The sequence below is a fragment of the Platichthys flesus genome, chromosome 18 (assembly GCF_949316205.1).
Source record: "Platichthys flesus chromosome 18, fPlaFle2.1, whole genome shotgun sequence".
Lineage (NCBI taxonomy): Eukaryota > Metazoa > Chordata > Actinopteri > Pleuronectiformes > Pleuronectidae > Platichthys > Platichthys flesus.
This window is the reverse complement of record NC_084962.1, coordinates 1,260,099-1,371,251: the sequence shown is the minus strand read 5'-3', so window position 1 is coordinate 1,371,251 and position 111,153 is coordinate 1,260,099. Positions and strand designations below refer to the sequence as shown.

At 40.6% G+C, this 111,153-nt stretch overlaps 6 protein-coding genes across 7 annotated transcripts; 2 read left to right on the top strand and 4 right to left on the bottom strand.

Moving 5' to 3' along the window:
• The first annotated feature begins 3,630 nt into the window (after positions 1–3,630).
• tab2 (TGF-beta activated kinase 1 (MAP3K7) binding protein 2) lies at positions 3,631–51,651 on the top strand. 2 transcript variants are annotated; one of them, XM_062411122.1, is made up of 7 exons: positions 3,631–3,992; positions 37,829–38,018; positions 40,435–42,115; positions 45,139–45,299; positions 46,077–46,170; positions 46,867–46,947; positions 49,408–51,651. In XM_062411122.1, exons 2-7 carry the CDS (start codon positions 37,917–37,919, stop codon positions 49,545–49,547), a joined length of 2,259 nt encoding a protein of 752 aa, XP_062267106.1. In that variant the 5' UTR covers positions 3,631–3,992; positions 37,829–37,916; the 3' UTR covers positions 49,548–51,651. The 2 variants fall into 2 exon arrangements, with proteins under 2 accessions (XP_062267106.1, XP_062267105.1); XM_062411121.1 differs by having other exon boundaries at positions 3,632–3,992; positions 46,867–46,962.
• A 1,177-nt stretch (positions 51,652–52,828) lies between these two features.
• On the bottom strand, positions 52,829–61,911 carry LOC133973604 (probable ribonuclease ZC3H12D). Its single transcript, XM_062411568.1, has 6 exons — positions 61,657–61,911; positions 60,260–60,719; positions 57,138–57,277; positions 55,243–55,477; positions 55,017–55,123; positions 52,829–54,199 (listed from the first exon to the last, which is right to left on the bottom strand). Exons 2-6 carry the CDS (start codon positions 60,556–60,558, stop codon positions 53,247–53,249), a joined length of 1,734 nt encoding a protein of 577 aa, XP_062267552.1. The 5' UTR covers positions 60,559–60,719; positions 61,657–61,911; the 3' UTR covers positions 52,829–53,246.
• A 3,916-nt stretch (positions 61,912–65,827) lies between these two features.
• Positions 65,828–79,041, bottom strand: ppil4 (peptidylprolyl isomerase (cyclophilin)-like 4). The gene is made up of 13 exons (XM_062411349.1): positions 78,924–79,041; positions 78,532–78,599; positions 78,092–78,156; positions 77,883–78,000; positions 77,406–77,548; positions 77,135–77,231; positions 76,185–76,301; positions 75,976–76,100; positions 75,739–75,805; positions 73,420–73,531; positions 72,760–72,856; positions 72,055–72,187; positions 65,828–66,292 (listed from the first exon to the last, which is right to left on the bottom strand). Exons 1-13 carry the CDS (start codon positions 78,991–78,993, stop codon positions 66,092–66,094), a joined length of 1,413 nt encoding a protein of 470 aa, XP_062267333.1. The 5' UTR covers positions 78,994–79,041; the 3' UTR covers positions 65,828–66,091.
• Positions 79,042–80,685: 1,644 nt separating this feature from the next.
• Positions 80,686–87,909, top strand: ginm1 (glycoprotein integral membrane 1). Its single transcript, XM_062412105.1, has 8 exons — positions 80,686–80,866; positions 81,035–81,106; positions 81,212–81,311; positions 81,965–82,119; positions 82,569–82,728; positions 82,806–83,035; positions 83,968–84,131; positions 84,273–87,909. Exons 1-8 carry the CDS (start codon positions 80,777–80,779, stop codon positions 84,376–84,378), a joined length of 1,077 nt encoding a protein of 358 aa, XP_062268089.1. The 5' UTR covers positions 80,686–80,776; the 3' UTR covers positions 84,379–87,909.
• Positions 87,910–88,492: 583 nt separating this feature from the next.
• On the bottom strand, positions 88,493–96,319 carry katna1 (katanin p60 (ATPase containing) subunit A 1). Its single transcript, XM_062412104.1, has 11 exons — positions 96,194–96,319; positions 95,055–95,220; positions 94,830–94,969; positions 93,584–93,773; positions 93,254–93,369; positions 91,724–91,829; positions 91,482–91,640; positions 91,068–91,194; positions 90,786–90,920; positions 89,810–89,936; positions 88,493–89,383 (listed from the first exon to the last, which is right to left on the bottom strand). Exons 2-11 carry the CDS (start codon positions 95,214–95,216, stop codon positions 89,185–89,187), a joined length of 1,461 nt encoding a protein of 486 aa, XP_062268088.1. The 5' UTR covers positions 95,217–95,220; positions 96,194–96,319; the 3' UTR covers positions 88,493–89,184.
• A 778-nt stretch (positions 96,320–97,097) lies between these two features.
• LOC133973146 (B2 bradykinin receptor-like) lies at positions 97,098–100,188 on the bottom strand. Its single transcript, XM_062410817.1, has 2 exons — positions 100,112–100,188; positions 97,098–99,010 (listed from the first exon to the last, which is right to left on the bottom strand). Exons 1-2 carry the CDS (start codon positions 100,136–100,138, stop codon positions 97,946–97,948), a joined length of 1,092 nt encoding a protein of 363 aa, XP_062266801.1. The 5' UTR covers positions 100,139–100,188; the 3' UTR covers positions 97,098–97,945.
• Positions 100,189–111,153: the final 10,965 nt, after the last annotated feature.

Genomic DNA, 111,153 nt, shown 5'->3' with positions numbered 1-111,153 from the left:
AATATATTTAGCAAACAGTCAAATAAATGCACATTTTCCTAGAGGCTCTTTACAGCCACTAGACGACGTATCATGAGTCCACCTAGAATTCACAAACCGACAAACAAAATCTGAATCTATACCACCTGATATATATGATTTCTCTGTGTTCCCAACCACTGGGAATGACTGAGTTGTTCCTTTAAACCGTTCTGAACTTACAAGGTGCAGCTGGGACTGAAAATAAATCTGTGGATCAAAAGTCAATCTGCAGGAGCTATTCTCTTAATCATTTTCAAGGTTCCAATAATAAAACATGATTTAGTAATCTGTATGAGTGCACTTTGTTTTTCATTTATATGACACCTTTGGAAGCTTGAGAACAACTTCCTACTCTCTCTATTGCCCCTTGTAAAAACAACAGTGTGATGTTGTTAGCACTGGAGTGGCTGCATAACCTGCTCAAGATGACCAGTGGACAAGCACAGAAGTGTGCTTAAGAGGGGAGTAAGGACTGGAGACCCTCTGCAGAGCTAAATCTAAACTGCTGACCCATGACAAGCTGTCCTAAGACTGTGAGAAACAGGCCTGTTTCCATTCCAAGACTGTGGATGGCTGGCCTTGTTCCTCCAAAAGGCCTTAGGAGTGTAGCTGATTACAGCCGCCGAGTGCAGCAGCAGGTTTTTATGTATGCTTTCTTAGACTGCTGCTGTTAACCTTTGGTGTAGTAGCATTAATGTGAAATGTTGAATCATTTGAATGCTGTGCTTTGAGCGCATATAATATATAGTATATAATACAGCATTATTCACAAGGTTGAGTTACTGGAAGTTCTTAAGAATTTGGATTCTGCTGCTGGCCTTTTTCATTCTAGGTTTGCTGACATGCTTTGTTTGAAACATTGTCTCCCACGCCACCCCAATATCAGGTATTGTCTGAAGTAATAAATACTCATATTGTGAAAGGGCTGGTCAGAGAGGATAAGAGGCTGCCCTGTGCAGTCAGTCTGTTGCTAGCACTGAAGGGGATTTCTGCTCCCGGTGTGTGTGTGTGTGTGTGTGTGTGTGTGTGTGTGTGTGTGTGTGTGTGTGTGTGTGTGTGTGTGTGTGTGTGTGTGTGTGTGTGTGTGTGTGTGTGTGTGTGTGTGTGTGTGTGTGTGTGTGTGTGTGTGTGTGTGTGTGTGTGTGTGTGTGTGTGTGTGTTCACAGAAGAAGAACAAACGCAGCATCCTTTTTCATGATGGTTCCCACACGCATCTGTTTTCTCCCTCACCCCATGCGTGGCTTAATGCATCCAGAGGCAGTGAGTAACAGAAGTGGTATACATCGATGTGTATGTCGTAGAAACACTAATAAATTGGACACCTGTTGATGGTGACCGCCTAGTAGGGAAAAAACTAACCTGATGTCTGATTGCAACCAAACAGAATTCTTTGAACACTCAAATCTCCTCTCTTTAGCAGAATTGTCCTGACATCCAGCCAAAACATGAATTAGTTTTTATTTAAAGGCTCAACCATAACTTCCAGCTACAGACCGGTAAGCCTGATTAATTGTGAATCACTAGCCAACAGATAGAAACTACCTCCTGATGTTTTTTTGCGGCACACAAAATTCTGCAGCATATCATCCTGGGGCGCACATCGGCATGCATATCATCTTGCGGCGCGGCGTATATAATCATCACAGCACATCATCATGCAAAGCACCTCATCCTGCTGCTTATATCTTCATCATGCGGCTCACATCATTGTGTGGTGCACATCAGATTAGAAAACTTTATTTATCCCAACATGGGCAATTTCGAAACTGTGAACGAAATTGCCCATGTTGGGATAAATAAAGTTTTCTAATCTAATCTAATCTAAAACATCATCCTGCTGCAGCACACATCATTCTGCGGCGCACTTCATCCTGGGGCGCACAGCGGAGCGCACATCATCCTGCGGCACACATCGTCCTGTGGCGCACATCATCCTGTGGCGCACATCATCATGCAGCGCACATCATCCTGCAGCACATTGTCCTGTGGCGCACTTCATCCTGCAGTGCACATCATTGTGCTGCTGCACACATCATTCTGCAGCATATCATCCTGGGGCGCACATCATCCTGTGGCGTATATCATCATCATGCGGCTCACATCATTGTGTGCCGCACATCATCCTACTGCAGCACACATCATTCTGCAGCGCACTTCATCCTTGGGCGCACAGCGGCGCGCACATCATCCTGCAGCGCATATCATCATCACCGCACATCATCTCGGCGCACCTCATCATGCGGCGAACATCATCCTGCTGCACACATCGTCCTGTGGCGCACATCATCGTGCAGCGCACATCATACTGCGGGGCACATCATCCTGCAGTGCACATCATCCTGCAGCACATCATACTGCAGCATATATCATCATCATGAGGCGCACATCATCCTGCTGTGGCGCACATCATTCTGCTGCGCAAATCGCCCTGCTGAGCACATTATCGTGCAGCGCACATAGTTCTGTGGCTCACATCATCTTGCAGCGCACATCAGCGCACATCATTGTGCAGCGCACATCATCCTGCGGTGCATATCATCATCACCGCACATCATCCTGCTGCTCACATCATCCTGCTGCACACATTATCCTGTGGCGTATATCCTCATCATGCGGCTCACATCATTGTGTGGCGCACATCATCCTACTGCAGCACACATCATTCTGCTGCGCACTTCATCCTTGGGCGCACAGCGGCGCGCACATCATCCTGCGGCGCATATCATCATCACACATCATCTCTGCGCACCTCATCGTGCGGTGCACATCATCCTGCAGCACACATCGTCCTGTGGCGCACATCATCGTGCAGCGCACATCATCCTGCGGGGCACATCATCCTGCAGCACACATCATCCTGGGGCACACATCGGCGCACATCCTCCTGCAGCACACATTATGGTGCAGCGCACATCGTCCTGTGGCGCACTTCATCCTGCAGTGCACATTATCCTGCGCAGCACATCATCCTGCAGCGCACATAGTTCTGCTGCGCATATCATCATCATGCGGCGCACATCATCCTGCTGCGGCCCACATTATTCTGCAGCATATCATCCTTGGGCGCACATCGGCGCGCACATCATCCTGCGGGGCATATCATCATCATGTGGCGCACATCATCCTGCAGTGCACATGTCGCACATCGTCTTGCAGCGCACATCATCCTGCGTCGCACATCGTCCTGTTAATATAATTTCAGAGATAATTATAGCCACAGCGCCGTTGAACATGAACTTACAGTCAGAGAAGTATGGAGGCATTTCATTTGTGTTTATTTCAGTTTGTTTATTTTCTTACATCAATTGTATTGGATGAAACGCTGTTCATCCCTGAGACTCCAGAAGAGTTTGGTTGACTCAAACACTTCACCACCCCTCCATAAGATATGATACAAACATATATTATTCAGATTGTTGTCCCTATCTATAAGTCTGACCAACCCGTCCTTCCTAAAATCTCCGGTTTCTCTCAGAAACTCATCACATCAGTGTCTTTCTCACTTTACCGTCCATCCACAGCAGAACTCGGCTCACTCACAAGTTTCGACTCCCTCCCACAGCACAACTTTGGGAAAGTGAAAAAAGAAAAAATCACTCTCGCGATAATAGCGTGCTTATGCAGCCGCCATATTCTGTGACAGTATTTTGATTCGTATCTGCTGGAAGTGAGGAAAAAGAGAAAAGTGAAGGGCCGTCGAGGGGAGGGGGGGCTGAAAAAGAGGAGCTGTCAAAAAGGTATTCCCGAGTCTCTGTCAAGCGGCGGAGGGCTGAGGCGCCGTGTCCCTCCCCTGGCGCTATTTCGAGGACACTCAAGGCCCGGGGCCTCGGTGCAGTTGGCTCTTCGTCTGCCTGGTAGTAGCTGGAGCCCTCCCGGCTACTCCTCTCCCAGCTCCGCGGCCCTCTGGAGGTCCGGCGGCGGTCTCGGGTGTTGAAGGCGGCCCGGGGAGCGGCGGCGGCGGAAGAAGCAAAGTAAGTGGCATTTAGTTAGGCTTCGCGAGTTAGCGACGGAGGAGATACCCGCTTTAATAACGTAACTAAGAAATGTTGGCGTGTTTAAGTGTTGTACGATCAGCGCCGCTGTGTACGGCCCCATGCTGTTTAAGGGGAAAAAGTTCTTAGATGTGGAAAAAGTTTTTGTCTACAGCAGACAGCTAGCTCAGTTAGCTAACTTAGTTAGTGTTGGAGGCTGCTCTCGACTACCGAGTTACAAATCAGTCTAAAGTTTAAAACACGTTCGTAAACTTCCACCACGAGTCTGATTTAACATTAGTATGTGTGAATAGATGTGTTGGGTCTTTTTATTTTAGTGTGACGCTGACTGACGCTACATGTTGTGTAGCCCATGTTGGGCTAATTTTTCCATTGAGCTCTTCGTTGAAACGTCGCAGGAGCAGCGGTGGATGGAAACGTTAAATCACAAAACTGTAGCTCCACTAAAGCTCCAGCACAGACCGTGTTAGTTCTACCAGGCGTCACAATAAAGCCACTTCAGGCAGCCATTTGTTCCTCTGCTAAAACGATGCAGCTATTTTGTGTAACATGGGAACTTTCTTATGAGTCGTATCCTAGCAGGCTAGGTGGTCTGGTGCTCTGCTCTCCTTTTCATAGGGAATGCAAATAGGGCTTCCACCGTGAACATTGGCTTAGATTGTAATATTAAACTAAATGGACACACTATTCACAACTGTGTGTGTGTGTGTGTGTGTGTGTGTGTGTGTGTGTGTGTGTGTGTGTGTGTGTGTGTGTGTGTGTGTGTGTGTGTGTGTGTGTGTGTGTGTGTGTGTGTGTGTGTGTGTGTGTGTGTGTGTGTGTGTGTGTGTGTGTGTGATGTTGAGGGCGTCCCTTCACCTGTTCTCTCTGTCCCCCATGGATCCGATGATCAGTGATTGAAACTGATGAAGGAGACATGTCTGCCACCTTAGTTGTTTTCTCTGTATAGTTTATATGAGAGCTCTTTTTCCTGATTTTAACTGACCTAATATGTTAATGTCTTCTCTGTCCTGTTTCTTTGTGTCTGTGAAGCAACCATACAAGTTCTGGGATGAGCCACAGGCTGCAACATATGTCTTATGATCTTGCACGAGACACGGAAGTTGTTTCAAAGCTTCGATGGAACATAATCTAGTCCTATTAAAAAACCTTTTCCCGGTTTGCAGAAGATCTGTGCATTCTTCCATTTCCCTTGTTTTTAACGTGTGGGTTATTTTCATGCTCTACCAATCGTATCTAATCATGGTGATTGCAACACAAACTGGTTGATTGTGACACCATGTCAGATTATTTACGTGCAGAGTGTGGAAATAAAGTCTATTGCAAATCATTGTGATTGGCCATTTGTGGTTTTCCACTTGGTATCAGGATGTGTTGATGGTGTGTTTCTCCATGTCGTATCATGGTCTTCATATTAACATCTTCAGTCAAATTATGAAGATTGTTGGTTGTTGCTCTGTCGGCTCAACCAGACATTTTGGCCGGTAATTGCCCTATGTTCATATGTTCATACACAGTATTTTATTCTTACAACAGCAATTAAGAAATGGAAGTGTCCTTGTGAAATCCCAAATCTGAAATCCCAAATAGAAATTACGCACTCGTAGCACTTCTTGACTGTGGTTTTTATAATGCTGGCTTCTTGTTTTACTCTCTACCCTCACAATAATTTCTCTGTCTGCCTCTAAACACCTCCAATCTAAACTGTGTGTCATTGCTAGACTGTAGGGGTGTATATCATTCATTAGCAGCTTGTGCCTTTCTTGACATGCAGTCAACATTGCACTTCCTGACCAATAAGCTGCCATGGTCAACTGTTTATAGGTGCAGACTCCTAACAGGAACCATGTGTGCCTGTAGCTGGGCAAATATGTTGCTAGGAAGCCTTGCTGATTTGCCACTCTTTGGAGACTCAGCAACGATTTCTTAGAGTGTGTATGACAAGGATCTTGTGCTTATACAGAATGGCAGGATGCTAATTGCTTTGTTTGGATGTCATTAGCCATATGCCACTAAATCAACATGACTAATGCACAGATTACAGATCTAAACTTTGAGTGTGTTACCTAAGTTGCCTCAGTGTTTGTTGATAGAGGTAAAGAAGCAGGCTCAGTAGTTGTGTCCTTTCTTACAATAAATAAGCACAAGCAACACTTGGGTCTGAGAGCTTTTACAAGAAGCAGAGTTTGTGGCATGTTGTCGTGATGTCTGTGCCAACATTTGAACAGTCTTTCCTGAAAAACCTGTTTCCTTATTTTTTTTATTTGCAATGTTGTGCACAACTTGTCATCACAGAACGTAGTGTGGGGGTGTGTAGTTTGTTCCTTACTCACAAAGGGAAGGATAATTGCTGCTTTCGAGTGTGTGTGGATGGAGCACAAATGCTTGTAGTTTGGATCAACAGTGCAGAGCCAATTTAACCCAGGATATGATTGGCGTAACTTTCTCAGTTTTTTTGGTTGTCATAACATATTCTCTTTAAGAGGCTAAAACCTCTGAATGTGTGCGAGTATAACTTGATCTATATTCTCTCAGGCAGCTCTGTGCTCAGCGAACTCTCCATATAGGTTCGTATTTTTATTTTTTTTTTCAAAGTAAGGGTGTCAAGTTTAACCCTATAATGCCAAATGAGAATCTTCAAGGTGGGAGGGAAGGATCTATCACATTATGCCCATAGCTGTTCATTTCAGAAGAGGGCATGGTGTTTTTAACCCTCCCCCACTACAGTTTGTGGCTGTCAGGAAGAGAGACTCTTACTGGAGCCCCCTCCCCCTGTTGAGTTCTCCTGACTTCTTCGCTTTGAATGGAGTCCTCCATTACACATACTGCTCATGGTCCTCTTCAGTTCTAGCTTTAAATTGTATGCATTGAAGTTCCCAACAGTCCACTACACCTCTAACAAGGGCTGGTCGATCAATCGAAATTCAATCCTGATTACGATTATTGGGTCAAACGATCTCCAAACTACTATAATCGAGTTGAAACGATTATTTGGAATAGAGGAAATAGAGGCGAATGCACAATTCAGTCCTTCTCCCAAAAGCATCCAGCGGCCCAGCTGACTGGTTCTCACTCTCAAGCAGCTTTGAAGTGGTGACCGGCGGTATTTAAAAAACAGCGCGAGTGGAAAATGACAGAGGGAGGGCAGCCCTGTTTGATCGACAAAAAGGGTAGAAAAGTTGTCCTGTATGGGAACACTTCGGATTCAAAGAATCCGACGAGCAGCAGCACCACACAATGTAGAGGCCGCACCGCGTCCATTCTCCAGCGTGCAGCCGCCTGGCTGTTCACCGGGTACCCGCGATTCTCCGCTTTTTGTTGTATGTAACGCGTTCAATGTCGGGGTTTGGGGGTAAATGATGATGGTCCACATAGTGTCAGGCGTGTTGGTTTATCCTAAATATGAGAAGAGCCGGACTGGTCCAATTTAAATATTTATTGAGATGCAATGAAAGTTGAACAACATAGCTATGGACAATTATCACAGCCTAGGCTAATTAAGTTAGCAATAGGTAGTTAATAATGGCCCCGAACAAAAGGGGTTTGATATAGTTATAACAGTAGATATAATATGATTGGTTATGAAAGATTGAAGGGGAGTCACCGCAAATCAATTTGGTTCTCCCTTGTTGGTGCACAGGCATGTCCACGCCTCTTGGCACAGAAATCCAGGAAGTGACAAGAAGCCGCTCTCTGTGACATGATGCCATGTAGGCCATTGGAGAAAGGAATATGATGTTCCTGCTATATTCAAACAATGTCCTGTTGATGTAAACATTAGGATCCTCGAAACCAAAACAACGAGACAAAACAATGTCAACAAAGTCACTCTGTCCGACCTCCAGAACTTAATCAGACAGCTGCTTGAAATATATTTGGATGAGTCTAAGGGAATAATGGTTTAATACCAAAAGTTAGAATTCAGAACAATTATAAGATTCATTATTAACAATATGCACAAGGGTTATTTATAAATCATTTGAATAAAGACCTTATATCCGGTTCAAACTGATCATGCTTCCCCCCCCTTTAGTTGCAAATAGTTTCAGTCAGACCCAAATACCAGCTAGAATTTGAAATCCTAACAATAGCCATCCCCCACCCCTCTCTTTCTTTCTTTGTCTGTGTGCTTGTAGTGGGGGGCAGATGGGGACATTTCGATTTACCGGAACCGGAAGTGACAGGTACCTCCGGTCCAGACATTTAAAAAATAAGCATAGACTTCAGAATAAGGGCAAATTAATAATCGTGATTTCGATATTGTCCAAAATAATCGTGATCGTGATTATGATTTTTTTAAATAATCGAGCAGCCCTACCTCTAACTGTTACCTTCCCAGTGCTTGGTCCCTTTGCAGTGTGTTTTTTGTGGGCTTTCAACGTTTGCAGGGGCTTCACAAATTATCCACCTTTATGACACTTGCAGAAGTTTATTTTAAGTTTGTGTATCTGCAGAACTTTATAGTTGTAAAGTCTTAGTTTGATTAAATAAAGTTGTATTAAGTAATATTTTGCTACACCGAGACAGAAGAACTTGATGAACTTTGAAGCTGGCGGCTTTGACAAATTATCGTTTTATCATTATCCATTAACACATTGAAGATACACAGCATTAACATTCTTTGAGAATTGTGTGTTTCTGGCCTCTTTATACATGCAAGCCAACCTCTGCAATATCTGGGTATTTGTGCATGCCTGACTTTCTCAATCACCTGGTCACTACTACCCTTTTTACACTCAAATTAGTAAATGTATGCATGTTTTTTAAACGCAGGTAGACCCGCTTAAAGAAGGTTGTCTTAAGACTAATCATCATGATCATTACCTGTCATTTGGCAGATGTTTTTATCCAAAGTGACTTACAACTAGTCCATTCAATGTATATGAGGGGCCATTAAAGGGGTGAGTATCTTGCTCGAGGACACTTCGGCATGCATATGGGGAAGGCAGAGGATATAACCGCCGACCTCATGGTTGGAGGATAACCGCTGTACCCCTCATTTTTCCAGTTTTATCACCTTGCTTTGTCATGTTTGGCAACAATCATATTACTACATTTTCATTTGAAAACGTATCAACTCTGCAACAGATACGCCTGGATGGGCAAACTGTGCTGTAGACAACCACTACGGCATTGTTTGCTGATTGGGTCTTTTCAGTCATGCCGCCGCTTTTGCTGATTTGTCAGGCTCCTATCACATGACCCTCTTCTGGAAGTAAACAACGGGCATTGGCCCTGGCTACCAGTGTAAAATGCAACTTTAGTAATCAATTACAAGCGTCGCTGACACTGTTGTGTATGTGAACATCTGTGTGCAGGTAAATTGTGACTTTTAAACTGATAAAATGCTTAGGAGATGAGCTTATTTGTGTAATATGTGTACACCTGCTGGCGCATGCCTTCTAGTGAAACACCGGCATGTGTATGGCCAGTGCATGTGAGTGTTCATATGCGTAAGTATGGGTAGAAATTGAAACTGATACAGAGCTAAAACACTTCTGGGCGAGGTAATTTTTTATATAAAACTGGCTGAGAAATTAATGGAATAAATGCATGCTTTAAAAAATACATGTCCCGTACAAACATGAGATTTAATGATCACTTAGAGCACAGACAGGACAGAAACTAATAGTCAGTTCACATATTCATCTGCACTGTTTGTGTTGACAAGACATCAGCCTGATATGTGCAGACAGCTGTTAGCTAGTATTAGCTACACAGCAGGGAGACACTGAATAAAGTTGAATACACACACAGTTGAGTTGACTTCCACGGTGTCATATCTCGTAGCCTTGGGATAATATGTCTTCAGCAAACACAGACCAATAGTCAAGGAGCTGTGTATATTATAGCAAACTTTCATCTGTTAAATTTCAACTTACAATAACCTATCTGTGCATATTTTATTAACTTGGTTTCCACAGAACAGAACTTTTTCACGTTATTCAGCCGTAACTGAACCACTTGCATCAAGTAAACGTTGCATGCACATATCATTTGTAGCAGATGTGCATGATTACTGAGCGAGCACAACTGTGATGAAAGATTTGGGGGTTTCAAGAATCGATACTGGATCATTTGAATCAGAATCTGGATGAATTGGAAAATGTATATGTACTTTACTCCAGACTGATTTACAGCATGCTTGCCAACGGTTTAAAATTACAAACATTAAGTCACCAAAAAAAATTCAAGCATCAATGTTTATATTTTTTTATACTGAAATTACTCAAGTTGAAAATGAGCAGTCATGACTAAGAGTGTAACTAAGGACTCCTTGCTCATTTTTTATTTACCAGACAATACAGATACCCTCTGCTATGGACACAATATTTTACACTCATCCACAAGAGAGACTTATGTTTAGCATATGTGAGGACAAGCCAAGTTTTAAATGTCAAAGTGACAAATTACATAAATGCGTCAGCAATGTACAGGTTACCTAATTCTGATAAGGAAATGAAGATACATGAAGATTAGGTAAAGACTGAGAAAACTGTCAAGGGTTTAGATTATAAAGATATGGATTGACGTAAAAGACAGAGGTGCTCCCATTGCACTAAGCCACTGTATGTAATACTCAACACAAGGGCTGCACGTTAATAGCGAAAATCTAGCGTCATTGCCATAGCAATGTGCGCCATAGATGTATCACAAACGATGGCAACAACTGCTATAAATGGTGTTTCATGCCCCACGCATTCACACTCTGCATGTCAATATAGTTGGCCAATTAGATCGAGCCCTGCTGCCCTGGATAATAAAATATTTTAAAAACATTCAGATCATTGACGGGTAATTCGTCAGTCAATCATTGTTGGAAGAAGAGAATAGAGAGAAAACACAGAATTTTAAAACAGAGATTTGACAGAGCGATGCACACAGACTGTGTCTCTCTGTCTCGCTCTGCTAACGTCTCTGACTTGCTACAGTTGAAATGTTGATTGGTTTTTCGCCACAATATCAACACTGATCATCACATAATGATCGATACTGTTAATGAGTTAAATCTTTCATCAGAGCAGCGCATTCATCAGCTGTCCCGCTTGCCTTTTTCTTTCTCTTGCTCTCACATCCCCACACACATACTGACATACACACACAGTGTGATCGGACAGATGTATAAACTCAGTCTTGCCCAAGGACAATTCAGCATGCAGATGGGGAAGGCAGAGGATATAACCGCCGACCTCATGGTTGGAGGATAACCGCTATACCCCTCATTTTTTGAGTTTTTTCACCCTGCTTTGTCATATTTGGCAACAATCATATTACTACACGCTGACACTGTTGTGTTTGTGAACATCTGTTGTGCAGGTAAATTCTGCCTTTTTAAACTGATAAAATGCTTAGGAGATGAGCTTATTTGTGCAATATGTGTGCACCGGCTTAGTCTGAGTAAAACCACAGACTTTATGAACTTATTAAATGTATGTAGAGCTGGAGGAGGCTGGCTGCGCGCACCTTTTGGTTTGACTCAGTTGGTGCAGCGCACAGCGCTACTCGACACATGTTTACTGTTTTCCTGTCTCCTACTTGATTCTGGAAAATAAAGAGTAGTGCCACAGACAGTTTTCTTTTTACTTTCTGGACAGATTAACGTAGGTCTTAGTACCTTTTGCCTGAACAGACTGTATCTGTTAGTGAGTTGCACTGCTAAATTATAGGGCTAATGGGACATCCGCTCGTCCGGAACACTTGACAGTTTACACCGCACATTCTAGGGAACCAAGAAATACACCTGCCAAGGTTGAAGTTGATTGGAGAGGTTTTGGAGAACATTTAAAGAAAAATTGACTAAAAAAAAAGATCTTTCTGCATGTATTACAATATTGTATTTTTTGGATGCGTTAACATTAAAACATGGCCCCTCCTCTGAGGAAATGGCCCTTCTAAACATTGGAAGTTTGAAGTCTTGGAAGCCATCAATAAGGTGTTTGCATATGTTGATGGACTGTGGTGAAGCATGGGCTGCTTTCAGACATGCACTGAACTCCAGAGATTCTCCGCACTTTCTCCGTAGGAGTAACATGTGTGAACGCAAATGTTCGAGTTAGAGCCTCTGGATTATCTGCAGACTTTCTCCGCCTGGCCCTCTAGTATAAAGCCTAAAGTTGGGAGAATTCCATGTCAGAAAACATCAGGAGTTCCTTTGCTGGATTAACTGCATGAGGGTTGATGTCTTCGAAACGGCAGACGCAAAAATAAAGCAATATATCTTGCAATGAAGAAGCAGTGCCACACACAGAGCAAACAGAGACAAACATGTCTAGAGAGTTCATAAGAGACGATGAAGTATCTGTGATCAATGCAACAGAATTAATACTTTGCTTTAGGGCTGCCACTAACGACTATTTTTCTATCGATAAATCTGTCGACTATTTGACAAATTAGTTGATTAATCGAAACATACATTTTCCTCCAAAAAATCAAATTTACCATTTCATGAAGAGGGGGGCTATGAAGACCATTATCATTACCCCCAAAGCAGTACATTGAACGGGTTACATACAACAACAAGCGGAGAAAGCAGAATTGCGGGCTGGGCGGTACTGAGAAATGCGCGTCCTGTGTGAACAGCCAGTCGCCTGCGCGCTTGAGAATGGAGTTGCGCTTCAGCATCCCCAGTAAACCAGGCGTTACAGAGGGATATTGAAAAAGAACATTAGTTATAATGAATTGAAATTAAATGTTTTTGAAATCGAAAAGGTTAATTCATACAATAAAATATGCTGGAAATCCGTCGATCAATATTTTAAACCGACGTATCTTATTTTTTTATGGATGACGTTGACTTATCACGGCAGCCCTACTTTGCTTCCTGCCTGTGCCTGCTGCCCCTGGCTCAACCAGCCCCCCTGAATAAGTGTGTCAGTGCAAAGAACCTCCCGATGCGTTGTTCATGTGTGAAAAGCAAACTTCTCCGAACTTTATCCGCTGGTCATGTCTGAAAACGGCTGTACTGTTTCAAAGATACAATTTTTGTGTTCTCTGCATCGCTGTAGCCAGATTTTTCAGACTATTGGCTTACAATTTGTAGATCTACAGTTGTAGGTGAAGATCAAATGTTCATAGTACTGAAAACATCAGATTAAATGAAGGAGAAGTTTTTTTCAACACAATGCCATTCAGGTAAATGTTGCTTCAGGAATCTCTGTTAATAGTTATTGTTAATCTGTGCACATCAGTTCCACTTTGATGGCCCTCTGTTGTCATACATTTGAATCCTATTACATACTCTGCAACCTCTCTCTTGATAACTGCATCAGTAAACAGGAGAGGAATGAAGAACCACATCCTATACAAGACTGGGTGTGCATAACCCTCCCCCATCTCTGTGCCCTTGACCTGGCCTCTGGGTGTCTTCTCTGATGCTTTTCTTTTCCTGTAAAGTAACTGCCCCAGCTTCTCTAAACTGAAACCTCCTCTGTCACAAGCAGAGCAGACCACAAGCTACTTGGGTTGATTAATACCTTAAAACTTTAAAGCTTTACTTTTTGCATTCATCCATTTTTTTTTCATCAGTCACCCAGCTATATTGCCAGTTTGCCATTTAATAGTCATTTCATTATGCTGGCTCTGCTTTTTAACACTGAACTAGGGATGGCAAAATGAGGAAATTTTCCTACGGGGTAATACACTCACACAATACCAATGTAAAAGATAAAATCATTGAAAGACGTATCGACCCAAAGTCTTTTGTGCACTTACTTTGATCTATCTTTGAAAGGTGCTTTAACTTTTCACTTGGACTCCAAATTGACTGCCTTACCCTTCAGCTTTCCTCATCATCTTATTTGACCCCGCTACTCTTTGATGTGTCGCTGCTTTGCTGCACTGAACAGACACGTTTAGGTTGTAATTGTATGTATTCAGCACAAATGTGCAAAAGGCTACACAGACCTGTCACAACCTGATTTTTCACAAACACCTGAAATCCAAATCATGCATCATGTCGATTTCATCTAATGCTTTTGCAACAGAATGACAGAGATAATTTACTCTATTCACTGGCAGATATTTTACAATGTTAGACTAAATGCCATTATAATACTATTCTTCATTTGTGAATTGGAGGTTACATATTTTTTTATTTAATATTAATCTTTAAAACTTGATGGAAGCCTTTTGTTTGCAGTAACTCTTATTTTCAATGATGAATGCAAGAAAACCGTAATGTTCCCATTTCAGTTATGTGTATGAATGAATAATTACAAACTTAAATTGCTAACATTATTATTCATTAGCCTAGGTTTGGAGATAAGGCTACAATATTACCAAAGTTTAATGACTGGTGAATAGGTCCACTAAATAAATCATCTCAAAATAGACATTTCGTTACAACGGTGCGGTATTGCGTTCGCTTTACCGCACCGTTGTAACGAAAAGAGAGCTGAGCCGCAAGGCAAAGCTCTCGATCTACCGGTCGATCTTCGTTCCTATCCTCACCTATGGTCATGAGGGCTGGGTGATGACCGAAAGGACGAGATCACGGGTACAAGCGGCCGAGATGAGTTTTCTCAGAAGGGTGGCTGGCGTCTCCCTTAGGGATAGGGTGAGAAGCTCAGCCATCCGTGAGGAACTCGGATTAGAGCTGCTGCTCCTTCACTTAGAAAGGAGTCAGCTGAGGTGGTTCGGGCATCTGGTAAGGATGCCCACTGGGCGCCTTCCTTGGGAGGTGTTTCAGGCACGTCCAGTGGGGAGGAGACCTCGGGGAAGACCCAGGACTAGGTGGAGAGATTATATCTCAACACTGGCCTGGGAACGCCTCGGGATCCCCCCGTCAGAGTTGGTCAATGTGGCCCGGGAAAGGGAAGTCTGGGGCCCCCTGCTTGAGCTGCTCCCCCCGCGACCCGACCCCGGATAAGCGGATGAAAATGAGATGAGATGAATAGACATCCTGTGTAACAGCACTTGTAAATCAGAGTGAAACGCAGTGGAATAATTAAAGAGGAGCATTTCATGCTAATGAAGTGTTTTTCAAGTTTCTTTTACTGAAACCCAACTATGAAATAGGATAGTAGGGAAACTATCAATTAAAGGAGTATAGCGGAGCTCTTCTGCCGACTCCCTTTGGATGTACCATTTATACTAATTGGAACCAGAGTTGCTGGTGTGTTAAACAGGCATGTTTGGAAAGACAGCAGTGCAGCTCTTGAGACACTTTGACTTTGTTCGCGGTATCAGTGTTATTCTCGATTTTTCGCCATTATGTGATTTATTGGACAATAAAAGCTGGAGAACTGTAGGATTAGGTTGATCTTACTTCTGAGTGACAAGAAAATGTGTTGTCACTCACAACAGCATCAGATTGGCATACAACTAGCTGAGTCCACACAAAACTTGTTTAGTTCCTGTTGTCCTGTTTGCAGTGTGGTTTATTTTCACATAAAGCAAGATTCTACATGAGCAATTTTACATTTATCATTTAAAAATGATTGTTAAAAGTTAATTTTATCACCATCTTGGTTTATTAATAAAAACTAGCCAGCTGTGTCACATTCTTCCGCACAAGTTAATAGCTGTCTTGAATTTTCAAGCAGAAAACATACCTCAGATTTCAAATTGGCTTGATGCGACTTTTCCTAAAACCCACCTGCAGAGCAGACCAGTGCTTTTCAGCTCTGACAAACAGGTATAAGTACCCATTCAGTTATCATTTACTTTCTCTTCCATCCACATTTCCACTGATCGGATGTGTAACTGCACTGCTGATATTTGAATGTACCCCCTGGTGGATGAAGATGGTTCAGTGGTCATCTTTGGCCTCTTTGCTCTTCACAGCAATGCTGACCATAGCGTGTGCATGCGTGCGTGTGTTTGTGTCTGTGTGTGTGACACTCAAGGCCAATGTATGCTTCTCCGTTTTGACGGACACGGACAGATAGGACCGCCTTCTCCAACGTGGAACGCCCTCTCCGGGCCTCTCCGCGGCTCCTCGGAGAGCTTTTCGTGCAGCTCTCATTTTTCTAACTACACGTCGAAATGGCGGAGAGCCCACGGATAGCCCTTGGCTGTGATTGGTCCGCTAACGCCAGCATTTCGGAATGGAAACTTCCTGTTCCATTCCCTACATCACAATAAACCAAGATCACAACTACGACTCTATGATTAATGTGACAAGTGTGTTAAGCCAGCGGCGTTGTCCGGCTGACGGTGGCTGGTTAGAGCACTTACGGCATGTGTGTACGGTCACATACGGTTATAACGAACTTTCATAACGGGGCTAGTGGGCTAGCCACCATGCTAACTGCGGTGGGAACAGCCCAAAAACCCGCTGACTTTAATCCCACGGCTGTCATGACACTGTTTCTCAAACACCGTCAGGTTAGAAGCAAACACTTGGTAGTAGTTAGTATCGGGTGTCCCTGCTGACTGTGTGTGGAAGCTGGGGGGAAGCTAGCTGCCTCCGTGTAGCTTCAAGCTGTTGCAGCTGTTGAATTAGCAACGCAGTTTGGAAACAAGACCGGGGAACCGCTGCGTTAAGACACGATAACACAAAAATGTTGACCCCCTGGGTGTCACTTTATTCAGCAAAAACTGTCGCGTCATCAACATCCTTTTTCTGTTAGTTGCCATCGTTCACTGTGTGTGAGGAGCCGGGAGGACGTAAATAAACCAGCGTGGACTTCTTCTATATACCTCATGAGGTAGGCTTCTCTAAGCTCGACTTCAGTTGCGCCATCTACTGTTTGGGCGGTGAATTGTTTTCACAACAAAAAGGCTCGTAGAACTATAAATCAAAAATAGTCCGTCCGATCCGTCCGTCCGTCAGTCCACAACGGACTCGGAGAAGCATACTGAGGCCTTTACACTTCCTCTCATCATGCATTGCTCTGAGAAACACCTCAGTTAGTTTTTTCACATTTGGGGGGGTGCAAAAACCAGCAGCATATTATAACAAACATAGTTTCTATGAAAGATGTAATTACACCTCTGAGTAGTGGTAATGTTTGAATTATAAGTAGATTTGTTTTTGTTCAGTTTACTGTAAACTGGCTCCTTTTGATGGTGAGACATAGACTGTGTTTTCACGCACACAAGTGTTGCGGATTTCAGGCTTATTCCAGTTTTGGTCGAAAAATACAAATACTCTGGTTACTTATAATGTGTGCTCTTTGCACATGCGTCAATGATGTTTACTGTTACTATGGTTACCACAATACAGCATACTGGCAATGTTGATTCCTGTATGGTGGCTATTGAAAATTAGTCTCATAGAAGGCTTATCTTACTTAAATGCCAACATCCAGTTGCATACATGGCTTATCCTACTTATCATTGTACAATACCAATTTTGCTTGAATATCAAAGACATTCTCAGGGAAATAAAGCTGTAAACTGTGAAAGGAAACTTCTCACTTTTTGCATAGTTAAAAATATTAAGATAGGCCTAACAGAATAACACAATAGTTGGACCACAAATTGTCCCAGAAATGATAGCAATTAACTAGAAAATTCCTCCTGCCGAGAAATTTCGAAATGGGTGCCTTCTGCGTCCGGGTCGAAAAGAGACTTTTTGTTTTTTGGGGAGGAGAGACAGACTGTCTCAATTTGAGAGAGAGAGAGGGAGACTGGCTGCTTTAAGAGAGCGATAGACAGACCCAGAGAAGGAGAGACCCAGAGAGGGAGAATGGCTAGTATAAAAAAAGAGAGAGAGAGAGACAGACTGGCTGCTTTAAGAGAGAGATAGTAAGACCCAGAGAGAGAGAGAGAGGGAGACTGGTTTAAGAGAGAGAGAGAGACTTGATCAGTAGGTGGCACCATCACTAACACTGCATACACACTCATTTACCTCTTCAGGACAGGGCTCTGATCATGTGACAGAATTTTGGGGGCGATGCTAAAACTTCATTTTCACAACGACCACCAGGTGGCGCTATCACTATCACTTCATACACACTAATACAGGAATCTGATCAAGAGCCAATCACATTGCACTACAACAGTTACCCCCTGAAAGACGATGAAAATAAAAAAAACAATTTAAGCCCCGCCCACACTGGGACTTCAACTGGACACCTCTGGGTCACTGTCCCTCTGCTCTACTGACTGCAGCACCTACAGTGTTGATCAACACCCGTGAAGTATTCTATAAATAGATCTGACTGTCCCCCCTCCCTCTGCGTGTGTGAGTCCCTGATTACGCCAGGTGTGGGGAATGAGAGGGAGACATCAGACCTCAGGAGAACGTCACGAACAAAATGCTCTAATACAAAATCTATAACTCCTACCCGTGAAATGAAAACACCGTAAGAATTACAAGGCTTGGACGAACAAGTACATATCTATATTATTGTTTAGAGTAAAAAAATTAGGCTGCATGAGCAGTTTAGAAACGTACTTCTCATTTCATAAATCTCCACCAAACAAATACTTGTAACTCAAAAACTATAAGTCCTATCTGGAAAATGAAGACATTGACTTAAGATATCATTGACAGTTGATTATTTAAAGAATTCAACAGTTCCCCCCTGAAAGACAAAGAAAAAAACTCAATGTTTGTATCTTACCAACATTGGTACTGGAACACGCCATTTTGAGTTACTGTCCCTCTGCTCCTCTGAATGCACTACCTGCTGTGTTGATTAACACCTGTGAAGTCTAAAAATAGATTTGACTGTCCCCTGTTCCCCCTTTGGCCCCCTTCCCTCTGCGTGTGTGGCTCGCTGATTACGCCAGGTGCGGCGTGAGAGAGGGAGACATCAGCCCTCTGGAGAACGTCCCGAACAAAATGCTCTAATTCAAAAACTATAACTCCTATCCGTGAAATGAAAACACCGTGAGAATAACGAGACTTGGACGAACAAGTACATATCTATATTATTGATGGAAGTAAAAAAATGAGGCCGTATGAGCAGTTTAGAAACGTACTTCTCATTTCATAAATTCTCCTCCTTCTCCATCATTACTTTTAATGGAAGAGACATCTTTCCACACTCTAGCGCTGTCATCAAACAAAAACTTGTTACTCAAAAACTATAAGTCCTATCTGGAAAATGAAAACATTTTGAGAATCACAAGAGTTTACACTACAACCAGATATATTTTTATTCGTGAGAGCTGAGAAATGGAGCCGTGGGGGCGATTTACGTTTTATTTTTCAGTTTTAATCTTTTCAGAAAAATCATTTAGAGAATTAAAATGGGGCTCCAATTGGAGAAGGATCCGGAAATAATTCCTCGATTTTTCGATGCGTATATAAGCAAAGGTCCGAGAGATTTGAGAGTGACATGTCTGCGAAGGAAACAATCTCACCACCTCAAATATCTAAAAATCATGTCTGAGGACCTTCGTTTAGGGATTTGAGAGCAGTTTTAGTGCACCCGGGGTACCTCAAAACAGGTCATTTTCGCACTCTCGCTCTTTAGGGCGAGAGACCTTGAGTCCAATTCGTCGTTTTTGGTCGCGTTATCGCGATCTTTGAGCGAACTGTTGGACGAATTTCTTATAAAAGTAATAGCACACTATTCAACGTAATTCCGCAGGTTTATTTCCAGGTCTCGTGAATGTGCGTCAAAATTTGTGGGAGGAGAAGCACGCCGAAATAAAGACGGAAGAAGATATAAGAATAATAAGCACCACGGAATAGTAATATGTATGACAATAATATAATTATGGGTGCCTAGTGGTGCAGGCACCACTAGGCACCCATAATAATAAGCACCACGGAATAGTAATATGTAGTGAACATGGCGGTGCGCCATGCAATGCACTGCCTAGTGGTGCCTGCACCACTAGGCAGTGCATTGCATACAAGTACAGAGCAAGGAGAAATTTACTTTTAATCCTAAAGAAATTCAGTCTAAAAAATGTCTTAATGAATAGTACATTTATACAAATTATCCACACACAACCATGAAAATAAGTAAAATAGATTGGCCCTGTATCAAAAACTGCTCTTTTTGTTACAGAGCCAGAAGATTTTAACATTTGGCACAGGATTAGGATTTGGTACTGAACTCTGAATTTAGAGGGTACCGGCCAGATTACATCGGTACTACCAGGTAAGATTCACATTAATACAATTTTTGCTAAATTTTGCCAGCTGTGAGTGCATCTGGATAGAGAGAATATGTGTACATTTGTAAGAGTGAAAGAGAGAGTACATATTAGATAAAGAGTGAGAGAGCAAGAACATGTGAATCCCCCCTGGAACATGATCAAGCCAAGTTCATTTCTGATCAGTGCAAACAGTACAATGGCGAGTCAATGGCGCAGGCACACAGGGAGCCATGCATGGTGCCAGGGCACAGACCCAGGGACTGTCACAGTGCACACTTGCCGCCCACAGCTCCACCAAGGCAGACACCCAGGAAGCCTTGCACAGCCCCACGCTGTTTGCTTACAGAGTTAATTTGGGTCTTATCATCATGTTTGGACCATACATTGTTTTACTGGATCTGTCAGTAGTGCGTGCTTGCTTGTGTGCCCAGCGTTACCATAACCTTAGTTAACCATCGTATCGTTTGGGTTCCAGAATCGTTAATGCCTTAACATAGACACATAAGGACAATGTTAAGTTGCATTTCACAGATTTTTGGTTGCATGTGAAGACCACCACCCACGAATGTTTCACTGCTTACTTCAAAAAGCCAATAATGACTGTCATACTTTTGTGTATGTTAACAAAGTCATAGAGAAAATATATGAATCCATTTACACCTGGGATTCTAATGTTTTTGTATACAGATGATTTTAATCTGATTTTGGTATTTAATTGAGATCTCATCATTCTGTTCAGCTCTCCACACATCCTGCTATCTGTAAAGCTATGTTATATTTGTTTTCTATTTGAGGGAAAGAATAAGAAGCCAGTTGTGCTATGAATCACCACATTTGCCTTGTATACTGTTGTTTGACCAAAGTGAAAGCAACAAGTTGGTCTCGTCTCAGCTCCATCAACAAGTGTCTTGACTGCTGTTCATAGCTGAGGACTAAGAGGAGTGCTTGGTATGTTTACTGACTAATTGCTGCTTCCTGTGTAGCAGCAACTTTCAAATAGTCATATTCAAACCCACATAGTTGTAGACATCTGCACTTAGTACTATCCTGGATCTGATCGCTCAGGACAGATTTGAATACCAGGACAACCTGTGGAGGTGGATGGCTGATAGGATCACAATCCCACTTGTGTTCTTTTAAAACTTTACTTCCATCTTTTCATATTTTGCCCATTTCAGTCCAGACTGGAAAAAACAAATACATTTTAATGCAGGTGTAAATGGTCATGAAACTGGCAATCCATTTTTGTTTTACTATACATAAAATGTATCTCTGAGTCTTTACTAGGTATGAGACTTAATTTGACACAGATACTTTAGATTGCATGTAAACTGTGTATATAGTCGTAGTTTAGAGTCTGCACGATAAATCGAAAATCTATCGTCATCGTGATATTAAAGTCCATGATAGACGCATTCCAAATAAACTGCGATAATTGGTGTTCCATGTGCCACGCTTTCACGCTCTGCATGTCAATACATTTGGCCATTAAGACAAAGCCCTACTGCCCTAGATAGTAAATTAAAGACATTCAGATTACTGACAGGTTTTTCCATCAATGAATCATTGTCGGAAGAAGAGAGTAAGAGGAGAATAGGGACAAACAGAGATTTGACGTCAAATCTCGCTTCGCCTCCTCCCCACTAAATTCTTATTAGTGGGGAGTCTTATTTGATGCTATTTGTAAATGCCATACAGAGGCTGATCTGTCCTTCATCATTTCTCCCACAGTCTGTTGATGGTCTTTCATCTCTCTCAGGTTTTCTGTACTCACTAAGGATTGGAAGAGGCTTTGATCGAGTGTACTATCAGAAACAGTGTGGGCCTTAGGCTCTCATACTTCCATGCAGCTTCACTCTGAAAACATATTGTCAGGGCGTGGTGGACAACGGAGTACACCAGAAGAAATGCTTTTGTTTGTTTTGGTTCATTGTAGCTTTGCCAAGGGCAGCTGCCTCCTGTGTGGGAAAGTCTTACTTTAGTAGTGGTCTGTTCAATTAGATTGTACATTTGTCCCTGTTTTGCAGCATTTCACGTCAACTATCAGTCACAACTATCTGAGCAGAGGAATTTAAACAAATCCGACTTGCCATAACATTTTTTAAGGAATCTTCTTTGTTTGATTCACTGCAAATTGCACAGCAGAACTGCAAAGACACACTAGTAAAGCTTGTGGAATCCTCCCTCAGATCAGAATGTCACTCTTCCCTACTTATCTGAGTCCATCCTACCTCCCAACCCCCAATCCTGTTTAGAGGTGTCACAACACATCCTTTCTGCTGTGGTACACTTTAGAGAAATTTGCTGCCTTGGGTTCCCGTGTTTATCTGTGTGTGTCGTTTGGCAGATTTCTTTGCAGCATATCAGGCAGACTGGCGCTGGCACCCTCCAAGGCACACCTGCTGGTGCCATTCGAGGCAAAATCCCGGCCACTGTGTTGTTCCTCTTAGCAGGCACCAGCCTGTGCATGTTTCACATGGGTCAACTGGGGGTGTATGGTAGATTAGAACCATGTTCGCATACAATTTCTTATCCTGTATTATTGTGTAATGAACAAATTGTATTGCCCTAATAGTATAATGTCTAATAATAATGTTTTATAATTAATAGGTTTCTTGACTAAATGTATTACTGGAAAGCTGCTCAGTCACTTTGCCTTGAAACTTTCTCTATCATTTGCATTTGCAAGTCAATAACAAAGAAAGATTGATGACAAAGCTGACCAGATATATAGTCTCTAGCATTTGTGACTCTACCCTGGAAAACTAGTTTGAAATCTGTTTACTGATTTTATTTTATTTGAACGAGAAAAGAGCATTTATTTTATTATTATAATATACTCTAGTTCAGTGGGAACATTTATCATAAACATTGTTTAAATACTATTGAATTGTACTTACTTTATTTTATTTGTTAGTTTGCCAGTTTTTGACTTCATACAGACATTGATACAAGTGCTAGGCTACAGACATTCTTAGATGGCGAGATGCTGATCTCTGTCATGGCAACAGCATTAAGAGAATCATGTCTTTAGTAGTTTGTTTTCAAAATAAAAGCACAATGTTGTTCTGTTGATGCAATGTCTTACATCAAGCTGAATTACAGAGCTTTCATTTCACAGCAAAATTAGGTACAGACTTTTCTCAGGAGAATCCTTTCACACAACGCCGCAAGAGATTCTCTAATCAGGTACTTTCAAAAAATCACAGAAAATTGCTGTGCTGTGGTCAATTAATCATAACAAGTATCTTTGAAATAGTTGGAGAAATATTTTCTATTTAAGGGTGCACTCTCTGCTCTCACAGAGACACTGACAGGTGACCTGTAGTCTCTTAAGTGAGCTCTGATGTCATAGTGAAAGATCCTTCCTTACATTTAGGAGCTGATCTACGAAATCTGGTGGGATTTTGAAAATGTCTCACAGCAGCACACTATATACAGACCTTTTAACATAACATTATCTCCATAATTGATCATATTTAAAATAAAAGCTTTAAAGAAAGTTTTTAAAAACAGAGGTATTTGACAAGTGGTTGCTCACTGAACACACTCACAGAACACTCTCAGAGAGGGCAGGTGCTACGCTGTGTTTTCCCTGCCCACTTGAGGACAGTAAACAGTTAATAGGTGTTTTGACTTCCTCTGAACCACTTACGCATTGGGATTTGTCCCAGTGCTGCAGATGGCTAGTCTGACTATGACAGACGTGTAAATGGGTTAGTGTATTTGAGAGAGAGAGAATGAGTTGGGCTGCACACAGCTATTATATTTATTTGCATTATGAGTATGTTTGTATTGTTGTAGTGTGTTTGTATTATAAGAAGTGTGGACGATTTTAAGATCAAAATAAAACTTAGGTGTGAAAAATTGGACTGTGGGGAGCTGCCACATTTAGGCCCAATCCTATTTCACAACTTCTGCATAGCCCTTAGCCCCCCCTCTGTTTTGCGCGTTCACGTGAAGAGGAAAACTGACCCAAACTTCTAACTGAGGGCTACGAGAATTTCCCAGAATACCTTGAGAAACACCAGCAAGATCCTTTAATAAGGATTTTAAATCAGTTATTGTAATATCGATGTTATATGTAACTTTAAAACAAATTTATATCATGTTAGAGGTTTTGTGTGTGATAATCCCGTATTGTCACGTCACATTAGGAATGTGCTCAAAAATTCGATATGGCAATATATCATGACGTCCTTGTTGCTCTTGCACGCATCGATGCAGATGCTACTGTATCGATACGTTTTCAAATGCTGGGACGGCAAATCTATAGACAAATAATTTCTGATCAATTTAATAAATGCCAAAAGATAAATTGATCACAAATTTTGTATTACAAGTCAGTTACCCTGATGAAGGTGAGCAGGGTTGGCTCACTGAGGGCAACAAGTATGACTTGAATGTTTTGACAGGGCAGGAATAAGACTGAAAGGTATCCCAGCAGCAGAGCCGTCACATGACTTGGCTGCTATTTGTCTTTTGGTTGGCCTTAAGGTGGGGAATGATACTCCTAACAGCTGCTGGAAGCATTTCCGGCTTAGGGTTTCCTTCTCAGCCAAGCACACAGAGGTCCAGCAATACACTGACGCAGGGATGCATTATTCACTGGTGTTCAACTAATACACACTATGTGCTCTAAACTTTAAAAGTAAGGAATGTGCTGATCATAGCCAGCCTTTACACTAACTAAACAGAATAATGTAATATTAAATCTTGCTACCTTTTATACTTTATTGTTTAGATTTGTAATTGCCTTCTTTTATTTTCAACCAAAACCTGGCACAGCTTACAGTGTGGTTAAAAAGCTTTCAGAGAAGCCTTGTTTTCTTGTGTAGACCAGATAATGCCACAAGCAGTGGAGCGAACTGATGGAATGAGCTGACCATAGACAGAAGTGTGGCTAATGCATGCTTCAAAGAGCATGATGACATACAGTAAGTGCATTTCCTAATGCAATAAAGGGTAAAGAGTTGGTTGGTGAATACTTGGCATGTCATCACTAAGCGGCAGAGTGTAAGCAGCCTCATTGTGTTCAATTGCTTTGCAATGAGTGTTGAGAGACAGTGCTACCACCCTGGCTATAGCTACAGTCAGCCTCAAGGTCACCAGTTAGAATCCTATGCCAGCTGAGTCTGTTGACAGAATAGCCTGAGATGTGCTTTCCTATTCCTCAGTTGCTGAAGAAGAGTTGTCTTTGTGCAAGAGAAACAACACAAAATTGTAAATGAAGAGGAAAACATAAGTGAAGATTGTACTTATTCAGTTTAGAGACTGATTGTTGTATCCTTAATGAATATTTCAGATTTCTTTGACTTGTATGTGATTTCAAAGTAGTATTTCACAGTAGAAATCTACCCTTAAATGACAACATTAAGCTATACTTGAAGGTATAGTTCAAGGAAAATGAAAAGTCTGTCATTATCTACTCACCACTTTGCAGATGGAGGGGTGGGTGGTTGTTTGAGTCCACAAAACACTTTTGGCGTCTCAGTGGTAAACAGTGTTGCAGCCAAATCCAATACAATTGAAGTCGTGGCGCTGCATTTTATAAACATAATAACACATAACTTGCTTCCATACTGCTCGTGTGGTGTCGTCTTAGTGCCTGCAAGGCCCGCCATTCATATTCAACTTAAAATGGCGTCATTTACAAAAGTCTGCAACCCAAAGGAGCAATGCTAAGGCATGTAGCGACGCTAACGTGCTCCCCTCACATGCCCTTTGGCGAGAGCTTGTGTGTAGTAGGTGTTTGTGCGAGGAGGATATCAGAGGATATTTATGCTTAAAACATGTGTAAATGTTGCCGTATCGAGTCGAACATGAATGTCTGTGCTTCCGTACACTTGGAAGACACCACACAAGCAGTAGTAACGTGACAAAACATATCAGTTTTATTAAGTTTGAAAAATGTATCACCTGTTCTTCAATTGTATTGGAATTGGCTGCAACACTGTTTACCCCTGAGACTCCAAGTGATTTGTGGACTCAAACACTTCATCCACCCCTACATTGGAAAAATGGTGTGTAGATAATGAGGGAATTTACATTTGTCTGTGAACTATCGCTTTAACAATTTCTCTTTTGATGTAATCTGCTTGGATATGATTACCAAGAAACAATCCAATGCTAGTTTAATAGAATGGTAAATGGTCTGTATTTATATAGCTTATTTCTAGTCTTGATGACCATTCAAGCACAGAAAAAGCCTGAAGAAGCTGTTGTATGGTTTGACTATAGGACAATGTCATTGTAGGGCACCAGGGTATTGGCGAGAAAGGAAATGGAATGCTGGTGAGTATTTTACAGATGCGTACAGGTAAAATACAAATTGTCAAGTTTTAGGCAACACTAAGTGTTTTCTTTGGCTCTCTTATTGTTTGTTTGCAATAATGCAGTACTGTAAAAGAGGGGTATGTGAGTGTGTGTGTGAGGGAGTATTCCCTTTTGAAGGTGGGGCTGTGGAATGGGATTGAAATGGTAGTTATGTATGGTATTTATGGCATTTTGTATGCTGCTTTGTTATCTCAGGGACTGGTGGAAGCCTGTTGAGGTACAAACCAGGATCTGCGGAGGACATTGCATGTCTGAAAGCAGGAATATAGAGAATCTATCAAAAATCACCACAGTCTGTGTCCTCCCAATCGCGATATGATGAAATGCGATTTTCTAATCGCAACATGCGCGATTACAACGTGCGAAAGAGAGCAGGGCTCTGGGCTGCTGTCCTCAATGCAGCCAGAATGCCGCGGGACAACAAAACTCCTGATCCAGAAGATAGCGAAGCAGGCCTGCAAAGATAGATAGATAGATAGATAGATAGATTACTTTATCATCCTCGAATAACACCTACAGGGGCCTCAAAGTCTTCAGCCGACGGGGCAGACACACAGAGCGAGCTCATCCCGCTGTTGAACGCGGTGCGGGCGGTGGACCTGAAAATAGCTCCTCGGAAAAGCAAGCCGAGCTCCGGGGCGACGGGGCTCCAGAGGCCCCCGGTCTCCTACATGCACATCTGTGAGACGGAAGTGTTTAGCATGGGGGTGTTCCTGCTGAGGCCCGGCGCCTCCACACCGCTGCACGACCAACCGGACGCGTCTTTACACTGCCTTATGTCTGCTGTGTTGTGGCTCCACACACACACTGTGTCTGTTAGGTGACTTGTGTTCGAAAGGGTTAAAAAACGAAGTCTGAGGAGTAGGACCATTTCATTAGCTTCAGGAAACTGTTCATACATGCAGTTGTGCTGTTTGACTTTGTGACCTGTGCATATCTATTTTTTATTTAAAACTTTATTTACTTTGATTTTACAGAATATTTTCATAGAAGTAGAGGCAAATTCTATGTTTCAGTTGTGTGAAATGTTACTGACTTGGGAGCATTAAGACACCTATAATTTTTTTCTTTTTTTTCTTAAGATGGTAAATTTAGTACACAGCGTTTAAAAAGCCTTGTGTTTATATGACTTGTTATAGTCTTATATGTACATCACGTAATATTGATAAACCTTACATTCCAATATATTAGGAAAATTAGGAAAAATATTTACACCAAACAGTTAACACACTGAACTGAAATGCAATAAACATCATATAAGTAAGTGCTTATTGTGCCACTTAAATTAATAGTTTACTGCTGTGAGGATGGCCTTAATTAAACTTTAGTATTTATGAAGTAGAAACGTACAAATACGTGACTGAAGAAAAGGATTGCGGTATTCCCTTCTGTCCAAAATAAATACTTCAACATCAAGAATTTACCAGACTCCCAGGCCTCACCTTTTAGATGCTTTAACTGAGCTTCCGGTATGTTTACGTATGCTGCTTGTAGGAGTAACAAGAAGATACTTAACATCTGCTTGTTAAGCCAATGTTTTTGGTTGCAGTTCCCTCCAGCAAGGAGATTAGAAAACTAAATTTACGGACCGTGCCAGCTTACTTTTACCTTACTACCACTACTAAGAGCTGGTGTGAGCAGTTTATGTGCTAAGCTAGACTTGAATCGGAATCTATGCAAAGTTTGTTACTCCTGCTGCAACAAAGCAACTTCTGTTTCATTGGTGCATCCTCAATGTTAATAAATAAACAATTTTAACACTATCTTGGATTTTTCTTTTCCGATATATATATCGATATTTTTCCACAGTCTTACTTTATACTCTAAGTTTAAGAGTTACAATACTTAATTGACCAAAACGGAATAACTGAGAGGTTTGTAGTAAGTTAAGGCCATGTTTGTATTCAAGAGCTTTTGTATTCACCTAAAAACTCTCTTTGCTTGTGAATCAGGAGCAAAATTACTACTTGACAGCTAGTAAATGGAAGCTTTGGACAAACAAGTGAGCGCAGGGCTAATCCTTCCAGTAATGGACAGATTCCCGCCAAAACAAAGTGGCAAAATATGGGGGGGGAGGAACAACCTCAACCCAGAGCATGTTGACCAGCTCTTGTTTTTTCACACGAATCTAAACATATCCAAGCACTAGCTTTACATGGCCTACATGCAAACAGTGAAGCATAGCCAACTTTTTGTTTATTTCAAAGTTTATATTTTAAGTAAACTTCTATTCATTCTATTTAATTTACTTTTATTTATTGTTTAAAAGTAGCCTCAGTGGCATACATTTCTTAATCTGTCAGTTTGTGTGCAGTTGACAGGGACTATACAATAATAGGGCAAATTTGTATTTATTTTCTCTATTGGCTGCCCGGCAGCCATTAAGTTAATGTTAATATTTGAAATAAAACTTGTAAAGCTCTAAGTGATGTTGTATTTTAAGGTATGATTCAACTGTTTTCCATGGTCCAGTATTTAAAAAAAATAACAAGAAATAACAAGAAATAGTAATATCGAATCGCAATACTTACAGAATCGCCATACCAACAGAATCGCCATTCATATCGTATCGCCACCTAGGTATCGGGATTGTATCGTATCGGGAGGTCCCTGCCGATTCCCGTCCCTACTATGTAGTAAGCTGGGATCCCATATATAGTGTATCGAAATATTGTGTGTGCCTTACCATGTGATCATTACTGTTTAACTGGCCAGGAATGAGTGATGTGATGCCACTTCAGATAAGAAATGATATCTCAACAACAACTCAAAAACTTCTGGAAGACAGCACTAATAAAGGTGATATGTCCATCCGGATGGGATGTAGTAAGCAGACCAATCACAAGCCTTGCGGGCTGCGTGAGGCTCGTGTCGCTTTGTTGTATAGTTAAAAAAATTGGCGGACGCACGCAAGCCACAAGAGGGGGCACGCAGGCACGCAGGCACGCAGGCACGCGAGGGGCATGTTGCTTGTCTTGCCTGCATGCGTGTGTGCGTAAAATCTGACTATAAATCGGCCTTAAGGCAGGACTGGAGGTGCAGCAAACACTGTCAATGTTCAGTATCAGTGCCATTGTGCATTTACTGTTCTTTGACAGGGAGAGCAACGACAAGACAAAGTACTGGCAGACTTTTTGTCACTGTCCATCTTTCACACTGCTGCTTGGATGCGTAAGCAGCGTTTGAATCTTAGTTTAGCTTATCTTCAGGATAAAATGTTGTTAATGTTTTTTTGGTTCTTATTTGGAATTTTTGTTCCCTCCCTCTTCTCCAGGTGGTGCTAACCGTAGCCACATCTAGCAAATGTTAGCTGTGTTCGCACTGAATTTTTATATGTCGTCTATGCATTAATTTACAATGCATGCATAGACGACATATAAACCCTGTGTGTTTACACATAGGTACATATGCAGACATGTACTGTTTGCATACTTATTTGTCAGTGTTTTTATTGTTTTTTTTTGCAGTTGCCAGTGAAATAACTGTGTTGGGTTAAAGCAATAGGAAGAGTAGGGGCTTTTTGTGACTCGTAGCTGAACTGTATCTCTCATCCGCCTCGGTAGACAAAGGAAAATCCCTTTGTCTGTCTTATTACCCCCTCATTAATCCCACAATCTAAATTTGTGTCATTTGCATCCAGCATTCAGACCTTTTCAGCATGTGATGTGACACACCTTGTTGTTGCAGCATGTTGTTTTAGGAAGAACATGTGAAGAGTTTCCTGGACAGAAATGAAAGATATTTTAGTGGCTGTCCAAATACAAGATGATCCACTAAGACTTGCAGTGATGGGAATAATATAAATAACAGTATCTGGAGCAGAAAGCCAAAAACGAATCAGTGTTCGGTCAGGCCAGAGCCCTGCTGCTATACTTTGCTGAATGTTTGCTGTCATGTGATATAAATTTCTCAATCATGCATCCAACTGTTTTATATAACAATTTTGGAGGTTTGCATTGTAGTTTTTTTCTCCCATTGTCTCGACTTGGATTGGTTGGGAAAACATCCACCCTCCTCTTGGCCTGTGGAAGTATTTGGAAGAGTACTCGACTGCTGGCATTGAATGCCAACACTTTGTAAAGCTTTTGGCTCCTTCCAAGCACACTATCCCAATAAGGTGTGAAAGTAATGTACATGGTCACATGACTTGGATGTTAAGGGCAAAGGATATCACACCTTGTTAAGCCCTATGAGACAAATTGTGATTTGTGAATATGGGAAATACAAATAAAATTTGATTGATTGAATGATGGATATATCGAATATATCAATCTAATTGTATTTGTCCAACAGAAAATTAATGCAGACCACAAATAAAATAATGTTTTTTTATAGTGTTTGTATATGCAAGTGTCAAATACATCTAAATCTGAAAATGTCTATTCACAAAATACTAATTACAAAATGTGAAATTCCACATTTTTCTACTACATAAAGAATTTTGTCAGCCATTCTTTTTTAGCAGAAAATTGTTAACTATTATTTTCTTAGTTCCTGTTTTGTTAATTATCTCATGCCTGTGTTTTGCTGTTTCTTATATCCCTCGTGGTTGTATTGACTGCAGGTGGAAGCAGCTGTCAGGTTTTATAATGGAAGACACACAATTGCTCTTTAAGAAGCTGCTGGATGAGCTCAGCAGTTTGTTGCCCTCAGAAATTTTGAGTTGAGGTGGTGGTGCGAGGAGGAGGAGGGACGGGAAGGACAGATAAAGTGGGAGGGATTTCATAGCCAGCTAGTGTCTGAACCCAAGCACACAGTCACACTCAGAGAAGCAAGCTGCAGCAAGCACAGCTTCACATACTTACCTCTTCCAAATAGCCTTCTTCTCCTCTTCCTTCCTTATATGGTCAAAACAGACACAACCAAATTGGTGGCTCTTTAGCTGTTATTCGTTTGTTAACAAAAGGAAAACAAATGTTGTCAAAAGTTGGACTTGCAGTTTTATTGACTTCACAGAGAGCCCAGTATAGAGGCAATCCTATATGTTTGTAAGACCTCCTATTCCCACAGTGCCCTCGGAGTGCTTGGTCGACCAGGGGAGTTGGTGCCTTTGCCTGCTTCCAATCAACCACCAGCTGCAGGCTGTGGTATTGAAGAATGTTTTATTTCCTACACACACTCGCATACACACACACACTCCCACCACCATGCACATACACATGCTTGCATACAAAGACTCATACCCCTGTTTTCAAAAGAGGGAACTAAAAGCAGAGCAGGCTTTCTTGCAGAGTTAGTCCCAGCTCAGTGTGTACTTTGAGGCCCAGGCACAGTTAAGTACAATTTTGGTTCTGCACACAAAGTGTGGTTTGTTTGTGTTCTGCAAACATTGGTAACAACAAAAGATGTGCCTCATACTGTATTTGGCTTATGTGCAGGCTTATCATACTATCAGTAATAGGCGTTGTCTATTAATGTTGTCATACCCATGATGAATTTAAATTGAGTAAAATATTGTCTGAAGTGTTGGGATATATTAAGATTGTCTAGTTGAAGATGGACAACTGTTTCAAGCTTCAATTAATGATACAATTGTAGTTTAAGTAAAAGTTTATGTGACATTAACATGGTGAGAAATCCCTTTGATTCTGTGAGTCACAGCTTTTGTGATGACTGAAGAAGCTCTTTTGTTATTATAACCCTTCTTAGTAAAGTTTCCATGCCTATGTTCCTGTGCTCTGTGGGAGGTAAGGTTAAGTCCTGTGATTCTTCCGAGTCATTGAATAAGAATGAAATGTAAACAAAAAATGTCAGAAGATTTGCATTCTTTTTGAACAATGAGTATAAGTAGCAGACAGAAAAATGAAGACAGAATAGCTTTAGAGAAAGTTTAGCAGTTGCTGTTACCTTGTTTCCATCAGGGTTAAAACCATGCTGCAATTTGCACAGCTAAATCTGCATTAAAGCTCAACACAATTGTCAGTATTCCAAGATTATATACAAAAGGTACTCTATTAATCTATTAGCATTAAATCAATGTCTTGTGTTCATTACATGTACCGTTTGATATTTTGAAGTGACAAATGTCACCTATATCAAACCCAAGGTCACTTCAGTATACGGAAAAAGTTAAACCATTGACCTTCCAATTAGTGGCTGACCAGCCCTATCTCATAACCCTAACAGTTAAGTGGTTGTATTAGCTTTGTTTTCTGTTGTGAAAAATAAGGATCGTGACTCCTGCTTTAATTGGATAGCGATCCTTTGAGCAGTAGCTGCTTGCGTTTCAAGCATCAGTGAGTACACTACACGTACACAACTATGTCTAGCTTCTTGGAAGAGTGGGCTGACTGCTAGCAGCCCTAAACAGCCTTCTCTGCTAATAAGTCCTTTTATTTCTTCAAATTCTGCTGGACCAAGACGCTGCAGTTAAGATATTCCACTGAGTTGCTCCTTAAAACTACAGTGAATGCTTCTGATCGAAGTTCAGATGGGATCCTTACTCTTTCCATTGTATTACAGTTACATTGTATTGTATTGCTAGTCGTAATGTAACTAGCATTTCTGCAGAAGACACATTGTTGTAAGATGCCTAACAATCACGATCAAACATTCCAGTCTGAAGTTTGCATGATGGCATGACATTTTATTGTGTGTTTTCTCTAACAGTAATGTGTAGCCTCTTTGTTTTAATTTACTGGTTTTGTGTGGGCTTTAACACCAACCACAGCATCAGGTGCTGTGCTGATATATCTGCCATAGGCTCCTGTTGATTATTTATCCACATTTTAGTTTGACTTAAATTGATTAAGTCATTTTTAGGGGCATTTGCCCTGGCAGAGTGAATGAGCCCATTGATGTAGCATGGCATGCCCGCTACCTCCAGAAATGAGTGTGGGGTTGTGGGTCAATGCTTTGGCATGGTGAATAACAGCCTCGTTAATAGAAGCTTTGTCTCTATCTTTGCTGGCAGCACAGCGCTGCCTCAGGCCCGGTTCCACAATCGCCTCCAGGGACAGCAACGACTAATCTGCCTCCTTCAAAACCTCCCCCACACATGGGCCTGCTGCAGGGCTGTAATTATGTAAAGTGAAGAGGTGCAGACTTTTTTGTTATTGAAGCTAAGATTCAATCTGACCACACTATCGACCTGTAAAAAACACTTTGTGCAAAAACCTGTTCTGATTTTAAGGTCTAGTTCTTAGTACGTAAAGTGCCCTGAGATGCTGTATTTTATATTTTGGCGCCATAAAAATGACATTTTATTGAATTGAACAAGGAGTGGTTTAAGTTTATTAGATGGTCATCAACATGATGGTCCAGAGTTGAAACAAGGAGTTAGAGTTGTAGGCCCAATCCCATTTCACCCCTTGACCTTACCCCTAGTTATGAGGGTTATCTGGCCCCTTGAAACATTTGTGAGTCTCTTTCCCAGCCTGCGCTGATTTGCAAGGCATTCTGGGTAACCATAGGTTTGAAGTAAGGGGTACCTACCCCTCCGTCCGAAGAGATATTGTGTCACCCTACCTCTATAAGTGAACGTGCAAAACGAAGGGTAAGGGGTATGGCCAAGGGGTGAAATAGTCGTTGTGTCTTTCGCCCAGGCCTGTGTGAGCGATGCCTGTGCGTCACGGAACGTCTTTTTTTTCATGTAGCAGCACGTCTCTATGTATGGCTCCCATCAAAAAGTGAAAATGATCTTCAGTTGCAATGTGTACTTGTCAAATATGTCACAAACATAAATATTTACAAAACTTCCTGTACCTGTTTCAAAGTAAGAGCACTTCAGTCTTTCTTTTGACTGAATTCATTTGTTTTGATTCTTACAATATCGATAATGATCATGGTATAACCTTTCAGCATTAGAAATTTAAGAATGAACAGCAAATGAGAATAGCACCGAACCTATCATTTGGCTTGAATAGAGTTACGCCTACATCAGCAGGTTGACTGCATGATGCAGTGACTTACCTAATCATGTTTTCAGCCACGTTCATTGTTTCAGCCGTTTTCGACGGTTAAATAATTATAGCCCTGCTGATTCCGGATCAGGACAGACGGTCATTAATGGTCCGGTTGACCTTTGTCAGAGTCTCTGACAGAGTGTGCTTCCTCCTCACTCCTCTGACCTACGCTCACTTTAAACTTTAACAATAAACACCACTGTGATCACAAGTTATTAGGACACGTACAGGACTAAAGTTTACTTTGTGTTTCTTTGAGTCGCTCCAGAATTTATGAGACACATGTTTAAACCTGCTAAAAACACGAGACGCGCAAAGTCAGGACATCAGATTTAATATCACGACCATAGTCATGATCCAACATCAGCGATTAATAACTCTTAGAATATATGACTAGATGGTGACTATCCCATGTGTTCAGTTTGTGTGTGTAGAGGGACAGAGACGAGTGGGGACACACACACTCACACACACTCCTGCATACAGAAGTTCCCTCCCACAAATTATGATGCAGCGCTTTAATTTGAACTTCTTTGTTGCAGAAGAAGCGCCGCGCCATTAATTCAGGAACATAAACCTGTTCTAGAAAAAAGTATCTCCCGGTGAAAAAGTTGTATCAACAAGTAGAATACACCGACAAAGATGTCCAGAGTCTGTGTTGATAAGAGCAGACACTGTCTGTGTGTTTTCAAGAAAATCACATGATCTCCACAACGGAATTAATACATGACTTCGGCCTCTGCCTGCTTTACTCAGCTGCACCACTTCTCAACTGAATAATGCAGAGGATTTATTGCTGTTGTGAACACATCAGTGAAGGGAATATCGTGCTGGTTTGTAGGATATGTCTGAAAAAGGCTACAGAGAAATGGGCTGCACATAGATGCACTGTATGAATTCGTTTTTGAATTGGTAAATGGCAAAAACTGTTCAGTAAAGCGTGGTCATCAAGCCTAGAAAAGCGCTATACAAACAGAGACCATTTAACATATTCACAACTACATGATGCCTTAACAAAGGCAAAATCCTTTTGCCAATCAATTTCACGTTCCATGCCATGAATACGATCCACACCTTTTAAAAAATTTGCTAAACTTAGCAATGATACACTTCTTCTAGCAACTTGAGAGTTTTTCTCAGTGTATGAGAATATAGCTTCAGGTGTCTCTGTGTTAAGGCTCCCTCTTACAGCTGGCACCCTACTATTGACAGTAGCCAAATGGCATCTCCTGTTATCAGCTACTCACAGATGTTTTGCAAAGCTGATTTATGACTTCTCAGTTGTGACATTACATGTCTTTAACGCACAGCGGCTTGGATTTGAAAAACTCTTGGCTGTTCTTCATCATTAAACAAGTGTATTCAAATGTCTCTAAGTTTAGTTCCGGATTGTTTCAATTTACTTTCTCTGAAGTTTGCTAACACTGCATGTCAGAAGAAAAGTGTGGGGTAACACAAGATATGGCAAGTTCTCATGTTCGTTCTGATCCATGTAAATCTTGTCTGTCTTTCTAGTCCCTGAAAACCATGCCCTGGACACACCGCTACAAATTTGGTTCCAGGAAGTGAATTACATGTGGTTTCTTGGGTAAAACTCCTGTTGCCTGAGTTGCAGTAAGGAGTAAAAGAGTGCGTTTGCCTTGTCCAGCACCCAGGAATGACTACTGTATGCACAGAAGGATAGGAAACAACCAAGCACAACTGTTGGTGAACACTCTACAAGCAAAACATTTTTCTCAATAGCCAATGTTAAAAATGTACACTCTAATGTTAGTTAGCTACAGCAGCAAAAAATAAGTGTAATGCTGCAGTGCATACATCCCTCTTTCGTGAAGGTTATAATAAGTTTTCTGAAACTGTTCTAGAGAGGCATGGATTCAAATGTTTGTCTTTTTGTGTTTCTGATGTGTATTCCATCCAGTCAGTTGCAGTGAAGGCAGACAAAATCAATAAACCTTCTTCCCCCTAAAGCAGAGAGTAGATTTTGCATCTTGAAGATGCCGGGCAATAGTACATCCTGAAAAGGAAGGTTTTAGAGCATTGCAGTTCGATAGACATGTTTAAATTGGGATAAATAATCGTATCCATAAACTCACTCTTAACCTGCTCTGAACAACATTGTATTAAAACATTTAGCAAACCCCGAGAAAAAACCAAGGGATTTTCTTATAATTCACCTTAATGATCATTTGACTTACCTTCAGCAATGCAATAATTGTTTGATTATTATTCTTATTTTGATATTGTTGTAATAGTTATTCTTCACTAAGCAGTTTGCAGTCATCACATCGATGATACAAATAACTTTCCTCTTGCATAATGGCATGACCTTATAACATTTGTAAAAAAAAATGGTGAGAGCAGCATTAAGTCTGTTGATTCTTGTTTGGTTTGATTGATATATTGGCACAATATAATTTAATAATAATTACCAGTGAAACACAGAACCAAGATTTTTTAAGAGCTTGAAAGACAAGAAAGATAAATTTGATTCAAGTATTGATGGGAGCATATATTGTAAGAGGTGTGGAAATTTCTTGTTTTTTACAATTCAGAGACGGAATATATGTTTTTTACCGCTATAATCACTCATTAGAGGTCCAGTCGTCACGTGTCAGAGTCTCTGACGCGCCTAAACACACCCTACATGCATTCCCCTGCTTCACACAACACAAGACGTAATGTGACGCACACAGTCAGGACAACAGGGTTAAAGTGACGATTCTGAGTCATAATCCGACACCATCGAATAATAACTAAATACATGTGATTATCAGTTCATGTGTGAGGAGGGACAGAGACAAGCAGGGACACACACACTCCCGGGGGATGCCCCGTTCATCCAGGAATGTAAAAATGAATTCAGCAGGTTATTATAATGATCAGTTCTTCGTGTGAGTGATTAGAAAACATCAGAAGAGCATAGTCTGTTGTTGACCAGCGGAGCAATATGCCTCAGTGCAGTGGTGTTGCGCTCGAACAGATAGCTGGTAAACAGTGTTTATGAATTATATTTTTGCGTATTTTCATCTATTGTAGGTGTAGAGACACTTTACCAGGTGAGCCAGTGGTTTGACTGTAAATGGTGTTTTGTTAAGGAGCAGAAAGATCTACATTGGCAACTTTGGAGCACAAGAGCATAAATGAAAATGCTGCACACAAGTAAACACTGCTTCATCATTGTTTAAACCTGAATTAATTAGTTGCACTCTATGTGCAGAAAGTATGCAATTGGGAAAGCCTTTTATTGTGTTCAACTAAGGGTTAATGGATGATTACAGATTCATGTATTGTAAGACAGTAAGTGGCTAAAACAGTGCATTGCCTTGCAGCTCTAGAGATCATTCTGTTGTTGTAAAAAGCATCTAAGCAAAGACGTCTGGACCCCACTGTGGACATTTCTGGAGCATGTCAAGTCGTTGTGCTCCTCCGTTTTACTTTTCCATTGACTGATATGCATATGTGAAGCTTCCCATCTAAGTATGGACTAAAGAATGGTTGGCGTCTGTGAACTTTTTCATATGTAGGTACATGTATGAGACTTTCCTGTCTTTGTTTGTTTCCATTCAGAAAATGTTCAAGATGAAGGCAACTTGCTGCCACGATTGACGCCCCAGTGCGCTGAACTGAACAAAAGTCCTGACGCGGTAACATACGAATGGCCCAGGGAAGCCACCAGATTGACATTCAGGTTTTGCATGACCTGCGCCAGAAATTCCCTGAAGTCCCAGAGGGTGTTGTCTCCCAGTGTGTTCTGCAGGTAAGCAGGTTGAATCCTCCGAACCCAGAAGAAATTTGGTTTTATCACAAAATGCGAATTAAAAAGCATTATCGAAGAATTAAGATTTTAGTAATCCTGTAAAGGCATGACATCAAGGCCAGTCTTTACATCTCCATTCTTTTGATAATTTTCTCTTACTCCCTGTTAGACCTGGTATCAACATCTGCCCCCGAAATATTTGGTCCCAAGTAGAAATTTCTAAGTTTGTCAGTTCACAGGGGGATCGGACAGATTCAGTCAGAATATGTGTCCCCAGCCGCTGTCTCTCAAACACACTGACCTGTCTGTCGTTAAGATGTAGACCCCTTAAAATATCCAACAGTTCAGTTATCTTTAAACACTAAAACTTCATCTTTCATGTTGGTCAACTCTCCTCATCATTTGATGAGCCTCTTTGATACGACTCTGCTGCTTTGTGGAGCAGAAACTTTCCCTTAACTGCAGTGTCAGACTTACGACTGTGTAGCACTGGATATGTGAGCGAGCAGTGTGTCTTAGTTAGAACCTCTTACTCATTGACTTGGGTGCTGCCACTAATGCACAAACATTACCAGGTTAAACACACTTACCTGGTAATGTGTTTAACCTGGTTAAACCAGCCACAGCAGCCATAGCCACAAAGCGGCTATGGCTGAGGGGTAGAGTGGTCGTCCTCCAACCTGAAGGTCGGCAGTTCGATCCCCAGTCTGACCCATCTGCATGCCGAAGTGCCCTTGGGCCAGATGCTGAACCCTGAATGGCCCCCCATAGAATAACAAAGTGCTGCGGATAGATTCACTGTATGTGTGAATGGGTGAATGCAAAACTGTACTGTAAAGCACTTTGAGTGGTCATCAAGACTAGCAAAGCGCTATATAAATACAAAACCATTTACTATTTATCTTTTACTTAACCTTGACCACTTGTGTAAAGACCTCAAGGTTGATGTAAATACCTTGGGCCTTTATAACTGTTGTTTTTTTGGAAAAAGCTGCAGAAGTTAAAATAAGACTACCTTAATTGCTCCACATTGTATAAAATCAATATCAATATGAGCACGCAAAAGTGTGCAGTTGCTCTTCAGATGAGTCCATGCCTCGACTGTGCACCCACCTTCCTTACAGGGCATTAACGCGTGTTCTGCGAATTGTGTATGATGTATTTACGTAATTTATGACGTTGATTACATTGACATGTCGCCCCAGCCATAATAAACATTAAAACCAACAGCTTTACCTGTGCTTGTGCGACATAAGCTTCAAAACTAAAAGATAACTTAAAGCAATTTATTGTAAAATAGCAAAAAATTTGTTACAGAACCGATGGAATAATAGTTTTTAAGAATATCTTCTTATAACACTGCGCCTAGCACCAAGAAGGGCTGCAGTTTTCATACAATGTGCATGGCGGTGCAGTGAACATTACTCTGATGTCAAGCACATAGCGCACACTGGAGACCGCTTACAAATAATAAATAAACTGTGTTGTGTGTTCACCTTTAAATGTCCCAGAATGGAGGTTAGGATACCAATCAGTCTGATTTCTGTTAACATTCAGTAAATACCGAAGTGATACTTGTGCGTAATGCTGCATGATGGATGCACTGGCACTGATAGAATAGAATGCAAATTAAATGATTAGCTTTGAAAAGATTGCTCAGCGGCCACAATGATCTCCTGTCCCAAAATGCTGATTGAATCGTCAGCTGATATAGAATCTGTAGAGCTGTGATCTTGGATCTTTGTGCTGAGTCCAGTATTACACAGACCATCCCAGTACCAACACAAGTTCTCACCCTTCTGGGTTAATTAGCTGAACATTTGATACGAATAACATTGTATCATTATGACATTTGAGAAAATATACAATTATTTTCCAGTTCGATATTTTTGGATATTACAGCTGAATTTATTAATCCTGCATCATAATCTGATGAGGAGAAAAATATTTATTTTTCTAAATTTGACCAATTTTTTTATTTCTTGCACTGTCCTCTGTTCACTCGCATTCGCGTTAAATACATTTACACAGTAGAAACACGTTACCACTTTCTTTCATTAATGATATCACTGCTGTTCCAACCAGACAATGTCTGTGCATGTGCACAGTTTTAAAAATCTAAATCATGTTTTGCGTATTGCATTTTCGGCCTTTGTTCGCATATACACTTAGTATGAATTCTACGCACAGTTTTATTTATAAAGCCATTGAGTGTACACAGGGCCTGAATTATAGGATCTCAAATGTTTCAACAAGGTGTAGTGGGTGTGTTCACACCTGAACTTAGCGCTGTCCACTTTTAGCACTGTCCCCTTGGGACTGATGTTAGTACTGTGTCTGAACAGGCTCTTAAGTTGCCCCATGTGAAACATAAACATTGCATAATATTTCCACTCTCTCTCTCTTCTTCCTTCAGAACAACAACAACCTAGACGCCTGCTGTGAATACTTGTCTCAAGTCAGTCCAGGCTACCTATACAGTGAAGAAGGAAATCTCAGCTTTTCTGACGATCCCAGCTTTACCAGGCTCCGTAATCACATGACCCAGCTGAACCTGGGACTGCAGTCTCAGAATGTGCATGTGGCCCCGGTTCGGGACGGCCTGAGAATGAACGGCAGTCGGACTCTGGCTCACAGCCCGAGTGACGGGCCCCTCCAGACAGGCCAGGCCCCAAATAGTGACTTCTTTCAGCAGGAGTCCCAGTCAGCCTCAGTGCAGGTGCCATCCAGCCTCCATGTATTTGGTGGGATGGAACCCACTCGCAAACAGCAGCCTCCACAGCACCTTGGACTGTACCCTCTGGGTGTCAAAGGAACAACTATGGGTGCCCAACAGACACCACGCTACAACCCATTTACAGTGACGCTAGCCCCCAATATCCAGACAGGCCGTAACACCCCCACTTCCTTGCACATACATGGCGGGCCACAGTCGGGCCTCAGCAGTCCACAGGGTAATTCTATCTATATCAGGCCCTATGTTAGCCAGACCGGTACAACTCGGCAGAACCAGCAGATAGGGGGCAGGGCCCAGTACAGCCCCACTTCCCAGCCCCAGCAGCAGATCTACCAGATCTCACACCCCTCCTCACTGTCTGGCTCCTGGTCCGGCCCTCAGCTCGCCTCCTCTTCACATACCTCACAGCACCAGGGCCACCAGACCTCTCATGTCTACATGCCCATCAGCTCCCCCACAAATCCCCAGGCCCCCTCCATTCTTCCCACTGGAAGCCAGGCCTCTTCCTCTGGTGTCTCCTCATGCTCATCTTCCTCCTCCTCCTCTGTCATGCCCACTTCTTCTACCATCAGCCAGTACAACATCCAGAACATCTCCACTGGCCCAAGGAAGAATCAGATAGAGATCAAACTTGAATCTCCTCAGAGGAGCAACTCCACAACCACAACAGCAGTGCTGAGGACAAGCAGTGGGCCCCGTTCATCCTCCACCTCCTCCTCCTGTCCCTCCTCTTCGTCCTCCTCGACGGGGGTGGCTACTGTCCCTACCACCCCTCTGTCAATCGGATGCCCAGGTCTGAGCCGCAGCCAGCCAACTGTTTACATCTCTGCCAGCCCACCTACTGCTGGTACTACTCCCTCTGAGGAGGCTGTCGTGGCCTCAGGCGGCTCCCGCTCCCAACCCAAGTTTTACATTTCTGCCAATGCCTCCAGCGACTACGGTGGGGGAAGGAATCCTCCCACAGTCTACATCTCAGCCAACCCTCCTTTGCAGGGGCCATCAGGGCCTAGGAACATGGGAGGCCAAGTAAGCATGGGCCCCGCTTACATCCACCACCATCCACCTAAGTCTCGTGCCTCTGTGGGAGGAGGAGGCACAGCTTCCCCTCGTGTGGTGGTGACTCAGCCCAACACCAAATACACTTTTAAAATCACAGTGTCCCCCAACAAGCCACCAGCTGTGTCCCCTGGGGTAGTGTCTCCTACTTTTGAGCCCAACAACCTCCTCAGCCTACCCTCAGACCACCTCTTTGTGGAGCCAGACCCCCTCAATCTTTCAGACCCACTGTCAGCACACGGGGACAGGCCGAGTGAGCCTCGCAGACTCAGCATGAGTTCAGAGGATGCGGCATACACACAAGGTGAGCAATGCTGTGTATCATCACTGTGATAGTAATCTTTCTAGTAGCCTGTCACTTCTTATTTCCCAGTGAAAACAAAAGCACACTAGTAAGCATTAAACGTTCAGTCTGTAAGATTTAGGTGAAAGAAATCTATTGGCAAAAATTCATAATAAAATAATATCAGTGATGTTTTCATTAGTGTATTTCATCTAAATTGTACCGTAACCCTTTTCATTTTTTTTAACCCTAGAATGTGCCCTTCATATTTAAATATTTTATATTAATATCATGATCAGGTCTTCTCTAGGGAGGACGCCATGCTTTTTACACAACTCCAAACTAGTCAATCTAAACACATTTTGAGTATTTATCACAACTGAAGTCTGTCATAGGTTCTCTTTCATGTTTGGAAGGGGAGGGTGAGGTGAGGGGTGTTCAGCTGCAACATGCAACTTCCCCACTAGATCTAACTAAATTCTCCTCTCGGAACCTTTAACGATTCCCTAAGGAACGTTTAAGTATAATGTTCATACTCAATAGAAGATTCTAAATACAATATTAAATTAAAAACTTCTTTTGATTACGTTTTAATGCTCGTTATTGCTAACATTTTTGGGAAGATCAGCTCAGCTCTTCTGCTAAAAGGCCACCGAATACATGTTGTAGATAAAGAGGTGTTGCAAGCATAAAACAAATTCCAGACCTGTTTTACCCGGTGAATCCTTTTATGAAGTTTCCTACACTGTTTATTGGTTGTTTAGCAAATGTCAAGTGGCCTAAAGTGTGCGCTTCCTCTGTGGCCATTCATGCCTTGTTGGGGCGAAAGGCCAGACTTTTATTATAATATAGTTCTTTGCTACCAGCTGTAGACCTTAATGCTTTTTCCACTGCATCCTGCCAAGAAAGCAATTTTACAATAAAAGTATTCTTTGTGGTTTTAGGAGACACTTTCCATAACATGACTGTGTACATTTCTTGAGCTAAGCTGTGTATACTTGCTGTCGCTAATGTTCAGTCAGTGCAGAAATACTCATTTGCATGTGTATCTCCATGAGGTAGATAAGAGTGACTTGCTGAGTAAGGGCTTGTGAGATGACTAAAGAGGATAATGTGAGTCCTCTACACTAAATGCTGCGTTTTCTCAATTAGCCCCTGAGACTGGCAGATTCTGTAGCATGAGTCAAATGTATCAGAGCTCACAGTTGTTGCCTTTTTTGGGCTTTTGACTGTATAAGTCACTGACTGTGGCTTCAGCACTGCAGAGAGAAAAACTAAGAGACTAGACATGTTGCCTCTGGTACCGAACCTCATCAGCCCAGTTTCCCTTTATTTTATCTTTTCTTGGCTTTGGAATAGAAAATGTAATAAAACTTTTGTGTAACAGTGCTATATTTCCCATACATTAATTTATTTGTCGAGGCCCAGCATAGTATCAACATTGATGGCCACATATTGATTTTATACAATGTGGAGCAATGCGGGTTTTGTTGAGCTGTTGTTCAGTTATTTATTTGTCACAAAGTACTTTGCTATTATAAAATTTGCAGCCGACTTCCTGCCACAAATCAAATCCAGAGATGCGCCTGTCACCACATAATTGTTAATCAAACATAAATGCATTAATTGTCCCAAATCACCTTTTTCTGTCTGACAGCAGAATTATAATAATTATGTGATTATATTATTATTATTATTTAAGCACTCATAATGTGTTATGGTCAATCAAACAGAACCTCACATCTGGTGCCAAAAGATATAAGCCTTGTTTATGTTCATTAGTGCTTTGCTCCTAGCACTTTCAAGCTACCATGTAAAAGAAGGGGAAAGGAGAGGAAAGACAAGTTCAGCGAAGCCAATTGTAAAAAAAAAATGTACAACATAGGTTTATAAATGAATAGCTGTTAAATGAAAAATAATGCCATGATAACAGCAGTGAAAGCTACAAGTAAGATGGATAGTGATGATAAATCAACATGAATGCAAGTTTTGTTCATGTTTCTGACAACAGGTAATGAAGAAAATAAGTGTGTGAACCACAGAGTCAGAGATGTAGGCGATCACATTGGCACAAAGTAAAACTAGGTCTTAACCTGAAGTAAACATGTAAGATGACACAGTTGCTTGAAGATGTCTGGCTGCTCCACTGATTTAACACTAAATACAGCCTGATAAACACACAGAGTAAAAAAGAGTTCACACTGCTGTGAGGCTACCACCAGTAACTGCATCCAGTTTCTTTTCGTAATCCTCTACGACAATGTCTGTACTCAACATGTAATAACTTGCTTTTGTTTAATTTCTTGCCCTTTCCAGGCTCTGTTACAGTTTTCCCCACGTACACACACAGTAACATACAAAATCACAGTGCCATTTCCAAAGATGTAAATTTGTTAAAGCCAACCAAAACGAACAACATTTGGCCTTCTGTGTTCAGTATAAACATTTACAGTCAGATTTTCGACATTTAGCTGTTGCACTCTCTAATTATAGTGTGTATTGAGGAAGCAAGCAGCAGTTCAACTTGAGCATATTGAATGAATGAATGAATGAGAAAGGGGCTATAGAGACAGGAGTAGAGCATGTTCATGGTCCAGGCTCTGTATTAACACTATGTTCTACAGCAGAACTAGCCTGCAGCAGTTTGCTCACTGGGGTAAGAATTATCTCCTCATTTTACCACAGTAGCTGATGAAACATATTGAAAGACAAAAGTAAGGAATCTATGTAGTTCCCCTTCTCTCCTTACAGTGAGTTGTTTTGCACAGGTAATTATACTAAGAACTGGTTTGGCTAGTGTTTGTAGGTTGTGTTCTGCACTCCTGAAAATGTGTCAGTCATTTAGCCACAGAAATGTACCTGAAAGTTGTTGTTGTCACCAACAATTTTCGTTTTGTTCTCAGCTTTGATTTTTCTATTTTATAGCTATCAATAAAACAATATTGCCAATAACAGTGAAAAAAAAAAAAAAAAAAAAAGATTTGTGTTCTCTATAAAACTGTAACAGTTATTGACAGGACTGTCTCTGTGTGCTCATCCTCCAGCGTTGTTGGTCCACCAGAAGGCGCGCATGGAGAGGCTGTGGCACGAGTTGGAGATGAAAAAGAAGAAGCTGGAGAAGCTAAAAGAGGAGGTGAACGAGATGGAGAACGACCTGACCAGGAGACGGCTGGAAAGATCCAACTCAGCCAACCAAATTCCTTCTGTAAGCTCAGTTCACATATTTTGACAGACAGAAATCAGATGCAGTGTGATGTTACGAAGTCGGTTGTATACAGGGATACTTTTTATGGCAAAATGTCGAGGGTTTGTCACCAACATCATTTAATGCAACATTAATCTATTTACAAAACAAGTTTGTAAGGATTTTTGCAGTAAATTTTTCAGACATGTTCTTCATAACTTCAAATACATGTTTTTCTGGTTATTACCAAGAGATAAATGGAATCTGGGTCACTCAACCACTCGTGTTCACATCCGTGCTGATTACAGGGTCTGTTTATGATTTGGCTGATATCTCTCCACATTTCAGACTGACAGAGCACACAGTCTAGATCAAATTCATTCCACAGCTCAAACAGCAGCAACCTCTGCAGCTACATTAGAAAACGTTTAATCCCAAATTGAACATGTTTTTAATATTTAATGTCTGCTCCGTTTCATCTTGGTCTTTGATCTACAGCTGTGAGTTTGAAACCTCTCTGGTTCAGATGAAGTGCTCCTGGCTTTTTGTCGAGTCAGCTGTTTTGCCAGCTAAAACAGTCAGAGCGAGCAGAGGAAAGGATGGGCTGTGGCAGGTTAATTCGCTGCTCTTGCTGAGCGCAGTAGCTCTTTGGTTTAGTGTTGTTTACTGAGGCGAGCCAGCGCTGGAGAGTGGAGCAGCTCTCCTCCTTGACTCTCTCATAGATCTCCTATGCTCTCAGAAGCTTAATGTCTTGTGTCTGAGGACAAACTTTGAGCTTCTGGTGTCCTTCTCTGTCAGATCGAGGAAATGAAGCAGTTGCGATGCAAAAACAGGTTACTGCAGATCGACATCGACTGCCTCACCAAAGAAATTGATCTCCTTCAAACAAGAGGTATGAATCTGTCTGTCTTTCCTTTCTTAGCAATAAAACATTTAATACTGGTATTTTGGAATTTTCTACTGGCATCCTGCCGATGTGCCAGTCTGTTTTGTTTAATAATAAAGTTAACAGTAAGTTATTAAGTGTGACTCAGGACCTGCAGCCGTAGCACATTGGTCAGGCCTGCTCACATCCTCTCGGTACACACAGTCATGGTGCTGCGATGTACTGTGAACCACCAGCCCTTCCTGAATTGCATCCTTTTCCTGGTTGCTATCAAGGGATTTATTGGTCCCCTGGCAACACTCTGCTGTTGCCACCAGCCAGCTGGTTTACACAGGTGTAGGAAGGTCTGTGGCGACACGAAAAATGTATTTTTTTACAAAGTAGAATTTAGATATAGGGTAAATATAGAGAAGCGTAGGATATTTAGGGAATTCATCCAGTTGAGGCATACTCTACTCTCAGCATCTGTGCGGTTTCCACCTTTTTATGAAATGAATGTGTTTACGACATGTATTTGTAGATGCATATTTTTAATATTGCTATTAAACTCTGCACATGTTAATAATTATCTTGCTAGCCTCTGTCAGTGTCCCCTCTGCAGCACAGTGATGCTTGTAACATACCTACTGATGATTTGAGTGGACACGTGTGCTCTTACTCCAGGTGATAACTTTTTGGCACTCTGCTTCCTTCCATCTGCAGGACCACACTTTAATCCCAGTGCAATCCATAACTTCTATGACAACATTGGATTCCTTGGTCCTGTCCAACCCAAACCCAAAGGTACTTTATCAATTGGTAAGTTTAATATAGTCATTATGTCGACATTTCTTTCAACCATTTTATCTGATGTATTATTGATCCTATTGATAGATTATAACTAACTACATCATGTAATATCTGTCAGAACTCCACCTTGCCTCGTTATTAAAGCCGAGCTTTACAAGCCTGGCACTTAAAGAAGGGTTTATCTGTAAAGCTGATATTACTTCAATTTTTTGGGCTACAATGCCAAATTTGAATAAACAAACGACTAGCTAGTCAGTGAGGTGATACAGTATGCCAACAGTCAATCTGCTGACTCAGTTGAACGTGTCCACTTCTATGTCCTCAGATAAATTACAGCATTGGTCAGAATCTGTCCTCCTGTGGCCAATAATATCTGTCCCCCCAGATCATTTTGATTAATTGGCTATTTTCATTTCACCATATTGGACTGACACAGACATTCACGAATAAACCGGGTGCTGATCTCTTTCATGGCAACAACATTTATTGAATCACTTCCCTTTAGTAACTAGTCTTCTATTTAAAAGCGCAAGGTTCATTTTGTCTCTTAAATGCTTTATATGGAGCTGAATTACAGAGCTTTTATTTTGAAAAGTTGTGAATTTGGGTCTGAAGATTATGTGGATTACTTAAACAGCACAAACAGCTGACATGTAATGTATGAAAAAATTAAGCAAGTTAAGTAAATTATTCACTCATTCATTTAGCCACACACGTGACCAGTAATAAATCAAATTCTTGACTACCAAAACTTCATTGCAGATACATCGGGTTCAGTATCTTGCCCCAGGACACTTTGGTATGGGGGGACAGGTATCAAACCGCTGACCTTCTGGTTACTGAAAAAACTGATTTGGGGAAAATTAATGAAGGAGTGAAGCAATGGACAAGAAGGCCTGGTCTGCTGAATCGCGTTTTTTTCTACATTATGTAGGCGGCTTCAACCCTTCACCTGTGTGGGTGATGCCAGGGATGGGCAGTATTTTATTTTAAATACAAAATAGTATTTTGTTATTTGTATTTGATAGGTTTGATGAAAGATCATTCATAACCAAATTCTTATTAAAATCTATGCATGCAGCCTCTGTTTGGTATCTACTCTGTAATTTGGTCATGCTTGTTGAGATCAGAACATTGAGGTTGAACAAAAATGTGATGATCCAACGCAAAGCTAGACCAAAAGAAGAAGAAGCACATGATGAGAAATGTGTTGGTTGCAGCTCGCCATCGATTTTTATCATGGCTTGTTACAATTCTCCACAGTTCCTGTTAGGTCTTGGTGTTTGTTTAGTATCCATGACAAAATCAAATGTAGGTGTTCCAAATAAATATTTAACCTGTGTAACGTTAGCAACCCTCACAGTTAATGTCAGCTTGCTACTTTCAGCGATGTGAAGTTGTCGTTGTTTCTGCAAAGGAAAACACTCTAAAGGGCGGCTGTGGCTGAGGGGTAGAGTGGTCGTCCTCCAAACTGAAGGTCGGCAGTTCGATCCCTAGTCTGACCCATCTGCATGCTGAAGTGTCCTTGGGCAAGATGCTGAACCCCGACTGGCCCCCCATAGAATAACAAAGTGCTGTGATTAGATGCACTGTATGAATGTGTGTGTGAATGTAAAACTGTACTGTAAAGCGCTTTGAGTGGTCATCAAGACTAGAAAAGCGCTATATAAATACAAAACCATTGTTTCAGAGTTGTTGTACAACATTACTTTATAATGCCACGAGAAGGTTTAATCAAGTAAAAGCACACATGTTAGTCACTAACAACTTTGTGCTGCAAAGTCATGAAACAACAGGTTGTTATGCCGATCACCACTTCAGTGTGTTGTAGCTCACAACTTATTGTTTTTTGTGTTTCATGAGAATTGTTCTGAAATAACTCTGTACTCTTGCGTTGGAAATTGAATGATTCGATGATTACTTAGAAACTAGTTGCTATGGATAAAGGTGCCATCAGTTGTCTACTTACAAATTACTTTTTTGAAGTTGTAGTCAGTGTTGCTGGTGCAAGGTAGACCCTTCATCGATCTGTTCAATGGCATGCCTCTTAATCAACTGGGTCAGGGTGATGCTGAAGAGATAGATCAAATCGCTCGATATATTGCAATGATGATGATTTCATGCTCCCTTGGAATTTTTATTTTGTATTTTTTAAATAAAGAAAAACACTAACGGATATTGATACATGGCGTGCACTTACAGTTAGGGTATTTGGTATTTTATTTGTAAATACATGTGAATGCATCTTTGCCCATCCCTGGATGATGGCAGCAAATTGCCCTATGGTTAGATAGCAGAGCAGTGGAGGCAGTGGGATGCTCTGAGCATTGTTTTCTGACTTGACATGTACTATACATAAGCACTGATGCAGACCAAGCACATTTCATTATGGCAACAGTGTTCCTATATTATCCTGCACTGACCCTCTTTTTTGTCTCCTCAATCTTGTCACAGACTCGGGCAGTAAGATCGTGAAGCCCGTAGCAGACCAGGAGGAGGACGAGGGGACGCAGTGGAGCTGCACAGCCTGCACCTTCCTCAACCACCCCGCCCTCAACCGCTGTGAACAGTGCGAGTTCCCGCGGCACTTCTGAGCCAACCAGGTTGCACCGCGCCGCCATCTCCTCTGCCCACCTGTATCTCACCAGACAAGAATAGAAAAGGGGCCCCCTCCTTCTATTTCTTTTTTCCCTACGTGTATGAATACTGGGACAGGGCGTGGTCTTTGTGCATTGTGCGGCCTCCTTATTATTATTTTCCTCCTATTTTCTGTTTCCTCTATAAGGTTTTTTGTTTAATGCTGTCCACTGAAGGCTTGACTGGATAGTGTTTACAACTTGTTTTTTTCCTAAAGGATGATACCTCACCTCAGAGACTCGGAGTGCGTGGGGTCACTTCCCCCTTTGTTTCTGCTCCATGGGTGACACTAGCGCCCGGGGCTACCTCGCTGCTCCCAATTACAGTATTACGAGCGTGGCCCTGCAGTGTGATGGCACACACACACACACACACACACACACACACACACACACACACACACACACACACACACACACACACACACACACACACACACACACACACAACACCAAAACACACACACACACAAACACCCCAAAACACACACACACACGCACACACACAACACACAGGTGCCAATGTGCCTTTTGCTGAATGAATACATTAGTTTTTCCTTTGTGGTGGCATGACTGGGGGATCGGGAACTTTTCAGCCACCGCTCTCCTTCTGAAGGGCAAACTAACAGACTACTCTTGGACTTTTAAGTTTGTTTGCTGTTTTTCTAGAGGATGTCAAAGGGGGGACAAAAACATGCCTCTTTTCCTGCCCCTTCAGCTGTCTCTTCAGTCATGAGTTATTGAAAAAAGAAATTAAGTTGCATGCTTTGTGTACAGTACACGGAGGCAGAAACTCCCCATGAGCTTTTTACTGTACATAATTTAGAATGTGCCTTAAAAGCCTTCTTCCTCACACTATGAATCACTTGTATTTCTTGTAAGTATAGCTTTATAGACTTTATTAGTTTTTTTGTCTTGTTTTGTTTCCCTCTTTCAAATCAATAAGCACCGTGCTCCCTTTTTAAGCTTTTTACTTGATATCTGTGAGAGTTGAAGCCTTGCAGAAGGAGAGGAACAGAGCAGTCATCATGAAGCTACGCCTGCCAGGTCCGTTCATCGCTCGTGAAAATGCTGAGTTCCCTGTGTACGATCTGCAGATGCAGCAAAGTGGAAGGCCATGGAGGAGTCTTTAATTTTTTTAACTTTATTTTCTTCAGGACGCCAAATATGTTCAGGACTGTCGGGGAGGGAATAGGACAAAAAGCAAATTACAAACTGCCATTTTATCTGACAACTGGAATGTAGGTTTAATGTTTGGGGACGAAGACACCTCAGTGCAAAGAGACTTTCATTTTCAAGAAGAATCATGGTTTCACTGCAGAGTAATGTCATAGTGCTCCTGGAACAGCTGATTGGATGAAAAGTGTCCATGTTGCTGTGCACCTGAATTTGGTTTCTGTGAGGTCCACTGATCAGTGAATGTGTTTCTGTTTAAGTTGTTCCTATAAAACAGAAATATACATATAAGTCCAACATGTCGCCGTCGTTACAGCATCTCTGAAGCAGACAAGACAAAAAACAAGACCTCATGTTTTTACCACAATATAAGCACTACGTTACTGTCCACTTAGTATACTCTTCCTTTTATTTGGCTCCATTCAATCCTCCAAAGTGTGTATTGTCAAAGGGGGGGTCCTAAAGTTTCCTTATTATCATTAACTTACCTTAACTGTGGAGTAGTTACTTTTTTCCACCTTTGTGAAATGCCTTGCATTAGTGCCTTTATTAAATTTGTATTGATAATCTATTTTGTCACATCCAAGTGCCATTTTTAAAACCAAAACCTTACTATTGTATAAACCCATTTAAGAATAGAAGATGAATTATTGTCTCTTAAGCACTTACATCAAACCTTTTCCTTTTTCCAAACCAAAGAAACCAGTTTTCAGCTTTGTCTGCACCTTGGTGTGTAGAGGCAGTTTATTCATGTTTTATTAAATGGAAAAAATCCTTTGGATATCTAAAGTGTTTTTTTGTTGTTTTTTTAACATTTTAGCTGGGAAAACTTTCTTTGTAACGGATAAGTTATTTGTAAAAATGATTAAAAAAAATCTATTCTGAATGTTTGTGTGTCTTAATGATGCTCCACTCAGATTATTAATATTATGTCTGGTATGTTATTTTCTCCAGTAGATGGCAGAACAAAGGTAGGCTCATGACAGATATTATCACTTACTACCAGCTAAGACTGTCATGGACCAATATTAATAGGTCAAAGGTTTGAAAGGGTCACTGCATATTTTACATTTTATTATATTATATGTTTTACACTGATTTGTTGCAACTTGTCAATAAGTGCGGTGATGTCATCTGTGGAGGAGCTGTCGATTCCTTGGAAATAATTCTCTGACGACGTCATCAGGATACCAAATAATTGTGGAGCTGTGAAAAGTTATCAGGTGGGTCAAATGTGTATATGTGCGTGCGACAGAATCCATAGATTAATACATATATGCACTTTTGATGAGGAAAGTTAAAGACTCAAACACTGGTCCCAATCTCATGGTCATATTAGCATGAGAAGGATGCCAGAAAAGGCAGAATAGATAGAGTATGAATGTGTTCTATTCATTTCATTTCATTTTTTTTAATAGTTTGGAGGGGAATCAGTGAAATGTGGTACAGAACCAAGTCAAAACTGGATTTAGTGAATTTGATGTGGTCTCAAAGAGGGATTGTTTGGCCTTGATGGAGGCATGTGCTGGACTGAGTGCCCCTTTAGTTGTCCACTGAATTCAGTAGCTTGGTCACCAGGTGGAAATAACTGCCAAGGAGTCTGCAGGTCCAGGCCTTGAGGCTGAGATACCCATTGCTAGATGGCTGCAGCTGAAACGGACTGTGCCTTGGTGGCTGGCGTCTTAAATTGTTCCCAGGCTTTACTGATATATTGTTCTGGGTGGAGGAGAGATCCCAACCGTTGATACTCTGAATTGTCTGCACAACTCTCAATATCGCTTAGTCTTTTTAAAACTTAATAAACTGTGAGTTTGTGGTGCATTCAGGATTTTATGGTTTCTAATTTGTCCCTTGTAAGTTCCCCCGAGTTTCTGGTCATATGTTAAGAGCTACATCCCTTTGAATCAAAAACAGTCAAACAGGACTGAAAAGTGCTCTCTATGAACAGGTTTGTGGCAGCTTACCTTGAAGCTTTTAACCACTAGAGAGCAGTGCAGCAGCATGACTCAGTTACACAGTACACTTCAAGAAGTATGTGGACACTTAATGACTATCACATCCCAAGTGATTTAGTGCTTTTATTTCAAAGGCACAAAAAACAGAGCACAGATGGATGACATTCTTTACAGAAGTACAGAATATTGCATTCCTCACTGTGAGGCAACATGAGAAAAACAACACATGCTGCTTTAATAAAACATTTGTCTGTGCTACAATACGTAACATGTATGGACCTTAGTGCATTGCACTTGTACACAGGGATAAAGAAAATGTAATCGATCTGCTACAATTTCACGACTTCCATTCTTAATGCTTTGAATAAAGGGGAAGTTTGTTCAGGGAGGAGTATGACTTATAATAATATAAATTCAAGGTCACTTTAAGACGAATAAAACACTTTTGAGATTTTTCTTAGTTTTCTTCTTTGCTGCTGAGATGACAAAATTCCACGTGGGCTCAATGTCAGTAAAAAAAAAAGTATCAGAGGGAGAAGTGGCTGGTCCTGTAGCTCTGGATGAGAGGAATCAGTTCGGACATATCTGAGATTTCTGGGTAAGCATTCATGACCTGCTTCACTGTGCTCTGGGGGAAGAGGGTGCTCAGCTGGCTCCTCAGGGCCTTCCTCTGCTTGCTGCATGGACTCTTGTCCCGGCCGTTGACCTGGGCATCAGAAAGGCTGCCCTGCACCCATGGGTCGATGGGCATGGTGTGAGTCTGTCTGTTGGAGGGCTGCCTGAAGTACTGCTTCTCAGAAACATGGCTGGAACATTCTCCGTTATGTGGAGGCAGAGATGGGCAGGAGGACCATGTTGTGTGTTGCTGCTGCTGGTGGTGGTGGTGGTGGGGGGACATCCTGCTCTGCTGGTGATGCCAGCTGTACTGGCTGCACACAGGATGCATGCAGGTCAGCGAGCAGCTTTGATGAGGGTGGTAACAACCTCCGCTCAGACAGGGCCTGTGGGTGCTCCTGTTGTAGGACCCTGAAAGGGAGAAGTCATCGTGGCCCAGGCTGCAGCTGGCCACTCCACTGCTGTAGCTGTGGGGAGGGAACTCCATGCTGTAGGGCACATCATGGGTGTAAAGCCTGGACATGGAGCTCTCCATGGAGCAGAAGGCTTCGTCCACATCTAGACTTGGACAGAGGTGGAGGCTCCTCTGGCTGCTGGAGTCTCTCTGATGGATGAACTGCTCACTGGGTGAAGCCCTGTCTGACTGCTCCACTGTGCTCAGCAGCGGGGGTGTGGACGAGCTGTACCCGTGCTCCGGCTCATACAAAGGAGGGAAGAAGTGTGTGTCCTGCAGGCTCGGTTTGGGTGAGAAGTTCTTGGCTTTGTCTCTCAGCGCCCTCAGCTCATCGGCCACCGACAGCTGTGATTGGTTGACCCTCTCTGGGTGGTAGAACTTACACTTCACTCCATAAGTGCACTTCTTTCCTGTAAGAAAGAAACAAGTTCTTTACAGACTTTTGAATAACATCATCATTTAACATCCGGGAGAAAATGACGTGTGTATATACGTGTGCTGCTACTGCACACTGCCTTATAAACAAATTAGCTGTGGCTCTGACATAAAAACAGTGAAACTGTTACATGATTCTGCTCTTTTGTTTGGCTCCTGTCCCGACAGTGAGGGACAGGTGTGTCTGTTGACTGACACTTCTCAGATATCTCACAGACCAATGTCCCTCCATAACTTCCATGCGCTCCAGCTCAGAGTCACAATGGCTCCATTCTTCCTTGGTCTTCCAATGAGGAAATACAGTGTGAGGTTAAAAAATGTTTTACAATCTAGAATGTGAACAAGATTATGTTGTGCTGAAATCATAGAGTTATGGCAGATTTCCCTTTAAAAGGAGCCTACTAATAAGAAACACAGGGGTGGATTGTTTTTTTCAGTTTGTAACACAGATTTATTTATGCCTTGCCTGTTGAAAAAGTCAAACCAGTAGTTAGGGCGAAGTTTGGGGACTTCCTCTATGTGCTGAGAATGTTCCAGTCTTATGAAATGTTTTCTAAACCAGCCGGAAGCTTAAAACATTACACTGTATCTGTCCTGCCCCTCTCACACCATTTACAAAAAACACAGACATTGAGCTTCCTGCCGACTCATCATGACGCACAGAGTTGAGGTTTAATGTGCTGCACTTTCTCATATCTCTCTTATGACCTGGTGACTGGTTCTTGATAGAACAAGCAAGTGGAACTTGAGCAGTGCTGCCTGTTATGTGCTGCAAGAGAAATGTGAACCAACCGTATGGACAGTGCTGCAGCTTGTTGTCTGGGGTCTTGGGCTTCTTCTGTAGAAAGTCATCAATGGTGGGACCGTTTCTGCCCAGAGGATCGTATGGAGGCATGAACCTGCGGCAGCACAGAGACACAGTTAGGATCAAGTCACATTGATATTGGGGACCAAAATCAACTTTTAAACAAATGATGATGGCCGCCTTTTATTCTCCTTCCAGAACCAGCACTCTTACTTGTCGTTGGCGAAGGTGTACATCAGCAGCCTCTCCTCTATAAACTTCTTCCACTCTGGATTCTCTGTCTGCAGGTCACGGTAGTTGTCATTGGACACGATAATGCCATCTGAGTCAAAGCCCAGCTTGACAATGAAGCGATCATCGTAGCAGACCACCCTCTTTCCGTTTACGCAGCGAGACGGTGTGTAAACTAGGATCTTCCTTTTCTCCAGCTCATGCAGAATGTGCTGACCTATGACACATATGACAACAGTGTAGTTTATGTTCAAGCTCGTCTCCCTCCTCATACACCAGCTTCTGAAGAAAGTGTATTCACCATTTAAAAAGAAAAAGTCGGCCTGAAGGCAGGTTAACATATCTTGAGCACCCTGATAGTTAGTATATACAGCATACGTGTGTGTTGCTGCAACAGCAAAATAGAATATATTCATGTCTTTGATTTCATTTATCAATCTTTTTCAAATATTTAGAGTTCAAGTATGTAAAACATGTTTTTAACATGAAATATGAAGAATCAATGAATGAATTATCCATTTATTTTGTTTTATTTTGCCCTTTGCTGAGCTTAACAATCCCGTTTTCTATTTTTTTAACTAAATACAAATAAATGTGAAATATTTGTCATCGTTTTTTCTGAGTAAAATCATTGGAAGGTTAATATAAAACCCTGTCATGCGCCTCTCGACCATGCTCCATATTCACAAGATAACAGCAAAACCAACTGTGAAAACAAAGTCAGGGCCTCCTTGAAGAATGGCTAAAGGTTCACTACGTTAGATCTTGGTGGTAAATATCAAGCTTGGTATTAAATTTCAAATGCTCACTGAAAATGTCCCTGCAGACAAACAGCCACGCACAGAGACAGGTGAGCTCACTTTGCAGCACATATGAGATCCTGTCTTTATGGTTTCATCCTTGTTTTGATAGTGAGATTTACAGCAGCTTCATTAAAGGTTGTGAAACTGTATTTGGCACAAATGGTCGTTCCTTGTGAACTGCTCATAATCGCTTTCAGGAAAGAAAGTTATTTTACCGTCTGTCAGTCTAAACGTGTTCAAGCTACCAAATAAAGAACAGGCAGGGAAGAGGGATGGACATTTACCAGCAACTGTCAGAGAAGCATTTAAAAAGTTCAGAACGTCTAGATTTTGTTTCCGTGATAGTTCCAGTTAATGTAGACACTGTCCTGACAAGCTCTGTGAAACAAACTCAGTGTTGTGCCTCCACTTCTTCAGGTTGTTGTTCTTCTTTAATGAATGTACTTGTTTTGCTCAGTGTAAAATTATCATTTCCTGTGTGACTTGTTCCCCCAGACTTGTTTCCCCGGAAAGTGCAGCTGTTTACAGGCACTTCAAATTGACAGCTTCACTTCAGACGCTAAACAATTAATGTTAATTTCGACTTTCCTGAGAGAAGCAAAGCTGATATTTTCAAGAATATATTAGTTGTGTAAAGCTGACACAGCCTGTGTACAACACAGCACAGCACCAGACATCAGGCAGACAAAGCTGGCAATGAGCTGGAGAACATGGAGCAGCTAGAGGCGCAGCAGAGACCAAAGCAGAGCTAAAAGGAGAGGACATATTGGCCTCAAATATGACAGATGGACTGACACACAACTCCACTGGACACTGATGATTATTTCTGTCGCCCAGATATGTAAAAAAAAATGTAAACAGCAAAAAATAATTGTGTTTATGTATGTAAATAGGAAGGTTATTGTGTGGCACTACTTCCTCAATAAAAAAATTCTGGCACCAACCACATGTCATGTTCTAGGACAATTATGACATCACAGCTGGGTGAGGTGACAGTCGAGACAAATATAACTCTTCACCAGGCATCATTATCATCTGATCTCAAAGGGTGCCAACTGGATCACATGACCATACCTGTGATGGGTGCATCTGGTCGCGGCTGCTCCTTCCTCCACAGAGGAACGAACACTGTGATGTCGCGCAGCCCTTTGTCCCAGAACCAGCTCACTGCCAGCTGGAGACCCTGACACGAAAACACCTTTGTGTCACCATGGCTGCAGAAAAACAGAAACCAGATTAAAAAAAAACACTTAACTACTTCTTCTTTTTGTGCTTCTGTACACATTGTGTACACACACACACTTTTTGAGGAAGTACATTTGTCACGAGGCCTCTGCTCAGACTTCTTTGAAACACAATACTAAAACACATGTATGGGTTACTTGGCACAGAACAGAGGCAGTTCACGTTCAGATGGCCTCAAGAAGTGATTCTCATTAATCTTAAATACCTGAAAAGAACTATGTATAGATAAAATTAATCAATAAATCAATGAGCTTTACCAAAAGCAGTGGAAACTTTTCTATATACAGTAGTGGAGATAAGCAGATTCTCACACAAAATAAAAATCATTTGTTTGGCAGACATTTTTTAAAGTCATTGTCATTTCCCATTGTCAGTTCACAGTTAAAATAGGGAGAAAGATAACAAAGAGGAATTCTTCATTGTTCTGTACTGCGCACACACACTGACACACACAATCATTGGATGATATCAAGAGGAAAACATCAGTCCTCAAAGATCTTTAAAGCTTTGATTTGTTTTAGTGAGAATCAGATTAAAGGTTTTTTTAAATGTCTTGAGGGAAATGTTATGATGGGTGTTTGATACATTAGTAGTTTTGTGTGTTTCTTTCATTTGACAGGCTCATGAGCAGAAAAAAGCCTCGTTACTCATTTTGATTCGTGAACTGAGCCATTTCTTAAAACTTGACCATGGTTTAAAGTTAAGGGATTAGTGTGGGAATCCTGGCCCCCTTGTATTTGGATCATCTCGGTCTCATCTGCTTTCAGTTCACTGCAGCTCAGGTAGTGCAACCTAACAACCATTTGTTCTCTTCAGTCCACACATGTCTTTCTTTCTTCTGCCAGTGAAACTGTCCAGCTTACCTTTTGAGCACATTCCAGTAATAAGAGTGCGTGTGCATGTCGTTGTGTGCTCAGTGCATGTGTGTGCGTGCCTATGCTTGTGCCTGTGGGGGTTTCCCTTCTTTCCATCAGCAGTAAGTGCTGAGAGACTTTGAATTTGCATGTGACAGGTACCAGAGCTTAGCATGAGATAGTTCGTATTGAATCTGTCTGTCTTGCATAACTTTGCAGGTTTCAGGAAAAAGTTTCTTTTGAATGGTTTTTACATGTTATGCTATTGGCAAACCAGCTGAGACTGATACACATGTCTGCAGCTGTACCCTGATGGAAACTAAGAGCCTTCCATTTAAACAAAATCTCAATTTACCAAGTATTATCGTTAAATGTTTAATATCTGCCTCATAGGTAAAAGTTCTTGCCCCTTCAGTTACTGACAGCTATTGATTTGTTTCCAGATTAGGCAACAGTGTAAATATACTGCTGACATATCTTAACCAACCTTACAAAGGTGACTAATATGAAATGTTCTTGCTTCACCTAACTACCATTTCATTTCTAATTCATGATCACATGACTTCCTACTGTCATTTTTCAAAATACAATATAAAAAAAGTAGCATTGCCTGATTGGGGTATGTAGCACTGCTGTAATGTGTGGCTCACCAGATGTTCTCTAACTGTGGGGGTGCTGCTTAGTGCCGTGCAGGTGGTGCATTGTGGCATTATCAGAGATGTCTGATGCTGCTGGACACTGGGATGAGACCAGGTCGCCCTTTATGTGAAAACCGGTCTGTGCATTTGAGTGTAAGAATCAGATTCGGAGAATCCTTGGTTTGGGTTTGGGAACTGCAAATTGATCAAAGAAAGCCAGTAAAAGACAAGGAGGTTGATATTTTGAATTAATATCTATATTTTGACTCAGAACTTCCTTTTAACTGGATTAAGGTCAGGTAACACTGGCAATTCTGAGATCATATGATGTAGGAATTTAACTTCAGCGGTGTTACACCTTTTGAAGTCAAGCTAGTTAAACAAAATCTGATGTGAAAAAAAAGAATGAAAATTTCACTTTTTCCTTCAGCATCAGGCAGTGTTGAACTGATTGGACAAAACCAGAAGAACATAGTACGCACACATTGTGTTTTCACTTCCCCCATCTTAAAGAGGAAGTGGGGTGTGATCACATCAAGATTTGATGCAACTTGAAAGGCTTAAGTACAAACAAATGCCTGTTCTTTCATTCAAATAGACCGTTTTATTAGAATAAGGGCTATTCAAATATAATTTATTGATTGATTGATTAAATTGACCTATCATCTTTGCTCCAACCTCAAGAAAGTACAAATAAAATGAAATTTTGTCCCACGAATGACAAGTCAGAGAGACAGAGATGGAAACAAACAGTAACATTTACTCAAGAACTAAAAATAGGGACAATGTTTACGTTAAATGTACTCTACCTGAGCACTTTCACTTTATGTTTCTCTTTATGTGACTTATACTTTTCAAACATGAAAGTATAAGTCACATAAAGAATGTTTTAACAACATTTAAAGTTGTTTTAATCAGCTGCACTTTTCCTAGACTTAAAAAACAGCTGCTTAAAAACAAGTGGTCTGTATTTATATAGTGCTTAAAGTCTTGACGACCACTCAAAGCGCTTTACAGGACAGTTTTGCCATTCACCGATTCACACACACATTCATAATGTGCGTCTAGATGCAACACTTTCTCTTTCACATATCACTCACTGTCTGCACTATCAGGGGCAATCTAGGGTTCAATATCTTGTCCAAGGACACTTTGGCAGTGTTATGGGTATTGAACCGCTGACCTTCCAGTTAGTGGAAGACCCAATGTACCTCTTGAACCACGGCCTCCCCAAGGCAGCAGTTATTATTTAATAATATTACCATAATCATGATGACTGAAATGGACCAGCCTGCCCAACAAGTACTTCTGATAGTTTAGATACATTTTACTAATATGTCTGTAAAAAGATCTAAATTCAAAGAGTGTTTACAACGTGGCAAAGATCTCTGCAGTTGAATTCAAACACACAGGCTCAGATGTAAGACAAGTGCTGTTAATGGAAGATGAGGGGACTCACCTCATGGCCACATTGCTTCCGTCTATAACCACAGGTCTGAAGCCAGCTGCTGGCTCTCGGTCTGCTCCAGGTCTAGGTTGACTGGGACTGGGGCTGCAGCCTCTGGACACCAGCTTGGGACTGTTGGGGTCACTTATTTCGTTGTAAGTGCGAGTCTGGCAGGTCTTTATCAGCTCCTCCAAGATATCATTGGTCTGGGCATCATGGCGGAGGCTCTCCAGGACCCTCAGGATGTCCGTGTGAGAGTATCCTAACTTGAGAAATCGCTCCACTTTGGCATGCTGCTGCTGGTGGTCCATTGTGAACACAGAGTCAGAATGTGTCTTTCCTCTCCTCTGTCTTGTCAGGACTGTCTTTCAGGGGAAATCTTCTCGCCTCCTTATTCTGGCTCATCCGTGTCGCCACAGTGACAGACTGTGTTTTGGAACAGTTGACAGGTTTCAGAAGGGGACCTCTGTCACTGTAAACACAGGAAGCAGAGTTGTGGTCTCACAGGAGTTTTCATACAAATCAAGTGTGGGTTTGCTCCTGCTGACAGAATCTGCTCTGCTTACCACAACCTCATGACTGTTAACGCAAGAGCAAGCAGCGACTGACGTCATGCTGGTTAAGAAAGCCCCTGTCACACACAGCAGAGGAGGAAGCTGAGGGTCTGCACTGATACTCTGCTGTTATTGTATTTTGTTATTTTATGAGCTCAGCTACCCAAAAAAACATTCATGAGTGGACCTGATGTGAATGATAGTGTGGGTTTGTCACCCTCAGCCAAAATCTGTCTGGAAACCCCTTGAACTTCATAGCCATAGAGAGATCACACTGATTTATCTGAAGGTCTTAACTGTCGAATGACTCTACCCACTTCTTTTACTTTTCCTACCACGAGCAGAGTTATTCTTAGCGCAACATAACTTCATGAAACCCAGAAAATGAGAAGACATGTTGTTCAATAGTACTTAAATTCACAATCACCCCGAAGTGACCTCACACATTTCAAGCACTTCTCTTTGTAGAGTGTCATGCGAGATGGATGATTAGCGTTCGCTGCTTTTAACTGTCAACTTGACCTTTGAAGAATGAGGAAAAAGAAAGATATGACGCAAATTCTTTCTACAACCTGCACCAAACCACATCCTCTGCTGCTGAGTTAACACTCAGTTCATTTACAAATTCCCACTAACTTTTTGTTTCTCACATGTCCAAACTCCAACAACCTTTGCTTGTTGCAGTGCTGTTCACACAGTCAGCACACACTATCACCCTGACACCTACTAGTTCCTTGCAATCGGAGTCTTAACAAGACACAGCTACAGGCTGTGTGGCTGAGGATTCATGTTTAACACAACGAGCAGAGCTACACTGTCCCATGACTCAAATGTTGTCGCCTACTTTGTACTTACACATTCAGCGCGCTGTGGATTTGGAGCGCGAGTCCCTCTTGAAATCCGGGTGTTGTGTGTGTGAGAGCTGCACACAGTCAGTCAGTCATTCAGTCAGCTGCTCTGACAGACACACTGGTCTGTGTGAATCTGCCCTTGTTACTCAGAGGAGGAAGTGAGTGCTCGCTGCTGAGAAAAAAGTATTTGTGACCAGCAAGGAAGAGACACTGTAAATATGTGATGCACTTCCTCGTCAGTAGGCTGCCTGACCTGGGAACCTGAGAGATTAACTTTCCCCCTGTTTCTCTGAGCTCTCCTGGTCTGGTGTGGTGAAATCTATGCTGATTGGATGTCTCTGACGAAGCAGTGAAGAGCACCAGGAAGCCGGCTAAGGGTTTTATTAGTCATTCAGACTTTTCATTGGAATTGTAGTATACAACGTCAAATATGTATGTTGTAGGAGCTGCTATCTGTCATGATATTTGAGTAGAATTTCATAGAGGAAATTAAAGTGAACCTCAATACTTTGGGAATTATGTTTATTCCATTTCTACAAGAGGGTTCAAAGAGTTCAAAGGTGGAAACTGGGGTAAACAGGGTCTGTCAACCATTGATGAGCCTGAAGAGTCCTGCATATGATAACCTGATGTAAAACTGCATTTCTGGTTCTGACAGGGGGAGTCCGAACCTCCTTTTCCTTGTGTTAGCTATGCAAACTGCTGGCTGTAGCCTTATAATTGGCTGCACTGACCATGGTCCAGTGCTACATCCCTGAATGTCCGTGCATGAGTAGTAGAATTATGTTCATGAATTTTACACCATGGGCCACCCAAGTGCAGCTTAACTGAGTGAAGTTACATAAAATGCCACTATCAGTTTCTATTACTCCATGGTGGTAGTTTGATGGACAGAAGTGCAATACAAGGCCAGTGTATTTGAGAACTTCAACAAATTAACAGTGTTTACACAATGATGAGAAGAAACAGTTAGTAACATAATGGAAACATATTTCTACATAAGAAAATGAAGGGAGCAGCGATGACAAACATATTGAGGGGTTGTTGTTAGTAATCATAGTCCACAATCAGGATCTACCATGATCAGGCTCCACCATGATCAGGCTCCATCATAATTAGGCTCCATCACCACAATCAGATGCCATCCAGATACATGCATACCTGATGTAATTCCATATTATCAGGCTCCAGCAGGAAGTCTTTAAAGACTCTGCTGCTTGTCCAAAATGCTGCAGCACGTGCAAATAGAGCACATTTCTCCAGTATTAGCTTCACTACACTGGCTTCCAGTTAAATCAAGAATAGAATAAAAAATGATCCTCCTCACACACAAAGACCTTATTTAATATGACACCATTTTACCTAAAGTAGCTGATAAATTCCATATAAACCCACTAGAGCAATGCGCCCCCAGAAGGCTTACTTGTTGTCCCTAAAGTCTGGATCAAACTGCCAACCTTCTGGTTAGTTGACAGCAGGCTTTACATTTATATCTTTATGATTATTATTCTAGGGGGAATACAATGTACCATCATGGTCTGTTTCAGGTTTTACAAGCTATTCCAACATGACATAAATATTCTCAAAACTACAAGATAAGGTCTAATTCAACCAAAGAGATACTGTTTAACATTCACAGCGTTATATTAAAATAAGCAGAAATTAAAATCCTGGTTGCTGTCCTTCAATTGGGTGAGGAATGCTGTCACTCACTCTTACAGTCCTCACTCAAGCAACGTGCAGCTGACAGAACAGAGCTCAGGACGGCTAAAAATAGTTCAGCAGGAAACCTCCGACTTCAGAGAAATGCAAGTCAATGTTGTTTTGACAATTACAGACAAAATATTCAGAATATTGATCGTGTTGTGCTTATTTAAAAAAAAATGTTTTGTCAGGACTAGTAAGGGTAAGCTGACACCGCAGCCTGATACAATGGCTCACAGTTTACCTGAACTGATTCTGATTCTGAGAAATGAGGAGCAAAGTGCAAAGTGCTGAGTCTGCTCACACAATTTATATTTACATTTATATTTATATGTAAATATAAATGATGCACATAAATACAATGCACACATCGATCACATTTCATCATATACAGTATGTACGCCATTATCATATATCTTAACAATGGCTGGCTTTATCCCATTACTACATGTCTGACTTAATGTTTTCTTTGTTTGTCCTCATGCTACAGGAACCATCCATTACTATTATTATTTGTATGATCATTATGAGCTGCTGCTGCGATTAATGTTGCCATGTTGTTATAATAAATAACATCATTACATCTCAAAGTATCACTTTTATTATTATCAGTGTGACAGATCATAAATACAGTTTTATGTTTTCAATAAAAAAAAGGCTTTTGTCATTTTTCTTTATCTAGCAAACTTAAGGCATATGCTGTGAAATGTACGTCAACATTTTCTCTTTGTCACTCCCTAATATAGAAGACCAAACACCAGAAACAAATTACAACCCTTCAATATGAACGGGAGAGAAAACACAGCACATGTTTGAGTCCTACATATGAGCAGCTATCAGTGAATGTATGACTGACGGTATGCGTGCATGAGGCTTATCTATGTCCGGAATTTGGACTAACAGGAGTGTGTGACAGCTCTTGCTTCCCTTAGGTGAACATGCCGATGAAACGGGTAAGCGAGCAAAACATTGGAGATGATGCTGACACAGACCCGATCTGATGACGAGTAGATGGACGTAGGTCAATTAAATGGTACATGGTTTTGTATTTATAAAGTGCTTTTCTAGTCTTGATGACCACTCAAAGCTCTTTACAGTACAGTTTTACATTCACCCATTCACACACACATTCATACAAAGCATCTACTCGCAGCACTTTGTTATTCTATGGTGGGCCATTAGGGGTTCAGCATCTTGCCCAAGGCATGCATATGGCTAAGACTGGGAATCGAACCGCCGACCTTCAGGTTGAAGGACGACCACTCTGCCCCTTAGTCACAGTTGCCCAAATCCTCGACAAACACAACTTCATGCCAATCTTAGTACACTAGTGTTTTATCTGGAGGCAGCCAGGCCTCACCATGGTGTGGTGCCTTGTGCTCTGTGACTTTCTAAAATGTTGAGAGGAGTGCACCCAATGTAGGAGGAGGCTGGGGAAGTCTCCACCAGAGCCTGCACCTGTGGGAGTGCAACCCTTTCCTTTCCCCTCAGCCCTGACTGACCTTTCACTTCTTACACGGTTCATTCAGCCTTACTCTGCAAGTCCTCTTTCCATTACACCCCCTCCAACCACACTAAAACTATGTATAGTGGGGAAGTTCTCTGAAAAAGGACAAATTCAATCCAGGAACTGTGTATGTGTATGCTTGGGGTTAAATCTGCCATTACAAATGAGAATTTAAGTGAATTATTGTATCTACAGACATATATGCCTCAATCAGGTAATAGCTATTATTATTTGACTGTTATCACTTTGTCTGATGTCTGCTATAATTAGTATGATTATTAGTATTAGTATAATTAGATCTTTAGTTGTATAATTACATCATTGTCTTGATATATTTAGTGTGAACCACTTACTTTCTTTATACAAGTTTAAATGTTTATTACATTACATTTTTCTAGCAGACATCATATAATTACAACACATCTTCTCTCTTCTTCCGATTGTTCTCAGTTATCATTTATAACATCTGAGCCTCTCAACAATTACTAGATATAGGTTGTAGAGGTCCTTTATGCTTCATTTTATACAGATCTCCCTGTGACTGTCTATCACATGTACTGACATGAGTGACAGGTACATTTAGTAATTATTCTCTCATCAGCACCCTATTTATCTTAACCCATCGCACCGAAAAACATTGCTGCTTTTGCCTTGTGAGCTCTGACATTTTGAGAACCTGTATCACCATCCGGCAGCTCTATGTGGTGGGTGGAGGGAGACACCAGAGAATTTACACAGCACCGTTTCTGAGACCTTCTCCATCAAGCAGTTTTCCATACCCACACTATGAATGTATGAACACCCACCTTTGAAAAACAAACAAGTCAAGGTGAAACATTAATCATCTGTCGCCTTTGTTCTAAACTGGGCAGCGTTTCAGAGGAGGAAGTTAGTAACATTCAGATTGGGAAGTCTGTCATGGTATTCAAATCAAATACAGACATGATAATAATGACACGTCAACTGTCAATTTATGGAAAAGATTTAATATGAGCATAAAAAAAGTTTCTCAAAACATTTTTGTTCTTCAATACAATGTGACAAGGACGTGAGAATCATCTGATCTTTATAATTAAAGTCAAGGTAAAGTTATTTTGAAGGAAGTCTGTTGTTTAGACCTGAGAACATTTAGATGCCATATTATTCATGCTGAATACAGTTCCACTCTTCTCTGCCACAATGATATTCAGTAAGATTAAGGTGACCCTCTGTTCTTCTCTACCCTCCTTCATCTGTATCTACTCCTTTCTTTATCCTTCGACTTCTTCAGAGAGGGGCTGCAGCTCCTTTCCTTGTAGCTGTGGCCTTTGCTGCGTCCCTCCTTCCCATGTTTGCCCCGGGACTTGCTGTGTTTGTTATCCCTGTCCCTGGAGCAGGAAAGCTGGCGGCCTGTTTTTCTGTCTCGCTCGCTCTTCTCATTGTCCTGGACCTGTAAGAGAAGACATGAGCGTATGACTGTTGCTGCTTTCAGACAGATAGTTAACTATGGAGATCCTCCAGACTTTTTCTGGAGGGGCTGTATGTGTGAACGGAAATGTGAGAGGGAGATTATCTGGAGTTTCTGCAGACATTCTCCAGCAAGTCTCTTAGTATAAAGGCTGCAGAAAGTCCGCAGATGCTGATGTGAGAACAAAGCAAGACATCCTCTGCAGAATTCATCTCAAGCAAGTGGGTGTGTTGATGTTTCAAAAATGGGAGAGAAAAAAAAAAGGAAAGAAAAAATCTGTGGATGAAAAATGGTAAATGGTTTTGTATTTATATATGGCTTTTCTATTCTTAATGACCACTCAAAGCTCTTTACAGTACAGTTTTACATTCACCCATTTACACACACATTCATACAGTGCATCTATTAGCAGCACCATGTAGTTCTATGAGGGGCAATTCACTTCAGCATGCAGATGGGGAAGACTGGGGATCGAACTGCAGGGGCAACACACATAGAAGACACTGATGAAGATATCAAGAGTGCATCTTGCCTCTGTTGACGAAAAGCAAGGTTGAATCCAAAACGATACTATTTACCTTTGTCTGGACTCATTGTAGGCTAATACAGTCTTCTTTTTTGTAATTCCTTCCTCTATCATCAGTAATTTTTTTTTTATGAAGATGTTGGAGAAAAGACAGGAAAGGCAGGTGAGAGAGCGTGTGGGATGATGATGATACACAGCTAAGGACCCAAGTTGCTGTGGTCAAGACCAGATCATATAGCTACTCTACTAGTTGAGTTATTACAATGATTACAAAAATAAATAAGGCAACACTTAAATCACACATCACATCTTGATGGAACAAATTATGTTGAAAAGAATACAATGTATATTTTGTTGAGAACAAGATGACGCAACAATGGTCGATGGAATCCACAATCCTCAACCCATTGAGAGCTGGATTCAAAACCACACTGCAAAAATCACAGGCTGATTCAACTCGAGCGCATTTTATCACGGCAAACTCATAGTGTCAATCATAGTGTGTATGGCCTCTGCGTGGGCCAGTCAATGGCATCAATGCCTTGTCATCCGGGAACTGCCTACACCAGGGGTGTCCAATCTTTTTGTCCCGAGGGCCACATACAGAAAAAAATCCAAAGGACTGGGCCACTCACGGCGCCACGCCCCCCTGCCCTGGAGTGGACTGTTGACAGTGCAACTCAACCGCGTCGTTCAGGGTTGGGGGGCCTGGCAGCTTGGTAGCGTTCTGAGGGACGTGGCAGGGCTGACTTGCAATATAGCGCTTTTCTAGTCTTGATGACCACTCAAAGCGCTTTACAGTACAGTTTTACATTCACCCATTCACACACACATTCATACAGTGCAATTATTCGCAGCACTTTGTTATTCTATGGGGGGGCCATTCAGGGTTCAGCATCTTGCCCAAGGACACTTCGGCATGCAGATGGGTCAGACTGGGGTTCGAACTGCCGACCTTCAGGTTGGAGGACGACCACTCTACCCCCTCAGCCACAGCCGCCTTGTTTGTCCATTTACCAGAGAAACTATGACATTCACCAGGATGCTTGTCAGTAGCCACACGTAATAGCTATGTGCATTTTGTGTTCAGTCTGACCATGACAGTCATAAAGTAGCACCTTATGGACTAACACTGTCTTGTTCTCTAAACACAGGCCAAATTAGTGTGGTCACCAGGGGGTCACATTTCCATCACTGACAATCAAAGCTGATAGACGGCTGTATTTGCTGCAGTCATTTGACCCGATTGAATCTCTTCCCTGTCTGTGCAATGAACAAATTTACCATAGTTTTGCGTGCAGATGTGTTTGACACAGAGACACTTGTTTGCGTGGACTCTGCTGGTTTGTATACTTTATCAGTGAGGTGAATTCAAATCCAAATATCAAACACCAAATCCAACAATTCCACAGAACAATCCTTGTTTCCACAGCGAATCAAGCTAACCAAGTGGATCAGGGGCAGGTTCTACTGAACATGTTCAAGATAGACAGGATTTTTTTTCATTATCTGGTATCACTGAACCTAACATTGGTCCATCCTGGATAATGTTCATGTGGAAGAGTTGTTCATTATAAGTAACATCTTCAGAACCAGTAAATACAGTTATTAATAAATTATTACAAAAATGCTGATACTTCAATTAAGGTGGTTTTAGTGGCAGACATTGGTGAAAAAAGGGAAATGCAAATGATGATCACATAATTAGAAATAAGAGCAGGAATTTTATCACATGTATCATTTCATCAGAAGTTTAAATTTTTGATTGACCATGAACAAACTATTATGTGATGCAGACAAAAAGAGTGATGTCAGACTTTCTGCAGAGAGGAGAAAAGTAGCTCATGTGTGATGAGCTTGTCTCAGCGAAATGTTAGTTTCTATTGATGAAAACAAATTATGAATCTCCACCAAATTAAAGTAAGATAGCCAAAATACACAGACACACATTCAATCTAAATTGATTATTGAACTGATAATATATACATTGACATTTTTGTTTGTTTTAGGTTTTGGAATTTGTTTGCCTTGTATGCGACAGGATTAGGAATTGGACTATGATTGTTTTCTGAGATGGTAACAGATGTTTACTCATGCAACAACTTTGTGGCCTGTGCTACTAAACAACTCTGTAGCACCAATGCAAGGTTGAAATCTCACATACAAAAGATTTGAATGAATGTAGACCTTTTTACAGTCAATGTATTTATAGTCATACCGACAACTTCTCTAGCAGAACTTGGGGGACATGATATTGTGTTCTCATTATCACATGTTCACAGAATCTGCTTTAGCGGAAAAGCTCTTTTTATAGAGCAATTTTAGTTAAATCATGCTTTAGTAAAAGTTAAATCATGACTTTATGTGTAGATACATGTATCAGACATTGGTGAGAAGTTTGTATGGCTTCCATGTTTTTTTTCTTTCTTATTTTTTATATCTGGCTTCCATGCCCAGTTGTTGAGTAAATGGTTTCATCACATGGGGAAAGGACTGGAATATGGCTCCACCCTAGGAGTTGGCTTTGATGTGTAACTGACAGGTTAATGACTCAGCTATAGTAAAGAGACTGGAGGCCTTTGTGTAATACTTAACCTTTAAAAACTTAACAACCTTGTCAGGATGAGAGTTGCACATGTGCAGTATTTTATTGATTCCACAGGCTAAAGTTAAGCAGCTGTTGCCCTGCCGATAATGAACAGTTGTCAATTGAATTCATGATACTTTCTCATTCCTTGATTTTATATGTTGTTAAAAAAAAAATGCTATATGATAAATAGAAGGCTTTCAATTTGAGATCTGATCGCCCAGACAACATTCAGCAATGTGTCCTTAGGCCACAGGGTAACAATGAAAAAACTTATAATTAGGGCACGAGCACCGAACAGAGTGGGACAGGGTGAGGCCCTATTGAAATTATAAGGATTATAATTTTTTCAGGCAAATGAATTGGCTTTTTGAGGGCTTTAACATGCTCAAATTCTTACCAAAATTAGCAGAAAATTAGAAAGTGGGGAAAGTTGAAGTATTCTGGAGTAATTTTTCAATGGGCACGGCAAAATGGCTTTTGATGCAGTCTGTTGTGCTGTTGAATTGCATTGTGTCAAACTGTTGTTTCCTTAATGTCACACCATTTAAATTATGCCGTTTTCAGCCAGTCTACCCAATTGGGTCTGGACTTTTCCCAGAGTTTACCTTTCACATATGAACATTCCGCTCAGACGCAATTATAAAAAACACAGAAATCTACGTAGCGTGGAGGTGAGGGGAAGAAAAAAGACATAACGTATAAATTCTGTTGCAGAGATCACATGTTTTTGTTTTTAAGGGTTCAGTGCATATGTGCATGTTGCCTAATATTCTAATAACAATAACTTTAAATTTGCTCCATATAAACATAGTAACTATAAACTGTTAACAATTTCAGCTGATTACTTAAGTTACTATAAAGTTTATCATCAACATCTCCCACCACCTCTGATGAGATTAAGTAACATCCGGTTTCCGTCTACATAGCTTTGTTTTCCAAATTCATTTATCTAATAAGTTCATCCTTGACTCCAAGTAACAACTGATCAAAAGTTGAAGGAATTCCCTCAAGGCCCTGAGATATTACATACAAGAGAGCAAAAACATGTTTTGTGAGGTTACCATGACCGTGCCTTTTGACCACCAAAATCTTTTCAGTTAATCAGTGACCCAAGTGAACATGTCAACTAAAATTTAAAGAATTCCGAGGTGTTCCTGAAATATCACATTCACAAAAACTCCACCAAAATACCAATCATGCCTCAAGTCCGAATTAATTTGTGTACAAAATTTGAAGAAACTCCTTTTCGGCCTTCTTTAAATATCTCATTCACGAGATTGGGACAAACGGACAGACAAGCCTACAACGTAGAGCAGGGGTGTCAAACTCAAATACACAGAGGGCCGAAATTAAAAAATTGCTACAAGTCAATGTCCAGAAGGGTTCAACGTTTATTGAGCACTTATTGAAAGAACCTTAGTGCACATATTGAACCTGGAACTAACAAGGCCTATAGAGTATTCCTGATAAATCAACATTAATTAGGAAATAAATGAAATATAAATAATACATAAATAAATATAAAAGTAATAAAATATTGTTCATTAACTGCTTATGGCTCTATCTGCAGTATCTGCGTCTCCCACAGCTGCAGTTTGTATTTAAAAGCCCTCGTGTAGCGTTCATGTCAGTGATGACACGGCCCCGCCCCTGAAGCTGCAGGTTGAGCGCATTCAGGTGGCTCGTGATGTCACACAGAAACGTTTTATTTCGGAGCTCTGTTGTGCCTTTCCCTTTGCTTTCCATAAACTCACAGATCTCCTCACGCAACTGGAAAAATCTTTCCAGCACCTTTCCCTGACTTAGCCATCGCACCTCTGTGTGATAGGGCAAGTCACCATATTCTGGACTTAACTCCTCCAGAAAGGACTTGAACTGGCAGTGATTTAAACCTTTGGCTCTGATAAAGTTAAACGCTAATGTTATGATGCTCATCACATATCCCATTTTCAAGGCTTTGCCACACAACGACTCCTGGTGTATGATGCAATGATAAGCTGTTAACTCACTTGTGACATTTTCCTCCTTCATCTTTTCTCGGATCCTCCCCACCAATCCTCTCTTTTGACCGCTCCCACCTGTCTTGAAAACTCATGTTTATAAATTCCACCTTTCGTTTAGCCATTTTTTGGGGAGATGGATAGCGTTCGCGGGTCGAGATTGACGTATGGGCAGTGCATTTTGGGATTTGTCATTCACCCTTGACCAGCCCACTCATCAGCCAATGAGAGCCTGCCTTCCCACACAACCCCCAGCCATTGGTCTAGAACTGTCACGTGCCCCATCCAAACCTGTTCGCTGACCCTCAGGAATTCTCAATACTCATTTTGTATTGAGAACTTTCAAAACACTGCCGGCGGGCCAGCTCTAATAGTAAATAGATTTGATCATGCGGGCCAAAGATAATTCATCAGCGGGCCAGATGTGGCCCGCAGGCCTTGAGTTTGACACATGTGACGTAAAGCCTCCAGCCACTGGCTGCCGCGGGGCATACTTACTCTATCCTATCTATTTGTGAATATGGGCTATACACATCAAATTTGATTGATTGATTGATTGATTTATTACCAAAGTCAGAATAAAAGAATAAAATATTTGTCTGAAAATGGAGATGTACAGGAAAGATACCTTATGCTTTTTGATTTTCCTGCTGTCCTCATCACCAGAATGATGATGGTGCCTCTTTTCCTTGTGCTTCTTCTCTGAGTGCCAATGGCTCGTCGCCTCCTGGTCCTCCTCTATTAGCAGATCATACTTGGAACTATTGGAAAAAATTATGGGAAACTCCAGCAAAACTTAGAACAACAACAGTGAGGTTTTTTTTTTTTTTTTTTTTTTTTTTAAACATCTCCCATCCGTGTGTCAGATATGTTTGCATTCACATACACTCTGCTGACAAACTGGTAGGCTTGATCAGCGGTGTTCAAAGCCTTTTCCACAACAAGCACAATGCATTTGCTGAGTAAGAAAACCAGAGCGGAGTAAAGGTCGATCTGTAAATTCCATAACTGCTGCTAGTTTCATGGCAGGTCAGAAGATAGTGAGGTATGGAACGCCACTCACTACAGAATTGTTGATCTGAGCAGCTATTCTCTGAATAAAAAAAATGTAAATAAATAAAAAAACTTAGGCTGATTTGGATTAACAGGCTGTTACTTGCATTTAAAAGGGCTCAAATGTTTCTGAAGCTCCAGCCAGATATATCAGATTTTTTCTGACCCCTCTGCTAAATAAATCAGCTCTATAGTTAAATACTATTGATTGATATGATTGGGATGAAATTAAGTGGTAAAACTGGGAAATTAACTCCCAGCCAATAACACAGAAGGATACTCTTGTTTAGGCTTCATTTGGTCCTTGAGAGCCAGTTTGGATTTGTTCTCCACATCCTTCTCATAGGCTTTGAAGTCATCTTTAGTATACTTCCCACCTAGGAAACAGAAGGTGGTGACTGTAAAATCCCTCTGAATGTAAAAGTTGAAGATGAGTGGGACAATAACATTAAATAAATGTACTATATTGATTTAAAAAAAATATTCGTCAATTCCAATTTATCTTTATTTCAACAAACTGATGCTTATTTAAAATAGACGACACCGATCCAATATTATTATCATTTATATTTCCTGTTAATGTCTTTGGCCAATTCACATGGAAACTTGAGTCTCTTTAATCTCACTTGTCCACTATTCTCATGAGACAGATGTGGAAGAGCCACAAAATGTTTTACTAACACACAAACGACAATCGTGAAGTGACAATCCTAGCTACATCTGCGAAGGTAATTGATTTTACAAAAGCTTGGTTAGGCAATCTTTTTAATACACCGATACTGTTTAAAGTAAATTTACAAAAGATACAAATTGTGATTTTTGAATATAAGGGCTATACAAATCAAATTTGATTGATTGATACCAAGGCCCTACAGTGACCCATTACAACTTGAAGAACTATTTAAACAAAGTAAAAAAACAAAGGCTTCAGTGCGAGTACCTTTCCCTTTCCATTTGATCTTTGAGACTGACTGGCTGAAGTCCACGTGAATGCGTCGATCATCAATGAGCACGTTGTCCATTTTGAAATAGGCCTTTTCACATTCCTCTTGCTGTGGAGCCACAAAGCAAAGTGTGATACAAGTTAATGTCAGGCAATACATTGATTACCACTGTTAGTTATCTTCACAAGAACCATAACTATCACTGATAAAACCACAGATTATTTTCTTAGTTAAATTGCATTTACTTCTCAAACTCAACATGTGCAAGGTCGGAACCGAGAAGAAATAAATACCAAAAGGGAGCTCCATGCAAAGGTTTCTTGGAACTCATTGACTGGAGGACACAGATTGATAATATGGTTTAACCTCATATCAGGGGTTGCCTCTTTTGAATGTAGTTCATGATTGTCTTCACAGGACTTAAATAACCTGGTCCAGAGGATTCACTGCATCCACTTCAAACCACTGACTAACTAATACGGCACATGGACTTCCTCATCGTAAAGTAAACGGGTCAATTCATAAGATTACCACAGGGAAGTTGAACAAAGACTCTGATCTAACACACCGACCGTTCTTATGTTTTACTTCCATGATGGACAGCTTCTCTATCATAATGATTCCATGTGATAACAGCCCTTCTGCCCTAGATAATAAATTAAAGATATTGAGATCATCAACGGGTTTTTCCAATGAATCATTATCGGAATAAGAGAATAAAGTCAAATCTTGTGATGCCTTCTCCTCTCGCTGAGTACATTCTATGTGGAAATTTCTAGTGATCCCATTTGTCGCGGGTCAAATTAATCACTGCGAGTGGTTGATTGTAAAAAAAAATTGTGAAGCTTATTAATGAGTGTCCCAGAACCTTAGGGAAAGTAGTTGCGGTAAATGCAGAGCGCACTGCGTATGATAGAGACACAGAGGGGAGCAGTAAATTACTGACAGAGCCGGTAAAAACTGTAAAAATGTATGAAAAGACCCAAATGAACACTGCAAGTGGACTTAGAGGAGCTGTGCATTTCTTCACAACCGTCAACCTATGGACTGATTAAGCCCGGCATGAAAAAAGACCATTCTTTGACACATTAGACTTCTGCAATCATACGTTCTCCTTTAAGATTAATTTTAAAAGTCAATATTTCAATTTCAAATGAAACTATGAAAATAATGTTATACATTACATTCAGTAAAAAGTAAGCGAATGTCAGAGAGCTATTCAAAATATACAAGAGCTGAAATGTTTTTGATAAAAGGGTTTGGTGAGCTTTGACTTGAATCATCTGTTTAACCAAAGGATGATTTGAATTAGCAGGAAAATGATTGTGCAGATTAGCCAATCAGAGAACAAGATTATGTTTTAGCAAAGTTTATACATTTTTAAATAGTATTTTTCTCTCAACAATATGATGATACAGTCAAACATGTTTTAATATGAAGTCAGTCCAATCTCATCTCAGTCTTTTTTGTCCAATTTTCATAGTTTACGTGAATAAAATCAAAACTAGTCCAGGGAGCTAATTTCTTCAGTGTTTGCCTCTCTCTATGAGGATTCTAGATTTGTTTCCCTCACTTTTTCATACTGATGATTTGCTTTTTGTTTGTTGTAAAAAAAAAAATCTTTAAAAATTGTATTATGCTCCACCTGGTATTTCTGCTTATTGATGTAATTTCTTGAAATATCTTCAAATGCTTCACATCTCTTAAAATGTGTGACACCTGAGCTAAAAGGGTTATGGCTAAGTTAATACATCATAATCAATGAGTAAAGTACTGAAATTATACTAAAGTTGTTTTTTCACTTCAGCTTAGTAAATACGTTAGACCTATTGACCAACAGATTTATCTAAATATTTATTAACTTCCCATAAGTTGTTCCAAATATGTTTATTTTTAGTTCGTGAGATATGAATATTCCTCTCTACTCCTGTACATCCACTCTTTGGCACCTAATCGCATTATCAGCATATTTCACTGCGTGTAGAGCAAGAAGCAGACCTTGGTTTTCTGCTGTAAACAGAATGAATTCTCTAATTATTACGGTTTGAAGCAGGCAGTTAAGGGCTGCCCACAGGATGTCCGTTTTCAGGGTTAAAACATATACTTTAAAAAAATTCCTTTAAAAATAAATATTTTTTAAATTTAAATGTAGGGACACATTCCTAGAGGAGTCACAGCAAAGTGTCTGAACAGTTTACTTTCTTAATAATACATTTTCATTATGGGATATTATTTTTTTAAGTAAAAGGGGTCTGAAACTTTCTGAATGCTCTGTACACACTTCACTCAGACATTATGTACAGAAAAATGCTTACCTTTTCAAACTCAATAAAAGCGTAACAGAGGGAATCTCCACTTTTCCCGTCTCTGATGATCTCACAACTACACAGAACAGTGTCATAAGAAATTCATCATCAGGTTTGTTACATAAAAAACAGAATTAAGGCCAAATGTAGCACATGTAACATGTCCATATAAACTTATATCCATGAAATTGCCAGTCTTATATGAAGACTGTCTACCGTTTTGTCAGACTTAAAGGTTAGCGTCACCTTTTTATGACCCCAAAGCGTGAGAAAATGATTTCCAGGTCCTCATCGGTGGTCACCGGGTTCAGTTTGCACACAAACAGCACATTCTCTGGAGGTTTCACGTTTGCGTCAGGGAGGTCTCCCACCTGGAAGAAATGTGAGTAAGAAATGTCTAGAAAAGACTTGTGGTTTCTTTAGCCGAAAGCTAATAACTGATTTCTTCTTCTCACCATCTCCAGCAGGATGGCCTGAGTCTTGGCCTCATTGTCCTTCATTCTCTCCTCAAGCTCTTCGGCCGCTTTCCCTTCTGTATCGTCAATCACTTCGTCAGCTCCAATTCTGCCACTCTGCAAAGAATATTTACAGTAATCACACACATTTTTCCTTTTCTTTTATTCATCCTTTTAAGATTTTCTGAGCATGTTTATGGCTGATTTGTACTGAATATGTATCATTTATATATATTGACATGCAGAAACCTTCAGATGTTGCAGGTTTTTTAGCCCAAACCAATGCTTACTCAAGTGACATCCCTTGAGGACATTAATCAGATTTCCCACAAGTACCCAACGCAACACCAGACTACACAATTTTATACAGGGCAGTTTAATATATACATATATATATAATGCATATATGTATATCCTGTGATGGTAGACAACTTTCAGTCGTCAATATTGTTTATATTTATTTTTTGCCCAAAATCCCCTTATATCCTATTTTTCCTAATTTGGATGATGCTTTTTGTTCATATACAGAACTAGGACGCAGAAAATTTGTGGGAAGGCAACAAAAACAAACATGGAGGAGAGTGAACATGACACAAGAGAAGGACTAAAACCAGCCAAGACAAAACCAGAAGCAAATTTCTAAAGGAGGAGCTACTTCCATCGCACTGACCAAGCCAGACACAGATACGAAAAATGTACTTCACAAATGACACACAACAGACTCAAAACACCATTAAACCTTTAAGCATCTACAAACCAAGTATATCAAACGGTAAGGAGTGACTCTATGGATGAGAGACATTAAAATCCACTGGAGATGAGGAAAACAAACCCCAGACTCAGACACCACAATAAGGCTTTAGCCTGAGACACAACACATGACAAAGCTGCTGCTACAATTTAACATTTGCCAACCCAAGAACACAATTTAGGTGGATGAGAGTTCTCACATCTAGCTGCTCTCTGGTGGGCTCAGGTGAGCGGTCAGGGACTGGCAGGTCAGCAGGATCATCAAATGGGTCTTCCAGTATCACTGTGTGGTTAATCCTGATGAAAAGATGGATTTTTTTCACATCCCTGAAATACCTAATGCTCCGTTGTTGTTTTTTATGAGAAACTACAAAAAATAGATTTCTGTTGATTTGTGTTATTGTTGGAATAAAACCTCTGACCTTGAAAACACAAGTTCCATTTACTAAATACACAATAGATCCACCTCACCTGATATCCTGAAATGGGACAAAGTCCTTGTCAACAAAGGTCTCATTGATTTTGGTCAAGACATCAAAGCCTTCTGTAACTTCCCCAAACACAGTATGGACTCCATCCAAGTAGTCCAGGTTCTCACCAGTGGTAATAAGAAACTAAGGACAAAAATGTCAACAAATAAAGTACACCGTGTAGCACATCTATAAAAACAGGGGTAAACACACAGTAGATCACTTGGCATAAAATCACAACAAGATTTGATGAATCTGAATAAGGTTTTAATGTGACAGTAAAAAATTATAGATGTAAAGACATTTTAATCATGGACATACACAGGACTTCAATTTAAAATAACAATATAGAGTTTCTTTATATCAGAATATTCATGATACACAAGTTAGTTTTAACACAAGTAAGTTTCTTGTTCCCTGTTGTGTCTAACCTGGAGTCTTTTGGCAACTGGAGGGAAAATAATAACATGCTTGTCACCTGAGAACCATGCTGATTGCTTCCATTGTTCACCATGGATATAGTCCCCGTCTTTTTGTGTTTAATGCGTGGTACTTTCTCCACATCGAAAAAGGAGGCTTGGTCCCCATACACTTTGCTAACCAAAAACAAAAAGAGAAAATCGGTTTAACTTGGGTGTTTAAAGAAATAAGAGAATAAAAAGTTCATTAGGTATGCTGATAACTGACCTATAGACCGATTCTCCACCACGGCCTGTACCAGTGGGATCCCCTGTCTGCACAATGAAGTCTCTCTGTGTAGAGGAGGATGCACACACATTGTTACATGAAGCATGTCTAACACACTTTGGATGGGCAAATCAGGTCATGCAGTGTATGTTTACCACAACTTTTAATAGGACAGTAAAGGTTTGTTTTGTAAATTCACGAATTTTGCTACAATACGACTGTATGAAGAGATAATGAACAACGCAATAAACAATATTCACCGACTGACTTTACAGTCGATCACATTAGAGTTTTTGCTTTTATCCATGTATAAATAAAATCAAAATCTCATCTGTGACCAAACCGCCATCCTCACGCCAGTCAACATGAGTCTGTGACATGTCTGAGCGGGTGACAGCAAAAATATTAATTCACAGCTCTGCCAAAAACTTAAGTCTTACCTGAACATTGTGGAAGAGGCAGTAGTTGTAGTATTTTATTTTGCATAATTTCAGGAAGTTAAGTGAAGCTGCAAGAAGAAGAGCATAGAGGCTAAAGATAAACCGAGTCATCACATCTGACCAAATAATAAAAAATTTATAACAAAATCTCTATTTAGCTTTGCGAAATAAAGAATTTGTGTTGGCTCATTCCATCGTTGCTGCTGTTGGTCAATTAACTGTTAGCTACTGTTAAATACGCAAATGAAAGGAAGCAAACAAGCTAACAGCCTTTGCTAGCACTTCGTTATTCTGCGATAATCATGTCAAATTTATCTTCAGCTAGTTTATTCCACAAACGGCCAGTACACGTCGTAAGCTCTCAATATGTAGAAGTGGCTGGGTTTTCTTACTTTTAGGCCTTTCTTCTGTAAACAAATCTATTACTATATCGCCCAGCGTCGTTTCAAGGAGCACCGCCATGCTAACTTCTTCTTCTAATGAACTAATGGCAACAAACTTAACGGTGCATTACCGCCACCGCCTGGAAAAGAGTGGGAGCCAGGATGGCTATATACCTAAATTCAGTGTTAGAGTCACTGACTTTTTAAGTTTCTGTCTCTGGTATTATAGACAGATCAATAATATATGCTCCACTGTTTCCTGCAGATTCAAACTGTCACATCTGCCTGTTCATTACCTTAAAGGTGCTGTTTAGACCTGTATGACCAAACCTCATTCTTGATACTATAACCCTTACCCTGTTCAAAATTTCTTTTAGTAGTTTTTCCATACTCTTGTTGAGGGTTGAGGGCAGAGGATGTCACACCTTTTTAAAGCTCTATTACACAAATTGAGATTTGTGAATATGGGCTATACAAGTAAAGCTTGATTGATTGATAAAATCTTACTTGATGTCTCTGGTGGCTCATTTCATCTACTTTCTTACTATGAAAGTATCTGCCCTTATTTCTTCAATTCTTGCTGCCATCTATACTTATTCTTATTCTTGTTTTTGTTTTTGTTGTTGTTGTTGTTGTTGTTGTTGTTGGTGGTGGTCTTCTTCTTCTTCTTCTTCTTCTTCTTCTTCTTCTTCTTCTTCTTCTTCTTTTATGGTGGTTGGAATCCAGCCTATAGGTGCGTTTCCGGCACCCGCTGTGTGGCGGCAACGCCACACTATATTGATGTCCTCAAGTTATGTTATCCGCATTCTTACTTTAAACTCTATTCCTACTATAAATTCTTTAAAATACTGTCACTCTAATATCTATTCCTATTTACCATCATACCCTTTGAAAAACCCCTGTATCCCTTAAAAATGCTCCTACCTAACCTGTTCTCTTTCCTCCATACTCAGTATTCCTTTAATCATGAGACCCTGCACCCCTAACTCCCTCAGACTACTCCTCATTATCACAATTGTCTGTCTTGAGAAACAAGTGTGTAAGCAAACTGTTTCTCTGTGGACACAGTTTAAACTGACAGACAAACAGCTGTCCAAGGACCCACACAACCACAGCTTCACTATAAGGGATTACAGGTCTTTCTCACAGAGTACTTTTGAGCTTGTCAATCCGAGGGGGTAGAGCAGTCCTCCTCTAACCAGAGGGTCAGCACTTCGATCCCAGTCTTCCCCATTCCGCATGCCGAAGTGTACATAGACAAGGTACCTGACCCCAAGTTGCCCCTTTTAATAAAGAACGTGTTGCACATAAATGCACTGTATGAAAGTGGTTGGATGGCAATAGCTGTACTGTAAAGTGCTTTGAGTTGTCAGCAGGACTAAAAAAGCTTGATATAAATACAGACCATTATCTCCATTATCTCAACTCCGCTGATTCCTCTTCCTGACGCCCCTCACACAAGTGTGTGAGGGGCGTCCCTAACCCTAACCTAAAGCAGCATTTCCTCCGTCATTCATCATCCCCACCTCCCACCCTTTTAACTTCAACACTCTTCTGAATAGAATACAAATGCCCTGGTTTTCTATATAACATGTCTATAGTAATTTCCATTTCAACCCTTCTTTTCCAACTTGCCCCTCTCTTATGCACCCTCGCCCGTTCATGTGCTGGGACCCTAGACCAGGTCACCTGACCTCCCTGATTCACTATTATTGCGCTTCCATCTATGACCGCCACGCCGACGGTCTCGATCTCGCGAGAAGACAATTTGTAAACGTCACTCGCATGCGCATTTAATGTATGTTGCTGTGTGTTGTTGTTGTTGTAGCTAACGTGTAGCTGATAAGTTGAGTGAACACACAATGAAGATGTCCGGAGCAGTACTCTGCGTGGTGCTTCAGGTTTTTATCTCAGTGGTGTCCACACAGTCTTCGCCCCGGCAGCTGAATACGGTGAGAAACAAGGCGGCTAACATGAGCTAACATGACACTGAGCGAATGAAGATGCTGCTGTTAGCATAGCGTCACAGCTCACTGCTGGTGGACTGGCAGACATTGTGGTGTTAACCCTCACGTCTCTCTTTGTTTTTGCTCTGTGGTTGTTATGATTGCTGTCCTTAGGAAACCATCTTGATTAACGTGACAGCAGGGACACTGACGGACACACAGCTGCAGGATTCCAACAACTTGCAGGTACACAGTAAAAAACAAACTGAGGTTTCCTATGACTAAGCCAGCAACCTGAGCCATTGGCATAAACGCAGTTGTTGTTGTTGTTGTTGTTGTTGTTTCTTCTAGATCAATTTCAACATATCGGTGGGTGAAGAGCAGGTGTTGATCAATGACGTCCCAGTGGAGCTGTCAGGGGTCACCAGATTCACCTGTCAGGCTCTTCTCTGTGAGTTTCCTTCACCATGACACCAACGTTCACTGCTTATGTCTGATCCAAATATTTAACCAACAAAACCAGTAATTCAAAGCAAACATGTACAAATTAAATACTCCTGCTTATACACGTTACAATTCTGACTTTACATTCCACCAGCGCACCATGCTGCTCTCTCAGCTGTTGTGTAGAACCTCATATTAACTTGAGCTGAAATCAATCATACATTGCAGTCCATATCCTTTCTACTTTGCGCCTTTTTGACCGCATAATTATATGTGTGTACTAATGTGTACTTAAATTTTTACACCAGGATTAGAGAGAGACAGAAATTCATTACCATCTATGTCCTGTACATATTGCAGTATAAAGTTGACTTGACTTGATTATATGCCAGTGCTTTGAAATGTGCAAGTAAATTTTTATGTAAAAAAGTCTAATATCTAATACAATCTAATATAAATAAAATATCCTATCAGTCATTGTTGCCAATATTATTCTTCCATCGGCATTCAATTTCATTATGATAACTTTCTGCTGTTTAATTGATAGATTAATTTACTAATTGTAGGGACTGAAATCACATCTTCAAAATGTAATATTTTTTAAGTTGTAGACACATCCCAAGATTTAAAATTGACTCGTTAATGATTTTTTTTCTCAAGTGGACAGCAACAACGGGAGCAGGGAGTTTGAATCTGGGGACATGGTGTCCACTGTCACCCGGGTGATGGTGAACCAGAACCGGCTGTACAGCAGTTCCGAGGAGGTGGTGGCTCTACAGGTGTTCAGTGAAGTGATAGAGATGGAGGGCAAAGAGGTAGGCACCTTTCTGCAATCTAATGCTTCTCTCATGCGTCTTATTGTTAATTAGTAAAGTTTTCACAATGTGTTCCTTATGAAAAACATTTGTGTAATTTTGTTGTCCCGCGGCTGTATCTCAGTCTAGTTGAATGCTTCTGCAAAATGAGTAAATAAATATAAACATAAGAAAGATCCACATTGGGTCTCTTAAGTTTTTGGTCACTTTTTACATTGAATACTGGGTGTGTATTAAATGTTTGGAAGGATCCATATTGTCATTTTACTGATAAGTTAGTTGCATGACTAAAACAAAGTAGGAGCCTAGATCATCCCTCATTTGACACAATGTGTTATTTTTACTATTTCTACATGACTGATCAAATCCAAAACTATCTAGTGTAAAACATTGTTTGTAATAGTTGTATGGTGATATGATTTCACACCATTTGGGGTTGAATCATTTAGGTCCAGCAACCGGAAATGTGTGAGGTGAAGATCCTGATGAGCCCAGATTACCAGAAGCTTGCTCAGTTTACCAATATTTACCCAATTGGTCACAGCGAGATCTTCAGGGTTCCCAGGGAAAATGACGTGGTCGTCACTGATCCACCAAATCATCAAAAAAGTATGAAAACATGTTGCCTTTTCTGGTCTTAATTATTGCAATGCAGATAAACTAAAGCTTTATATTTTTAAAATCAGATGAAGAGCAGCTGATCTCTCAGACCACTAGCCAGTACCCCCTGAAGCATACAGAGACCACCCAGGAAGAGACTGCAGCTCCTGGAAAGCTCCCAGAGACTCCTCTGCGTATGGACCCTGACCTGCTGTATGACGTCAGATATGATGACAAATTCGATGACCAAGAGTCGAGCCAGCAAGATCACATTCAGATAAACATTCCACCTAAAGAGCTGATATCATCTTATTCTGTAAGTGATATTATTATTTATATATAGATAGAAAGTACATTTACTTTGTTACTGTATATATGTGCATTTCTTATGTATCTATATATTACTCAAATCTTATCTTTGGGATGATGTCACTTTTACTCCACTACATTTATAAGCAAATATCTGCACTTTCTACCCCACTACATTTTTACAATGCACTTTGTTATATGTTCACATTGTCTTTATATTTTTTTAAGTAATGTAGTAGTGTATTAGGGAATAGGCTTCATCTTGCAAAATACACATTTATTTAAAAGCAAGCAAGTACTTACTTACTTCTACTTAAGTACTTCTCCACCACTGTCAGCCCCACAACATCATGAAATGAGAGATTTATTCCCCCTCAAAAGCCGACAGTCTTCACCACGGCCGACAGGAAGTCACATACTGAAATTCTAAATGAACATCAAACTTATCACCAAAGCATTGTTCATAAAGTCTGATAAACATCTGCATAATTTAATATATATATATATCAGTATCAATATATCAGGAATCTGTTTCTTTCCAAGGCTGTTTACCACCTTATTCCAATCTGAACCTCTGACCATCACTACATGTTAAGGACTGATTCTGCTCATTGAATTGAATGGGTTTGGAAGGGATTTGGCTTTGGAACATTTTCCATACTTGCAGCTCATGACCTATGATTTCTCAGTCATTTTGGTTTGTTTTCTAAATGATAAATGGGCTGCTTTTATTTAGTATTTTCTAGTTTTAATGACCACTCATGTGCTCTGCGTTATTAGTCATATTCAACCATTCACACACACTCACAAGTTCATACAGCACTCCTCTATCCGATATCATTACACTCTGGTGAAACAGTGTCCTGACCAAGGAGTGTGGAACTATTAGAGCCAATTGGTGGCAGTAAATGTTTGTCTCTGTGTCCCCTCTGTCCTCAGGCCATGTGTCAGTGGATGGAGCAAGTGAGGGAGCGTCTGAGGCGCTTTTGCTCCGAGTCCCTGCCTCTCTTCTTCCTGGTGATGTGGGTGGTGGTGATCGGCGTTGTCGGATCAGCGGTCATAGTTAAAATCCTGGACATGTTTTTCCCAACATGTGAACACAAGTGAGTTTGTTTCATTGGGTTTATGTGCAAACAAATACTGGAATATATCCTGAATGTGTATTTAACCATGTGAACACTCACCAGGGGGTCGCCCTGATTGGCTTCAAAATACCAATCTTTATGTCTCTCTCTTTTTTTAAGGCACATTTTTCACCTGAACCCTGTCACTCTCATACCAGAGGATGAGAAGCACATACTGTTGGAGAGCATAGAAACAGAAGCAGAGGGAGACGAGAAGAAGCCTTGAATAAGGATTGACTTGGCCATTCCCTTTACTTTCAATTTGTTCTTGTTTATTCTTTAACCTCTGCAACCTGTGTTACATTTCAGCATGGTTTTGGCCCTTGCTCATATTCAGATTTGTAAACCATCAGCTTTTCTCTTACCCTCTAAACAACATTAGCCACAGATCAGGGGGTGGTTTAAATCTGTCAAATTGACAAACTCACTCTGCTGGTTTAATGCTGGTCCAGGTGTTTCCCTCACATTGAGTCACATGGTCAAGTGGAACAGAAAGTGAGTGGGCTACAGTACTGGATCAAGTTGATACAATGTCTTGTCAGCTTGCAATATGGTGAATGTCACTGTGTTCCCAGCGTCTTTGCATTCAGCCAATTATTTGCACAGAAAACTCTTTGCTGGTATGATTGGTCAGACAGAGTTTGTACAAAGATTATATTAAATCACAATTTCAATCTTTACATTTAATTAGCTCAGTCACAAGTTACCTTTTATTAGCAATGACCAAACTACTAATGCTTTTCCAACTTCCAAATTTCCAGAACAAAGTGGCTTATTCTACCAAATTTTGTCATTGTTCAAAATTAGAATATCCATTTAATACCTGTTCTTTATGAAGATCATGTGACGCGATCCACAGCTTTGAGCTTTGAGCTCAGCTTTTAAAGAAATAAATAGACATTTTGCCAAACATGCAAAATTGCTATTATTCAGTTCGAGTTAGCTTAAACTCAGCTAGCCTATTGCATTTGATCTATTCTATACGAAGATGGAAGTATAAAGAAATATTTTTGGGTTGCTATGCACTAAATAATCCACAATCCACAATCCACTGGTGGTTAGAGTTCATTATAGCTTTTAATCAAATTTCCCCACATGGCGTAATACAACTGCACTAATGCTATGTGTTTTGGGTAGATAGTCAGATGTTGCTTCACTCATTTCTGGTGCCTCCAGCCTCACTTCGTGCTGTTGCATAAGGGACTTTTCGATATGTCGTAAATGTAGAGCAGGGATGAGGAACCCCTAACCTCTGGGCTTATACAGTTTTATCGTGCCTGTGTGGCAATTAAAAAAATACAACAAAGTAAGCGAGAAATACAAAATATACTCATGATAGCGATGAATTTGTCTTTGTTAAAGGAAAATATCATTATATAGTACTAACTTCTCCTTGCTGTATGTCTGTTAGGTCACAGTTACAACACAGACAGAGCTGTTGTTTCATCCCCGACAAGCGTCATGGCAACTATCAAGATAATAAAAAGTCGATGTGGAATTTCTCATTTCCTAGAGAAACTGACAAATGATTATTTTCTCATTTTGAGAGAGTGCCCTCTGCTGGACCATAGGCCAAACTATTGTTTGGTGACTGATAATGTTTTTTCTCAAGCACTTTGCAGGTGGAGTATTACAATATATTTATTTTTTCCCAATGTAAATTAAAACAACAGATCATATCCTCAAAGTTGGAATGTATGCTGCTGTGTGACAATTAAGGAATCTTGATTCACTCATAAAGATCACAAGCTTCATAGTGACACTGTTGAGTGAAGGTTTTCTTTAAAAGTATCTTCTCTCTTACTGAACAGCTAGAGAACCCAGGTCAGAAAAGACACTGTTTTAGGAGAGTTGATGTAAGTAGTGTAGGTTCAACAAATGACCTTTAACAAACTGAGCATTTAAGGGGCTGCATCCAGTGATTTAGAGTTTTTATGTTCACTGAAGAGTTTATATATGTAGCAGCTCTGTGCATGTTTATCTCACATGTGTTAAGGGTTAGGGTTAGGGTTAAATAATTACATTTTAAATAATACCCAATTGCACTACCGGGAGTTTATTTGAAATATATTTATTTAATATCCTGTCATCCTTTAATTGAAAACCAGATGAATACTTAAAACAGTAATGTTTGAGTATGTTGTCTCTGATGAAGTAAGATAATACCTCATCACACTGTAATTTGTGATCAGTGATTGTGTCCCTTACACCACTTTCATACTGGATCTGAATGTCACTTCTGAGAAGAACACATCCCTTTGAGGTCTATTACCCAATCATGAGGTTGCTATGTTGATTGTAATTCTTCACAGTGCCTGTTTGATGGATTCTATTTGATTATTTTACTTTGGTTGACTCATGTTACTAACACATGGAGAATGTAAGTGAATTTTTTGTTATAGTCTATGCACTCTAAATGTATTATTGACTGATGTAAAATATTGATGTGTTTGGACAAGAAATGAAATCAAAGTAGAAAATATAAAAGTGATTGAGCAAAAGCATTAATGAAATTCTGCTCAGGTTTTGAGGTAAATTATTTGGATTTTTGTGGCTCCTACTACGAGTTTGGTTTGATTTATGTTTATTGGGTATGTCCTTTAGGCATTATTAAAACATCTTTTGAATTATAGCAGCCACATTTTAAGTTGCGCAGTAGCGTTGTCTCTTAAATTGTGTTTTTGGGGCCTCATCTGGAAGCACTGACACGTCATTCCAAGTTAATGAGCCATTTTTCTTTTTTTGTAGTGCCTCCTAGCTCATGGCAATTTGAGCTGCAGCATACAGTATTGGATAAGAACAAGTATGGCACTCAGTAGAGTGTATGCTTCTGCTAAGGAGGGAAAATCCTACACATGATTGACTAGTAGCCAAAGAAGAAGGAAGTGTTCTCCTAACCATAACAATGTATTTGTGAGAAAACATAGTTAAAGTGAAAACCAATCCTGGATCTGCCCCTTACTCTGCATGTGTACCAAAATGTAATGGTTCTTCACAGGCCCAGCCACCATCCCTCCAGCCTTTTTGGTTGTGAATGATTTAGATTTTTCGGGTAAAATAAAACCAGCACCCGACACAGGGGGAAACAACCTTCATGATAGTGGTAACAAACTGGCACAAACTGAATGAAGGTTCTACACCTTTGTAGTCAGAATCCTGATTATTGCAAAGAAGGTTGGTTACTTCGTTTTGAATTCGGGAATGAAAACTTGAGTAAAAACTGCATGAATTTTCCTTTACTTTGTTTTGTCGTAAAACTCATCAATGATAAGTCAGAATAACTAATAGGATAGAGCTCCTATTAGAGCCCAAACTGGGCTCCAGGCAGGTGAATGTGGGTTTCATTACTTCAAAACTCTCCAAAGGTCCACTGGGTTTTAGTTTTTCCACAACCTTCGTCATGCTTGAAGAAAGCAGCACTCATAAAAACATTAGCTTGTGTATCAGCCACAGGACAGGTCTCACCCCAGGGTTCTGTTCAGCTGCAGGATGCATGATGTGCTGCATTAAGATGCATGTGTAGCTAGTGAATGCAGTCTTCTGTCAGTAAGCTATACATTCAAACTAGGAAACTGCATGATGACTCACAAACCCAGCCAGTTTATTTCAAGTGTATGCCTGGAAATCCAAAATGACACACTCCAAACAATTAGGTGCTGTAGATGACCGCTACATCTACATTTAGCCTGTAAGGCGAACAATGAGTCAGGCATGGATTCAGATGTGTTGAAGAATAAACTAATGTGTTTTGATTTGAGTCATTTGTGTGTGTAACTTGTATGAACCTTGAATTCCCACTGATTCGCTTTGACCATAACTTGTATCTATTGTCTGATAAATGTGGTTGTGTAGGCTGAGAGCTTTGTCCAAAAAATTGGAAAGTTTTTCCAATAAGATGAGTCTCTTTAACTCATAACTTTTCAAACGACTATAACAGCTAACACACAGTTCCCCATGAGACATCCAAAATAAGCAACAGGGGATTTAACATCTGTATAGTCACTATCATAAACCCATTGGACAAACAAATTACACAGCACCGTCCATGAGATCTGTCTTTAAAGCTCATCTGATTTCTCTATATTTATTGAAGGACTTAAAACTGTTTTAAGTCAAGGCAAATATTTGTATTTATGTTGCACACAAGCAACACTTTAAATCAAACAGATAAAGTTTGATAGCTAAAGCTGATAAACCAAGCTTCATTTGTTCCACCTATAACCACAACAGGATGCGGGGATCATCAACTGTCAGGCTCAAAATAAAGTACAAACTGTCTCCAGCCAACAACTATCACACTCTAAATCCAACCTCTAAATAAACACACAGGTAAGGCAACGTAAATATATCCATAGAAATTGTTAACTTTATTCAATGAAATATCTTGCTAGTGTTGTGTTTATAAAAATCTCCAGACAGAACCACACATATCCATCATTTCGTGAACATGTGTGGTTCTTTCTTTCAAAATAAGTGCAAAGAAAGAAAATAACTAAATAGGGATAACAATTGATGGGCTGTTGACTCAGTAACTCATGGTCAGATACAATGGTACCAAGCAAACGTTAGGACACTTCGAAAGGCAAAGTAACAGAACAACATCTGTGGAAATGAACTCTACTGCAGGAACACACATACATCTCATTTGTTGAACATGTTTGCTGGTTTTAAGATCATAAAACATTTTTGCAATTCAAATAATTTGCATTATGAATGAGTCCATAACTATTTGGTATCCCATGAGAAAAATCGACTACTACTTTCAGCCATTCATTCTTCAGTCACCTGTCTTTAGTCACCTGTTAGACTTGGACATTAACATAATGTACAATGGAAAGAGGTTCTAGTCAAGTGCATTTATTTACCTAATGTAATGGACGTTACCCTCTTCCATGTCAGTGAGCTGCTTCTGAAATAAACAAACAGCCACAGCTCTAAACGCACACAGCCATTCTAAAACACCCTTTAACATAGATTACTCACTCAATTCAGTGACGCACACATACACACAACTTGGACGTCTGCCTTTTTTTCAGCAGGACCCGAACTCATCAATCCACTTCTCATACTTCTCCAGATCAGATGCAGACACAGATTTGGACACTTTCCTCAGAGCAGACTCAAAGTCCTCCATGGTGGTAGGCATGTGCATCTCATCCCGGGAAATGTTGCGGATTTCTTCTGGCGTCAGGCCCTCTATTCTTCGTCTCATGGCCATCAGAGACGCATCCCTGCAGCATCAGACACCACTATGAGCATAAACTTTTAATCACAGGAATTTCTCACATTCCACATGAATCCTTCCAGCCATTGCTTTTAAAGTGATTAACTGAAATCTTTGTAATCAGAAAAAACTGAGGGACAAATTGTTAGATTATTTTACATGCACATTCTTAAAAAGGTGGGTTCTATGTTCTAAGATTTGTTGTCTAATCATTCTGACTTTAAATTGACTAGAAGTTAAACTCTAGAACTTATTCCTCTGAAAATGTTCTTCCATTTTAAAAAGACTATCAGGGTACCTTTTAAACACAGTACACTCAGTGGTGGACAGCAGGGAAATGAAGATACATTACAGTCACCTGTCATTGTTGTAGCTACAACACGGATATAGTTTACAAAAACTTTTGTCAATTAGTTATGGAGAATTGCTGTACCTGCAAACGTTGGTGATGTCGGCTCCTGAGTAACCCTCCATCTTATCTGAAATCTTGGCAAAGTCCACATTGCTGGTCAGCTCCAGTTCCTTCAGGTTGATCCTCAGCAGCTCCACTCGCCCCTTGGCTGCAAACAGAGTGTGAAATGAGTGGAGCAGCCAGTTTCAGAGCCTGTAGTGGCCTCCACATACACTGGGTTTACTGATAAAAATCTGGTCTAATAAAGCCTGGCACCCAAATACATGCTAGGGTAAAAACAAAGGTCATATAATTTGCACACCACTTAAACATAATGCTCAATACTACTGCTTTGATTTCATAAAAAAAATATATAAATCATGATGATTACAACACTGTGTTGCTCTGAAGAAATTAATGAAGTAATATCAGAGTATCATTGTCTTATTTCAGTTACTGTGGGTTCATGTGCATAACCACTTTGCTTTGTCGTACTTTTTGTCATCCATCTGGCTGTTGCCTAGAGATGTTCATTAAAATGCCAGTAGGCTACCTACTAAAATATGACCTGTTCTACCTAAGCAATTAGAAATTAAGAGATTGCCTCTAACAGAAGTCAATCTCTAAGAAAGGAGTGTCGCCTTCTGCAGATCTCGTCAGTATTTGAAGAAATATAGTAAAACAACACAATCACAGCTGGACGACTGCTTCACTGTGTGGCGTCCAGTAATAACATTAATTGCAAAGTTGTTTGAGGATGTGTACCATTTAAGATAGGGACTGAATCTGAAGTGGCTCAGGAGCATTACCACAGGCCAACAGCCCATTCCTAAAAGGCAGGTTTACAAAATAATCTGCACTAGTAGTAGTAGTAATATTATTATTATTGTTAATAATAAAAAATAAAATAATGCAGGCCAGATTACAGAGTTGGCAGTAACTTTCATTTGAAAACATCCAAATAGTCACAAGTATGTATGAAGACTACACTGCTATACAATAAAGAAAATGACTTTACTTGAAGGCAGAGGGATGTAGATCCTCTTCTCAAGTCGTCTCCTCAGAGCTTCATCAATATCCCAAGGGAAGTTGGTGGCAGCCAGGACCATCACCATCTTTGATGGGTCCTCGTTTTCTGATGCTCCACCAACACCTAAATAACAGCAACAACAGTGTGAAATGACCAAATGCTTCCCTTAAGAGGATTCTGCAGTTTCCACATAACAAAAATATATAGCGAAGAATGATTATATAATTAGACTTGGTGAATAGATTTATGATGGCATTATTAGCGTTATACCATCCATCTGCACCAGTAGTTCTGCCTTGACTCTGCGGCTGGCCTCATGTTCCTCCGATGTCCCTCTGCGGCTGCAAATGGAGTCAATCTCATCAATGAAGATTGTAGTGGGGGCGTAGAATCGGGCCTACATGTGGAAAAACATTTACTGTACCTTCTGACCAAAACAATTAGCTGAAAGAAATTATTTTATACTTCTTTACCACAATCATTTCATTCACTGTTCTCAACTAAGTATTATTTCATGCCAAGGAGAGAGTGAGAAGTATTTTTTTCCCCTCATCTGTAAATTTTACAATGGCATTTAAGATGTATATTGACCATCAGAAGGGATACAACTTAAATACTACAGGTGTAATAATAAGATGAGCCTTATCCTCAAAAAACCTGACCACATAATGCATTTGATCTTACCATTTCAAAAAGAAGGCGAACTAGCTTCTCAGATTCCCCTCTGTACTTGGAGGTGAGAGTAGATGAGGAAACGTTGAAGAACGTGGTTCTGCATTCAGTAGCAACTGCTTTGGCCAAAAGGGTTTTCCCTGTGCCTGGGGGTCCCACCATGAGCACACCCTAAAAGTCAGAAAAAGAGTTACATGTAATACATGTAAGAATAAAAGCTACAGAAAACCAACTGAAGTCTCCTAAACCTATACCTTCCAAGGTCTTCTTATGCCTTTGAAAAATGCTGGCATCCACATAGGCAACACAACCGCTTCTTTCAGTAGTTTTTTTGCATCTTCCAAGTCTGCGATGTGTTCCCTACAGGTTAAAACGAGATTTATCAGTTCAAAGGAAGTCCAATCAGAGCACGTTAAAAAACACTGTCTACCTACATTTGTCCAAAGCTACGAGTTGGCATCTTAGACATTATATTATATCCTGATCAAGATTTGTCCCCAATCCCAATCTATTTTACCATTTGATATCTGTCAAATAAGCAGTCTAATCCAGGATTTGAAAAATCACTGAGCTTCACTTACTGATTTGGAGAATATCATCCCTGACAGTGACATGAAGCGAAACACTCTCACTTTTATCTTTGACAAGTCTTCAATGTGCAGAGATACACAATCCAGACACCTTTTAATTTGTTATCAAATGATTCAGATACAAATTTTAATCGTTTTGATATTTATATCTATGTTTCTACTTTGTTGTTATTGGTAAAAAATAAAAATTGTATCCATTTAATATGTGTTCAAAAAATGCAATTGAGAGCAGGGTTAAGAGGCTTGAAGCAACTTTATATATTGATAACAGCTACAATTGCCTCAGTTATAGCCAAGAGTGACTAACTGGTATCTGGTGAGTGACTTCCGATGAAAGATTTAAGGCAGCTTTGCATCTCACAAATATAAGATGTTTAATTTTAAACTTCAACAATTGTTAATTTTAATGGCTACTCAGTTAAGTATTTTATGTTGCAGAAAATAAATTCCACTTCAACAGTCTAAGGACATAGGATGTCATATGCAGCACACAACATTAAGCCTGTAAAGAATTTTAGTATATGTGGCTTGGATATGTGTCTATATAAATTAAATTTGTTAAAATTGAATGTGACTTATCAACACTTAATATTGTTTCACTTTTTACGTCCAACAAGGAGGTAATTTTTTTTTATTTTTGTATTTGTCTGTTTTTCTATTAGCAGGATTACGAAAGACTACTGAACCAATTGTATAATTGAAGAGTGGTGCATGGGCCAGGGAAGAACTCATTCAATATGGAGTGGATTTGATGAAGTTGGATCCAGGAAATGTTTTCCCTTTTTTGAACATGGGGAGATAGGATTTTAGTTTTCATGGAGGCATGTGCCCTTCTAGTTGATTTGTCTTTTGTCTTTACTTGAGAACTGAAAGTCTCAATGGAAAATTACACAAAGAAAGAGGATAACAACCTAAACAACCAAACCAGGGACTTTACAATTGTATGGACACATCTTAACCACAGGGGGGCTCTTCTTTTAGCATCTAAAAAACTTCAAATAATAAGTTTAATAATAACGCCGTAACACAGCAAACTTTTGATTGTTTTTCCTGTTCAGGGATTAATTTATATAATTTCATCCCTGTCTAGTACAGAGAGGGTCCTGGGATATATTTACATATGACGTGACATGAGTAACATGTGTCCTCTGTAAAAATCAAGCCAATAAACAGTGAATTGTTTTTAAAACATACCACTTCACGTTTGGATTCTGAGATATTATATCTCTGTCCAGAGCTTCCACTAGGTCTTTGTCATATCCTGTTCCATCGAACTTTTTCATCTCTTTGTCCTGGAAGTCTACTTTGTTCTGGAAGACAAACAAGAAACATTAAATATCACCAATGTGGTCTGTTTTCTCCCACACACAAAACTGGAAATACAGGCTAGACATGGCTGTAGGTACAAAAGCAGCAAGTGGATAGTGTTGAATTTATAATGCAAACAGTTGTGACTGAATATAAAGTATGTTGTGTAATTTAACGAAGGTGAGGGTGGTGCATTCTTTTGAGCATGGTGTTCACCTTATCATCCTTTGTTTTGCCACTGGCTTCCTTTGCCTCTTTCTTTTCTTTGCCTTTGGAGGGTTTGCTTCTGTCCCCGTTGGCTCCACGTTGCCTCTGCTGGGCCCTCACAGCTGCGCTCAGCCGGTTGTTGGGAGGTTTGCTCTCTTTATGGGGGTTAGCAGGCCGCCTGACAGGACAAGGAGAATGTCTGAGAAGAAAAAGAAAAGGAGGAACATGGAGCAACAAGCATAATACCTTTCAAGTCGAGCAGAATAGTCATTCTGAAGCAGACTTAAAAAATAACTGCTTAAATTACTTTTGTTTACATTGTGTACACAGAAAAAAAGGGGCTATACAAATCCTGTGTGTTGCAAATAAATCCCTTCCCCTGAGGAAACATAAAAGCTATGAGACAATACATTATCTGAGGAAATTGAAAAGTGCATTGCTGTGACTTATTAGTGAAGAAAAGATGAATAAAATAAAAACATCCAAACAAAGAGGCAGTGTGAGGTTTACAGGCCACCTTTCTAAAGGGCAGACCACGGACAAACCCAGCTCACATCAGGGACTCAGGTTTGCTAATCTCAATCATATGACTATGTCATGGACAAATAGCTAGTATAGAGCTTTCCCTGGGTTTTCAAGGGGCGTATTGGCTATCTGCCTCTGGGGATGGTGGTGGTTACAGAATTTGAAATTATTCCAAGGAAATGTGAAATTATTTAAAGTTATTTCTCCTAATGGTGTGAATCTATAAGCGCCTGCCTTTAGGGCTATGATGCAATTATGAATCAATTATTAAATCTGCTTGATATACAGTATGCCTACTCACATAAAATTTGATTGATACTCTACCATGACTGACAATAACTCCTCAATATATTGTCAATGCTGCTCCCTTCATCTCTATCAGACATTTTCTAATGTATAGGGTCAGGGCACCCGAGCCCTGCTCTCAGTCAAGCAGGCAGAGGGGGAGGACAGAGAAGCCAAATCGTGAAAAAAAATACTGACTCTTAAGTCATTTATTTTGTCTTATGTGCTGTGAAACACAGGGCCTGGGTGTTATAATGCTGGTGAAAACTCTGCCTATACAACTCAAGATCATACATTACGTGAACAGTGAATGTGAAGACTGAAATTGTGCTACAAGTGTTAGTAAAGTCTGGTTTGGAACAATGAACACAGAACATTGCTTTAAACAGAATGAAAAGGAGATGAAAATGATTATTAGTTGTGTGTAACCAACCAAGCCCCATACCTCGGCTCCACATGTACAGGCCTGATATCACAATCACCGTGGTTACTGGGTTTAGCAGGCGCCGTGTCCAGCTGAAAATTCTCCAGATTTGACATTATATTTTGAAGCTGTCGGCTCTCTTCGCTAATTTCTTGCCACAGCTGAGGAACAAACACAAACATCAGAAAAGCCTATTTTCCTTTTCCTTGTTCACATAATATGACTAATAATTAAAGCCACATATACCTGCTGCCATTTCTGCTGCAAACTGCTGTCGTGTGAAGTGTACACACAATTTTTGATCTGTTCCAGCAGTCCATGATAGAGAACACTGGCCGAGTTGTAGTTTCCCAGCAAAGCGTACTCACGGGCCAGCTTCAAGCTTTCACTGATTTCTCGTTGACTCATGCTGCTGTGAAAACAGACACAACATGTCAGCCCACCGGGGTACTGCAAAAAACATATAGATGGACACAGAAAATTCCAAACAGGTTAACTGTGACAGATTTTACTTCCGTTTCTCAAGTTTTGATAATTACAAAACGAAAAAGTAATTTCTTTAGATAATCACTGATCCGAGTCACGTAATCGACAATGTCACACCTTAAGAAGTTGATCGATATAGACCAAATGTGATGGATACACGTTACAAACTTGTCCAGTTATTTATCACCATATACCAGGTATCATGTTGGTGAAGTCTAACAGCAGTGTGTTTAGACCTTAAGCTCTTTTTCTAGAACTCTCTAGCAACAAAATGTGTCTTGTACGAATGTAAAAAACATTATCGACACACACAGGAAGACCAGATAGTGAGAAACACATTTTGCCTAATCCTGACTGGTAAGGGATCCCTTCAATTACCCGTTGGTTCCACGCTAAACTGGTGTTGGCTGATTAGACAACTACAGAAAGACAAGTAACCTTGATACCAAGATAAAAGTACAGTTCGAAGGCATTTGCTCGAATTCCTTCACACAGACTTTGAACAGGGAGCTAACTGTTTCTCAGTTCGGCGGATTAGTCACAATGTGTGTGTCGAAATGCGACACAGAAGTCTGCATGTGAGATGTGCGCGTCCCAGGGTTATCCAACAATGGCTGAAACACATATCTGTGTCTGTCAGGCTGTTCTTCTGTCAGGGTGTTTGTTTGTCAGGGTGTTTTTTTGTCAGGCTGTTTGTGAATATACATTGAGCAGCAGAGTTTACGTCAATAAACCTCCACTCTGAAGTTCGAGCCAAGCGGTTGGTTTCCTTTCTCTCTCTTTGCTATAAAACACTATCTTAACAAAACTCGACGAACACAACAGTTCACACAAACATACGTGAGTCAATCGGTCAAAACGTGAACAGGAAACCAGTCAGCATCAGCTTTATACTCAACTTTTCCCTGGGTCCACGTCGAATCCTCCGAGCATCTGTTATGACGAGTTCCGCTGTGGACCTTCAAACAGTGTCGACTACACGGGCACGAGCACCTATAAACGACGTGCGCGCGGCTGGCAGCCAAACGTTCACTGTAGACATGTTTCAACTGAGGGGAAGCAAAAAGTTTTGACTTCCGTACATAACCTTCAAAATAAAGTCGACTCACTTTAACTTGTTACTTTATTAAAAAGTTTGGTCAAAGCAGTTTTGTTGGTGTTTGTTCTCTCCAGCAAGAGCAGACAGCTTCAATGTGGTAAAGGCCGGAAGCACAAATTACAACGACTAATGGTAAAACACAATAACAAAATCATAACTCAAAAACATCACTCAAAATCATAACTCAAAAACACACAATAATTCACAAATCTTAAAAACATTTCACAAAACACAATAAAAATTCACAAACATAACTCAATTCACAAATAAACAACAACAGTTAGCAAATCACAACAACAATTTACCAAACACAACAATGCACAAAGAACAACAATAATTCCCAAACACACAATGATTCCCAAACACACAACCATTCACAAAACACAACCATAATTTACAAACCACAGTATATAAGAAAAGATTCTTGGAAAAAATCTCACTTATCAACCTGAAAATAATCGAATGTCTCACCTGCTGCTTCCTCTTTGCTACTCAGCCAGGCAGCTCTGCTATGTTCCTCTTGAGACTCCTGTCTACCATTCTGTAAAAGACTCCAACTGGACTGTTAGTATTATTTCTGTTAAGAACTTCTGTATTTAAGCCTTTTAACCATCTTGAGTCTCTGTTACTGGATAAATCCTATTCATTTCACCTCCAGCGCCATCAAAGAGAAAACACATGTTGATTAAATGACTTACAAATAATACTGATAGACAATTGGTTCTTTATTCAACTACTTTTTTTATGAGCACACACATTTTTTAAAGAGCAATAGGCCCTTTCTTCAGTTCAATCACATGAGCATAATAGTGCAGGTCTGAAAAGTCAGGCTACATAATAATATACATGGTGATAGACAGAAGAAGCTAAGAGACAATAGACATTGTCACTGATCACAATGAGATTCATAGTCAGCTCTTGTCAGTAGTTATTTAGTTTCAATTGCAACATGAACCTTCAGTATTGTGCACTGGAAAGGAAATTTTAAAATATTGATAAATATATATAATATGTATCACAAAAACAAAGTAATGACAAGACAAGGAAATGGAAAAGACAACAGGCACAGAGACACAAGGGGACTGCTGTCAATATTTTCACTATTTACATCACAATAAAAACCTCCATTGATAGAAATCACATTATCTTCCGGAAAACATCAGATCAATGGATATCTTGTTAGGCCACCACACACTTCAGTTAAAGTGACATTAATCAGCACTTATTTTATATATTATAATATATTTATTGTATAAAACCTTTCCATTATGATCACTATTGTCTGCTGTGGAGCTCGGCATTACTGTTCCAGGGGCAGGAACTGCATCAACAAAAAGAGACAGATATAAGTAGTGCATATGATAGCATTCACCAGGTGGATGCAAACAAATCTCTAAACGAGCCCTTGAGTCTTTCCATGCCTGCTGGATGTGCACCTTTCTGTAAACAATTTCCCTTTTCTATAAATTTATGTTTTACATTAATCACAGTTTTCTGTGTAACCACTAAAGATGTTCCTACAGCCACTTGTTTGATTTTTTTGTTGTTACTGTCAGGAGTTTTCAAGTTTTTCATTACTTATACGTTGTGTTTGATTTAGTGTATTCATTGAAATGAAGCTCAACTCTTTAAACCAGGGGTTCAGAGTTTTTCCAAACACCTCCTTTGACCTTCTCCTGAAATGCTTCCCCACGATGACAAACAGGAAGGGGTTAACAGCACTGTTGCTGTATGCCAGATATGTGGACAGCTGGATGCATATGTCCAGGACATGACCCCAGAGGCATCCGGGTGTGACCTGGAAGTAATCCAAAGTGTCAAGAAACCGCATCACTTGGTGTGGTGTCCAGCAGAAGAGGAAGACAGCCAGCACAGTCAGGACCAAGTAGGTGGCCTTCCTCTCTGCTCTGAGCCCAGGGAGTCCGTTGGCTTCGCGATTGTTCAGTGCAGCCACAATGTGACGGGTACAGTAAACAATCACCAGAACTGGGATAAGAAATCCCAATACATTCCTTGTGATGTTGTGGTGCAACCTCCATGCTGAATGGGGGTAGACGAGAATGCAGGCATCAACCCCAGGATCCTCTACGTATGACACTGTGCGGAAGAGCAGGATAGGCAGACTGAAGAGGGAGCCCAGGCTCCAGATGCCCAAGCAGATACGCTTGGCCCAGGCTGCTCTCCTCAGACGGCTTGGGCTCATGGGCTTCACCAGAGCCAGGTATCGGTCCACACTGACCAGTGTGAGGAATAAAACACTGCAGATGTAGTTCATAGAGATGGCCACATTGACTAGCTTACAAAGGGCCTCTCCAAAATCCCACTGGTAGCCTTGAGAGATGGTGACAGCCCAGAAGGGAAGGCAGGATATCATGACCAGGTCAGCAGCCGCCAGGTTCCCCAGGTAGATATCGGCCACTGTGCAGGGCTTCCTCTGCAGGCAAAACACACAGAGAACCAGGCCATTCCCCACCAACCCCATGACGCTGATAAAACCGAGGTAGACTGGCTGCAAGGACGACAGCCACAGCCAAGCTTCAGTGTAGTTACTGCAGGGGTCCTGTTCTGTGCCCACAGTCGGGACCAACCAGTCAGATGCATTCACAACCATTGGAAACTGTGGATGACAACGATTCTTCGTCAAACTGTCATATGCCAGCATGGATTATAACAATGTAACACTCATCAAAACAGAATGCTCAATGTGATTTACAAAGTGAATAAATATATCAATTTAAAAATAGTTTTAAAGATGTGCACTGATTGTCCTCTCTAATATCTGAACTTCATCTAATATTATTTCAGCAAAAACAGAAAAACCACATTCACCTTCACAGCCTGTAACACTAGGGACACCTATATTCTCCCTTAGTGGTCAGTGGTTCTGACAACTCTTTTCCCTGCAGTGGTGTCTGACTATTTCATGCAATCAAGAGAAAATATTTAATAAAAATGGAGATGGAGGATATAGACTGTCAGATAAACAGGCTGTTGAAGTAGTCAATGTGTGATATAATAAAAGCATATTTTTCTCTCACACAAACCTTAAGGGATGTTATTTATGCTGTGTCTTTTTGTGATTTCGAAAGGGCTGTTATTGCGTAAAGTTGGACGAACACATTTCCAGCATTCCTGCTCAGACTACATATCCCTGATGAATGTCTCTGCCTCCATAAGAAATTCCTGTTGAAATGAAGCATAGTTTATGAGCAACAGATACAATCTCAGTGACTCAGCTACTTTCCCTCCTTATTCATACATGTGACATATATAGTTTCTTGACAATTTACACTTTTGGTGTCTGAGACTCTCCAGCAGACGGGAAAAGTTTGTCTTCCAAAAGTTATGCCACGAAGCCTTCACTTGTGGCCAACGTTGTGAAATAGTCTTTTTAAAACCAAACCATCATCGTTTCCTGAATTTGACCAAGTCATTTTGTTGCCTAAACTTAACCAAGCTGCAAATGAAAACTGAAGCCAAAAAGCCTTTCTACCATTGAGGCTTTCTGACAGTAAAGACCTCGAGGCAAACATAGATCAGACAGCAGAAATGGCCTAATCATCAAGCAACAAGGTTGTTTACTGCAGGGACTACACTATAATGAAGAGATGTAAGTTTAAATATCTAATGTGCATTCTACCAATTGATGCACTTAAGAAAGATAAGCCATGAAATACTCTTTCCTCTGTACTTCGTCAGAAGCTTCTGAAAGACCTACCTTATTTCTGTGGCTCTGTCCATCCATCCAGATTGCCCTGATGTTCAGACCCTGCTGATAATCACCTTAGTGATCGAGCCTGCTCTGAAGTGAGCACTGGGAGGCTGGTGAGTTTTATACGTGCAGACGCCAGAGATCATCAGTGCGTCACACATTGTCAGTTTTTTCCCCCACAGCTAGTGCTGTGTTCCGGCTCACCAAAATGGGATTCACAGTCCAACAGCGTTATGCTTTTACTTCTCTCCCTGACTCAGTGATTGATGATAAACAGTCAATTTAATAACGAGGTTGGACTGAATGTAATCTTTGATGCTTGTCTCCATGAGAAAAAACTGATATTGGTCCGACTTCCTGGACGATTTGGAGAATTGGAGTGAGAGGAATATATGAACTTCAGCAGCTGCTGAGGAGTCACAGCTGGATAAGAGTCAAAATATGAGGAATGTTGTTTTACTGGAAGATTATGTGAGTCATGTGTTCTCAGCAAAAGTGTTTTGTGGAATGACAGAAAACACACGTGCTGGTTCAAAGGAATGGCTTTTTAGCAAGGGGGGGGGGGGGGGATACTTCCAACATGCGACAAAAGCAAAATTGGAAAAAGATCGGTAGTAGAAAAATTGACTAAACATGGTTGACAAACTATTTTGCATTTGGAACAGTAAGTGTTTGAAGACTTGTCAAGAGACTTTTATGACTTGTATTTACATACGCCAAATTGTTTATGACTTGTGCTGTTTTAGGGATGGAACTGTTTATGATATGAATACAATGTGAATCAGCTGTTAATGTTTAGATTCCTCTCCTTCCCCCACCTATGGAACCTGTCTGGATTGGTCCAGAAGAACAGCCCTAAGTCCTGCTATATAAGACCTGTGCTTTTGACTGTTCTTCATCATCACTCTGAGCTCCTTGTGACTCCCTGTGTTGATCCTTTCTGCAGAAAGCCCCTTATTAAATACACGTAGATAACTTTGTTGTTTCCAGCTTCTTGTATCTCCAGATTTCCATCACAGATCTCAGGATGAAAAAGTGGTGTCATACACATAGTATACACAGACGAAGATATGTCAACAGAGCTTTTGGTGAAAAGATCCAATGCCATTGTTGATGTGATATCTCACTTAAAACAAATTTCTAGGACCGCTTTTTTCCACTTGTGTAATATTTCAAAAATCAGACCTGTCCTTCGCAAAAAGATGCAGAAAAACTAGTCCACACCTTTGTTACATCCAGACTTGATTATTGTAATTCATTATAATCAGGCTTCAGCAGTAAGTCGTTAGAGACTCTGCAGCTTGTCCAAAATGCTGCAGCACATGTCCTGACAAGAATCAAGAAAAGAGAGCACATTTCTCCAGTATTAGCATCACTACACTGGCTTCCAGTTAAATCTAGAATAGAATTTTAAATTCTCCTCCTCACCTTCAAGGCCCTTAATAATATGGCGCCATTTTACCTTAAAGAGCTGTTATTACCTTATCAACCCACTAGAGCACTCCACTCCCAGAATTCAGGCTTACTTGTCGTCCCTAAAGTCTCTAAAGGTGGCGGCTGTGGCTGAGGAGTAGAGTGGTCATCCTCCAACCTGAAGGACGGCGGTTTGATCCCCAGTCTGACCCATCTGCATGCCGAAGTGTCCTTGGGCAAGATGCTGAACCCTAAATGGCCCCCCATAGAATAACAAAGTGCTGCAATTAAATGGACTGTGTGAGTGTGTGTTTGAATGTGTGAATGCAAACTGTACTGTAAAGCGCTTTGAGTGGTCATCATCAGACTAGAAAAGCGCTATATAAATATAAAACCATTTACCATTTAAAGGTAGAGTAGGAGCCAAAGCTTTCAGCCATCAAGCCCCTCTCCTGTGGAATAAACTCTCACTTTCAGTTCGGGATGAAGACACCATCTGTGAGTCTAAGAGTTGGCTTGAAACCTTCCTTTTTGATAAAGCTTATAGTTAGAGCTGGTCCAGGCTTGTCTTAGACCTGCTCTTAGTTATGCTGCTATAGGTCTAGATTAAGGTTGGGTGACACATGACACACAGAGTTTCTCTTTCCAGCTTCTCCTTCCTCTTCTTAAATCATTATCACATCAAAGTAATTCATATCTCATCAATACCTGTTACTGCCTTGACCCCTTCCCTGGAGTCCCTTTGACTCATCGTCAGCAGATTCCGGGCCGCAGCTGTGGCCATATCATGGATTACGATCTGTGGGTGGCGTATCAGAGATCGTAATGGTGGATCCAGTTTGGCGTATTCTGCATCGTGCTGGCTGATCGTAATAATAATGGCGGATCCTTTATCATGTTGGCATCTGATAATGGTGGTGGACCACGACCGAGGTGGAAGCTGATGATGGATCCTAATTGGAGGCAGTGGACAATGACTGTGGATAATAGTGGCATCCGATCTTGATGGTGGATCGTGATCTTGCTGGCTGCTGACCATAGACTATGATTGCAGCAGGACTGCTTGATACGTAGTATTTCTCCCCCGATACTCGACCATTGCCGACAATGACTCATCAATTCATTGACCTTCAGTTATCCTTCATAAATGTTTAACCTTATCAATGCTGCTAAAAACTTTATCCTGATGATGTTCTCCTCTACACTTGACATCTATTGCACTTCTGTTTGTCCTTGGAGAGGGATCCCTCACATGTGGCTCTCTCTGAGGTTTCTAGGGTTGTTAGTAGTTTACTAGTTTTTCCTTACTCTTGTTTAGGGTTAAGGACAGAGGATGTCACACCATGTTGAAGCCCTTTGAGACAAATTGTGATTTGTGAATGGGCTTTACAAAGAAATTTTGATTGATTGATTGATATTAAAAAACTCTCTGCAGATCTTCCCAAAGACATATATGAAAACAGCTATAGTTGTGCTACCGTTTCTAGATCTTTGGATTGGGCTCGGTCTCTCAACTGTTCAGGAAAACACATTTTGAGCTGTGATTACTTTCACTTCAGAAGCAGAGATTTTCTGGAAGTCTTTTAAAAATTTGACTGTGCAGTACAAATGGAATAGATGAGGAAATGGATAGTTGATTAAGGATAACTGTTGAATTCTGTCTCGTTGTCCCGTTGACACAATCGCAAAATAAAAAGTAGCAGATATAATGAGATCACACAGTACATATTACATACATATATGTTGAGACATTTTTGCGAATGAAGTTATATTTGGATACATTTTCTCCTCCATACTGGTTTCATTGTACATTTCAAGTAAAATGGAGTGAACTCAACAATAACACAAATACTATTAATAGAATCTGAATTATTTTAACATTTGAACAATCATAATATGAAGAGTAATGTGTAAAACTGAATCTCTTGAACTGATCTCTGAATCTCTTTGAAATCTCTTCTGGCCGATTGTTCCAAAGTGTAGGGCACTTGGATGACACCACAGGAACAGTACTGAGGCATTTTATGCCCTTTTACTTTTGAAGATTCAGTCACCATTTACTTCAATTGTATTGCTCAAAGACCACACCCATATAAATAAATAATCTTAATCACAAACATATATTTATTCATAAAACAAATATATTAAACTCATTTAAGACATCAAGCAGTAGTGTTTACTCAGTTACCAGGTTTTTCCTTTTAGTTCATGATCCGCATTATATCTGAAACTTAACAATGAGTGATCATGTGTACTGTGTGCTGAAAAAAAAGCTGAAATAAAAAAGATAGGTGACTCTGTCTTTAACTCTGAATCTTAGCACATATTTTCACTAAACAACATGTTCTCACTCAGTCTTTGTTTAACCTCATTGACTGATAAATTAACACAAATATATTTTTCTTAAATTTTCAAATTTGACACATCTGTATGGCCTGTTTACCTTGTACTTTCTGAATTATACCACTGGTTAGTAGACAACTCCTGACCGCTAACAACATGCAGAAGTTGGATTTTGTTGTGTAAAGGCGAGCTATTCAGGCTCCCTTTTGAGGAAACATATCTTTATTATTGGAACAATTATTAGTTATGTTAACATATGAGCATTTCAATTTGCTTTCTACGTTTCCCATTCCCTCTTAACTCTTACCCCGAATCACAGACATTTGAGGTAGAACACATAGATGTTATTCAAATTGAACACATACAATTTTGAATATTGCCTGATGCCCCTCTTAAGCTGTTGGTGGCGTATCTGAAATCCGTTTTTATAAAATGGATTTATGTGCAGCATAGGTTTACAGAATCAGCTATTATTTTCAGTAAGTCCCCTTGCTTTGTGAATCTGTCTTTCCTAGATATACAGGATCAGAGTTGAGTTCTTTAGTGAAGAGCAGACTTAATTTTAAATCTAATTTTGCCCAGAAATTCTGTCCATCTCGACAGGTCCATATATGGTATGCATAAAGGTTCCAACCATCCTACTACACTTATTATGCATGGCCGATTTCGTTGGGTCCATCTTCTTTTCTGAGTTGAGGGGATATCTGAAGGCGATGCAGGAATTTGAATTGCAGTTGTTTGCTCTATTATATGGATATAATACTAGCATTCTCTGATATACATGTTCCTATATGACATCATCTATCTCCAAGGTCTTGAGCACCATGACTGCAGGTCTGCGTTGGTATTCAGGCTTTCCTAATCAAATCAGATACTTGCATGCAGGCAATTATGTGCAACAATGTCCTGTTATGACATCAGAAAAGGCTCATATGGCGTCAGCTGGATAGCAGGTATGGATATGGTCCCTCTGACAAGTGGCTTGAGAGAGAATCATTAGTTGGCTGATGAAAAACTCCTCATTAGTTAACCAACTGAACCTCAGCTTAAAGACTGCATCATTTGGTGAACTGATTTCTTCTCCTCTCTTTGTCACAACTTCCTCTCCTCACCATCATTTTCTCACTCTCTTTCCTTCCTTCCGTCCTCTCTGAAATCCGTTTAAGCAGCAGCATGCAGGGAGGTGGGCAGCCCTGCTTTGCACATATGCCAGCTACAAGAGATGAATGACTCCATTAAAGTTCCACCAAGTGTGTGTCAGACTGGGACTGGAGGTTAGAGGAGGGTCACAGGTTACGTATTTAAATGAATTGGTCCCCCAGAACTGCAATAGATGTCAAGTTTAAATGAGAATATCAGTAAGATACGGGTATTTGCAGCATCGATTAGAATAAACACTTTGTAGCATAAGTAAGTTCAATGATTTGATGGATTGTTGTCAGTAACGGTCTAGTATCTGAGGAGAAATGTTGTACATCAAGCAGTTTTGTTGTAATCATAGTCCATAGTCAGCAGCCAGCAAGATCATGATCAAGATCGGATGCCACCATTGTCCACAATCATTGTCCACTGCCGCCATCAGGATCCACCAACAGGTGCCCCCTAGATCGTGGTCCACCATCATTATCAGATGCCAACACGATACAGGATCCGCCATTATTATTACGATCAGCCAGTCAAAGACAAGCCTGTACCAGCTCTAACTAGAAGCTTTATCGTGAAGGAAAGTTTTAAGCCTACTCGTAAACGTACAGATGGTGTCGGCCTCCAGAACTAAAAGTGAGAGATTATTCCACAGAAGAGGAGTCTGATGGCTGCGAGCACTGGCTCCCACTTTACTTTTAAAGACTTTAGCGACGACAAGTAAGCCTGAATTCTTGGAGTGAGTGCTCTAGTAGGTTGATATGGTACTATGAGCTCTTTAATGTATAATGGTGCCATACAATTAATGGCCATGAAGGTGAGGAGGATACATTTAAAGTCTCTGCTAGATTTAAATGGAAGCCAGTGAAGCTAATGCAGGAGAAATGTGGTCTCTTTTCCTGGTTCTTGTCAGGACACGTGCTGCAGCATTTTGGACAAGCTGCAGAGTCTTTAACGACTTTTTGAGATGCTACGTAAGTGAAAGGTCCTAGAAATTTGTTTTAATTGAGAATTTAAATACAAATCAGGATCGAAGATCACTTCTAGGTTCCTGACTGTTTCATTGGAAGCAAGGGCAATGTTGACTAGCGCAGCTATATCAATAGATAATATATCTCTAAGGTGTTTCGGGCCAAGTATTAGAAACCACTGATATATCTGAGTTTAATAAGAGAAAATTGTGGGTCATCCAGTTTTTTATGTTGTTGAGACATGCTTGGAGTTTAGTTAATTGATTACACTGTTCTGGACTATGACTCAGGAGGTCAACCACAAACCAGAGAGTCGATTCCCTTCTCTTTGTACCAAAGTGTCCTTGGGCAAGATACTGAATACCATATGGCCTCCAAATGTTCCCCTTCGTTGTATGATTGATGAATGATAGAGAAAGTGCTGGACATTGATGCAAAGCATGAATTTGTGTTGAGTGGCTGGATGGCAAAACTATACTGTAAAGCACTTTTAGTGGTCATCAAGACGTGTAAAGTACTATATAAATACAGACCATTTATCATTTACATATAAGAAAAAGCAGGATGGTGACTGGTCCCTCTGAAAGACCCACTGGACTGGTGTGAGTAGTGATATGATTGATTTTCGGACATTTAGCAGACATCCTGGAGTAATTGCATTTCCTCATCAGGCTGCCTCATCTGCTTAATAGGTTTTCTGCTGGTATCTCCTTTGTTCTGTGAAGGAAATGTAGCACTCATATACCTGCAGCCAAATTCCTAACAACAAACATGTTGTTAGGAACCACTGTAAATGTCCATATAGAATAGCTTTTTCCCCAAGTCCCATGGAAGAAGTTTACAGGTCTGCACAGAACCGTGACCTTAACCTCATCCAACACCTTTGGGATGAAGACAAACTCATCTCCTAACTCATCGGGCAACATCAGTATTGCCCATAGATGTACTGTATGAAGGAATGTTGGTGAGAATGGGGGAAAGTCAATAAACTGAAGTGTAAAGTGCTTTGAGTGGTCATCAAGCCTAGAAAAATGCTATATAAATACAGACCATTTAATGGACCATACCAATCTAAAAGAGTAAAGGGTCATATACCAGCATGCCTAGAGTTCTGGAATCAAATGTTTAACCATCAAGATCTATGCAATTTCTGAGATTTTCCACATATTTATGGCCATATAATCGACTTGAGTGATGATCCTTTTCAAAACAAGCAATGTATATACATACACTTTAGTTACATACATTATTGATCTGTTGTGGTCCTTTTATCTTCATTTGATTCTAATGTTCAAACATTGGTGCTCATGGTTGCTTCATACGTGCTATTACTATATTTGATACAGTTGTCTCGCTGGGCTTCAAGAAGAAGCACAATAAGCTTGTGGCCCACTATTTGATTTCTGACCCTTGTGTGCACAGGATTACAGTAACAGACCATAGAAGGGCACATTTTGGCGGATAAATCCACAGCTTTACAAAGAGTCTGCTAATCCAGTCTGAAATACACTCTCAAAATATGTTCACATAATAGCAGTTTATAATAACATTTACTGAAGTCATTTATTTTCCTACCAGCAACAGTGTTATACAACTAGTCGTAGAGGAGTCAGAATCTACACACAAATATCCTGAAGAAATTTGGGAAACACAACTTCCCCTTCTTTTAACTGACTATAAACTTAAAGAAAAATCTATCTTAAAAATAAACAAACAACGGGCTAGATAAGCATAGAAATTCAGGCATAAAAAGAATTGGGTTAGATTGACATAAGTGCTTAGTTCAGCAGTGCCACAAAAAGGTATTGTATGAAATTACTGTAAAACCCTCATGGTGTTTTCATACGAACAAACATTTTTTTAGGGTACGTTCTCAAAGCTTCCCCTGCTGGATCACTCAGTGACAAGTGTTAAAAGCAGGTCCTAGAAGGGCCATTGTGATGCAAATGTCTCAGTGAAGAAAGAGAGATGCTATTCCGCAACCATTAGGACGATTACAATGAAGAGGCCGCTGAATCACAGAGAAACAGATCAGGATTACAATCAGAGTTTCAATGTGATTATTACGTTTGTGATGAAGAGTGAGAATTTCCAAATGTTAACCGGCTTGGATCTAGATGTGGTCAGGGGTGTGTGATGCCCACCCACATTTTTACTCTGCCCACCCAATTGGTCCACTTTTTCTGTGCCATTTGAATCAGAATTTCATAGGCCCCGTCAGAATTTCCTGGGTTCAAGGTGATTTACACTGTGTTTTAAGCCAAAAGGTCCACCGGAGGTGGCTAAGCTAGCAGAAGTTAGCACGTCTGGCAGTTCGTGAAAGCACCTCGTAGTAAGATATAATAGACTTTAAGGCTAAAAACACAGTGTCCACCCTTACATAGTTTTTCTCTCAACCTGCTACTACATTTTGAATGTAATCATCTGAAAATGTTCTACCGTCCACTAGGTCCATTGCGAGAATTCTTGGAGGAATTAGACCTCCTCCTCTCGAATATTGTAGAAAGTGGCCCTCTACTTGTCCTTCTTGGCTACTTCAACAGCCAGAAAGAAGAGTCATCTGATTTACTACTTTACCTTTCTTTCTTTGCTTTCTGGCTCACTCCTCCCCTCCTTCTCACAATTCTAGCAACCAACTTGATCTTATTTTCACCAGAAACGGCTCTACCTCCAACCTTACTGTGACGCCACTTCACGTCTTACTCTCTCCAACTCTCCCAATCTGACAACCATATCTCATCAACGGACTCTGTACCTGTCCGTCACAACATTTGCACTCCCTCTCTCCCTCCTTTCTGTCCATATCTGTTTTATCAGCCCTCCCTCATCTGACTTTTTCTCACTAATGCATCCTAACTCTGCCACAGACACTCTTCTTTTTCTCTGTCCGTTTACTTCACGGAAGGTGCACAAGTCCTCCCCAGCTCTGTGGTTGTCTGACTTTGTGCGTGCCGACAGAGCCACTATGTGGGCATCAGAAAGGAATTACCCCGAAGACCTGCTCACTTATCAGTCTCTTCTCTCTTCTTTCTCTCCCACTATTTCTATTTCAAAAGCTCTTTTTACCAAACTAAAATACAGTCCTCATTTTCAACCCCCAAATTACTTTTCTCCCTCTTTTCCAACCTCCCTGGCCCCCCACATACACTGCTCATTCTCCAACCTTCTGTCAGGTTCTGTCAGTTTAGTTTGTGTATTTCTGTCTCTGTGTTTTCTGTTTCCTGTTTTATTTTGTAGTCTCTGTTCCTTGTGGGTGGTTTCTGTCTTCACTTCCTGTCTTGGTGATTGTGTTTCTAACTCATGTGTTGCACCTGTGGCCAATTACCCCTGCCTTCCCTGTGTGTATTTAAGCCTCTGTCTTTCCCCTTGTCCGCTGTCGGGTTGTTTGTTTTTCAAGCCATGTTCCGGTTCTTGCTGTGTTCCATTTTGCTGTCTAGTAAGCTTCCTTGTGTTTTTGTCTTCTTGTGCTAGTTAATGTCTTTTCAGTGTTTCAATTCCTTTAGTGTTTGTTTTGCGTTTTGTTAAGTTAAAGTCTCTTTTTGTATTAAATACACCTTTTTGTTAAACATCTCTGCATCTGGGTCCATCTCCTTTCCTCAAGTCCTGACACCTGCCTTCTGAAATGTCCTCCATCAACTTCATCTCCATCTTCATCCCCTTCTCTTTCTCACCTCTTTTGGGCCAATGAACTTACCTGATTCTTGCTTTTCTGGGTTTTTACTCTAATGATTGAAAGCACTTATTGTAAGTCGCTTTGGATAAAAGCATGAGGTAATGGTATGTGATATAATGTAAAATAAAAACAAATCTAAGAACAAGCAAGTGTTAAGGGTTGGTTTTATGTTGGACCCCAAAGCAAACATTGATAGATTTGAACAAAAGGAGAGTTTTATTTGAACAAATAAACAAAGGCAGGCTGTGGCGGTAGGGTGCTGGCTGGCTCGGATATCCACGGGAAAACGTGCGGCAACACACACGCAAAGTCTGGGTACATGGAGGAAAAATACATGGATAGTAATTCTCAAAGCAAAGAACACAAGGGCCGAGAGAATCATACAATGGTGTTTTAGCCTGAAATTTCTGGTGGGGCAATTTTGTATGACGTCACCGTCACAAAAATAGAGGTAGCTGATTATTATAAGCAGTAGGCAATAGACCAGTAAGATATACTATGGGCTGCATTTTGAGTGCCAGCAGGGAGCAGAAATCCTATTTCATATACATTTCACATGCTTTAGCGCGAAACAAAGATGTTGCCTATAATACAGCATTAAAGTAAAATGATTGCAACAGAGTAAAACAATAAGACAGACACATAGCTTCACATCAACGTCTACATCAATACTCTGAATAATGAGCTTTAGGAGACGTAATGCTACTTTAAACCGCTGCTCTTAAAATGCAGATGTGACTTTAAATACTCACGTTTCAGTTGATCATAGTAAATCTGTTTCTGCAGAATAATAATCTGTGTAACTGTAATCTGTAATCTAGTCAAGTCAAATGGGTTGGTGAGTGAAACAACTTTACATACCATTAGATATGTTACGTGGTGGAGTTTATTCTCAAAACACACTCATCCTCAACTCCATCAACTCTAACACTTTCCCCACTGGGTGGACCGGTTCATGTCGGGTCAATAACGCTGTACGGTCCCGTTAGCATCGCCTGCAGGCTAGCAGAGCTAAACTAGCGTGTACAGGTACCTGCTCATCACTAACACATAAATACAATACTAAACTTGACTCACCACAGAAACGGGAGCGCAGACGTCTCTAGCGTCTCTGTCAGAAAAACAAACCGAAGATCAAACCGTATTATTCATCCGATCTGTGAGTGAAACCTCTCCACAGATTTGGGGAGTGTTCACAGGGATTAGCCTGTTAGCCTGTTAGCTCATGTGGAGCCGAGCAGGCAACAGGGTCGTAGCTGGAGTTGAGTTGCTAGGCAGATTTCGTGGACGGACTTGGGGCACATCTGAAAGTGCCGCAACTCCGCCCATCTCGCAATGTTAACTTCAGCCTGTGTGGTTCACGCTCATTGGTGTTTCCATGGCAACGGTCTTAAGCTTGGGCCGTTGCCCCCAGAGCAGAGACTGACGGCAAGTGCGAAGCATTTCACAGAGCAAGCACACAGACAGAAACACACACGAATCAAATGACTCCAAAACAAGACTAT

Bases quoted from the DNA above. Each gene is read 5' to 3' on its own strand.
- tab2 (XM_062411121.1), top strand. From the start codon at position 37,917: ATGGCCCAGGGAAGCCACCAGATTGACATTCAGGTTTTGCATGACCTG. The intron at 38,019-40,434 runs GTAAGCAGGTTG...TTCTTCCTTCAG, and splicing joins TCTCCCAGTGTGTTCTGCAG to AACAACAACAACCTAGACGC. The intron at 46,171-46,866 runs GTATGAATCTGT...TTCCATCTGCAG, and splicing joins TGATCTCCTTCAAACAAGAG to GACCACACTTTAATCCCAGT.
- LOC133973604 (XM_062411568.1), bottom strand. From the start codon at position 60,558: ATGGACCACCAGCAGCAGCATGCCAAAGTGGAGCGATTTCTCAAGTTA. The intron at 57,278-60,259 runs GTGAGTCCCCTC...GTTTTTCTGCAG, and splicing joins GGAAGCAATGTGGCCATGAG to CCATGGTGACACAAAGGTGT. The intron at 55,478-57,137 runs GTATGGTCATGT...TATGTGTCATAG, and splicing joins ACCAGATGCACCCATCACAG to GTCAGCACATTCTGCATGAG.
- ppil4 (XM_062411349.1), bottom strand. From the start codon at position 78,993: ATGGCGGTGCTCCTTGAAACGACGCTGGGCGATATAGTAATAGATTTG. The intron at 77,232-77,405 runs GTGAGGTGGATC...TCTTTTCATCAG, and splicing joins GTCCCATTTCAGGATATCAG to GATTAACCACACAGTGATAC. The intron at 72,857-73,419 runs GTACTCGCACTG...TCTGTTTCCTAG, and splicing joins GATCAAATGGAAAGGGAAAG to GTGGGAAGTATACTAAAGAT.
- ginm1 (XM_062412105.1), top strand. From the start codon at position 80,777: ATGAAGATGTCCGGAGCAGTACTCTGCGTGGTGCTTCAGGTTTTTATC. The intron at 81,312-81,964 runs GTGAGTTTCCTT...TTTTTTCTCAAG, and splicing joins CACCTGTCAGGCTCTTCTCT to TGGACAGCAACAACGGGAGC. The intron at 83,036-83,967 runs GTAAGTGATATT...CTCTGTCCTCAG, and splicing joins AGCTGATATCATCTTATTCT to GCCATGTGTCAGTGGATGGA.
- katna1 (XM_062412104.1), bottom strand. From the start codon at position 95,216: ATGAGTCAACGAGAAATCAGTGAAAGCTTGAAGCTGGCCCGTGAGTAC. The intron at 91,641-91,723 runs GTATAGGTTTAG...TCTGACTTTTAG, and splicing joins GCATAAGAAGACCTTGGAAG to GGTGTGCTCATGGTGGGACC. The intron at 89,384-89,809 runs GTACAGCAATTC...CTGATGCTGCAG, and splicing joins GACATCACCAACGTTTGCAG to GGATGCGTCTCTGATGGCCA.
- LOC133973146 (XM_062410817.1), bottom strand. From the start codon at position 100,138: ATGGATGGACAGAGCCACAGAAATAAG. The intron at 99,011-100,111 runs GTAGGTCTTTCA...TGTCATCCACAG, and splicing joins GACAGAGCCACAGAAATAAG to TTTCCAATGGTTGTGAATGC.